Here is a 144,179-nt window from a genome sequence, read left to right as displayed (position 1 = left end):
GTAACAGCTAAGCGTGGCCAGTAATAGTTTGGCATTATGGTTAAGAATTATTGCTGAAATATACCATTTATAATGTTTGCTGCTATTGTATAAATAATTTTGTTGTACTGGTGCTGGGAATTAGTTTTATTTCCCATGCTACATGCATATTTTCCATTTCATTTGAATAAACACTGAAGTATGCAATGGTCTCACCAGTTATAATTTTCATTTATCTTATACAAAAATGAACGTCACTACTTGGCTCTGAAGCTGGTTTGACTTGCAAGGTTTTACTTCTCTTTCCTTCTGAACTAACGTGTTCACAGTAGAATAGGGCAGATCAGGGAGAGTATAGGCTTAAAATTTAGTTTCACTGAAAGAATGAAAAGGGATACTCTGAGTAGTTAGAGAGTATCTTTGATTTTTCTCAGCATGATGATTGGTACAGAATCTATTTTGGAGTTTCTTTTTCATCAAAAAGGACTTAAGGTAGATATAGATAAAATTATAGTATTAAGAGAAACTTCCATAGAGAGGAAAGCATTAGAACATAGGTTTTCAGAATGTTATTAAATGTACTTATGCCATATAAGTAGTGGTACCCATCCATATTAGCCAGAGGAATTTTTATCTTCTTAATTTCGAGTATCAATCAATGGCTTTATTTTTATTTGTTTTCAAAATATTAGTTATAGTTAGTGAAAAAGGTGTGGGGAAGCAAAAATTGCCTCCTCAAAAAGTGTCTCTTTGTCAGGTGGATTATTCAAGGCTGATTATTTTTAAGAAACAGAAGCCTTGGGACTAATCTTTGACCTTTCTCCCAAATTCCTAAAATAATTTAGATAGAAGAGCTGCTTCAGGAAGGAAGCTGCTATCACCATAGGTAAATGCAGTATAATATAACACAGGGGTGGTAGACATGGAGGAATTTAGCAAAGTCTACTTATTAAAATTCATCTCTGTGTCCTATCATTTCTGTATGGCCAGCACATATTGTTTGCCAAATATTTACTCTCTTCATCTTCTTGTGAATTGCATTCTGTCCCTCTGAAACTCCAGACCTCTACCCCCATATCCTTAGCTCTGGATGGCATACGAGCTTCAACTGCTTGGCTGCCTGTAGGCCTCGTATTCTTATGAATCCACCATCCATACATAATTATAATTGATTTCCTTCTGTTAATCTTCCTTATGTCAGTTTAATTCTTAGGCCAGGTAAAAGAATCTTGAAAGAGAGAGAAAAATGTTTCTTTCCCAACAAAGGCTATAAATAACACTGGTAACCCTTGGGAAAATAGGGACAAGATTGAGAAGTAAGGCAGATGACTTTTAAACTCTACTCAATGCAAATATATTGGGTTTTCTTAATTTACTTGTTAGTATGGAAATAAGTCACCGTTTCTCACCTGTCCTCAGGATTTTACACTCTACCTTGGGAAGAAATTCTCATAATAACTTTTTAAGGGGCTGCCTGGGTGGCTCAGTGGGTTAAGCCTCTGCCTTCAGCTCAAGTCATGATCTCAGGGTCCTGGGATCGAGTCCCACATCGGGCTCTCTGCTGGGCAGGGAGCCTGCTTCCTCCTCTCTCTCTCTCCCTCTCTGCTTACTTGTGATCTCTCTCTCTGTCAAATAAATAAAATCTTTAAAAAAATAAATAACTTTTTAGGGTATAAATAAACAAAATATACTGCAATAAGGACATTTTCAGTTTTGTAAAATCTTACCTTTAGAAAATGAACTTATTTTTTCTTAAATAAAGTGACGTTTGTCTTGGTTTTGGTACCAAAAAAATCACTGAGGGATACAGATTATTTCAAGAACCCTGAAATACTGAAGACTATTCAATTAGCATACATCTGGCAGTCCCTGACTTGCTTGCTTATACTTTTGACTAAAATAGTTACAAGAATACAGGAAAAAAAAGAGAGAGAGAGAGAGGAATTAGGCGGTTAATTACATGAATCTAGAAAAAATACTAACATCAAAGGCTGTGAAGCAAATATACCAGTGTTTTTTTTTGAAGATTGTATTCATTCATTTGACAGAGATCACAAGTAGGCAGAGAGGCAGGCAGAGAGAGAGGAGGAAGCAGGCTCCCTGCTGAGCACAGAGCCCAATGTGGGGCTCGATCCCAGGACCCTGGGATCATGACCTGAGCCAAAGGCTGAGGCTTTAACCCACTGAGCCACCCAGGCACCCCTATACCAGTGTTAAAAAGGAGACAGTACAGAGCAACAACAGCTTCTTCCCATACTGTTTTCTTTGGCATCAGTGAAAATCAGAACACTATGTAGTTATTTATCTAATAAAAGCTAATATTTGAGGCATCATGAGCTGGTTCATTTTAGGGCACCTATATTCATCACACACATAGTAGTTCAGGAAACTGTATCATGGACATGAACTGGTGCTGACGAGGAGTGAAATTTGTCACCCCAAAATATGCCTCTTAGCATAAGGTTTATCTTGGGCCGGTTGAAGATTTTATTTATTTTTTTAACATACAGAGATCACAAGTAGGCAGAGAGGCAGGCAGAGAGAGAGGGTAAAGCAGGCTCCCTGCTGAGCAGAGAGCCCTGTGTAGGCCCAGGACCCTGGGATCATGACCTGAGGCAAAGGCAGAGGCTTTAACCCACTGAGCCACTCAGGCGGCCCTGGGCTGGTTATTTTTAAGAAAGAGCAGACACAGGACAAGCTCTGAAAAACAAGTAGAAGTTATGCTTTTGTAGGAGACATTTATATGTATAAGGGAAACCTCCACTTGTAAGGTGTCTCCTTCTCTGTATCAGGGAGACTAGGATGACTCTAAATCTCTAGAAACTCTTGTCAATGAAGAAAGCATGGACATAAATCTTCATAACAACCTCACCTTTGTTTACTGTGTTCTGATAACCTCCTATAAGTGGTCTCTCCATCAACACCTTGTTTTGTCTTGCTGAAGATGGTATTTAAGGTGGTACTAAAGCCCATTTGAGGGAGTTATTTTCCTGGGTATCTCCCATATACTCAGGAGGTACATATGATATAAAGCTATTGTTTGCTTTTATCCTGTTAATCTTTTATTCCAGGATTCTCAGCCAAGAACCTAGAAGGGTAGAGGAAAAATTATTTTTCCTCCCTGTATATGATAAACATTCTGGGAAGTGTCATTTTTCACAGATGAAGTACTAATGCAGGAGTATAATTGGGAAAAATTCTAGTACTAGTAGTAGTATTCTGCAAGGCTCTGGAGTGTCCAGAATATGGAAAGAATTAAACTTCAAATCTTTACTCCTCATTCTCAATGAATAGCTGCTAGGTATTTTTAACTGAAAGGTTAATTTGCCTTTAAATTTGTATCTGAAATGAAGGTGCTTTCAGTTCCTCAACTGAAAAAAAAAAATGAAGGTTCAGTCCTATGAAGAAGACACCTTTCTCTGCTGCCTTGAAGAAAGAATATATCTTTGCTATGCTCTGGGGTTGTTTTGCTTTGTTTTGCTTTATAAAAGACAGGGGAAAAAATTAAAAACAACTGCTGGATGTTTTTAAAAAATTGTAAAGGAACATGACCTCTAAAAATCTAAAACTAAATATCATTAAGCATTAATAAAATTAGATGAAGTCACAGGAGTTGTATATAATGGGAAAATATAACATCACAACATGCTTAAGTTTAATTCTTTAAGTTTTTCCACATAACTAATGTTTTTTTCCATTTTAATTATATTCAACATTGGTACACGGTAGCCTTTTTGAAATTTAGTGATAATGAAAAAAGTCTTCTAATCATTAAGAAAACATTCTTCTATTTTCCTCTACAATACTCTGGTTTTAGGTTTCTTTTCTTTTTTTTTTAATTTCTTTTCAGCATAACAGTATTCATTGTTTTTGGACCACACCCAGTGCTCCATGCAATCCGTGCCCTCTCTAATACCCACCACCTGGTTCCCCAACCTCCCACCCCCCACCCCTTCAAGCCCCTCAGATTGTTTTTCAGAGTCCATAGTCTCTCATGGTTCACCTCCCCTTCCAATTTACCCAAATTCCCTTGATGCTATGGAAGAGAAGAATTACCATGGGACAGATGAAAAAGCAAGTCCAGCAGCCAGACTTTGCTTGTCTCAGAATGCAGGTAGATGAGGTGCTAGATATTTTCCCATTAGAATTAAAATCATAAGCCTACCCACAACGAAGTTCATAGTTCAATTTTTCACTGTTTAAATGAATAAAGAACCCCCAATCCAAAAATAAATTTAAAAAAGAAAGAAAATAAAATGATTCCAGGCTGATGATACTGCTGAGGCACCAGGAAAAAGCAAACACAAACCTTTTCAGAGCAACCCACTCTCAGCTCAAGTCTCTAAAATTAAAAAGCAAGTATTAATTTTTTTAACATGGGTAAAACTCAAGAACACAGTATTACATGAAAACAGACATTGTAGAAAATTGTAGAAATAATTTACGTACAGATTGAAGAGAAGCAAATCAATTGTTCAGGGATAAAACTCAGTCATGCCTAGGATTCTGTGTTACAAATTCTGAATGGTGGTTTACTTCAAGGAGGGAAGAAGGAGAGAGAAATAAATGAGTTTGGAGAAGAATATTCAGGAGTTTCAAGTCTATCATGTTTTATTTCTTTAAAAAAATCTGTAGCAAATATGGTAAAATAAGGCTGTGCTTTGGTTTGAATCTTATTCCTTTTATTGTTTTGACTAGTTGATAGAAAATATACCTCTCAGTGATAGAAAAATTGTCTAATTTTCTTCAGAATTGTCTCTGCTTCCCTTTTCTAGAGTTTCAATGAAGTGGTTATAGAGAATTGATAGGTAAATGATGAAAAGTCCTTTGAATGGTGCATGACAATTTTAAGTGCTATAATTGTAGTAGTTATTATTATACTTATTACTTTTTTATTTTTTAATTTCATTAACTATTTTGTCCTATCAATAGGTTTAATTTACTTTTCAACACTTAGACTAAACTGACTGCTCCAAATAAATTCTAGTTTTATATAAGGATTTTATTATTTTTAACACAAAAGTTTATATTTTTACTGTTATTATTCAAATATGTCAGTCAGTCTTTTCCTCTGGCTTTTTGTTTGTTTTTAGGCTTGTAAAAACCTTCTCCATCAAAATGTGATAAACACCTTTATTCTGTTAGTGATTCAAGGAATACTGGCCCTATCATTCTTTTAATGTCACCCTTTTCCCATTCTTGAATTCTTCACTTAAATCCTATTTTGGCTAGGTGGAATATACCTTTGAGTAATGATGCCATAAGAGGAATCACATTCTGAACCACAACATGTTTGAAAATTTGTCTTTCTCATTTGCAGAACAATCTAAATAATTGTAGAATATTTGGAGCACAATGTTTGCCTTCAAGTCTGTATGCATGGCCATTATTATTATATCTGTATCAGTGCATATATGTCAAATATGAAATATTAAAATAATAGAGAGAAATGTCCCTGAACTGCAGAAAAATTAAGCTTTCCAGTTGAAACTACTCTGCAAGTTCTAAGTTGAAAGAAAATCTTACAAACTTTCAGATAGTGAGTAGATAACTTACAAAGATGTATCAGGAGCATAGTTATAACAAATAAAATATCAGAAAGTAAAATTAATGTCTTGTATCACACTGACTGATTTGCGGATGTTGAACCAACCTTGCAGCCCTGGGATAAATCCCACTTGGTCGTGGTGAATAATCCTTTTAATGTACTGTTGAATCCTATTGGCTAATATTTTGGTGAGAATTTTTGCATCTGTGTTCATCAAGGATATTGGTCTATAGCTCTCTTTTTTGATGGGATCCTTGTCTGGTTTTGGGATCAAGGTGATGCTGGCCTCATAAAATGAGTTTGGAAGTTATCCTTCCATTTCTATTTTTTGGAACAGTTTCAGGAGAATAGGAATTAGTTCTTCTTTAAATGTTTGGTAGAATTCCCCCAGGAAGCCGTCTGGCCCTGGGCTTTTGTTTGTTTGGAGATTTTTAATGACTGTTTCAATCTCCTTACTGGTTATAGTGTAGGGATAGAGGGCACATACCTCAATATCATCAAAGCCATCTATGAAAAACCCACCGCAAATATCATTCTCAATAGAGAAAAACTGAAAGCTTTTCCGCTAAGGTCAGGAACACGGCAGGGATGTCCATTATCACCACTGCTATTCAACATAGTACTAGAAGTCCTAGCCTCAGCAATCAGACAACAAAAGGAAATTAAAGGCATCCAAATCGGCAAAGAAGAAGTCAAATTATCACTCTTCGCAGATGATATGATACTCTATGTGGAAAACCCAAAAGACTCCACTCCAAAACTGCTAGAACTTATACAGGAATTCAGTAAAGTGTCAGGATATAAGATCAATGCACAGAAATCAGTTGCATTTCTCTACACCAACAACAAGACAGAAGAAAGAGAAATTAAGGAGTCAATCCCATTTACAATTGCACCCAAAACCATAAGATACTTAGGAATAAACCTAACCAAAGAGGCTAAGAATCTATACTCAGAAAACTATAAAGTACTCATGAAAGAAATTGAGGAAGACACAAAGAAATGGAAAAATGTTCCATGCTCCTGGATTGGAAGAATAAATATTGTGAACATGTCTATGCTACCTAAAGCAATCTACACATTTAATGCAATTCCTATCAAAGTACCATCCATCTTTTTCAAAGAAATGGAACAAATAATTTTAAAATTTATATGGAACCAGAAAAGAACTCGAATAGCCAAAGGGATATTGAAAAACAAAGCCAAAGTTGGTGGCATCACAATTCCGGACTTCAAGCTTTATTACAAAGCTGTCATCATCAAGACAGCATGGTACTGGCACAAAAACAGACACATAGACCAATGGAACAGAATAGAGAGTCCAGAAATAGACCCTCAACTCTATGGTCAACTAATCTTCGACAAAGCAGGAAAGAATGTCCAATGGAAAAAAGACAGCCTCTTCAATAAATGGTGTTGGGAAAATTGGACAGCCACGTGCAGAAAAATGAAATTGGACCATTTCCTTACACCACACACAAAAATAGATTCAAAATGGATTAAGGACCTCAATGTGAGAAAGGAATCCATCAAAATCCTTGAGGAGAACACAGGCAGCAACCTCTTCGACCTCAGCCGCAGCAACATCTTCCTAGGAACATCGTCAAAGGCAAGGGAAGCAAAGGCAAAAATGAACTTTTGGGATTTCATCAAAATCAAAAGCTTTTGCACAGCAAAGGAAACAGTTAACAAAACCAAAAGACAACTGACAGAATGGGAGAAGATATTTGCAAACGACATATCAGATAAAGGACTAGTGTCCAAAATCTATAAAGAACTTAGCAAACTCAACACCCAAAGAACAAATAATCCAATCAAGAAATGGGCAGAGGACATGAACAGACGTTTCTGCAAAGAAGACATCCAGATGGCCAACAGACACATGAAAAAGTGCTCCATATCACTCGGCATCAGGGAAATACAAATCAAAACCACAATGAGATATCACCTCACACCAGTCAGAATGGCTAAAATCAACAAGTCAGGAAATGACAGATGCTGGCGAGGATGCGGAGAAAGGGGAACCCTCCTACACTGTTGGTGGGAATGCAAGCTGGTGCAACCACTCTGGAAAACAGCATGGAGGTTCCTCAAAATGTTGAAAATAGAACTGCCCTATGACCCACCAATTGCACTACTGGGTATTTACCCTAAAGATACAAACGTAGTGATCCGAAGGGGCACGTGCACCCGAATGTTTATAGCAGCAATGTCCACAATAGCCAAACTATGGAAAGAACCTAGATGTCCATCAACAGATGAATGGATAAAGAAGATGTGGTATATATACACAATGGAATACTATGCAGCCATCAAAAGAAATGAAATCTTGCCATTTGCGACAACATGGATGGAACTAGAGCGTATCATGCTTAGTGAAATAAGTCAAGCGGAGAAAGACAACTATCATATGATCTCCCTGATATGAGGAAGTGGTGATGCAACATGGGGGCTTAAGTGGGTAGGAGAAGAATCCATGAAACAAGATGGGATAGGGAAGGAGACAAACCATAAGTGACTCTTTATCTCACGAAACAAACTGTGGGTTGCTGGGGGGAGGGGGGTTGGGAGAAGGGGGGTAGGGTTATGGACATTGGGGAGGGTATGTGCTTTTGGGTAAATTGGAAGGGGAGGTGAACCATGAGAGACTATGGACTCTGAAAAACAATCTGAGGCGTTTGAAGTGGTGGGGGGGTGGGAGGTTGGGGTACCAGGTGGTGGGTATTATAGAGGGCACGGCTTGCATGGAGCACTGGGTGTGGTGAAAAAATAATGAATACTGTTTTTCTGAAAATAAATGAATTGGAAAAAAAAAGAAAGTAAAATTCAAAGCCAAATGCATCAAATACGACAAAAATATATTTTGATATAAAAAGATGATATGCAAATCAAATATAAGAGCCATAGGCTTTTATGTAACAAAGGACACAATTGTAAAGTATACAAGAAAACATTCTTCTAGAAATAAAAGGAAAACTTGACAAATCTGTTATGGTTGTGGTCCTTTTTTACACTCCTTATAAAACTTGATCTATCAAGTATACAAAATGTAAGCAAAGACATAAAGATATGAATGCAATAAACAAAGTCAACTGAAGATTTATTGATTTAGTAAAAATATATTGAGCACCTACTCTGAGAAATGGGGAAAAAAGTTCAGTAACTAAAACTGACAAGGTTGGTACCCTCATTATGCCTATATTCAAAATGCAGAGACGGAAAATAAAATTTAAAAAAAGACATTTAAAGTTTGTCATAAGATCTGTGATAAAACTATTAAGGGTGAGTCCATGGAGAGTAACACAACCCCATCTGGCATGGGGGGAAACAAGGAATTAGGGGGAGGATAGCTTTTAGTTCTCAGCATCTTCAGAAATCACCTCAGCTACAGAAAGCTGCCTTGCCCAATGCACACCCTTCTCAAGGGGCCCCACTTCCTAAGACAGAGCAAGATAGGATGTAAAGCCCAACCACTTTGCCTCAGCGGAAGATAACTCTGGGGAGTGGTTATATTGTCCCAAGCACCACAGGGGACTAGCTAAGCTGTCAGACTTTTATCAGAGGACCCTATCTCCCCCTGCTTGAGCCTACTTTTTCCTGCTTCCTACAGGTGATAGTCCCAAGGATGTCCCATAATAAAGACACTGTACAGTAAATTCTGTTCAGAATCTGCATTCAAGAGACACAATCTGTGGGGTAGACAGGAAATAGAGAGTATATATATAGACCTTACTAGGCTACTGTAACAAGTTTGGTTTTACTGAAACTTCATTACAATTCAAAGGAGACTGGGGCACCTGGATGGCTCAGTTGGTTAAGCATCTGCCTTTGGCTCAGGTTGTGATCCCAGGGTCCTGGGAATAAGCCCACACTGGGCTCCCTGCTCAAAGAGGAGTCTGCTTCTCCCTCTCCCACTGCCCCTCACCTGTTTGTGTGCTTTCTAATAAATAAATAAAATCTTAGAAAGAATTTAAATGAGATATTTAAGCATAGTTTTCACATATCCAAGAAACAGTTACTAATATTGATCATACACATGGCTATAAAGTTTAATAAGTTCCAAAAATTATTTTTAATGCATACCACATTCTCTTACTTGAATCAGATCATCTGTTGGTGCTTGGGTGAATGGCAAACCACCAGTAGATACAACCAAGGACCCCATGGCATCCAATGCTCTCTACCTGCCTCCACAATATTTTTTAATTTCTTAAACTTTTCACACTTGTGAAGTTACTCCTGATCTACAAGTGTTCTTTACTTTGGATGAGTGAGTGCAAACTTTGTGAAATTTGTTGTTTCTTATTTAGGCACCTATTCAAGAAGAATTTGTTTTGTACCTTGTCATGTTTCAGATACCTTCATAGAGGCTGGGCGTCCAGTGAAGAAAATGACTGTCTTGACCTGACTGTCTAGGAATATGAATGAGATTTTTTAAAATTTTATTTTATTTTATTTTATTTCCTTTCAGTGTAACAGTATTCATTGTTTTTGCACCACACCCAGTGCTCCATGCAGTACGTGCTCTCACCAATACCCAACACCTGGTTCCCCCAACCTCCCAACCCCCACCCCTTCGAAACCCTCAGGTTGTTTTTCAGTGTCCATAGTCTCTCATGGTTCTCCTCCCCTTCCAATTTCCCTCAACTCCCTTCTCCTCTCCATCTCCCTGTGTCCTCCATGTTATTTGTTAAAATAAGTGAAATAAGTGAAACCATATGATAATTGACTCTGTCTGCTTGACTTATTGCACTCAGCATAATCTCTTCCAGTCCCGTCCATGTTGCTACAAAAGTTGGGTATTCATCCTGATGGAGGCATAATACTCCATAGTGCATACGGACCACATCTTCCTTATCCATTCTTCCGTTGAAGGGCATCTTGGTTCTATCCACAGTTTGGCGACCGTGGCCATTGCTGCTATGAACTTTGGGGTACAGATGGCCCTTCTTTTCACTACATCTGTATCTTTGGGGTAAATACCCAGGAGGTCAATTGCAGGGTCGTAGGGAAGCTCTATTTTTAATTTCTTGAGGAATCTCCACACTGTTCTCCAAAGTGGCTGCACCAACTTGCATTCCCACCAACAGTGTAAAAGAGTTGCCCTTTCTCCTCATCCTCTCCAACACACGTTGTTTCCTGTCTTGCTAATTTTGGCCATTCTAACTGGTGTAAGGTGGTATCTCAATGTGGTTTTAATTTGAATCTCCCTAATGGCTAGTGATGATGAACATTTTTTCATGTGTCTGATAGCCATTTGCATGTCTTCATTGGAGAAGTGTCTGTTCATATCTTCTGCCCATTTTTTGATACGATTATCTGTTTTGTATGGGTTGAGTTTGAGAAGTTCTCTATAGATCCTGGATATCAACCTTTTGTCTGTACTGTCATTTGCAAATATCTTCTCCCATTCCGTGGGTTGCCTCTTGGTTTTGTTGACTGTTTATTTTGCTGTGCAGAAGTTTTTGATCTTGATGAAGTCCCAAAAGTTCATTTTCGCTTTTGTTTCTTTTGCCTTTGGAGACATATCTTGAAAGAAGTTGCTGTGGCTGATATCGAAAAGATTACTGCCTATGTTCTCCTCTAGGATTCTGATGGATTCCTGTCTCACATTGAGGTCTTTTACCCATTTCGAGTTTATCTTTGTGTACAGTGTAAGAGAATGGTTGAGTTTCATTCTTCTACATATAGCTGTCCAATTTTCCAAGCACCATTTATTGAAGAGACTGTCTTTTTCCCACTGTATATTTTTTCCTGCTTTGCCGAAGATTATTTGACCATAGAGTTGAGGGTCCATATCTGGGCTCTCTACTCTGTTCCACTGGTCTATGTGTCTGTTTTTATGCCAGTACCATGCTGTCTTGGTGATCACAGCTTTGTAGTAAAGCTTGAAATCAGGTAACGTGATGCCACCAGTTTTTTTGTTTGTTTGTTTTTCAACATTTCCTTAGCAATTCAGGGTGTGAATGAGAAATATAATCTAAAATTATCTCTCTCTGTCCCTGCCTCCATCCCTACTCCTCCCTTCAATCTTCTCTCTTTTCCTCTCTTGCAGCAAATCTGTATCCAAAATTCCATTCAATTCAACAAATATTTATTGATCACATCTGAAGTACTAGGAGGGAATGACCTGTATGATGAAAATAGAACAGTGGTGATGTGCCTTCAGAAAGAGGTATTTACTCTGAAAATTCCATAAGGTTTCTTAAAGCTGACCTGTAGAATCTTTCCATAGGTCCAGTGGATTTTCTGTTTGCTGTTTCTAGAGGAAGCTGAGCTATGTTGATTTTGCTCTTGTTATGACTGCTTCACTGGGAGGAAATACCTCTGACCCTGATGTGACCACATGCTCTCAGAGGAATAACTAAAGCAGACACTTTTTTTTTATGCTTGCTTGCTGAGAACCTGTGTGTGTGTGTGTGTGTGTGTGTGTGTGTCCATCAACTTTATGGTAGCCCTTAGACTTCTGAAAAATGGGCTATTCATAGGTTCTGTTAGAATCTCCTGCCCTAATTCTCAGGCTTTGAAATCAGAATAAAATGTTTATATAAACATTAGGATATAAAGAAAAAGCAAACAAAACCCAGTAAGTTGCTCTAGGGCGATTCAAAATAGAAATCCTAGTTATTTTCAAATATCTTTTCAATTGTTTACTTCCTTAGGAAGTCCTTGATGATTCCATAAATACACTGAAAATATCCTTTTTTAGAATCTTCATGGTTCTTTATGAATTATATGGGATATTCTCACAAATTTAGAAACTTTGATCATGTTAATAGTTGAAATTAGGTGATATCCTATGCATGGCATAGATGATAGATACGAATTTTAGTCCTTGATGCCGTAAGATGGTCAACATTTGCACCCACAAATTTGCATAGGCATAGTCTAATTTTCTTAAGAAAAGAGGGATAGGATAAGGACCATGGTTGCTAAATTTTTCTATGCAATGGCATTACCTGGACATCTTTAAATATACTGACAATTGGCTCTCACCTCCAGACCTTCTGATTTAATTTACCTGGGGTGTGACCTGGGCATACCTCATGTAAATCACTGAATTAAGATCACAACCCTCCTTCTGAAAATCAATGGTAAAGATATTTAAATATGCCTGATAACTTGGGGTGATACCCTTCAAAATCCCATTGTGAAAAGGAGCAATGCTCACTCTTAAAAAGAGATTTATGACAAAATAGGAGCCTAGGTATCTGAGCTATTTTTGGTGTGGATGCCAACTGGGGAAATCTTTCAAGATCCTTTTCCTGCATAGATACCTTTGTGTACCATATGAACTCCATGAAAAATTCCTGAATGCCTTTAGAAGATTCAAAACGATATTAAAATTGAAAGGACTATGTCAATCGGGACCCTCTCAGGTTTTTTTTTTTTTTTTTTTGGTGGGGTCCTGTAGGTTGAGCATAATTAAGCATGCTCTATTGTAATTTATCTAAATCACTTCCATTGTGGAAAATCATCAAAGATATGCCCTAGTGACAAATGGGAGGCATAGCTTGGTCAGAATGTTATCTCCACTTCTACACTGATTGGAAACTGTAACTGTCCAAGACCCACATTCATGCAAGGACACAGACAACTAGACTTACAGGAGAAAGTCTTAGGAGGTCAGTCTCTGTAGAAGGCAGCCTCACCCCCTGGCACACTTTAGGCAGGTAGAAGCAGGTGCCTAAAAGAAGGTGGGCAAATGTAAGCAAACTTTGGGATCTTTTGCAATATTAAATAAGGGATAACCTTGTAAAAGGCTGAGTTTCTTGCAAAACTGGCATGTCAGTACTCAGCCAATTCATTCTGGCTATTTAATACTGATTTGACTTTAATAGGTAGTCAGATTTGTTGGGTAATAAACCTGCATTTTTTACTTGTCATTCCATGCTATAGTCTTTGTCTTAATCATCTACAATCCTCATTATTTGTAAACCAAAATTTAAAAGCATTTAAGAGTGCCAACCCTGGAACTTGACATCTTAGATTCTAATTTTGACTCTCTCTCTTTTTTTAAGATTGATTTTATTTATTTATTTATTTGTTTGTTTTATTTATTTAAAAGGGGGAGAGAGAGAGCTAGTGAGAGCACACAGCAGAAGGATGGAGAAGCAGACTTCCCACTGAGCAGGATGCAGGGATCATGACTTGAGCTGAAGGTAGACACTTAACTGACTGAACGACCCAGAAGCCCCTTGACTCAGTCTCTTAAAAAAAAGTGTGATTTGAGGTACCTTAATCTGACTATAAAATAAGAAGCTTAGCAGTACATGACAAATAGGGATGTTGTTAAATTTGATGGAAGTATTTTAGATAATGCATTTTGTATTTATCATGATACATACTAAATTAACAGTTACATTTACAGTATCATTTATTTTATTTTTATATTTCCTGCAAAGGACAGTATAATGTTTTATATATGATGGGTATTTAATAAGCATATCTTTGATTAGAACTATATTCTGATATCACTAATCTGAGAGATTTATGTATGACTCTCTAGGTCTGGGAAAGGCATGTATTCTGAAAGGAGAATCTTTTCAAACACAGACATTTTTTATTCTAAGACAGAATTTTTCTAGAAATATTTGAAATTGCATGATAGAAGAGCATCTGTTAGATAGAAAATGCTCATATTTGTAGCCAAAAACCATACAGCAGCTTCAAAATGTTCTGAAAACTTACTGCCCCACACATTTGGAACTAAGCTGACCAGCAGGCTGAGACAATATATTTATATGTACTTCCAATATAAGCATACTGGTATCCCTTGCACCTTAAATAGATTTTTTTTCCTCTTAGTCTTTGATAGTTTGGAGGGAAAAGCAAATAACTTCACAGTGCCATTTTATAGTTTTATTGCCTAGGTATTTCATTCGACTTCTTCAGGCTCAGCTTCCAAAAATTCATTCATCTAAATCAGCCTTAGGCTTCACTTATCTCCAATCCCCCCAAATCATGTTCAGACTGATGGCATAAAGCAGTGATCTCACTTTAAATTTACTTAACCTTCCATTTCAGAAGTTACAATGTGATTTTTTTTGGTTTGCTCAAGCAATCACAAATTTTAAGTTTCTTTTAGTTTGTTCTTCAGTGGAAGCCTTCAGGATGCACTTAGAAAAATCCATTATGAGCAAGAGTGGCAAGCAAATAGGACACATTTCCTCAGTGTCTGTGTGTTGATATCCTGGGGCTTACCCACCTTGCTGAACCATTCATGACATTCGAATTTTCAAAATTACTCATCACCAGGAGTGTAGCTTCCATTCTCTTTTAGCTTACATTTTTTTTCTTTAAAATGGACCTATAGGTGACTCTCATGAATTTTTATCAACTCATACATCAGTTATAATTCCTCTATTTCTTAGACATTTCTCAATCTGAATATAGCTGATTAATAAGTGAGTTAAATTGCATTAAATAATTTTATCCTAAAATGCTTAAACTTTATGAAAAAGAATCATGAAGAATTTAAAAAGGACATATACACTAAAAACTATTTCTGTGCAGTAAAATATGAATTTCTATTTTTCTTTGTGTATAGTAGAAAAAGATACTAGTTATTCAAGTGGCAAAAAAGGTCAAATAATGTGACTCAAAATAGTTTTCTAACCTAACTGTAAATTCTCTAAGACAAGGGAATAGTAAAAATGTGTCCTCTGGAACACTGCAAACAAGGTTAAATATACCTCTTTGTGAAAAGAATTATTTTGTACAGATGGGATGTTGGTTTGGCCTGTAAAAAAGATATACATTTATTAGCTGTTTCTTATCATCTCTTCTCTTTAAAACACTTTGAGGGGAAGTATCTGAAATGGAAAATTTTGTCTTTGTCAATGTTGTACAACAAAACTCTGCTGTTCTATATTTGTGGGAGGCCGCAATAAGGCTTGAGATGAGAACCACACCAGGCCCTGACTTGTGCCTCCTTTAAAGTCTGAATAACCTAACAAAAGGTTTAGGACAGGAAAAGTTGAGTGGCACTGAGAAAGGGTCTGTGCTATGTGTTGTACGCTCACCTATGTGATTTCCCACACGCTTGCTAAATAAATGAGAACAATTCGGTTGGGGCAAAAGTTCGTTGCTGGTCCTTGCTGCCCTAGTACAGCCCATAAGTTACTTTCAGGTTTGCTGTATCAATACAGAACAATTGTACTGGCATCAGCTGTTTGGCATCATGAGGTCTGCTTATAGTTAAATGTGAAACTTATTATGGGAACTCGTGGTTGTTTAACTAGATACAGGTGTATTGCTTCTCTTATTATCACTATATATATGGCCTTAGTGCTTTGAATAAACTTAGCACTGTTGGACATCCTCCTCAGTGCTCCTCCTGCCCCCATCTCTTTGCTTCCTGCGTTCTTTTCTTCATCCTCTTACCCTCACGTCCCTGGTTGATTTGTCACGCCGGCCACAACATATATTTATTTGGATTAGGCAGCCAGAAATTTATGTATTTCTACCTATGTATTCTTGCTATTAACAAGTACAAGATTCAGGTTTTAATATCTTTTGGAAGACTTCCAGTGAAAAAGATTAAAGTTTATCTACAGCCGATATAGAATGGTAATTAATTTCACAAATTCATAAGCAGAAATCAAAAGATGATGATAATCTTAAGATAGAATGGAATTAATACAATAATATATCAACTATACTTCAATTTAAATTTTTTTAAAAAGCGAATGGAAATCCTAGGACTGTGCCTACTGCTACAGAATAAAACTAGTAGGAGAAAGCAGTTGGAAGCTCAACCAGCCATGATGACATAAACTAAGGAAGGAGGAAGCAAGCTTTTTCATGCCAACTTTTTCATTCTTTACCACTACTGCTGTTCCCTTAGGAGACTGCTTTCCTGGGAACTGCTACTAAAAAAGTAATGTGCTAATGTAGAGAAGCAGTGGCTCTGATCTGAGTCCTAACTGCCACATTCTGGTCATGTCATGCACACGTTACTCATTTGCAAAATTATATAATTGCACCAGTCCAATATACCTCAGTAAATTGTTATAGCAATCAAGTGATATGTAATATACGCAGATTCCTTAAATTACAAATCCCTATGAACATAAGTAATTCTTACTCTGCAAAGAGTTTTTCCTGATATCAAATCTTAGTACATTGGACCTTTTAAGTTCAAGGAAATAATTAAGCATTAAGCAAACATACTAGGGTATTGTGACTGTTTTGTAAATGCATTTATCATGACCCCCAACTTTAGTTAGCTTCTCTACAACCCTTTGTGGGTTTGGCTGTGTTATTTGTTTTGGCAAATATGATGTGAGTGAACATGACAAAAGCAGAGTCTTCAAATGTTCTTTTGCATTTGGTCTGGCCCTCTTGACCTTCTGCCATCACCATAAGAAGAGCCAGCCCCCCTAGCCTTGATAGTCTGTTGGTCTCTGAAGAATTCGGGGTATGCACAGCAGACCTAAAGCTAAGCTGAGGTCTGGAGTCAAGCTCAAATGAAACGAGCCTAAATCAGCTGAATGCCAAACAACTCACAGATGTTTAAGTGGGGAAAGAAATGATGCTTGTTAAAAGCCACAGAGTGTGGGGCACCTGGGTGGCTCAGTGGGTTAAGCATCCGACTCTTGATTTCGGCTCTGGTCATAATCTCAGTGTCGAGAGATCAAGACCTACGTGGGCTCCCCACTGGGCCTGGAGCCTACTTAAGATTCTCTTTCTCCCTCTCACTCTGCCACCCCCCCCCACTTGCAGCTTGTGTATGTGTGAACTCTCTCTCTCTCTCTCACTCTCTCTCTCTCTATATATATATAGTAGGATGGCTTCTTAAGCAAAATTATGTCGAGTACAGTTTAATCTGGGGTTGCCACGTTATAAAATCAATACATAAAAAATCCAAATGAGTCACTTTTGGAGATTTAAAAAATCATTAAGCATTTCAGTTTCTTTTTTAAAAAATATTTTTTATGCTGAGTGAAATAAGTCAAGCAGAGAGAGTCAATTATCATATGGTTTCACTTATTTGTGGAGCATAACAAATAGCATGGAGGTCATGGGGAGTTAGAGAGGAGAAGGGAGTTGGGGGAAGTTGGAAGGGAAGGTGAACCATGAGAGACTATGGACTCTGAAAAACAACCTGAGGGGTCTGAAGTGGTGGGGAGGTGGGAGGTTGGGGTACCAGGTGGTGGGTATTATAGAGGGCACGGATTGCATGGAGCACTGGGTGTGGTGCAAAAATAATGAATACTGTTATGCTGAAAATAAATTTAAAATTTTTAAAAATATTTTATTTATTTATTTGAGAGAGAGAGAGAGAGAGAAAGACCATGAGTTCGAGGAGGAGCAGAAGGAGAGGGAGAAGCAGACTCTCCACTGAGCAGGGAGTCCGAAGCAGAACTCCATCCCAAGACCCTGGAATCACCACCTGAATGAAGGCAAACACTTAATTGACTGAGCCACCCAGGTACCCTGACATTTGCTTTTTAATTTGCAATTCCACTTCTACGTATTTATCTGAATAAAATGAAAACAATGTGAAGAGTTTTATGCACCTCTATGTTCACTGCAGCATTATTTAAAATAGCCAAGATATGGAATCAACCTTAAGTGCCCACTGATAGATGAATGGATAAATACACACACACACACACACACACAGGGGAATATTATTTAGTCACAAACAAGAATGAAATCTTGCCATTTGTGACAACATGCTTGGACCTAAAGGGCATTATGCTAAGAGAAATAAATCAGAGAAAGACAAATACTTTATGATTTTACTAATATGTGGAATCCCCCACCCAAAAAAACAAATGAATAAATAAAGCAAAACAGAAACAGATTCAAAGGTTCAGGGATAAAACTGTTGGTTATCAGAGTGGAGAGGTGTTTTGGGGAGGAATCAGGCAAAACAGATGAGGGGGATTAAGAGGTGCAAATTTCCAGCTGCAAAATACTTAAGCCATGGGCATGTAATGTAAAGTTCAGGGAATATAGTCAATAGTATTACAATATTTTGTATGGTGATGGATGGTAACTAGACTTATTGTGGGGATGATTTCATAGTATATAAAGATATCAAATCACTATGATGTATGCTTGAAACCAATAGGATATATTTTGTCAATTATACTTCAACAAAAAAAAGAAAAGGGAGGCCTTAATCTTAATCTGACTGGAGCCAAGCTCAATGAAGCTCAGTCAAGAAAAGATGACCCCCTCCCCCAGACACACTTTATTTGCATGAATGAGATACAAATGCTTATTATTATAATCCACTTTTTGGGTTAGTTTGCCTTATAGCACTTTTTTAATATTGCAAATATATCATTTTTTAAAGTTTCTATTTAAATTCCCATTGGTTAGCATATAGTGTAGTATCAGTTTCAGGTGTAAAATTTAGTGATTTAACACTTCCATACAATACCGGGTGCTTCAGAGTAGTATTTTAAAAAATGGCTGATAGAAGCATAATTCCTAGACTGAAACTGTATAAATCTGAAGGAATCTGATGGATTTCAATTGTTAACCTATTGAATGAGTTATAAATTTGTCCATGGTGTCAACATGCTATGTGCTGGTGTGAAGCTTGTACCTAAGTTTCAAGGAGCAGGGCATGTTTCAGAAACAGTATGTTTCTGTTTTAGGCTTTTTAAATTCTGTCATCTTTCCTTACCATTATGACTCCTTGGTCTTTCTAGTGGAATAATTTGCTTTTTGGTGACAATTTTTTTTTTATAAGATACAGGTCAGGACAATATTGTGTATGAAGAAATAGGCATCATAGAGCCATAATTGCTATGTTGAATGTTTTTAGAACAACTCAAAAAATATTAACTGATGCTCCTACATAATAAGTAATATCAATTTCATGGAGTTAAAGGGCTAAGGTAAAACAGACATATTTATTAAACTAAATAACTCAAATGTACTTCAGCACTCACAACACAAACATGATTTTAGAAATGGAGAGGTTTTTCTAAAAGCCTAAAAATAAAATTAAGAAAAAGATCAATATATTTCTGTATAATATATAATCAATATAAAGACATGTTAAAAACACCTGCTGCCTTTCCTAAAATCTAGCTATTATTTTTAATATATCTTTATATTAACACTGTAACTCTGAAAAAAAGTAATATTAGTAGAAGCTGATGTTTTATATGGCATACGAATTATATTTCAATAAAGCTCAAAACAATAAAAAAATTAAGTGAAATATGTAAGTTTAATAGACTTTACAATTTTGTTAATAGCAAAGTTAGGATAATAATCTAAGTCAGATAGTAAAGAGACTTTAATGGGTTTTTCTGTGCAAACTATAACATTATAAACATTTCCACTTGTTGTCCTTTTAAATGTTAGTATAAAATAAATGTACTAACCATGTTCTCTAAAGTTATAAACAGATGTCCCGTTGCTAATCTGGGAACAGATTGTAACTTCTGCTTAACTAATTCCCGAATTGTAATCAAGTTGCAAATTCTGTATTGATACACAGAGAAAACACACCTCCCCAGAACTGACAGTTTTGCTTTTGGGAATAACTGTTCAACATTGGCAATTGAGTATAAAATTAGCTGAACCACACAGATTTATTATTTGATACATTTATCAAGCATTTCTGAAATTTGAGAGCGCTATATCAAAAACACATGTCTGGCTAGGAACTATAAGTAAAAAATTAGTATCGATAAGTAATAAAAACACACGTGATTTTTATGTATGTACAGCCAATTTGGGATAATACTGCTATAGAAAACCTGGCACAGAAACTGACTAACTTTCACAAGTTTCCAAAAATCTTATTTTAAAAATTAGTAAAGAAGATAGTTAAAAAGTTTTCTTTTAAAATGTAAGTTTAAAAAAGTTCAATTTTAATATAACCTTATATGAATATTGTTTTTAATGAATTTAAGATGTTACATTCCTTTTGTCCAATTTTTGTCTAATTATTTGAATCCAAGCATATATATGGCCAGACTTTTTTCCAACATTTAATTCCTCAAAGGCTGATCTAAAATAAATCATGTGGTTGGACTTAGTGAATTTTCTGGTAATAATTGTGTCTAAATCCCTGGAGCTGAAATTTAACCCCATTGCAGGGATGCAAATGGATGCAGTCTCTATGTAAGACCTGTCCACACATGAAGTGCAGGAAAGGCTTTCAAGATACCATTTCAACTGAGAGTTACAGTAACAGGCCTTGATCTATACAACGTCACTGAAATGAAGTTTAACTAAATCATTATAGGAAAAGTGAAAAAAACATGGTAATACTTTCATTTAGTGATAAGTACAATATACTTTTATTATATCTTATGTAAGAAGAGTTTTGTTTTGTCTTTTGTTTGTTTGTTTTGTAAAACATTTGGTTGGTTGTTTCTTAACATATCAAACCAAACAGCTATGGAGAAAACTTAGAGCATTAATGTTTGTTCTATTTTTTTCTCTGCTCATCCAGATTTGTGAACTTCCCTTCTACTTAGAAAACAAAATCAAATTGCTGTAAGAAAAATTAAGATTGCCACAAAAATGTTCAGTTTTTATCCTAGATCACAGACAGTAATTCTATAAACTTGGATCACAGATGATAATTTTGGAAGCCAAACTTTCATTTTTAAGACAGGGACTTGCTTAGATAAAAGACACTTGACAATCAAAAGCCTGATATTTGAAAAACCTAGAGTTGATGCCACTTCAAAAGACTCATTAATCTTTAGGAAGAGACTGGAGAAGACTCCCTGAGCTCTAAAAGAGGGGAATAGTTTTTGCAACAAAACTGTGTAGGACCGCACGCAGGAGCTGGTAAGGAAGAAACTAGACAGAGAGAAGGAGGGGTAGGAGAGAGGGTTAGGTGCAGAAAGACTAGGGAGCACTATTGTTTCTATCACCAGAAAGCTGTAAAAAGGTGAACTGGTGCTTGTACACTATATGTTGTCATGGGCCCTTGAGTGAGACTCAGGTAGAATGAGTAGTTTTTAATGACATTCACTGTTTTTAATCACTGTTTATCACACTCCATGATAGGTCTTGGCATCACTTGAAGATTTGGTCACTGAAATCAGAGGTACTCATGACTGATTCACTTGTTCAGCCCTATTTCATCTGCATATACAAACAAATCTCTTTGGGTAACAAGTCACAGTTGCAAGGCTTCCAAAACAGAGGGTGAGATCCTGAACATCCAAACAGGGCACAGTGGCAATGGTTATGACTGTTTGTACGGGAAACCATTTCTAAATTTTCCAGCCCTCATATTTGTAAGAACCCAAAGCAGTGGGTGAAATTTACTACCATTCCATTTGTAGCTACTTGTTTTATGTGCTACCATACAACTGAATGATTCATGTGATTATCAGGCAGCATCAAGGAGAGAGTGGGTACTCATCTGTAATAGATTGTTTTCAGGTGGAAACATGATTATTGAAAGAGGAGTAAGAGTTTTCTGGTTTTGAGGGGTGCCTGGGTGGCTCAGTGGGTTAAGCCCCTGCCTTCGGCTCGGGTCATGATCTCAGGGTCCTGGGATCGAGTCCCGCATCGGGCTCTCTGCTCAGCGGGGAGCCTGCTTCCCTTCCTCTCTCCCTCTGCCTGCCTCTCTGCCTACTTGTGATCTCTCTCTCTCTGTCAAATAAATAAATAAATTTTAAAAAAAAGTTTAAAAAAAAAAGAGTTTTCTGGTTTTGAGCCAGAATACTGGTTTAGATGGGTATACCTAACAGAACAAAAAATGATATTTAAAGCATCCACATACTAAAAAACATAACTAGTCTCTACAAATGAATTGAGGGATTAATGATGAGGACCTGAGGAAGGGCTACTGGAGAAATGGGAAATTTCTACATCATCAAGGTGCTTGTATCACTTTATTGGATTTTATGGGATGCTACTGAGGAATTTTAAGAGGTGAGTGCAATGATAAGATTTGCATTTTAGAAAGATCCCAAAATTGGGCACCTGGGTGGCTCAGTGGGTTAAGCCGCTGCCTTCGGCTCAGGTCATGATCTCAGGGTCCTGGGATCGAGTCCCGCATCGGGCTCTCTGCTCAGCAGGGAGCCTGCTTCCCTCTCTCTCTCTCTGCCTGCCTCTCCACCTACTTGTGATTTCTCTCTGTCAAATAAATAAATAAAATCTTTAAAAAAAAAAAAGAAAGATCCCAAAATCAAGGATGTTTAGACAGAAGGAAAACCATTGAAATGTTATAGCCCTTGATGTTTGCTTGAATTTTAAGTAGAACAGAGATATGTGATCCTTTCGGAGATACGTCTAAGTTATCACTGAGAGAATTCTGCAGTCAATCCTTTTAATATTTTGCAATAATTTATTTTTTTACACTTTTTATTAGTATCATTTTTTTCATTACCAATTTTTTGGCCTCCTCTTTGTCAATCTTTAATTCTTCTGAAACATAAAGTGTCAGGTTTTCCATTTTAGTACATACCCACCCATATGCTGACAGGCCTGAGGAGAAGAAAATAATATTAAGTAAGAGGTCAATAAAGGAGTGGTCTGCTAGCTGCTTTTAATTTATAATTGCCTAAGTGATAGTAAGTGGGAAATAGTGAAATATGAACAAAAGCTCAGCTACTCTAGCCAGGGATAAACAGGTTTTGGTTTTGTAGAAAATATACGGTGGTATTCATTTTTCAGCCTGAAGGAATTGTATATTTCATCTTGGACCACAATCAGAAAATAGCCTTTTGGGTGCCTGGGTGGCTCAGTGGGTTAAAGACTCTGCCTTTGGCTCGGGTCATGATCCCAGGGTCATCGGGCTCTCTGCTCATCGGAGAGCCTGCTTTCCCCCCCACTCCCACCGCCTGCCTCTCTGCCTACTTGTGATCTCTGTCTGTCAAATAAATAAAAAATAAAATCTTTAAAAAAAAAAAGAAAATAGCTTTTTCCTACCAAAGGATTTTAAAAATTCCTTCAGATGGCACAGCACATGAAAACTGCTTTTTGTCTGATGAAGCAGTGAATACAGTACATGTACATAGGACACCAAGTTCTGAAGATAGAAAAAAAACATTTACAGAGTCACAAAGACAGAAATAACAGTAATAATTGCTTGTGAGAAGAGGGCAGAATAATGAACCAGAATATCCTCAAAGAAGAGTCAACAGAACATAAGAACAGAGCATAAAAAAACAAGGAATCAAGACTGTATCATAAAAAAATCTCAACCTTTAGGGTACCTGGGTGCTTCAGTCAGTTAAGTGTCTGGCTCCTGATTTTGGCTCAGGATCTCAGGTTCCTGGGATCTATCCTTGCATTGTGCTTGGTGCTCAGAGTGGAATCCACTCCAGATTCTCTCTCTCCCTCTCTCTCTGCCCCTTCCCTAGCTCATACTCTCTATCTTGCTCTAAAATAAATAAATAAAATCTTCAAAAAACCTCAACTTTTAGTTACACTAGGTCAAGGACATTCAGTTGCTCCTTAGTGAGGGGTAATAGTGAACATCAATGAAAACTTGATTGGAAAGTATTCCCTCTTGCTATTTCTAGGTAAGATCAGATTAAGCTTTTCTCTTTAATGGAAGTTTTGTTAGTCCCAACAAATTCTTTGTTGTCTTTTTATAAATCTCTTAGTTAAACATGCCATCTAAATGTTGTCCTAAATAGATAGTTGGATTGGGGGTTCCTTTTTGACTTTTAGTAAAGATTTTGATTCCCAAGGAGAAAGCATGGTAAATCATATTCCTCAGAGGTTTTTTTATTTATTTCATATTACACTTAAATTATATGACCTTCTGGGGTGCCTGGGTGGCTCAGTGGGTTAAAGCCTCTGCCTTTGGCTCAGGTCATGACCTCAGGGTCCTGGGATCAAGCCCCACATCCGGCTCTCTGCTCCATGGGGAGCGTGCTTCCTCTTCTCTCTTTCTGCCTGCTTCTCTGCCTACTTGTGATCCCTGTCTGTCAAATAAATAAATAAAATCTAAAAATAAATTATATGAACTTTCTATAGGATGAAATTTTTACCCACAATTTAAAGAGAAAAGTGAATTTCACTTCTTTTTTCTTTTTTTTAATTATGTTGTTAGACACCATACAGTACATCATTAGTTTTTGATGTAGTGTTCCATGATTCATTGTTTGGGCACAGATTGCATGAAGCACTGGGTGTTATACACAAACAGAAAAAAATGAAGTTCAGGAAGAGGTATACATCTTAATCAAAACTACATATCCAGTAAGTGGTAGAGACTGGAAATAAATATAAAACAGGCTAATTTTAGATAACATTTTTTTCTATACTATTTTTTTTAATTTTTTCAATTTATTTATTTTCAGAAAAACAGTATTCATTATTTTTTCACCACACCCAGTGCTCCATGCAATCCATGCCCTCTATAATACCCACCATCTGGTACCCCAACCTCCCCACCCCCGCCACTTCAAACCCCTCAGATTGTTTTTCAGAGTCCATAGTCTATTTTATCTAGTTATGTATCCTATTTGTGAATGTTCTCTTAAAGTCCTTACTCAATTGCAAGTGGTATTGGTGTAGGTAAAAGATACATAAAGGTAAAAGTAAGATTAGATACATCAGTTAATTTATGCATTCAACAAATACTTAGTGCCCACTGAATACCAGTTTCAGTCTAAAAGACTGTCCTTGAGATTGTCCTCAAATGAACACTGGATCCTGTGTAAGACTTGGCATTTGCCAAAAACAGTGGGTGGGAATATCAAGCATATGAAATGCAGTCTTATGTGAGAATGAGATTTAGTGTTGAAGAGATATGCTGAATTACACTGGGTTTCTTAGAAACTAAAGTTCACAGATTTTGATGACATAATAGATGTAGCCTTTTCTACATTTTCTTTAATGAATATGTTCTCCTTTCAGAGAAAGAATAAATATAGAGGTGCTTTATAAGCCTGAGGTTTTGAAATGTCAATGTTTTCCTGTTCTCTGTTAATGCAAGGTGATATATTTTTAGAGTAATCTTCTTGAATACTTCTTTGGACCAAATTCATTACTAAATCAATCAATAAAAAATGTTTCAATGCCTATCTATGATGACATCATGAAAGAAGCCCAATTTTCCGAACTAATGAAATAGCATACTTAGGGGTTGCCAAAATTCTTAAATTTTCTTTCAATATATGTTTTAATTTAAATTCCAGTTAGTTAACATACAGTGTAATATCAGTTTGGGGCATACAATTCAAAACTTTCTATACATCACTCAGTGCACAAGTGCTCCTCTTAATACCCAACACCTACTTCACCCATCCCCTCACCCACCTGCCCTCTGGTAACCACGAGCTTGTTCTCCATCATTAAGAGTCTGTTTCTTGATTTGCCTCCCTTTCTCTTTCTCTTTTCCTTTGTGCATTTGCTTTGTTTCTTAAATTCCACATATGAGTGAAATCATATGGTGTTTGTCTTTCTTTGGATGAGTTACTTCACTTAGCATACTACTCTCTAGCTCCATCTATATTGTGGCAAAAGGCAAGATTTCATCCTTTTCTATGACTTAGGGATATTCCATTACACACACACACACACACACACACACCACTTCTTTACCCTTTCATCAGCTGATGGACACTTTGGCTGTTTCCATAATTTAGTTATTGTTGATAATGCTGTTATAAACATCAGGGTACATGTATCCTTTTGAATTAGTATTTTTATATTCTTTGGGTAAATACCTAGTAGTGTGTTTGCTGGATTATAGGGCAGCTCTAATTTTAAATTTCTTTTTTTTTTAAGATTTTATTTATTTATTTGACAGAGAGAGATCACAAGTAGGCAGAGAGGCAGGCAGAGAGAGAGGAAAGGAAGTAGGCTCCCTGCTGGGCAGAGAGCCCGATGTGGGGCTTGATCCCAGAACCCTGAGACGGGGACCTGAGCTGAAGGCAGAGGCTTTAACCCACTGAGCCACCCAGGTGCCCCTAATTTTAAATTTCTTGAGGAAACTTCATATGCTTTTCCAGAATGGCTGCACCAGTATGCATTCCTATCAACAGTGCAAGAGAGGTCCCCTTTCTCCACATCTTTCTGAATACTTGGTGCTCCTAGTGTTGCTGATTATAGCCATTCTGACAGGTGTGAGGTGATATCTCATCGTAGTTCTGATTTCTATATCCCTGATTATCAGTGAAGTTGAGCATCTTTTCATGTGTCTGTATGTTTTCATGGGGGAAAAATGTCTATTCATGGTTTTTGCCCATTTTTTAACTGAACTACTCATTTTTGGGGGTGTTCAGTTTTAGTTCTGTATATATTTTGGATAAAAACTATCTATCAGATCTGTCATTTGCAAATGGCTTCTCCCATTCTGTAGAATGCCTTTTAGTTTTGTTGATTGTTTCCTATGCTGTGCAGAAGCGTTTTATTTAGTGTCATCCCAATGGTTTATTTTTTATTTTGTTTCCCTTGCCTCAGGAGATTTATCTAGAAAAAAGTTGCTACAGCTTCTGTCAAAGAGTCTATGTTCTTCTCTAGGATTTTGATGGTTTCCTGTCTCACATTTAGGTCTTTCATCTATTTTGAATTTATTTTTGTGTATAGTGTTAGAAAGTGGTCCAGTTTCATCCTTTTTAATGTTGCTGTCCAGTTTTGCCAGCACCATTTGTTGAAGAGATGCTCTTTCTCTCATTGCATAGTCTTTCTTGCTTTATTTAAGATTAATTGGCTGTATATGTATGAATCCATTCCTGGGTTTCTATTCTGTTCCATTGATCTGTGTCTATTTTTGTGCCAGCACCATACTGTTTTGATCCCTACAGCTTTGAAATATAACTTGAAGTCTAGAATTGTGGTTCCTCCAGCTTTTCTTTTCTTTTCAAGGTTGCTTTGGCTATTCAGGGTCTTTTGTGGTTCCATACAAATTTTAGGACTGTTTGTTCTAGCTCTGTGAAATATGCTGTTGGTATTTTGATACACATTGCCTTAAATGTGTAGACTTCTTTGGGTAGTGCGGAGATTTTAACAATATTTGTTCTCTGATCGATGAGCATGGAATGTTCTCTTATCAGTTTTAGCAGTTTTTTGGTGGAGTCTTTCAGGTTTTCTACATAGAGTATGATGTCTTCTGCAAATAGTGAAAATTTTACTTCTTCTTTGATGATTTGGATGCCTAATATTTCTTTTTGTTGTCTGATTACTTTGTCTAGGACTTCTAGTACTATATTAAATAAATATGGTGAGAGCGGACATCATTGTTTTGTTCCTGACCATCCAGGAAAAGCTCTCAGCTTTTCCCCATTGAGGATGATATTAACTGTGTGTTTTTCACAGATGGCCTTTATGATGTTGAGGTAGGTTTCCTCTAAACATACTTTGTAGAGTGTTTTATCGTGCTATATTACAAAGCTGTGATCACCAAGACAGCATGGTATTGGCACAAAACAAACACATATATCAATGGAACAGAAGAAAATCCAGAAGTGGACCATCAGCTCTGTGGTCAATTAATCTTTGACAAAGCAGGAAAAATATCCAATGAAAAAAGACAGTCTCTTCAATGAATAGTGCTTGAAAAATTGGACAGCCACATGCAGGGAACAAAGCTGGACCATTCTCTTATACCATACACAAAGATAAACTCAAAATGGGTGAAAGACCTCAATGTGAGACAGGAATCCATCAAAATCCTAGAGGAGAACATAAGCAATAACCTCTTTGATATTGGCCACAGCAACTTCTTTCAAGACACATCTCCAAAGGCAAGTGAAACAAAAGCAAAAATGAACTTTAGGACTTCATCAAGATGTAAAGCTTCTGCACAGAAAAGGAAACAGTCAACAAAACTAGAGGCAACCCACGGAATGGGAGAAGATATTTGCAGTGACACTACAGATAAAGGGCTGATATCTAAGTTCTATAAAGAAATTCTCAAACTCAATACTTAAAAAACAAATAATCCAGTTAAGAAATTGGCATAAGACATGAACAGACACTTCTCCAAAAACACATACAAATGGCTAACAGACACATGAAAAAATGTTCAACATCACTAGCAATCAGGGAAATACAAATCAAAACCACAGTGAGATACCACCTCATGCCAGTTATAATGGCAAAAATTAACAAGGAAGGAAACAACAAATATTGGAGAGGATGTGGAGAAAGGGGAACTGACTTACACTGTTGGTGGGAATGTAAGCTGGTATAGCCACTATGGAAAACAGTATGGATGTTCCTCAAAAAGTTAAAAGTAGAGCTACGCTATGACACAGTAATTGTGCTACCAGGTATTTATCCCAAAGATACAGATGTAGTGAACATAAGGGGCATATGCGCCCCAGTGTTCATAGCAGCAATGTTCATAATGGCCAAGCTGTGGAAGGAACCAAGATGCCCTTTAACAGATGAATGGAAAAAGATGTGGTACATATATATAATGGAATATTACTCCTCAGAAAGGATCAGAAAGGATGAATACCCACCATTCACATCAACATGGATGGAACCAGAGGGGATTATGCTAAGTTAAGTAAATCAAGCAGAGAAAGACAATTTTCATATAGTTTCACTCATATGCGGAACAATAAGGAATAGCACAGAAGACCATAGGGGAAGGGAGGGAAAACTGAACGGGGGATACATAAAAGAGGGAGACAAACCATGAGAGACTATGCACTCTGGGGAAAAAAACACCTGAGGGTTTCAGAGGAGAGGAGAGTCAGGGGAAGGGGTAAGCAGGTGATGGATATTAAGGAGGGCATGTGTTGTGATGAGCAGTGGGTGTTATATGCAACTAACGAATCAAGCACTACATCGAAAACTAATATACAGTGGCTAACCGAACATAATAAAAAAAAAAGAATTGACTCAATATTTATTTGTAGTAAGTCAATTCTGTTTTATTAAAGCTTGTACAATGCAAGTTTTGAGTCATATTTAAAGAACCCTGCAATAATCTTGCAAAAAACACACATAAATCCTCCATCTAAATTCTATATTACAATTTTCTCTACATGCTTTGCCACATATCTATCCATCCTCCTATCATCCAGTGATGTTGCAGATATCAGTAGACCTTATTTTTAAACTCTTGAGCATGTATACTATTAAATTGAGGTCAATATTTTTATGTCCTTTTCCTTACAATTTTATTCAGATGTAACTTATCTCTAATAATTTGTACATATTTTGAGCACACAATTGTTGAGATTTGACATATGTATATATATGTAGTAACCCATTACTGCAATGAAGATAATAAAAATTCCCTTTACCCACAAAATTTCCTTCATCTTACTTTGAAATCCATTATCCTTCCACCTTCTAGACAACTGATGATCTGTTTTTTTTTTCAATATGGATTATTTTGCAATTTCTAGAATTTTATATGAATGGAACCATAAAATATTGACCATTTGTCTATCTACCTTCATTTAAAATAAAATTATGGAGATTCATCCATGTTGTTATTTTGTTGATAGTTTGTTCCTTTTTATTGCATAGTGTGCCTAAAGTGTGCTGTTAGGTCATATTTAGGTGTCTATAAATTTTATTTTAAAAATTTGCAGAAATTGGTGCACCTGGGTGGTGCACCTGGTTAAGCATCCAACTCTTGGTTTTGGCTCAGGTCATGGTATCAGGGTCATGAGATTGAGCCCTCTGGCAGGCTCCATGCTGAGGGGAGACTCTGCTTGTGATTCTCTCTCCCACCCCTTCTACTCCTCCCCACCCCGCATGTGTGCTCCCTCTCTCTCTCTCTAAAATAAATCTTTTTTAAAAACAACAACAACAACAAAAAAAAAAAAAACAAAGGAAAAAGCCTTGAATGACTTCATCCAAAGTAGATGTATCATTTTACACTCCTAGCAATAGTGTAAAGTTCTGGTTGCTCCACATTCTCAACAGCATTTGGTATTGCCAGTCTTTTTCATTTTAGTTACTTTGGTAGGTTTCTGGTGGTGTCTTATTTAAAATTTATTTGAATTTCCCTAATAATTTCCAAAATAATCTATATTAATAATGAACATCTGTTCAATTGGATATTGGTCAATCATATAGCATTTTTAGTGAAGTATCAGTTCAGATCTTTTGTTTATATTTTAATTGAATTATTTGTGTCTTTATTATTGATTTATAGTAATTCTATATATATTCTGGCTACCAGTGAGATAACAGATATTTGCTGGGTGACTATTGTCATGTAGTTTGTAAGCTGTCTATTCATTTCATTAACAGCCTTTTGATGAGTAAAAGTTTTTAATTTTCTAATAAAAAAACTCAAATTTCTGATTTACTTTTTCAAATTTTATGTTTATTCCTTTCTGTGTTCTAAGAAGTCACTGTCAATACCTAAGTCAAGAAAATATACTATGTGTCTCCTATGTGTCCTCCTAAAAATTTTTATAATTTTAACTTTAACATTTGGGTCTATCGTCCATCTCAAATTAATTTAGTGGCATGATGTATGGGAGGGCCCAGGGTTGATTTTTTTTTTTACATATTGATATTCAGGTGTTCCAAGATATATTTTGCTATTTATTTCACAACCAGATGCTTTGTGCATTTTGTCAAAAAAATGATGTAACCATATGCATGTGGGTCTTTCTCTGGTCTCTATTCTCTTTCACTGATACATTTCTAGCCTTTTATCAGTATCACACTGTTTTGATTATTATATTTTATAAAGTCTTGAAGTGAAGTAGTGTAAGTCCTACAAATATTTTATGATTACTTTGGATATTGTCCTAAGATTTCAAATTTCAACTTTCATTATGCAAGACCATTTATTAGAAGTATTTAAGAGAGCCATTAACACTTAAAATATTTCTAAAAATATAACTCTTTATAAGTTATATGTTAGATCTTACAATCAAAAGACCTGAGAAGAGTATGTGGCCAGCGTTTTTTTGTTTGTTTGTTTTTTCATTTTTATTTGTTTTAAAGAAAATAGAGTTTGGGGTTGGAACAGTAGTCCAGACAACAAATGAGAAGACAGAGGGGTAAGGGATGGATTTGTCTCCCACTGACAGCAAAGGACACAGATTTTTTTTTTTTTGCTCCTCCTGGAAAAGGGTCTATAGAAAGAAATTAACAGAATTTCCTTTGAAAAAATTTAGGATACAATCAAAGCTACTTTAAGGCCCAAAAGGAAAATATTCCAGCTGCCTCTTCATTAAGATAATGTTTTGCCCAACAGATGGGGAATTTTTTTTCCCATGATAATAGCAAGTATTCATAGGGATGTGGAGAAACAGGCTCTTTTAGGCACAGTTGGAGAGATAGCAAATGAATGATTTTGGGAAGACTTAATAGTATGTTTCAAAAATATTAAAATACTATCATTTGACCCCAAAACTCATTCTTTTGAAAGGATTTTAACTAAAGAAGCACACATACATGTACATAAATATGTACACACAGATATTTTCATCATTTTAATACTGATAATGAGAGAGAGAGCCACTGTTATGGGTTGAATTGTGTACCCCCAAAATCTATGTTGAAGCTCTAACCCCCAGTACTTAGAATGTGATTTTATTTGGAAATATGATCATTGTAGTTTAGTTAAGACAAGTCATACACCAGTAAGATTGGCCTCTATGCCAATATGACCTCTGTCCTTAGAGAACATCTTATGAACACTGGCATACAAGGAGAAGATGTCCATAAAACTGAAATCATTCATCTACAAGCCAAAGAATACCAAAGATTGCCAGCAAACACCAGACGTTTGAAGAGACAAGGAAGGATTCGCCCGTAGAGCTCTCATAAAGAGCATGGCCCTGCAGACACTTAGATTTCACATTTCTAACCTACAGACTGAGAGGCAGTAAATTTCTGTTGCTTAAAAAATTCCAAAAAAGAATAATCAGTGCTTTTATATATTATAATGCTAAATTTCACAGATGTCATCTCTGACATTCTCGAGATGACTAACCTCACTGTTTAAATCATTTAATTTCTGTTTTCTTCCCTGCCTTCTTCTCCTAAGTCTATTACAAATTCCATCCTTATTTTTTTAAATTAAGCATCCAACAATGCCATTGTTCCAAATACACATCTTTTTTTTTCTTAATAGGAATTCTATTCTTTTATTTTTTTATCAACACTTTCTCTCTCAAATCTTAATGATTTTCTTTAATCACTATATCGTTATTTTATATGTCTGCTCCACCTGGTTCTTTTGTGCTATACAATATCAGTTAATTTATTTTGGTTTCCAATCTACTGTATTCTATGGAGAACAAAGTTAAAAACTACACTGTTGAATATTTGGGAAATAGTGCATGAAAATAAGGTAGGTAATTCATAACACTGATTTTGTAGAAATACAACAAAAAAAGAAATTAGCATTCAGGTTATCTCTGATATGTTGGTAGCAGAATTTCATGGAAACTTCTGTTCTACCATGTCTTAGGTATGGTTAAATTGTCAGGCAAATATATCATAAACAATGACATGTTCATTTCTCAGCCACTTCCATTTTTGTTCCAAGGATGGAGCTAAATAGGAATTCATTTTTTATCATGAATTTCACTCAATATAGCTAGATGCCAATATAATTAATTCACTTATTTTCTTATTATCCAGAAATCACTAAGCTTTGAAAAGTTGGGTTGAAATGAGATTGCAATAATTCCATAACTTTTTTCTTCATATAATATAAAGCAGATTGTTTATATTTTCAAGAGTGAAAAATGAGAAGCTATAAGAAAGTTTATATTTTCAAGAGTGAAAAATAAAAAGCAATAAGAATGTTTATTTTCAATAGTGAAAAATGAGAAGCAAAAAAATGAGTTTAAGGGTATATTTTCTTTTATCTTCCCCAACATCATCATTTATGTGATGGTTTATTAAGAATATCAGGTTTTGGGAATTATCATCATTGTTATCTGTTAGAATTAGCAGATTTATCATCCTTTCCAACTGTTTTTTTTTCCAGTTTCACTGTTTCTGGTGAGCTATAATTGAACACAAAGTCTACTGTAAACACACACACATACATACACACACAGATAGCAATATAGTTAGCTAAGGCAACCACCTTTTCTAGAATTAAGGAAGACACACAGAGCAGCAGTTAAGCAGTTAAGTTATTGAAGCTTCCCCTGGCTCCTAGAATCCCTAAAGAAAGCATTCCATTCTGTGGGATAATGTCCACCAAGGGGTATGCCCTACTTAGTGCAGCTATTTCTTGCTGTCTCATTTAGAAATAAATGAAGAAAATAACCATGATATGAAATAGTAACAGACTTTTGGGACCTGGGACCTTACTTTTCTCCAGCCAAACTTAGCATCAGCAAGCCCACATTCCCTAGGAAGCAGGAAGACAGCAAAATGTCCATATGTGTAGTCATACTGTCCAGTGAAATATCAGGTAATATTGTCCAGAAGGTAAAACAATGTATCTTTAGGATTCCAATATTCCAGAAATGCATTTCTACCCTCAAATATTTAATAGCAATTTCATAGGACATTTCCCCATTGAATTTTGGGGTGACATCAAAACATGAAAGTTTGAGAAAATACAGTATTTTATAGGAAGGGGAAAATCTTGATTGAGATCTCAAAATTAATATTGGCATCATGCACTACACTCAGTAACAAAAGGTATATTCAGCAGCAGAAAGCAGCTGTAGAAATTTGAGAATGATTCTTATAAAAAAGCCTCATTTGTTGTTCCCACTTTGAATAATTATCTAAGTAAAAGTAGTAAGATATAAATAATATCTATCTTTAAATCATATATTGTGGTAGGTTTAAACGGATGAATGGATAAGGAAGATGTGGTCCATATACACTATGGAGTATTATGCCTCCATCAGAAAGGATGAATACCTAACTTTTGTAGCAACATGGATGGGACTGGAAGAGATTATGCTGAGTGAAATAAGTCACACAAAGAGAGTCAATTATCATATGGTTTCACTTATTTGTGGGGCATAACAAATAGCATGGAGGTCAAGGGGAGATGGAGAGGAGAAGGGAGTTGAGGGAAATTGGAATGGGAGGTGAACCATGAGAGACTATGGACACTGAAAAACAATCTGAGAGTTTTGAAGGGGCGGGGGATGGGAGGTTGGGGGAACCAGGTGGTGGGTATTGAAGAGGGCACGGATTGCATGGAGCACTGGGTGTGGTGCAAAAACAATGAATACTGTGGGGTGCCTGGGTGGCTCAGTGGGTTAAAGCCTCTGCTTTCAGCTCAGGTCAGGATCCCTGGGATCAAGTCCCACATCAGGCTCTCTGCTTCGGCAGGGAGCCTGCTTCCTCCTCTCTCTCTCTGCCTGCACCTCTCCTACTTGTGATCTCTGTCTGTCAAATAAATAAATAAAATCTTAAATAAATGAATACTGTTACACTGAAAAGAAATAAAAAATTTTTAAAAAGTAGAAAAAAAAGAATACTAAAAGATGAGTTATTTTAACCACCACCTATCTTGGTTTTGCACAGACTTTAGCTTTTTTTTATCATAAGGTGATACTTGTGCCTGGGCATGAGGCAAGTTTTTCCAGTTTTAAATAGGAAGAAAGATAACGAAAATGAGATTATAAAAAATGGAATGCTGATTTCTTATATGCATTATTAAATTAATTCATGAATTTATCAGGAAATTTGAAGTGGGAAAACAGGCTAACTTTCTATGGAAATGACCATTTTACCTATGAAAACTAAATACTGTTTTGATAGACATTTTCAGCAAGTCTTTCATAATATGTAGAAATTGAATGAATATTCAGTCATTAACTTATTCATTAATTTTTCAATGGTAGTTTATGCAGGAGGAGTTTTTATGTTCAAAGGAATCCTGTGATGATTTTCCTCTAATCTGTGAATCGTTTTATATAAAGTGAAATCCTTATCACCTTTTCTTAAAATGAGGGTATAACTGATATTTCTATGAATGAAGTGCTAACTGAACATAAAATCTGTATGAAGTCGTGGTGTTTTATTTTGTTTGTTTGTTTGTTTGTTTTTTCAGTGCCAAAAATAAATTATAGAACCAACTCCCCCCAAAAAATTTTTTCCCCAAAAAAATTTAAAAAAAATTTTTTGATACTTTTCTCTTCAAGAGTGGACCATAATTCCCCTCTTCTGGAGTATGGCTCACTAACTATTCTAATGACTAGAAACTTCACAAGTGTTTGTGATTTCCAAGTGTAGGTTATTTTTTTAAAGGCTTCTATTTTGAGTTCTCTCTCTCTTTCTCTTCCTCTTTCTCTCTCACTTGCTCTCTATTTCTGATCACTTACCCTGAAAGAAGCAAGCTGCTATTTATGAGAAACATTATGGATAGATAAAGTTGCGAGGAACTGAGGCGTCCTGCCAACTGTCAGTGAGAAACTAAGGCCTGCCAGCAACCAGGTAAGTGAGCTATTCCCTAGCCTTCTTCAAGCTTTAAGATGGCTACCACCTGGCTAACAAATTAACTACAACCTCATAGACAAATGAGCCAGAAACACCTACCTAAACCAATCCTTCAAGAATTGTGTGATAAATATTGGTGTTAAATTTTGGAATAAGTTACTATGCAAAAATAACTAGTGTGTGTGTGTGTACAGATATATATATATATTATATATATATATATTATATATATATATATGGAATAGGAATAGGGAAAGAGGGAGGAGAGAGACAGAAAGACAAAGAGACAGAGACAGGTGGAGAGAAAGAGAGGACTTTTTGGCAAGTAAAATTTATATATTGATGAAAAGGAAGATATATTTTCGACAGGGAAGATTCTAAAAATACAGTATGTAATAACACATATGCCTGTTTTAAGACAGCAGGTCAGATATCATTCTGGAAACAAATAGTGTGGCTATTACATAAATATCCCTAATGACAAACTCACAATTATATAATAAAATGGTTCCATATGGTTAACAATGAAAGATGTTTCACAGCTGAAATATCCAGATGGAAAAGGTGAAATTAACATAATTATAATACTTCCAGCATTAGAAAGCATATAATTCAATCTTCTAATTTTTTTTTAATTAGGCAAAGAGATTAGAGAGCATTCATGGTTCCCTCCCTAAGTAATTCACTCTTTAAGCTTAGATTAGATAATTCTGTCAAACTCACTCAAAATACAATTTTAGACTATTTTTAGATTAACCTTTGAATAGAAACCAAGAACATTTCCATATTAAAGGATATAGTAACAAATACCTTGGGTATAAGATCCACCCAAAATAGTTGCCATTTACTATTTTATACTTTTAACAAAGCTAGATTTAGATCATGATATAAAAGTCAGTATTTCATCTAGGTAAAATAAGAATCTTCTAAAAATATTTACTATAATTTTATGAGAATAAGCTTGATTATATAGTAAGGATGTAAACTTCAGTAAAATTGTAATGGGAAAACAAACATAAATAGGCCAAATTATCACTATCTTCTTATTCTTTAATGTTCCTAAAGTTCTACGTGTTGTTTCTCTACTTTGCAGCTCAATTTTATAACAACCTTGTTACCAAAATTAGTAATTCTCCCAAGGGTTTCTGATGATGAAGAGAAAGACAAAATCTTGGGGATATAATTATACTTGAATTTATGTTCCGGGTCTGAATTACAGAAGACTTCAACATGCTTGTTTAAAAAAATTATAATCTTGAAAACCTTTGTAAGCTGCTAATATAATATATGTATATACACAAATAATATTGTTTGGATTAGAACACCCAAACTGCCACTGGTGATGTAGTATAAGATCTGCAGATATAAGATTTAATACTGTCACAGTAATACATCCATGGCAAAGCAGAAATTCTGTCTTATTAACAGAATTTTTGGTTCCATCTGTACCTTGACATTGTGTAAGGCTTTTCTCTTCATTAAAGTCTACATGATGACTTTCTAACACCATACACAAAAGAAAATCATAATGGATTAAAGACCTAAATGTGAGGCCTAAAACCATAAAAATCCTAATAGAGAGTATAAGCAGTAATTTCTTTGGCACTGGCCATAGCAATATTTTTCTAGGTATGTCTCCTAAGGCAAAGGAAACAAAAGCAAAAATAAGCTATTGAGACTACATCAAAATAAAAGCTTTTGCACAGTGAAAGAACCTGTCAAGAAAACAAAAAGACAACCTACTGAATGAGAGAAGGTATTTGTAAATGATATATCTGGTAAGAGATTCATATCCAAAATATATATAAAGAATTTACATAACACCCCAAATCTGACAATCTGGTAAAAAATGTACAGAGGACCTCAATTTTTCCAAAGAAAACATTCAGTGGGCCAACAAACACATGCAAAGATGCTCAATATCACTAATCATCACAGAAATGTAAATCAAAACTGTAAAGAGCTAACACCTCACACCTGTCAGAATGGCTAAAATCAGCAACACAAGAAATAACAAGTATCAGTGAGGATGTAGAGAAGAAGGAACACTTGTGCACACTTGCTGGGAATCCAAGATGGTACAGCCACTATGGATAACAGTATGGAGGTTCCTCAAAAAATCAAAAAATAGAAATACTGTGTGATCCAGTAATTCCACTACTGGGTATTTACCCAAAGAAAGAAAAATTCTAATTTGAAAAGATACATGGACCCTTATATTTATTGCAGCATTATTTTACAATAGGCAATTCATGGAAACAACCTAAATATCCACTGAAAGATGAATGGATAAAGATGATGTGAAACACACACACACACACACACACACACACACACACACACACAGGAGTATTATGCAGCCATAAAAAAGAATAAACTTTTGACATTTGTAAACATGGGTGGACCTACCTAGAGGATATAATGCTAGCAGAAGTAAATCAGATTGAGAAAGACAGAAACCACAAGATTAAATTCGTTTCTTCAATCTAAAAAACAAAACAAGTGAATAAAAAACCAAAGGCAGAATCTGACCTATAAATGCAGAGAAAAAACTGATGGTTGCCAAAGAAAAAAGGGATGGGGGTGGAATGCACAAAATGAGTGAAGGGAATTGGGAGATACTCGCTTCCCATTATAGAATAAGCAAGTCACTGGAATAAAAATTATAGCCCAGGGTATATCATCAGTATACTGTGATAGTGTCATATGGTGACAAATGGTAGCTACTCTTGTGGAGAGCATAACAGATGTTGACTCACTAAGTTGTATATCTAGAACTAATTAACATTGTGTGCTAACTATACCCAAATAAAAAGATTAAAATAAAATAACACTTATGAAATTATAAATTTATATATTAAATACATCAAAACCTATAATGCCAAAAAAGTCTATATAATGTTTAAACTATAAGGCTTTAAATGATTAAATATACACTACTATATCATATCACTTTGTATAAATATATAATTAAGGAGTTAACAAACAGGTAATCTGTATTTGAAATTCCATAAAGAGAAACCTAAATTTTTATCCTGATAGCTACTGTTACAACTAATACTCTATATTTGTTAAATCATAATTTCGATGGACACTAAGTATCCCAAAATAGACTTTCTTGTCTATCATGTCATTATGAGTTCAGCACATTTCTATTAATAAACTAGAATCCAGATCAATGGAATATTATGCAGACATCAAAAAATGAAATCTTGCTATTTACAATGATGTGGATGAACGAGTGGGTATTATGCTAAATGAAATAAGTCAATTAGAAAAAGACAATTATCATATGATCTCTCTGATTCGAGTAATTTAAGATGCAGGGTGGGGGGTTGTGGGGGTAAGAGAGGGAAAAAAAAAATGAAACAAGATGGCACCAGGGAGAGAAACAAACCATGAGACTCAATCTCAGGAAACAATCTGAGGGTCACTGGGGGGTGGGGGGAAGGACAGGGTGGCTGGGTGATGGATACTGGGGAGGGTATGTGCTATGGTGAGTGCTGTGAATTGTGTAACAGTGATGTGACAGACCTGTACTAGAACAATCTTGGAATCTAGACTAACAATCTAGACCTGTACTCCTGAAGCAAATAATATATGTTAATTAAAAATAATAAAAATACCTAAATATTTTTTTAAAAAATCCTTAAAAAATTAATTATATTTGCTAATGACAGTGAAGCATGGAGCCAGTATTAGTGACTACAGAGAATTACAACAGACTTAGCAAATCTAGACCAAGGGGAATTTTACCATGTATGTACCTATTTGTTATCCTCTTATACAGGAGATAATTTTATTTGCAAGACAATTAACTTGATAAGTATGTAGAAATTTGTGAATGTGAGGAACTCTCTTGAAAATTCTTTTTTACTTTCTATTCATTCTTTCATAGTTAATTTCCCTGAATGCTCCTTTTGTTTCTTTATGTGGCTTTTAGTTACTTTCCTTCTTATCATTTGGGCTATGAGTATCTTATAAAAGACGTTGGTGCATCTCTCCTAAAGGATGAGAAAATCTTACCAAAGTCACACTCATAAACTCTAGTACTCTTTCCATTTCTAACTTATTGTATTAGTTTGCTTTCTATATATTGGGTTTGATTCTTCATGTTGCTGCCTCAAATGGCCGTTCTACCTGGATTCTCATTATAGTTTTATTCCTGATACTGTTTGTACATTCATTCATACATTTATTCAGGACCTGTTATTATTTTTACTTAATTAACATTTACTGATTTCTATGATGTACCAGATGAAGTACAAATCAAGAAGACCAATAAATGAACAGTGCAGAAACAATCATTACATTTATGGCACTTAAGCAAGAAAGAGTCATTCTACAAAACTAATTAATTTAAATGGTAATATGTGCTATGAAGGAAAACAACAGAAAAAAAAAAGATTGCAATGTTGGGATAATAATCAGGGTCTACAAAGGAAGAAAAACCTTCACTATAAAAACAATATTTAGGTAAATAGAATTTTAAGTAGCAGGAATTAACCACAGGAAGGAAGTAAAAAAATAAAAGTAACAAATCTAAGCAAAGGAAGTAACACATTAGAAAGCCCTGGCAGACACAAACCTGTTGGAGAAACTGAAAATTCATAATGTGTCTGCAGTATAGTAAGGAAGGGAGAAAGTAGCAATAGATGAGGCTGAGAAATTGGGCAATAGTCAGTGATTTTATGCTATATTATGGATTTTAGATTTTATTCTACATGCATTTAGTTGATGAAAAGCTAGAGCAGTGTAAAATTAGGTAATCGGTAATCCTTAGATTTCTTTCATGGTTTGCTTTAAAGTTGTGATCTCAGTTCTAATGAGGATGTTAATAAATGTAAAACTAGCTAAGTGGTTCTCAGGATCCAAGCTTGAGTCAGTTGTTTTGGTACTCATTTGTTAGAGAATAAAGGTCACATATTTATTCAATAAGCTTTAAACACGTAAGCACTGTGAATTGTGTAAGACTGATGAATCATAGACCTGTACCCCTAAAACAAATAATTCATTATATATTAATAAACTTTTAAAAATAAAATAAAAATGCTTATAGCAAGGTTAATATAAATATTTCAGTGATTTTATTGGTAGTTACCACTTACAACAATATCATAAATTAAATAACTGTGAGTGAAGGTTTTTAAAAGTATACAAGGTTCGCAAAGAAAACTATTTAGCATTAAAAATATATAAATAGGGGTGCCTGGGTGGCTCAGTGGGTTAAAGCCTCTGCCTTCAGCTCCGGTCATGGTCCCAGGGTCCTGGGATCGAGCCCCGCATCGGGCTCTCTACTTGGCAGTGAGCCTGCTTCCTACCCCTGCCCCTCTGTCTACTTATGATCTCTGTCTGTCAAATAAATGAATACAATCTTTAAATAGATAGATAGATAGATAACATCATACTTAATAGTGAAAAACTTGAAGCTTTACCACCAAGATCAGATAGACACAAGCAAGTATGGGATATTCCAACTCTACTCCTTTTAAAATTATACTGAAAGTTCTAGCTAATTTAATAAGAAAAAAATAAATAAAAGGTATACGGATTGGAAAGGAAAAGATAAAATTGTGTTTTTTTTCAAAACAACACCATCTATATAAAAAATATGAAATAACCAAAAAACTTCCAGAACTAAGAGAACAAAACAACACCATCTATCTAAAAAATATGAAATAACCAAAAAAACTTCCAGAACTAAGAGAACTAAGATTATAACCAGGTTTCAAGACACAAATATGCAAAAGTCAATTCATTTCTTTTCTATCAGGAATAACCCAGTAGAATTTGAAATTTAAAACACATCACAATTTATGTTAGTACTCAAAAACGAAATTCTCAGCTTTAAATCTAACAAAATATGTATAATTTCTATATGAAGAAAATTACAAAGAAAATAAATGAAATCAAAGAATTAAATAAATTGAGAGACATTCCATGTTCATGGATAGTAAGACTCAATATTGTCAAGATACCAGTTCTTCTAAGCTTAGTGTATAAATTCAATAGAATCCAATGAAAATCCCGGCCAGTTATTTTGTGGCTATCAGAAAACTCACCCTAAAGTTTATATAGAGAGGCAAAAGACTCAGAATCGTCAACACAATATACATAGAGAACAAAACTGAAGGACTGACTTCAAGACTTATTATACAACCACAGTAATCAAAGTAGCAAGTTACTGGCAAAGGATACACATATAGATCAGTGGAACAGAAAAGAGAGCTCAAAACCAGACACACATACATACAGTCAACTGATCTTTGACAAAGCAGCAAAGGCAATACAATGGACTAAATACAGTTTCTTTTCAAAAAATTGTTTTGGAAAAATTGAACATGTACATGCAAACAAAGTAAGTCCAGACACAAATTTTATACCCACCACAAAAATGGACTCAAAGTGGGTTACAGACCTAAGTGTTAAATGCAGATCTATAAAAGTCCTACAAAGTAACACAGGAGAAAATCGAAATGACCTGGAGTCCAATGTTGGACTCCAACATTGGACTCCATAAAAGAAATAATTGATAAGCTGGACTTAAAACTAAAACCTTGTGCTCTGGGACAGACTATATCAAAAGAAGCAGAATACTAGCCACAGAATGGAACAAAATACTTCTAAAGGAATATCTGACCAAAAAAACCTGCTATCCAAAATATAGACAGAATATTTAAATTTAACAATAAGAAAACATCTCAATTAAATAACAGGCCAACTCAACCTTAACACACACCTCATCAAAGACGATATACAAATGGCAAATAAGCATATGAGCAGATGCTCCATAACATATGTCATCAGGGAAATGCAAATTAAAACAATAAAATACCACTACATACCTGTAAGAATGGCCAAAATCCAAAACACTGACACCACATGCTATCCAGGATATAGGTCCAACAACAGGAACTCTTATTCACTGTGGGTGGGAATGGAAAATGGCACAGTTATTTTAGAAGAGAGTTAGGTGGTTTCTTACAAAACATACTTTTACCCCATGATTCATTGATCCTGCTCCTTGGTACCCCAAAATTTGAAAACGTATGACCACACAAAAACCTGCAAATAGATACTTTTATCAGCTTGCCAAAACTTGCAAGTAACCCAGATGTACTTCAGAAGCTGAATGTTTAAATAAGCTCTGGTACATAAAAACAATGGGATATTATGCACTGATAAAAGAAAACGAGATAAAAGACTCTCAAAAAATAACTGTTAGGTGGCGCCTGGGTGGCTCAGTTGGTTAGGCAACTGCCTTCGGCTCAGGTCATGATCCTGAAGTCCCAGGATCGAGTCCCACATTGGGCCCTCTGCTCATCAGGGAGCCGGCTTCTCCCTCTGCCCCTCACCCCATTCATGCTTGCTCTCTCTCTCTCAAATAAAAATCTTAAAAAAAAAAAACTGTTAGAATGAATCAATGAATACAGCAAAGTTGCAGGATGAGATACAAGATGAATATACAGAAACTCATTGTGTTTCTGTACACTAGCAACAAAACATCTGAAAAATAAATTAAACAATTCACCCACAATAGCACAAAAAAATTTAGAAATAAATTTAACTGAATTTGTGACTGATCTGTTCACTGAAAACTATAAGGCTTTAATAAATTGAAAATAATACAAACAAATGGAAAGATACCCCATGTTCACGGATCAGAAAAATTATTTATTTTTAATTTCCATACTACCCCATGCCATCTGTGGTTTAAATGAAAGCCCAATAAAATTCCAACGGCATTTTTCACAAAAATAGAAAAAAATTCCTAAAATTTGTGTAAAGCCACTGAAGACCCCAGTTACCAAAGGAGTCCTAAGAAAGAACAAAGCCATAGGCAGTACACTTCTGATTTTAAGCTATATTACAGGGCACCTGGGTGGCTCAGTCAGTTAAGTGTCTGCCTTCAACTCAGATCATAAGCCCAAGGTCCTGGGATCAAGTCTGCATATCAGCCTACTTGATCAGCAGAGAATCTGGTTCTCCCTCTGCCCCGCCCCCACTTGTACTCTCTCTCTCTCTCTCCTCTTTCTCTCTCTCTCCCTCAAATACATAAAATCTTTAAAAAAATCTATATTACAAGGCTATATTAAACAAAACAGTGTGATATTGGCATAAAAAATACATATGCATGAAACATAATAATCAAGAGCCCAAAAATAAACTTTCACATACTCTGTCAACCAATATGTGACAAGGAGGTCAAGAATACTCAATGGGGAAAGTAGAGTTTCTTCATTAAGTGGTATTGTAAAACCGGGTAACAACATGACAAAGAATGAAACTGGACCCCTAGCCCACACCACTCAAAAAAATTAATGACATGGATTACAGACTTAAATCTAATACCTGAAACAGTAAAATTCCTAGAAAACAATATAAAGGAAAAGATCCTTGACATCACTCTTGGCATTAGTTCCTTATATGTCAATAAAACACAAGAAACAATCAAATAAATGAAAAGGCAACTTAAAGAAGTGAGAAAATATTTACAAATGATATATCTGATAAAGAATTAGTATCTGAAATATATTTAAAAACTCATACAACTGAAGAGCAAACATAAATAAATAACCTGAATGAAAAATGAACAAAGGACCTGAACAGACAGATTTCCAAAAAAGACACAGAAATGGCCAATAGGTACATGAAAATGTGCTCAACATTACTGATCACCAAGGAATTGTAAATCAAAACCACAGTGAGCTATCTCCTCACACATGTTAGAAAAGCTATTGTCAAAAAGACAAGAGATAAGTGCTAGTGAGTATGTGGAGAAAGGGGAACCTTTGTGTGCTGTTGGTAGGAATGTAAATGGTAGAGCCACTATGAAAAACACTATAGTGCTTCTTCAAAAAATTAAAATTAGAACTACCTTATGATCTAGGGAACACGCTTTTGATCATATATCCAAAGGAAATAAAAACAAGATCTTAAAAGAATATATGCACTCCATGTTTATTGCAGACTTATTCATAGTACTCAAGATATGGATACAATCTGTTTATCAATAGATAAATGGATTAAAGAAGGTGTGCTTTATATTTACAAAGGACTATTACTACACTAAAAGGAAAAAATAATTCATGACATTTGCAAAAACATGGATGAACTTTGAGGGAATTCTGCTAAATGAAATTAGACAAAAACAAATGCTGTGTGATATCACATATGTGGAATCCAAAAAACTTGAACTCAGAGAGCAGAGTGGTGGTTACAGGGGCTGAGGCATGGGGGAAATTAAGAGATATTGGTCAAAGAGTACAGACTTCTGGTTGTAAGATTTTTTTAGTCCCACATACCTAATGTACAGTATAGTGATTATAGCTAATAATACTCTATTATATACTTGAAAATTGCTAATGGAGTAGATCTGAAATGTTCTCACCACAAAAAAAGGTAATTACTTGATATGGGTTAGAGGAATTAGCTAAATCTATAGTTGTCATCATTTTGCAATATATAGCTTATCAGTAGGTTATATAAACTTAGAGAATGTAATTTAATTATGTCTCAATAAAGGTAGAAAAAATAAAGAAAAGATTAAATAAAAAAGAAATAAACTTTCAAGACATGAAAAAACGTGGAGAAACATTAAATGTATATTATAAGTAGAAGAAACCAATCTGAAAAGGCTAAAAAGGCAAAACTATGAAGACAGTAAAAAAAAATCAGTGATTGCCAGGTTACAGGGGGTAAGGGAGAAATAGGCAGGGCACAGAGGTCTTTTAGGCATTAAAATACTTAGTATGATATCATAATGATGGGTGCAAGTTATTGTACAATCGTCCAAACCCTACAGAATGTACAATACCAAGAGTAAACCATAATACAAATTATGGGCTCTGGGTGAATATGATGTGTAAATGTAGATTCATCTTATGTAACAAATGTACCATTCTGGTGGGGGATATTTATAATGGGGGAGGCTGTGCATGTGTAGAGACAGGAAGTATATGGGATATCTCTGGACCTACCCTTCAATTTTGCTGGGACCTTCAGACTTCTTCAAAAAAAGCCTTAATAAAAAAATAAGTCAATGGAAGGATATATCGTGTTTATAAACTCGAAGAATCTATATTGTAAACATGTTAATTTTGACAAATTCACATATGTTTTCAATGAAATCCCAACTAAATTTGTAAGGAATTTTTTTGGTTAAAATTTAAAAGCTGATTCTTCATTTAATTAATTAACTAACTAATTAATTAATTAATTTGAGGTGGGGAGGGGCAGAGGGAGAGGGAGAGAAACTTTTTTTTAAATATTTTTTTATTTTTAATTAACATATAATGTTTTATTAGCCCCAGGGTTACAGGTCTGTGAATCAGCAGGTTTACACACTTCGTAGCACATACCTTCCCCATCCATTTTTTTAAAAATTTATTTATTTATTTATTTATTTAAATAAACATATAATGTATTTTTATCCCCAGGGGTACAGGTCTGTGAATCGCCAGGTTTACACACTTCACAGCACTCACCAAAGCACATACCCTCCCCAATGTCCATAACCCCACCCCTCTTCTCCCAACCCCCCTCCCCCCAGCAACCCTCCGTTTGTTTTGTGAGATTAAGAGTCACTTATGGTTTGTCTCCCTCCCAATCCCATCTTGTTTCATTTATTCTTCTCCTACCCCCTTAACCCCTCCCATGTTGCATCTCCACTTCCTCATATCAGGGAGATCATAGGATAGTTGTCTTTCTCCGACTGACTTATTTCGCTAAGCATGATTCGAGAGGAAGAGAATCTTAAGCAGGCTTCAGCCCAGTGCAGACAGAGCCCAATCTCACCATACTGAGATCATCACCTGAGATGAAATCAAGAGTCAGACACTTAAATAACTGAGTTGCCCAGTCACTACAAGTCAATTATTACTTTTATATAGAAATGCAAGGGATAATGGGGCACCTGGGTGGCTCAGTGGATTGAGCCTCTCCCTTAGGCTCAGATCATGATCTCTAGGTCCTGAGATCGAGCCCCGCATCAGGCTCTCTGCTCAGCAGGGAGCCTTCTTCCTTCCTCTCTCCGCCTGCCTCTCTGCCTACTTGTGATCTGTCAAAATCTTAAAAAAAAATTGAAAAAAAATAAATGCAAGGGATGAAGGCTAACCAAAAAAAAAAAAAAAAAAGATCTAAGTGAAGGATAATATAGGAGGAGTCATTTTGAAGGACATCAAGGATTATTTACAAAGCCTCTATAATTAATAGAGAATGCTTTTGGTCCAAGAATAAAATGTAGGTCAATGGAATAGTACAGTGTCAAGAAACAAACGTGCATATATATGTGAACATATGTTAATGACAAAAAATTATGCAGATTATGGAGAAAATGCTATTTATCTTTTTTTGTTTGTTTTAAAATAAGTGACACTATGTTAGTTGAATAGCCATATAGAGAAAAAATCTTGATCCTTATATCACTTTTTCCACACAGAGTAATATCTGATGGATTATAAATCTGAATATGGAAGATGAAACAACAAATTTTCCAGGAAAAAAAACTGCCTAGTTTTTAGGAATGAAACTGATGTTGAATACTCAAAAAATATTCAGCATCACAGCATATTTTATCCTTGCTACCTATTATCAAGAGGAATTTAGTAGTTTGGATTTTTTCTAAAAACTACTTTGTAACCCTCTCTAATGTTTTGTAAATCACCTTTGGTATCCTACAATGATTACTGAACTTATTTGTAAATATGTAAATGTTTTCTTAAAGTTTAGGTGTCTTTTACTCAAATTGGGAAATCTTTCATCAGAGTGTTCAATGAATGCAACACAAAGGAGTTCCAGTTCATATTTTGAAGCTATAAGCATTATGAAATAATTGGAAAAAAAAGCTTAGAAACTTTGTGGCATTGATGCCTACTAAATCAAGTAGGAACTGAACAAATAAAATAATGAAAATGCAAAGGTCCATGAGAGCATCTGAAATCCTGCAATGCTGTTGAGAAATATCTCCACATGTGGAATGAATCCTTTGATCAACCATCTATTTTTAACTGGTTACATTTATATTCTGTACTGCAGTAAAAGGAAACCAAAGAAGTTTTTAGTATCTAAATCTGAATGCCTTCAAAATAATTCTAAAAAGACATAAATTATTTGACATCTCTTTGTTAAATTATTTTTTAAGAAAGATATTCTAAATTGAGGCAAAAGCTAACTGTGCAAATACTGGGGCAAAAATGCATACGTATTTAACTATAAAAACAGAACTGTGAATATCCTGTGTAAAGCAGAATTTCTTCTGAGTTTAATAGATACAGTGGCACCTATAGTTATATTTTCTTGATGAGAATATTAAGAACTACAGGAAATACTCAAAAGTACAAAATATTTTAAATTCTGACTATAAAATGCAATTTTAAAGAATATGATAATCTTTGCTAAGTAATGAGTTAAGTTAAATTCATTGAATACCTAGATCACCTCTCAATAAAATAATAAAACATTAAGTACTCAACATAGGCTTATCTATTTTTGTGTTATTACAAAGAAACAAAGATAAACTTGGTATGTTAGCAATACATGTTTTGTGCTTTACTGAAAGACTGCAGATGACGAAATACTTTCCTAAAGTATAAAACGCATTAATAAATTTACCAATCTAAAGAATTCTGGTTTAACAGTTCACAACTGTTTACTACTTAGTTTTCACTAGAAATTAAGTTTTCCAAGAGTTAAAAATTCTAATAAATGCAATCAAGACTGCTGAAAATAATAAGGGAAACAACTCTGTATGCAAATAAAGACACATATTTTTGCTAAGAAGATATATGAGAAATAAAAATACATTTTCGTTGAGAAAAAAAGAAAATAATATTGTTCTAAAGTAAGTCTAGTTATTTAAGGAGGAAAAACTTAGGACAAGTTCTCAATGTGAAAAAAAAAAGCTTTGGAAGATTTATGGAAAAGGAATCTTTGAAAAGGAATTTTCTGTGTTGTCAGTACTAGCCAAGATTAGGATACATTTAATTAAGCAAATGAGCTTTAATATCCAAAGTATGCTGATACAAAATTAAAATTTTGTTTTCTCTTTGTTGAAAGGACAACTCCCCCCCCAACTACTCATATGCTTTTTTTAAAATTTAAATTCAGTTTGCCAACATATTGTACATCATTAGTTTCAAAGGTAGAGTTCAATAATTCATCAGTTGCATCTAACACCCAGTGCTCAACACATAGCATGCTTAACACCCATCATCCAATTACCACACCATCCCACCCACCACGCCTCCAGCAACTCTCAGTTTGTTTCCTACAGTTAGAGTTTCTCATGGTTTTTCTCCCTCTCTGATGAATTTCCATTAGTTTTCCCTCCCTTCCCCTATGTTCCCCTAAGATCATCAAGACAGTATGGTACTGCCACAAAAACACAGATCTATGGAACAGAATGGAGAGCCCAGAAATGAACCCACAACTCTATGGTCAACTAATCTTTGATAAAGCAGGAAAGAATACACAATAGAAAAAGGACAGTCTCTTCAACAAATGGTGTTGGGAAAATTGGACAACCGCATGTAAAAGAATGAAACAGGGGTTCCTGGGTAATGCAGTCATTAAGCATCTGCCTTTGGCTCAGGTCATGATCTCAGGGTCCTGGGATAGAGCCCCACATTGGGCTCCCTGCTTATTGGGGAGTCTGCTTCTCCCTCTCCCTCCCATGCTTATGTTTCCTCTCTCACTATCTCTCTCTGTCAAATAAAGAAATAAAATCTTAAAAAAAATGAAATGACCATTTTCTTACAAATAAATTCAAAATGGATGCAAGACCTCAATGTGAGTCAGGACTCCATCAAAATCCTAGAGGAGAATACAAGGAGCAACATCTTTGACCTTGGTTGTAGTAACTTCTTGCTAGACACTTCTCCAAAGGCAAGGAAAACAAAAACAAAAATGAACTAGAGAAAAAGCTTCTGCATAACAAAGGAAACAGTAAACAAAACTAAAAGGCAAATATTTGGAAATGACATATTAGATAAAGGACTAGTATCCAAGACCTATAAAGAATTTAGTAAACTCAACACCACAAAACCAAATAATCCAGTTAAAAAAATGGGCAGAAGACAAACAGCATTTCTCCAAAGAAGACATACAAATGGCAAACAGACACATGAAAAAATGTTCCACATCACTTAGCATCAGGGAAATACAAATCAAAACGACAATGAAATACCACCTCACACCAGTCAGAATGGCTAAAATTAATAAGTCAGGAAACAAATGCTGGTGAGGATGTGGAGAAAAGGGAACGCTTTCAAACTGTTAGTGGGAATACAAGCTGTATAGTCACTCTTAAACACAATAGGGAGGTTACTCAAGAAGTTAAAAATAGAGCTACCCTACGACCCAGCAATTGTACTACCAGGTATTTAGCCATCAATATTCGCAATAGCCAAACTATGATAAGAGTTGAGATGTTCATTGACAGATGTCCATCGACAGATGAATAGATAAATAAGTGGTATGTGTGTGTATGTATATGTCTCTATATACATATACATATACATACACATATATTAAGTACATATAAAAATATATATTATATATAATGGAATATTACTCAGCCATCAGAAAGGATGGATACTTATCATCAGATTGATATGGATGGAACTGGAGGGTATTATGCTGAGTGAAATAAGTCAATCAGAAAAAAAATATCATATGGTTTGACTCATATGTGGTATATAAGAAACAGTGCAGAGGTCTGCTCTTAATAAGCAATTATAAACAAAAGGTCTTTACTTTTAAAGTAATCTGCCTTTAAAAAAGGTAACAAGAGGGCACCTGGGTGGCTCAGGGGGTTAAAGCCTCTGCCTTCGGCTCAGGTCATGATCCCAGGGTTCTGGGATTGAGCACCATGTCGGGCTCTCTGCTCTGCGGGGAGCCTGCTTTCTCCTCTCTCTCTGCCTGCCTCTCTGCCTACTTGTGATCTGTGTCTGTCAAATAAATGAATAAAATCTTTAAAAAAAAGGTAATAAGAACTCCAGGTTTTGCCAAAATAAATTCCTTTGTCAGGTCTTTGTTACTTAAAAAAATCTGAGTTTTAATATTAAAAGAGGTAAATTTTCACAATTGTGTAAACTTCTATATTTGCCTCTGAAATCTTTTAATGTCACTTTGGTTAAATGGACAATTAAAAATTATTTCATAATGATTTGTAATCTTATGGAATCAAATGTTCAAACTCTTTTGATATTTTTTAAAAACTTCCCCAAACTAAATTCTAAAAAGTCTTCTGACCACAGTACAACTGAAATTTTCCAAAGAGTCCTTGGAACACTATAAAAGATTTGTTCTCCTTATTTAATTAATTAGGTGTATTTGTTATGTTAAACCACATGGGAAGAATTGCCAAATAAGTGATACTAAACCCTCTTAGATTATATTTGAATAAACATATTTTATAAAATAAGTGATCTAAAAATATGAAACTCTTAAGAAATCTCGTATGTGCTGGTACGTTATTATCTTAAAACATTGTGTGTCACCAAAATAACCAAATTTCCTTCTCAACTATGTTAAAATGAACTCTCATCAGATCTTTGACCCGGGACATTTTTAAGTGTTTTATTACTTACAGAAAGTCATACTTTTACCCAGATGCTTTTACAAAAGCTTCCTGTAATGTATTTTGTCCTCAAGGAGTACAGGTTTCTAATAAACTTAGTATCATAAAACTTAACTGGGGAGGAGACAAGATGGAGAGGAAGTAGGAGGAAGCACCGTTTCAACCTGTACCCTAACGTGAGCTAATTGCCTACAAAAGAACTCTGATCACCCATGAAATCAGCCTGAGATCAGAATTACACATGTCTGGAACTCTACAGGGGCAGAAGAGGCCAGTGGGCAGGTAAAGTGGAGTGGGAACATCAGACTGATATTGGAAGATAAACAAAAGGGCGAGGGAGCCACCAGAGGTGACCCATTGGATAGTAATACCCCAATACAAGAGTGCCCTGCGTCTGCGGACCATAATTAACTTGGAGTCTGGTTGAAAGCACTCGAAAAGAGCAAAGGATTGCGGGGGGGGGGGGGAATTGTGGGAATGGGGCAGTTAGGGACAGGGGCTTAAGTCCTCAGACCCAGGACAGCCCCCTCTGGCACTGAGCCAGAGAGAGTGCAGTGGAGAAACCAGGTCTTGGTCCCTGAGCTGCCAGCACGCCTGAGAACGCTTGGGGTCCGGCTCCCGTGAGGGGCTGGGAGCCTCACCATCCAGGAGAAGCACAGCCTTTTTGCATTCTCCACACAAGTGCCATGCCATGCTATCAGAGCCTGAGACGCTTGCACCCTACACCCTCCCCTGAGAGAGGTGCATGAAAGTGCCAGCCCGGCGCTCTCTGACCCTGAAAGACCAGGCACTCTGAGCCCAGGCCAGCAGGAAAATATCAGTGTGTGATTGCCGCTTGGAACCTCTCTGGCAGTCCCAAGTGGCCCAGACAGCTGCCGCTGTCCTGGTTTCAGGTACAAGCAGGAGTTCCTGTGTCCCCAGGGACTGTGACTGGGAAAGTGCTCTGCCAGCGGCTGAGGGGGAATTTATGTGCTCTGAAGCACCCAAGGAGGAACAGACTGAGTCTTCTCTCTTAGAGAGAAGAAGCAGTTTGCTTTCCTCTAAACCTCCAAAAACCATCAAAAGCTATCAAGGTGAGACACAACAAACAAACAAACATAAGAACCTCCAGAGAACAAAAGACTGAAAAACTGGTATCCTCAGAGCCCATCCCCTTGAGAGGGGGGCGGGAGGACTTAACTCAGGGAACACTGCCTGGAAACACACGTGGCAGGCCCCTCCCCCAGAAAACCAACCAGGAAAAAAAAAAAAGACCACAAAAGAACAACCACCACTACTTCATAGATAAAATATTTATTTTTAATTTGTTCCCACTATTCTGGTTCATATTTCTTTTTTATTTTATATAGATAATTTTTTAACCTATTTACCATCACAGTGAGATGTCCAAATTCCATAATAACCTTTTAACCTGAAATTTTTGATACATATACCCATGCTGTCTTTTGCTTTTCTATTTTTTAATTGTTTTTTAAATTTTAGTTTAATTTATTTTTTTAATTTATTTTTATTTTTAAATATTCATATAGAGTTAAACATTCCCCAATCAATGATACCCCTAGAGGTAAACCAATTTTTAATCCCCCTTTATCTTAGGAAAGTTGAGTCCTTTAACAAAGATATGAAAATACATCCAGTAAGAATCAAAATAACCTTCCTCGCCCACACTGAGGATTTATAACCACTCTCCCATCTTGTTCTTCCGCCTGTGTTTCTTTATATTTGTGTTTGTCCTGATAGTATATAAATCTTATACTTGGGGTTCTTTTGGATGAGTTTCTTTTATTTTTTTTTTCTTTTATATATACATATTATTTTTCTTTTGTCATATATTTTATCAGTCTTTTTGTTTGTCTGTTTTTGTTTGTATACTTCATAAATCTTACCTTAGGGCCCATTTGGGCTGAACCTTTTCTTTTATCCTCCTTTTTTTCCTCTCTCTCTCTCTTTTTTTTCTTTTTCTTTTCTTTTTTCTCTCATTTGGGTGAGGACTCCTGATTGCTCAGAAGTGTTCCAGGATGCACCTTCACTGCACCACACTCAATACATCCAGCTACATCTGTTCAGCCATCTCTCACCAAATTGACTAGGAGGAGGAATGCCCAACAGAAGAAAAATTCAGAGGATGGGCCTCCTGCAACAGAGCTAATGCCTATCGACATAGATAATACGTCAGAAAGGGAATTCAGGCTAACAATTATCCAGGCAATAGCTAGGTTGGAAGAAGCCATGGAAGACCAAACTGAATTGATTAAGGCAGAACTGAAAGCCATGAGGGATGATGTTCACAATATTAGGGCAGGAATGAAAATCACCAGGGATGATGTTCACAAATTTCTCAATGAGTTCCAATCTAATCTAAATTCTCCAAAAGCTAGGGTAACTGAGACAGAAGATAGAATTAGTGATCTGGAGGACAAACAGATAGAGAGAAATGATCAGGAGGAAGCCTGGAACAAACAGCTTAGAAGCCACAAAAACAGAATCAGGGAAATAAATGATGCCATGAAACATTCCAAAGTCAGAATTATTGGAATCCCTGAAGGGGAGGAAAAAGAAAGAAGTCTAGAAAATATAGTGGAACAAGTTCTCCATGAAAATTTTCCCAATCTTGCCAATGGAACCGGCGTTCATGTACTAGAGGCAGAACGGTTTCCCCCCCAAATTATAGATTCTCAAAAGTCCTCGAGACACCTAATAGTAAGAATGTAGAATTAGAATTGTAGGCAGGCCCTCTTGAAGGCAGCTAGGACAAGAGGCAGGCCCTCTTGAAGGCAGCTAGGACAAAGAAGATAACATAGGCAGTAACCTCTTCGATATCAGCCATAGCAACTTCTTTCAAGATATGTCTCCAAAGGCAAAGGAAACAAAAGCAAAAATGAACTATTGGGACTTCATCAAGCTCAAAAGCTTCTGCACAGCAAAGGAAACAGTTAACAAAATGAAAAGGCAACCCATGGAATGGGAGAAGATATTTGCAAATGACAGTACAGACAAAAGGTTGATATCCAGGATCTATAAAGAATTTCTCAAACTCAACACTCACAAAACAGATAATCATATCAAAAAATGGGCGGAACATATGAACAGACACTTCTCCAAAGAACACATATAAATGGCTATCAGACATGAAAAACTGTTCATCATCACCAGCTATTAGGGAGATTCAAATTAAAACCACATTGAGATACCACCTTACACCAGTTAGAATGGCCAAAATTAGCAAGAGAGGAAACAACATGTGTTGGAGAAGATGTGGAGAAAGGGGAACCCTCTTCCACTGTTGGTAGGAATGCAAGTTGGTGCAGCCTCTTTGGAGAACAGTGTGGAGATTCCTCAAGAAATTAAAAATAGAGCTTCCCTATGACCCTGCAATTGCACTCCTGGGTATTTACCCCAAAGACACAGATGTCGTGAAAAGAAGGGCCATCTGTACCCCAATGTTTATAGCAGCAATGGCCACGGTCGCCAAACTATGGAAATAACCAAGATGCCCTTCAATGGACGAATGGATAAGGAAGATGTGGTCCATATACACTATGGAGTATTATGCATCCATCAGAAAGGACGAATACCCAACGTTTGTAGCAACATGGACAGGACTGGAAGAGATTATGCTGAGTGAAATAAGTCAAGCAGACAGAGTCAATTATCATATGGTTTCACTTATTTGTGGAGCATAACAAATATCATGGAGGACAAGGGGTGTTAGAGAGGAGAAGGGAGTTGGGATAAATTGGAAGGGGAGGTGAATCATGAGAGACTATGGACTCTGAAAAACAATCTGAGGGATTTGAAGTGGCAGGGGGGTGGGAGGTTGGGGTACCAGGTGGTGGCTATTATAGAGGGCACGGATTGCATGGAGCACTGGGTGTGGTGAAAAAATAATGAATAATGTTTTTCTGAAAATAAATAAATTGGAAAAAAAATAATGAATACTGTTTTCTGAAAATAAATAAATTGAAAAAATTAAAAAATAAAAAAAAATTTAAAAAATTTTAAAAAAAGATTTTAAGCCAAAGACTATAATAAGAGATGAGGAAGGGCACTATATCATACTCAAAGGATATGTCCAACAAGAAGATCTAACAATTTTAAATGTCTATGCCCCCAACGTGGGAGCAGCCAACTATATAAACCAATTAATAACAAAATCAAAGAAACACATCAACAATAATACAATAATAGTAGGGGACTTTAACACTCCCCTCACTGAAATGGACAGATCATCCAAGCAAAAGATAAACAAGTAAATAAAGGCCTTAAACGACTCACTGGACCAGATGGACATCACAGATATATTCAGAACATTTCATCCCAAAGCAACAGAATACACATTCTTCTCTAGTGCACATAGAACATTCTCCAGAATAGATCACATCCTCGGTCCTAAATCAGGACTCAGCCGGTATCAAAAGATTGGGATCGTTCCCTGCATATCTTCAGACCACAAGGCTCTGAAGCTAGAACTCAACCACAAGAGGAAGTTTGGAAAGAACCCAAATGCATGGAGACTAAACAGCATCCTTCTAAAGAATGAATGGGTCAACCGGGAAATTAAAGAAGAATTGAAAAAACTCATGGAAACAAATGATAATGAAAACACAACGGTTCAAAATCTGTGGGACACAACAAAGGCAGTTCTGAGGGAAAAATATATAGCGGTACAAGCCTTTCTCAAGAAAAAGAAAGGTCTCAGGTACACAAACTAACCCTACACCTAAAGGAGCTGGAGAAAGAACAAGAAAGAAACCCTAAACCCAGCAGGAGAAGAGAAATCATAAAGATCAGAGCAGAAATCAGTGAAATAGAAACCAAAAAAACAATAGAACAAATCAACAAAACTAGGAGCTGGTTCTTTGAATGAATTAATAAAATTGATAAACCCCTGACCAGACTAATCAAAAAGAAAAGAGAAAGGACCCAAATAAATAAAATCATGAATGAAAGAGGAGAGATCACAACTAACACCAAAGAAATACAAACTATTATAAGAACATACTATGAGCAACTCTACGCCAACAAATTTGACAATCTGGAAGAAATGGATTCATTCCTAGAAACATATAAACTACCACAACTGAACCAGGACGAAATAGAAAACCTGGACAGACCCATAATCAGTAAGGAGATTGAAACAGTCATTAAAAATCTCCAAACAAACAAAAGCCCAGGGCCAGACGGCTTCCCGGGGGAATTCTACCAAACATTTAAAGAAGAACTAATTCCTATTCTCCTGAAACTGTTCCAAAAAATAGAAATGGAAGGAAAACTTCCAAACTCATTTTATGAGGCCAGCCTCACCTTGATTCCAAAACCAGACAAGGATCCCATCAAAAAAGAGAGCTATAGACCAATATCCTTGATGAACACAGATGCAAAAATTCTCACCAAAATACTAGCCAATAGGATTCAACAGTACATTAAAAGGATCATTCACCACGACCAAGTGGGATTTATTCCAGGGCTACTAGGTTGGTTCAACATACGCAAATCAATCAATGTGATACAACACATCAATAAAAGAAAGAACAAGAACCATATGATACTCTCAATAGATGCTGAAAAAGCATTTGACAAAGTACAGCATCCCTTCCTGATCAAAACTCTTCAAAGTGAAGGGATAGAGGGCACATACCTCAATATCATCAAAGCCATCTATGAAAAACCCACCGCAAATATCATTCTCAATAGAGAAAAACTGAAAGCTTTTCCGCTAAGGTCAGGAACACGGCAGGGATGTCCATTATCACCACTGCTATTCAACATAGTACTAGAAGTCCTAGCCTCAGCAATCAGACAACAAAAGGAAATTAAAGACATCCAAATCGGCAAAGAAGAAATCAAATTATCACTCTTCGCAGATGATATGATACTATATGTGGAAAACCCAAAAGACTCCACTCCAAAACTGCTAGAACTTGTACAGGAATTCAGTAAAGTGTCAGGATATAAAATCAATGCACAGAAATCAGTTGCCTTTCTCTACTCCAACAACAAGACAGAAGAAAGAGAAATTAAGGAGTCAATCCCATTTACAATTGCACCCCAAACCATAAGATACCTAGGAATAAACCTAACCAAAGAGGCTAAGAATCTATACTTAAAAAACGATAAAGTACTCATGAAAGAAATTAAGGAAGACACAAAGAAATGGAAAAATGTTCCATGCTCCTGGATTGGAAGAATAAATATTGTGAACATGTCTATGCTACATAAAGCAATCTACACATTTAATGCAATTCCTATCGAAGTACCATCCATCTTTTTAAAAAAAATGGAACAAATAATCCTAAAATTTACATGGAACCAGAAAAAACCTCGAATAGCCAAAGGAATATTGAAATAGAAAGCCAAAATCGGTGGCATCACAATTCCAGACTTCAAGCTCTATTACAAAGCTGTCATCATCAAGACAGCATGGTACTGGCACAAAAACAGACACATAGATCAGTGGATCAGAATAGAGAGCCCAGAAATAGACCCTCAACTCTATGGTCAACTAATCTTTGACAAAGCAGGAAAGAATGTCCAATGGAAAAAAGACAGCCTCTTCAATAAATGGTGTTGGGAAAATTGGACAGCCACATGCAGAAAAATGAAATTGGACCGTTTCCTTTCACCACACATGAAAATAGACTCAAAATGGATGAAGTACCTCAATGTGAGAAAGGAATCCATCAAAATCCTTGAGGAGAACACAGGCAGCAACCTCTTCGACCTCAACCACAGCAACATCTTCCTAGGAACATCACCAAAGGCAAGGGAAGCAAGGGCAAAAATGAACTATTGGGATTTCATCAAGATCAAAAGCTTTTGCACAGCAAAGGAAACAGTTAACAAAACCAAAAGACAACTGACAGAATGGGAGAAGGTATTTGCAAACGACATATCAGATAAAGGACTAGTGTCCAAAATCTATAAAGAACTTAGCAAACTCAACACCCAAAGAACAAATAATCCAATCAAGAAATGGGCAGAAGACATGAAAAGACATTTCTGCAAAGAAGACATCCAGATGGCCAACAGACACATGTAAAGTGCTCCATATCACTCGGCATTAGGGAAATACAAATCAAAACCACAATGAGATATCACCTCACACCAGTCAGAATGGCTAAAATTAACAAGTCAGGAAATGACAGATGCTGGCGACGATGTGGAGAAAGGGGAACCCTCCTACACTGTTGGTGGGAATGCAAGCTGGTGCAACCGCTCTGGAAAACAGCATGGAGGTTCCTCAAAATGTTGAAAATAGAACTGCCCTATGACCCACCAATTGCACTACTGGGTATTTACCCTAAAGATACAAACGTAGTGATCCGAAGGGGCACGTGCACCCGAATGTTTATAGCAGCAATGTCCACAATAGCCAAACTATGGAAAGAACCTAGATGTCCATCAACAGATGAATGGATAAAGAAGATGTGGTATATATACACAATGGAATACTATGCAGCCATCAAAAGAAACAAAATCTTGCCATTTGGGACAACGTGGATGGAAGTAGAGCGTATCATGCTTAGCGAAATAAGTCAAGCAAAGAAAGACATCTATCATATGATCTCCCTGATATGAGGAAGTGGTGATGCAACATGGGGGCTTAAGCGGGTAGGAGAAAAATCAATAAAACAAGATGGGATTGGGAGGGAGACAAACCATAAGTGACTCTTAATTTCACAAAACAAACTGAGGGTTGCTGGGGGGAGGGGAGTTGGGAGAAGGGGGGTGGGATTATGGACATTGGGGAGGGTATGTGCTTTGATGAATGCTGTGAAGTGTGTAAACCTGGAGATTCACAGATCTGTACCCCTGGGGATAAAAATATATTATACGTCTATAAAAAATAAAAAATTAAAAAAAATTCCAGCAAAGAATATTTTAAATGCCTATATGATTAATCACTATTCTTGCTACACTTAGGTAAATTATCAGGCCAACTTTATTAAAACTACTCTTATTTTGTAAACAAATTGTCTTAATTTAGCTATCTTTGGTAAAAATGAGGGTGATTATAGAGAGAAAAATTATGTTTCAGTAACACCTCTTTGTAAATATTAGTTTCTAAATCAACTCATCATAAACTGGACTAGATCCTCATTTCTTCTTCTTTCCTCCAATGCTTGGCTACAACTGTTGCAGAATATATTTTCCTTTAGTGCTCACAGTTATTGGTTATGTTTCTTCAAAGAATGAAGAGGTAGAACAGACAAAGAGTGGTGGGAAGCAAATCATAGTTTACTGAGCAACAGTACTAGCTCCCCAAGAGAGAGGGGACCCAAGAGGGTTGCAACTGGAGTTTATAAGTCTAGGGTGTTTTATGGGCTCTTTGGTGTAGGTTGTTTCAGTCTGATAAACCCTCCATGTGCCTGTCACCCAATCAGGTTTTTGTCCACAGGCTCATCTACATATTAGGTTCATATAGGAAAGTGTGGAGGACTCCTTCCAGGGTGGCATAAAATCCTTTCAAGGGTGGTTTCCTCTTGGGGTTGGGGACCCCTTTCCCTGCCTTCATTTATTTCAACTATCCTCCATGAAAAACTCCAAACTAAGATTTTTAATTTTTCTCCCACTTTTCTCACTAAAATCGTTTGAGAATACTTCCCTTTTTCCTGAAAACATGCAAACTAAATATGAATCACCTGATGTAAGTTTCAGAGAAATCACAATGGTTCACATATAAACAATGATTAGACCTGTTGCTCTATGGGCCACTCCGAGATCACCAGAGACATTTCAGCTATAAACCAAGAAGATCTGTCAGATTTCCATGGCCTCCTTTCACTCTGTCTGAAGATATTACAAGCCTAGCATCTGGAAATCATGACTGGCTGGCCTAAATACTCAGAAGCTTATTTGTAATCTAATCTAAATGTTACCCATTGTTCTTCTTTTGTCCCTATAGAAATATCCCTTATTTAATATTTGATTACTTAAATCATAGGCCTAGCTTTGAAAGCACAGTTGAATTACTGCCTCCTGAAATGAGTTTAACTGAACTGACCTACTATAAGGATTAAGAAACTGGTTCAACAAATGGAACAATCTGCCTGCTCAACTTTAAATGTGTGTGAAACTTCAAAAGAAATTTCAGAAGAGAGGACTATAGGGGTAAAGGGAAGGCCACTCCAAAATGTACCACTTTGGCCTATTGTTTATCTTAAATAAAAGTGCTTGAGAAATAGTTCAAGAAGGACACTCTGTTACTCCTCTGTCCCAATGAAAACAGGAAATAAATATCCCATATGAAAGTATATACCTATACCTACACCTATACCTATACCAAGAAGTAAAAAGATATCCTTATCATCAGATATAGGAAATCTAGAGCAAAGAAGGCTATATAAACAATGCTGGTTATTTTTTGCTAACCTACCACCCCAGCTCAATTCTGCTTATAATTTCTTACTAATTGAAGCTCCTAAAGTTAAGTTTATTTGTCTTGTCACTCCCTCAAAGATTTATTGTCTCTTTGTCTATAAAGTATAAAAACTTTTTGACTTGTTCATTTCTTTGGCTGTCAGTTTCATTATTGGACCTCCATTGTACATATACTGAAACATTGTTTTTTGTTTCTCCTGTTAACTTGTCTAATTTCAATTTAATCCTTATTCCAACTGGAAGACCTGGAAGGATAGAAGAAGACTTTTTTTTCTTTCCCTATAACTATTACCTATTGTTAATATTTACTATAATTCATGGCCTCTTCTAGTTGAAAACTAATGACCACACTGTATTTAGAAAACCTGAACTAGTGAATGAAAGCTTCAACTGTGATTCCAACCTACTCAACCTCCACATGTCCCTACAGTGTTGAAATTAATGCTTTTACTATGGTCTAATAGGTCATTGTGTCCTTTTTGACTGACTTGACAGCTGTTATGTTTGGACCATATATTCCAATATGGCCCCACAATAAGCTACCTGGAAACTGTCTGTCACCAACACCAATTCTAAACCATTAAAAGTGTTGTTCTTTATGTATTATAACTACCATAGTCTGTACTCTCACTACATTAGACAAGATGGACTGACTTATTTGATAACTAGAGCTTTTCAGTATCTTCTATGCTAAGTACCAAAACTAGCATTGGTGGAAACTCTAAATAAGGCCTAAGTCTTCATAAGTCCAACTCTATCTTCTGAAACTTAAAGAACTATATATTACAAACATTCATAGACAGAGGGGTCAGGGTCTGGTTAAATGTTCTTAGTACTGGGGAGGAGTCAAGATGGTGGAGGAATAGCAGCCTGAGATGACAGCAGGTAGCAGGAGATCAGTTAGATAGTTTATCAAACCATTCTGAACATCTACAAATCCAACAGGAGATTGAAGAGAAGAAGTGCAGCAATTCTAGAAACAGCAAATTGACCACTTTCTGAAAGCTAGGACCTGTGGAGGGGTGAATCCAAAGTGACAGGAAGATAGACCCCAGGGGGAGGGGTTGGCTCCCAGCAAGCTGTGGAACAGTGGAGTACAAAATCAGAACTTTTAAAAGTCAGCTTCACTGAGGGATATTGCTCCAGAGGCTAAGAAGGGGTGGAGCCCTCACAGGGACAGCGTGATCTCAGATCCCATGGAGTCACAGAAGGATCAGGGGTGTCTGAGTATCACAGAGCTTGCAGGTATTAGAGCGGGAAAACCAGCTACAGAGATGAAGCCAAGGAGTGAGCTCTCAACTCAGGGTTACCTTAAACTGTGATCCATGGCACAGTGTGGCCACTGCTGTTTGAATAGGGACCCCACAAGTGACAGATCCGGGGAGATCCCTTGGAAGAGCAGCAGTGCACTGCTGGGTTTGGAGACTCCAGACGGGGCTGTATGCCAGAGACAGAGATGCTCAGTCACAGGCTGGGTGAGGTTGGCCCGTAGCCAGAGGCCAGGAGACAGGAGTGATTGAGCACTTTTCTCTAAGGGCACACTGAGGAATGGAGCCCCGAGCTCCCAGCTCCCCCTGGCCAGAGGTTGGGAGGCCGCCACTTTCATTCCAATCCTCATAACTCTCTGGAAAGCGTTCAGGGAACAAAAACTCCTAAGAGTGAACCAGAGCAGATTACGTAGCCAGGACCATGGCAAGGGTGGAGCAATTCCACCTCGGGCAAAGACACTTGAAAATCATGGCAACAGGCCCCTCACCCAGAAGATCAGCAAGAAATCCAGCCAAGACCAAGTTCACTTATCAAAGGGAGCACCAGAATTCCAGAGGAGGAGAAAGCAAAGCATGGAATTCATGACTTTCTCCCCATGATTCCTTAGTCTTGCAAAGTTAACTTTTTAAAATTTTTTTCTTATTCTAATTTTTTTAACTTTTACTCTTTCCTCTCTTAATATTTTTAACTAGTTTATTTTAACAATACCTTTCATTTAAAAAAATCTTTTTGAACCTTTATTATTATAGTAATATTTTATCCTTCATTGTATCTAACTTTATCTTTTGTATACACACAAGATTTTTTTCTTCTAAAAATTTTTGGGATATAACTTCTTCAAATAGATCAAAATATGCCCTAAATCTAGCACAGGACTTTGTACTGTACTGTACTGTACTTTTAACACCCTTTCTTTCCCTCACGACTTGGGGTCTCTTCTGATTTGGTAAACTCACATTTTTCTGGAATCTTTGCCACCCTTTTAGTATTTAATCTCTCCTTCATATATTCTTATCTGGATAAAATGACAAGGCAGAAAAATTTACCACAAAAAAAGAAGAATAGGCAGTACTGAATGCTAGGGACCTAATCAATAGAGACATTGGTAATATGTCAGACCTAGAGTTCAGAATAACAATTATCAAGGTGCTAGCTGGACTCAAAAAAGGCATGGAAGATACTAGAGAATCCCTGTCTGGAGAAATAAAAGCCCTTTCTGGAGAAACAAAAGAACTAAAATCTAACCAAGCAGAAATCAAAAAAGCTATTAATGAGATACAATGAAAAATGGAGGCTCTTACTGCGAGGATAAATGAGACAGAAGAAAGAAATACTGATATAGAAGACCAAATGACAGAGAATAAAGAAGCTGAGCAAAAGAGAGACAAACAACTACTGGACCATGAGGGGAGAATTTCCCTAATATGGCAAAGGGAACAAGCATCAAAACCCAAGAGGCACAGGGAACCCCCCTCAAAATAAACAAGAATAGTTCCACATGCTGTCATCTAATAGTAAAACTTACTAGTCTTAGTGACAAAGAGAAAATCCTGAAAGCAGCCCAGGACAAGAAGTCTGTAACATACAATGGTAAAAATATTAGATTGGCAGCAGACTTATCCACAGAAACCTGGCAAGCCAGAAAGAACTGGCATGATATATTCAGAACACTAAATGAGAAAAACATGCAGCCAAGAATACTATTTCCAGCTAGGCTATCATTGAAAATAGAGGGAGAGATAAAAAGCTTCCAGGACAAACAAAAACTAAAAGAATTTGTAAACACAAAAACAGTTCTACAGGAAATATTGAAAGTGGTCCTCTAAGCAAAAAGAGAGCCTAAAAGTAGTAGACTAGAAAGGAACACAGACAATATACAGTAACAGTCACCTTACAGTGAACAATGGCACTAAACTCATATCTCTCAATAGTTACCCTGAATGTAAATGGACAAAATGCCCCAACCAAAAGACACAGGTATCAGAATGGATAAAAAAATAAAATACATTGATGTGCCGTCTACAAGAAACTCATTTTAGACCCAAAGACACCTCCAGATTTAAAGTGAGGTGGTGGAAAACAATTTACCATACTAAGGAACAGCAAAAGAAAGCTGGGGTGGCAATCCTTGTATCAGATAAACTAGATTTTAAGCCAAAGACTATAATAAGAGATGCGGAAGGACACTCTATCATACTCAAAGAATCTGTCCAACAAGAAGATATAACAAATTCAAATATCTATGGCCCTAACATGGGAGCAGCCAATTATATAAACCAATTAATAACAAAATCAAAGAAACACATAGACAATGATACAATAATAGCTGGGGACTGTAACACCCCCCTCACTGAAATGGACAGATCATCCAAACAAAAGTCCAACAAGGAAATAAAGGCCTTAAATAACACACCGGACCAGATGGACATCACAGATATATTCAGAACATTCCATCCCAAAGCAACAGAGTACACATTCATCTCTAGTGCACATGGAACATTTTCCAGAATAGATCACATCCTGGGTCACAAATGAGGTCTCAACCAGTACCAAAGATGGTACCATTCCCTGCATATTTTCAGACCACAATGTTCTGAAGCTAGAACTCAATCACAAGAGGAAAGTTGAAAGAACTCAAATATATGGAGGCTAAAGAGCATCCTACTAAAGAATGAATGGGTCAACTGTACCAGGAAAAAATGGAAAATCTGAACAGACCCTAACCAGTAAGGAGATTGAAGCAGTCATCAAAAATCTCCCAAAAAACAAGAGCCCAGGGTCAGACAGCTTCCCAGCGGAATTCTACCCAACATTTAAAGAATTAATTCCTATTCTCCTGAAACTGTTCCAAAAAATAGAGATGGAAGGAAAACTTTCAAACTCATTTTATGAGGCCAGCATTACCTTGATCTCAAAACCAGACATAGATCCCATCAAAAAAGAGAATGACAGACCATTATCCTTGATGAACACTGATGTGAAAATTCTCACTAAAATACTAGCCAATATGATCCAACAGTACATTAAATGATTATTCACCATGACCAAGTGGGACTTATTCCAGGGCTGCAAGATTGGTTCAACATCTGCAAATCAATCACTGTGATACAATACATTAATGAAAGAAATAACAGGAACCATATGATACTCTCAACAGTGCTGAAAAAGCATTTGACAAAGCACAGCATCCTTTCTTGATCAAAACTCTTCAAAGTGTAGGGAAAGAGGGTATATACCTCAATATCCTCAAAGCCATCTACGAAAAACCCACCGCAAATATCATTCTCAATGGAGAAAAACTGAAAGCTTTTCTGCTAAGGTCAGGAACACGGCAGGGATGTCCATTTTCGCCACTGCTATTCGACATAGTATTAGAAGTCCTAGCCTCAGCAATCAGACAACAAAAAGAATTTAAAGGCATCCATATTGGCAAAGAAGAAGTCAAACTATCATTCTCTGCAGATGATATGATACTTTATGTGGAAAACCAAAAAGACTCCACTCCAAATCTGCTAGAACTTGTACAGGAATTCAGTAAAGTGTAAGGATATAAAATCAATTGCATTTCTGTATATCAACAACAAGACAGAAGAAAGAGAAATTAAGGAGTCAATCCCATTTACAATTGCATCCAAAACCGTAAGACACCTAGGAATAAACCTAACCAAAGAAGCAAAGCATCTGTACTCAGAAAACCATAGAGTACTCATGAAAGAAATAGAGACAGACACAAAGAAATTGAAAAATGTTCCACAATCATGGATTGGAAGAACAAATATTGTGAAAATGTCTATGCTACCTAAAGTAATCTACATGTTTAACGCAATGCCTATCAAAATACCATCCATTTTTTCACAGAAATGGAACAAATAATCCTAAAATTTATGTGGAACCAGTAAAGACCTCCTATAGCCAGACAAATGTTGAAAAAGAAAGCCAAAGTTGGTGGTATCACAATTCCGTACTTCAAGCTCTTTTACAAAGATGTCATCATCAAGACAGTATGGTACTGGCACAAAAACAGATATATAGGTCAATGGAAAAGAATAGAAAACCCAGAAATAAACCCTCAACTCTATGGTCAACACATCTTTGACAAAGCAGGAAAGAATGTCCAATGGAAAAAAGTCAGTCTCTTCAACAAATGGTATTGGGAAAATTGGACAGACACAGGCAAAAAAATGAAACTGGACCATTTCCTTTCACCACACATGAAAATAGACTCAAAATGGATAAAGGACCTCAATGTGAGAAGGGGATCCAGCCAAATACTTGAGGAGAATACAGGCAGCAACCTCTTTGACCTCAGCTGCAGCAACTTCTTCCTAGGAGCATCACCAAAGGCAAGGGAAGCAAGGGCAAAAATGAACTATTGGGACTTCATCAAGATAAAAAGCTTTGGCACAACAAAGGGAACAGTCAACAAAACCAAAAGACAACTGACAGAGTATTAGAGGATATCTTCAAACAACATATCAGATAAAGGGCTAGTATCTACCCAATCTATAAAGAACTTATCAATCTCAACACATAAGAACAAATAATCCAATCAAGAAATGGGCAGAAGACATGAACAGACATTTATGCAATGAAGACATCCAGATGGCCAACAGGCACATGAAAAAGTGCTCCACATCACTCAGCATCAGGGAAATACAAATCAAAACCACAATGAGATACCACCTCACACCAGTCAGAATGGATAAAATGAACAACTCAGGGAATGACAGATGCTGGTGAGGATGCAGAGAAAGGGGAACCCTGGTACACTATTGGTGGAAATGCAAACTGGTGCAACCACTCTGGAAAACAGCATAGAGGTTCCTCAAGAAGTTGAAAATAGAGTTACTCTATGACCCAGCAATCGCTCTACTGGGTCTTTACCCTCAAGATACAAATGTAGTGATCCGAATGGTCACATGCACCATAATGTTTATAGCAGCAATGTCCACAATAGCCAAACTATGAAAAGAACCTAGATGTCCATCAACAGATGAATGGATAAAGAAGAAGTGGTATATATATACAATGCAGCCATCAAAAGAAATGAAATCTTGCCATTTGCAATGATGTGGATGGAACTAGAGGGTATTATGGTGAGCGAAAAAAGTCAATCAGAGAAAGACAATTATCATATGATCTCCCTGATATGAGGAAGCTGAGAGACAATGTTGGGTGTTTGGGGGGTAGGGAAGGAATAAATGAAACAAGATGGGATTGGGAGGGAGACAAACCATAAGAGACACTTAACCTCCCAAAACAAACTGAGGGTTGCTGGGGGAAGGGGGATAGGGAAAGGGTGGATGGGTTATGGACATTGGGGAAGGTATGTGCTATGGTGAGTGCTGTGAAGTGTCAACCTGGCGATTCATAAACCTGTACCGCTGGCACTAATTATGCATCATATGTTAATTAAAAAATTTAAAAAATTTTTAAAAATGTTCTTAGTCCTAAACCTGGTATTTTATAATCTTAGATTGACAGTTGTTTTTTGTTTGTTTGTTTGTTTTTTAATTTGACACAGGGAGAACAAGGGAGAAAGACAGACAGCAAACACAAGCAGGGGGAACTACAGGCTTCCTGTGGAGCAGGGAGCCCCATGTGGGGCTCAATCCCAGGGCCCTGGGATCATGACTCCAGCTGAAGGCAGCCACTTAACTGACTGAGTCACCCAGGTGCCCCAGATTGACAGTTGTTGATCAGCTACTAATAATGGCCTCTTGGCCATCTTCAGGAAACAAACATCTTTAGGCCCTAAGATAAGGATTCTAGGTCAGCAGGGGTACAGTCAAGTCATTCATAAAAGAATAAACAACTCCAAATGGAAAACTTCTTCATTAAATAAAGATCACCAGTGTTTCCTGGAGGTTTTCAGATACTACGAATGTTGCACCCCATTCTATCCCTATAGAACACTCTCATTTATCCTGAATGTTCAACTTGCTAGGTACAAAACCTTTCCTGGACATTGTGGCTTGGTGGGAAGGATATCCCTGTGGAAGACTCTGCTTTTCATCTCTGGTATGTGGCAAAATGAGTTAATACCTCCAACCATGACAATGAGAGGACACCCTGTCTCTCATCATTAATTCAAGGGAGGAGAGACAAAGGGCTTTTATGAGTTTCCTATTTATCTTAACTTCTTTTCCCTATTATCAAGGTTGTTAGTATTCTCCATTTTATTTTTAATTAAAGAAATAAAGATTCTGGAAATCAACAATTCAGTTCTATGGTTAAGAGAATTTCTGTGTCAGATGCCCTATTGTGTTTCATTAATAATAGTAATTTAACAAGTTTAAGGAATGATTAATCAATCAGATTGTAAATGTGACTCTTTATTTAAATTGCTGAGATTTATCTTCTGTCAGGGTTCAAAACCAAGAATGATTCTGTAATAGCCTATTATTTTATTAGCATATGTATTTAGTTCATTGTTAAATATAATAGGCTTAAGAATTTTTATTTTATTTTTGTATGCTGAAATTTGACAACTCTAATGGATATTTCAAGGGAACACTCAGTCATTCACAAAACTTTTATTAGTTTACTTACAGTTTTGAGTAATAAGTTCAGTTTTGTACCTAGGACACTGTATATATAGGATATTGGTGTACTTGAAAGCCATAGGAAAGCAGTTTTTTTCCCATTCTACAAGTGTATCTAAAAGAGAGAAATAGGGGCGCCTGGGTGGCTCAGTGGGTTAAGCTGCTGCCTTCGGCTCGGGTCATGATCTCAGAGTCCTGGGATCGAGTCCCACATCGGGCTCTCTGCTCAGCAGGGAGCCTGCTTCCCTCTCTCTCTCTCTGCCTGCCTCTCTGCCTACATGTGATTTCTCTCTGTCAAATAAATAAATAAAAATCTTAAATAAATAAATAAATAAAAGAGAGAAATAAATATTACATGTGAATTGTTTAAATAAATGTGAAATCTCCTTTGATAACAGCATCAGTCTTCAAAAACAAAACACAAAAAACCTTTACTAATTGATCGAAAGTCTTTGCCACCTCTATCGACCTTAAATGACAATAACACAGTTATTAAGTTTCTTTTAGAATATTAAAAAATAAACAGTTTGGAATCTGATTTATTTTGCTTAAAACACTTAATTTTTTTGAATATTGCTGCTGTCATATAATCTGTTTCAATAAAATTTTTGTTGAAATTTCTATTAAAAGCAAATTCTTACTTGCATGGAGTTTCTGAAAGTCATTCAGATTGAAAGCAGTATTTTCTGCATTCATATGGCAGGTTTTTTCTTTTTTAGTCGGCTTTGTGGTGCGATTTCTTAGAACAACTGCTATGCAAAACACTTTCAATTTATCGAGGCTTACAATACTACACAGGAGGGGGCCTGGGTGGCTCAGTGGGTTAAGCTGCTGCCTTCGGCTCTGGTCATGATCTCAGGGTCCTGGGATCGAGTCCCGCATCGGGCTCTCTGCTCAGCAGGAAGCCTGCTTCCATCTCTCTCTCTGCCTGCCTCTCTGTCTACTTGTGATCTCTCTCTGTCAAATAAAAAAAAATAAAAAAAATACTACACAGGAGGAAGGCTAAAACAACTAATGAACTCAAAAAGTCAATACAGGTAACCCCTGCCCTTGAAAAGTTCATGGTGTGTCACTTTGCTTTTACTTAAGACTTGCATTAGTATCTGTTTTTGCTAACTGAAAGAAATCTAAAGAGGATTTTTGTTTTTATGAATAACCACAAAAAGTGAAAATAGCATTCTGAATTTGTTTTGCAGTGAGCTATTAGAAGAGGAAGCAGTGCACATAAGTGGTGAAAGTGGCTCCACAAAGTTCTTTCCTGGGGTATACTCAATATACATCTAGCCACCCCAGCTTTGAACTGTATGGGATTTGTGCTTTATCTTGATTTATTTTGAACATAAGTTATCAAAAAACCCGAAGAGAGGTTATTTTTTGGGCTGGAAATGCTCAAAATTTCTTATGTATAAATTAAAGTAATTGTTTCTTGCTTTAGGTCATTTTGGCTTACAAAAGGTTTCATAGGAATTCCTTACTTCCAGATAGCTGGGAAAACCTGTACACTAAATTAGAAACAAAAATGAAGAAAATAAAAGCAAAATGGAGAGCACTGAAAGCAACATTCATGTCATGCTCTTTAGGGTAGAATACAACATGATAGCCTATGGTTTGTGAAACAAAGTGATTAAACTGAGGATATATAATTTCTAAATTTTAATGCAAGGAAAAACAAAGTATTTCCAATTTCTTTGGGATTGTCTTTAACTTCATTTGGTTTGAACCATGCTTTAAACATCTTATCAAGTGGCTCCTGAGTGGCTCAACAGTTAAGCAGCTGCCTTCAGCTCAGGTCATGATCTCAGGGTCCTGAGATCCAGCACTGCACGGGGCTCCCTACTCAATGGGCAACCTGCTTCTCCCTTTCCACCACTTGTGCTCTCTTGTTTGTTCTCTCTCTCTTAAATAAATAAAATCTAAATAAATATATTACCAAACCACAGTATAAGCAGTTTCAATAAGACATTCATCAATATTGTGCCTTAAAACTGCACTAGGTGACTGATGTCAGCCTTCTGCGACCTCAGGGAGAAACCAAGAGCAAGAACTAGAAAGCCAGTTAAATGGATGCATGTAGGCAATATTTTTGAACAATCAGATGTGACAGAAACATACTGTATTAAGACGACCTAATGGTCTTTCTCATGTCTATGTGGAAATCAGTAAATAAGCCTTACAGAGCAAATTATACCTATGATATACCTTGGAGAAGTGCTTTCAGGCATTTATAGCCCTTCCCCTTTTTGCACATAATTCCCTATAAATGGACAAGCTTCAAAGCAGTTCTTTCAGAGCAATATGAAATACTGTCTCCTCGGTATTTTTTAATCAGTGATTTTAATCCTCAGTAAGACCATTAAGCATTTACTAACCTATTTTGACATTGCCTTTTTTAGTCAACAATTTGGGAACCACAAAGGGACCCCAGAAGAGATGCCACATTCTTCCCTGAACTCCATGAGAAACTGGAGACGTGGTCCCAGCACCAGTCCCTTGGGTTCACCTGACTTGTATGGAGCCAAGGTGACTGGGTAAACCCTTTCTGGGAACCCTACCTCCCTATGTGGTAGAAATTCCAGAGACTTATTTTTTGTTTACTTTTTCTTATGAAGTCAGGAAATGATCATATTCTGTGTATGACACAGTTTTCAGATCTTATCTTTGTTGGCTCCATTCTGTGTAGAGTACAGGTGGCACATCTGTTGGAGGAATGAATCCTCATCCCAGAAATTTAAAAATTTTTAAATTTTTTCACAGTATTGCCAATTTGAATGCTCGGTACTACAATTACATAGATAAGATTCTGAATGAATTGGAAGACAAGAGACATTAGCTCCTCTCATCAAAGAGTTGTGGAGGTTAACCTCATGCCATGTAGCAGTCCCATAGGGATTCTAATTTGTGATACAAATTATTTAGTTTCTCTGACAGGGAATGCATATGAGAGCTGGATACTCAGCTTTCTGAGCACTTTTGATACAGCTAGACTCAACCAAGAGATAACTGAGACACAAAGTAACTACTATCAACCAACACCAGGATGACACCTGGAGGAATGGGATCCCTCTCATCAATACATGAACTAAAATCCCTTAGGTAGTGCTGAACACCAAAACCCACTAGGATGGGAGATAAACCATCACAATAGGAGATATGGGATGGAGAACCACCTTCCTAGACTCTAGCTGCATTCATCCTTAACACACATGGATCATAAACTTTCAAGTTCATTAAAAAAATAGAAAATTATACTAGGGATAATTTTAACACCCAAGGGGCCTAAATGAGGATACTTTGAAGTACCTAATTAGTTTATATGCCCATCTAATTCAAAAGAGCCAGCTATTCAACTAAACAACCAAGTGGGAGGCATAGACTGGTATTTGGAAGCTTCTAAGAAAACACTGACATGATGCTATCTATGTAACTATTAAGAAACTTTCTGAAATAGTGACAAAATTGAGCTCAAAATGAACAACTCCTGAAGTAATTCTAAATGCTTCATCTCCTACTTATTCTTTAAATGAGCTTCTAGGGAACTAAGCATTAAAATCAAAGCCCCATCTCCTCACCATACTTAGAGCTCCATCGTCAAGAGTTGGCCAGATTGGAGGTGATATTCAGAGCCTGGTAGCAATTTTTTAAGGCTTTCTCCCCTAAGTTGAAATTAGAACTATGTACTCAGAGGGGAAGAAGCAAACCAGATGGATAAATCAACCTAGAATGTCATTTAATTTGCAACCCAAGTCCTTGAAGGGTTAAAAGCAACTGCCCTTACCTTACAAATCTTTGCAAAACTAGTAATATGGCCCCAGAAATAATTCAAAGTTCTTCAATCTGTCATTTTCACTAATCTCCAGAACTCCCCTATTTATCTCAAAAGCCTTATAACCTCTTTGGGAACTCTTATCTAGAGCATTTCTTATTCCTAAAACTGAAAGGGAAAACAAAGAAAAAGAAACCTCTTTTTTTTTTAAATGCAAATGGCTTTAGAAGCTCCCTTGCCCAAAATCTAGCCCAAAGTTTCCTTCAGGTTACTTGTCAAGGATAAATACAAATCTAAAGTGATCTCTCCACAGATGTTAATGGAAGAAGGATTTAGCCATCTGAACAGGTGACTTTAAATTATTCTATCTGCCAGAAAACCAGTCTGGAGCCAACTCTTGTTTTATAAACTAGAGTTCTGCCTTACCATTCTGGTTTCATGGCTGAAAATTTTAAACCATAATTATAAGGTGCTTGTTTGTGTCTGTCAGCACATATTATAAGTATGTGGTATTTTCTACTGTCATATGGGTTTTTTTAATTATTATTAATTTATTTATTTTCAGAAAAACAGTATTCATTATTTTTTCACCACACCCAGTGCTCCATGCAAGCTGTGCCCTCTATAATACCCACCACCTGCTACCCCAACCTCCCACCCCCCCGCCACTTCAAACCCCTCAGATTGTTTTTCAGAGTCCATAGTCTCTCATGGTTCACCTCCCCTTCCAATTTACCCAAATTCCCTACTCCTCTCTAACACCCCTTGTCCTCCATGCTATTGGTTATGCTCCACAAATAAGTGAAACCATATGATAATTGACTCTCTCTGCTTGACTTATTTCACTCAGCATAATCTCTTCCAGTCCCGTCCATATTGCTACAAAAGTTGGGTATTCATCCTTTCTGATGGAGGCATAATACTCCATAGTGTATATGGACCACATCTTCCTTATCCATTCATCCGTTGAAGGGCATCTTGGTTCTTTCCATAGTTTGGCAACCGTGGCCATTGCTGCTATAAACATTGGGGTACAGATGGCTCTTCTTTTCACGACATCTGTGTCTTTGGGGTAAATACCCAGGAGTGCAATTGCAGGGTCATAGGGAAGCTCTATTTTTAATTTCTTGAGGAATCTCCACACTGTTCTCCAAAGAGGCTGCACCAACTTGCATTCCCACCAACAGTGTAAGAGGGTTCCCCTTTCTCCACATCCTCTCCAACACATGTTGTTTCCCGTTTTGTTAATTTTGGCCATTCTAACTGGTGTAAGGTGATATCTCAATGTGGTTTTAATTTGAATCTCCCTGAGGGCTAAAGATGATGAGCATTTTTTCATGTGTCTGATAGCCATTTGTATGTCCTGATTGGAGAAGTGTCTGTTCATATCTTCTGCCCATTTTTTGATGTGTTTGTCTGTTTCATGTGGGTTGAGGTCATATGGTTTTGCCAAAACTAATTTGTTAATGAGGTCTATTTAACTGCCTTATAAGCACTTATATAAATCTCAAAATACAATAGCACTAACCCAAATTAGTTCCAAGCTCACATGATTTAAGATTAATCTTTAACAAAGCTAACTGAAATGTGTTAGTTTAATTAAAAGACATGGGGTTTTAGAACTGTCAGCATTAGAACTAATACTTTTGATCTACCTAGGTTTGCTACAGTCAAATAAACTCAGGTTACCCGTGTTACATTATTTGTCAACAAGAACAACAACTTAAGGATGATGGTTAGCTGACATTTTCATGACTAAACATAATTATTAAGAACAAGTGAATTAAACAGAGAATTAAATTTTATGAATTTTTAGCAATATTGGTGTCCACTTAAATAGTTTTCCCAAATCTTTTCTTTTTGGTTACTTAAAACCTTAGAGTTTTGCTAAGATAAGCTGTATGATGGATAGTCATTAAATATCTAGATCCATTTCCAAATAAGAAAAAACACTGAAATACAGTCATCAAACATAGGCTTAATCTACTTTTGGCTTCCTATTACAGAGAAATTAAAAATACTTGGACCAGTTAATTAAAACACTTTGTTCTCTATTGAAGGACTGTACTGTGAAGAATCATAGTTTCTAAAAATTATGAAATATAATCATGAATTTTCAATCTAACAAATCCTAATGTAATTGTTCACAATTACTTACTACTTCATTTTCACTAAAAACTACAGTTTCTAAGAGTTAAGCATTGTACTAAAGGTAATTGATACTACTGGAAAATAATAAGGGAAATAATCATATGCAAGGAAGATCAAATATGTGTGTTTGCTTAAAAAGGGGGGTATGAAGAATGGGAATACACTTTAGGTCTAGAGGGTAAAACACTAAGTGAAATAAGTCAGAGAAAGACAAACACCATATGATTTTACTCATATGTGGAATTTAGGAAAGAAAACATATGAACAAATTAAAAAGAAAAGTAAAAGGTTAGTTAACTGGGAGAAGAGTCAAGATGGCTGAGAGGAGTAGACTGAGATGACATCAGGTCTCAGGAGATCAGCTAGGTAGTTATCAAACCATTCTGAACACCTACAAATGCAACAGTAGATCAAACAGAAGAGCAGCAATTCTAGAAACAGAAAATTGACCACTTTCTGAAAGGTAGGACGTATGGAGAAGTGAATATGAAGTGAAGGGAAGATAGACCATAAGGGAAGGGGCTGGATCCCATCAAGCAGTAGAGCAATGGAGCACAAAATCAGAACTTTTAAAAGTCTGCTCCACTGAAGGACATCGCTCCAGAGGCCAAGCAAGGGTGGAGCACTTGTGGGGACAATGGAGTCTCAGGTCCCATGGGGTCACAGAAGGATTGGGGGTGTCTCAATGTAGCAGAGCTTGCAGGTATTGGAGCAGGGAAGCCAACTACAGAGACAGAGCTGAGGAGTGAGCTTTCAGCTCCAGGTTACCTTAAACTGTGATCCACAGCACAGTGAGACCACTGCTCTTTGAGCAGGGACCCCATAAGTGGCAGATCCAGGGAAACCCACCTTCCTTCTCTGGAGGCAGGAATATTCTGGGTTTGAAGACCCCAGACAGGGCTGTGTGCCAGAGACAGAAAAGCTTGGTCACAGGCCAGGTAAGCTCAGAGCATGGTTGGAGACCAGGGAGACAGAAGTGATGGAGAACTTTTCTCCAATGGCACACTGAGGAGTGGGGCCCTGACCTCTGGGCTCCTCCAGGCTGGAGAATGGGAGGCCGTCATTTTCATTTCCATCTCCCAGAGCTCTCCAGAAAGTGTTCAGGGAACAAAAGCTCCTGAGAGTGAACCCAAGCAGATTATTTAGCCCCGCCTCTGGCAAGGGCAGCAAAATTCTGCCTGGGGCAAAGGCATTTGAGAATCTCTATAACAGGCCCCTCACCCAGAAGATCAGCAAGAACATCCACCCAAACCAAGCTCACCAATCAAGGAGAACAGCAGAATTCCAGAGGAGGGGAAAGCAAAGCATGGAATTCATGGCTTTCTAGCCATGATTCTTTAGTCTTGCAAAGGTAATTAATTTTTAAAAAAATTTTTCTTACTCTATTTTTTTAACTTTTCCTCTTTCCTCTTTTAACGTTTTTTATCTGTACCTATTTTTATACCTTTCTAAAACATTTTAACAATACCTTTATAAAGCAGTTCTTTTTAAACCTTCATTATTATAGAAATATTTTATCCTTCATTGTATCTAACTTTATTTTTTGTATACCATGGTTTTTTCTTCTAAAATATTTTTGGGATACAACTTCTTCTAATAGATCAAAATATACCATAAAACTAGCACAGGGCTTTATTCTAGTTTGCAGTCTGAGCAAATCTCCTCCACTTTCTTTTTCTTTCTTTTTCCAAACAACTTATCTTATCAACTCCTTTTTTAGAATTTTTTTTAAAAAAATTCATCTTTAAAGTCATATTCCATCCCTTCATAGTCTTTACCATTATTTTTGTATATATACATAAATTTTTCTTTCTATAAAATTTTGGAAGGTAGTTTCTTCTAAGAGACCAAAATATACCCCAAATCAAGTGGGTGGCTCTGTTCTATTCACTAGTCATATATATATATATTTTTTTCTTTTTTATTCCTTTTTCTCCCCTCAGTTTTGGATCTCTTTTGATTTGGTTAGCATACATTTTTCTGGGGTCTTTGCCACTCTTTTAGTATTTTATTCTCTCATTACTATATTCTTCTCTGGATAAAATGACAAGGCAGAAAAACTCACCACACACACACACAAAAAGAACAAGAGTCAGTACCAAAGGCTAGGGACATAATCAATATGGACATTGGTAATATGTCAGATCTAGAGTTCAGAATGATGATCTTCAAGGTGCTAGCTGGGCCCAAAAAAGGCATGGAAGATATTGGAGAAACCCTGTCTGGAGAAATAAAAGCCCTTTTTGGAGAAATAAAAGAACTAAAATCTAACCAAGTTGAAACCAAAAATCTATTAATGAGGTATAATAAAAAATGGAAACTCTTACTGCTAGGATAAATGAGACAGAAGAGAGACTTAGTGATATAGAAGACCAAATGATGGAGAATAAAAGGTTGAGCAAAAGTGAGACAATTACTGGACCATAAAGGGAGAATTTGAGAGATAAGTGATACCACAAGATGAAACAATATTAGAATAATTGGGATCCCAGGAGAAGAAAGGGGGGCAGAAGATATATTGAGCAAATTATAGTAGAGAATTTCCCTAATATGGCAAAGGGAACAAGCATCAAAATCCAGGAGGCACAGACCACCCCCCTCAAAATAAATAAAAATAGGTACACACCCTGTCATCTAATAGTAAAACTTACTAATCTTAGTGACAAAGAGAAAATCCTGAAAGCAGCACAGGACAAGAAGTCTGTAACATACAATGGTAGAAATATTAGATTGGCAGCAGACTTATCCACAGAGACCTGGCAGGCCAGAAAGAACTGGCATGATATATTCAGAGCACTAAATAAGAAAAACACACAGCCAAGAATACTCTATCCAGCTAGGCTATCATTGAAAATAGAAGGAGAGATTAAAAGTTTCCAGGAAAAACAAAAATTAAGAGAGTTTTTAAACACCAAACCAGCCCTACAGGAAATATTGAAAGGGGGGTTTTCTAAGTAAAGAGAGAGCCTAAAAGTAGTAGACCAGAAAGGAACAGAGACAATATATACTAAAAATCACCTGACAGGCAATACAATGGCACTAAATTCATATCTTTCAATAGTTACCCTGAATGTAAATGGGCTAAATGCCTCAATCAAAAGACACAGGTATCAGAATTGATTAAAAAAAAGATCTATTGATATGCTGTCTACAAGAAACTCATTTTAGACCCAAAGACACCTCCAGATTTAAAGTGAGGGGGTGGAAAACAATTTACCACACTAAGAAACATCAAAAGAAAGCTGGGGTGGCAATCCCTATATCAGATAAACTAGATTTTAAGCCAAAGACAATAATAAGAGATGAGAAAGGACACTCTATCATACTTAAAGGCTCTGTCCAACAAGAAGATCTAACAATTTTAAATATCTATGCCCCTAACATGGGAGCAGCCAACTATATAAACCAATTAATAAGAAAATCAAAGAAACACATAGACAATGATATAATAAGAGTAGGGGACTTTACCAGCCCCCTCACTGAAATGGAAAGATCATCCAAGCAAAAGATCAACAAGGAAATAAAGGCCTTAAATGACACACTGGACCAGATGGACATCACAGATATATTCAGAACATTCCATCCCAAAGCAGCAGAATACACATTCTTCTCTAGTGCACATGGAACATCCTCCAGAATAGATCACATCCTGGGTCACAAATAAGGTCTCAACTGGTACCAAAAGATTGGGATCATTCCCTGCATATTTTCAGACCACAATGCTCTGAAGCTAGAACTCAATCACAAGAGGAAAGTTGGAAAGAACTCAAATACATGGAAGCTAAAAAGCATCGTACTAAACAATGAAGGAGTCAACCAGGATATTAAAGAAGAATTGAAAAAATTCATGGAAACAAATGATAATGAAAACACAACGGTTCAAAATCTGTGGGACACAAAAGGCAGTCCTGAGAGGAAAGTACATAGTGATATAAGCCTTTCTCAAGAAACAAGGTCTCCAACACACAACCTAACCCTATATCTAAAGGAGTTGGAGAAAGAACAACAAAGAAAGCCTAAACCCAGCAGGAGAAGAGAAATCATAAAGATCAGAACAGAAATTAATGAAATAGAAACCAAAAGAACAGTAGAACAAATCAATGAAACTAGGAGCTGGTATGTGCTATGGTGAGTTCTGTGAAGTTTGTAAGCCTGATGATTCACAGACCTGTACACCTGGGGCAAATACTACATTATATGCTAATTTTAAAAATACTTAAAAAATAAATAAAATAAATTTTTAAAAAGCTGAATTAACTCTAGAGAACAAACTGATGGTTATCAGTAGGGGGGTGGGTGGGTTACAGAGGTGATAAGGGATTAAGCAGAACATTTATCCTGATGAGCACTGAATGATGCATATAATTGTTGAATCTCTATCTTATATACCTGATAACTAATATAACACTGTATGTTAATTATATTGTGATCTAAAAATAAATATTTTTTAAAAGAATGGCAATATATTTTTATTGAGAGTAAAGAAAACAATTTTGTCCTAAAATGGGACTGGTTATAGAGTTTTCTCTAAACAAGAAAACTTGGGGAAAAATCTAAATGTAAAAATGTTACAGAAAGTTTGTGAGAAAGGAATCTTTAGAAAAGGACTTTTTGCATGGTCAGGACTGATTAATTCTGTAATAAGTAAGTTTTAATATCAAAAGTAGAGTGATGTAAGATTGGAATTTGGTTTTGTTTTCTGCTAAAGTGATATATTTTTCTTAGATTATTGGTTTAGTTTTCATAAGAAATTGTAAACAAATGTTTTTCTTTGACTTTAATGTGTAACCTACTTAGAAACATAAAGTATCTATGTTTTGTTTTTAAATCTTTGATTTCTTAATTTTCTTAATGTTTCAAAGAGCTAAGTTTGCTAACAACTTGTAACCTATATTTGCCTTTAGAATCGCTACCATCTTGGTTAGATAGTTATTAACCATGCAATTACCTGTAATTTTTTTTTCTTGTCTGAAATATTTTTTTTCCAATTTATTTATTTTCAGAAAAACAGTATTCATTATTTTTTCACCACACCCAGTGCTCCATGCAAGACGTGCCCTCTATAATACCCACCACCTGCTACCCCAACCTCCCACCCCCCCGCCACTTCAAACCCCTCAGACTGTTTTTCAGAGTCAATAGTCTCTCATGGTTCACCTCCCCTTCCAATTTACCCAAATTCCCTACTCCTCTCTAACACCCCTTGTCCTCCATGCTATTGGTTATGCTCCACAAATAAGTGAAACCATATGATAATTGACTCTCTCTGCTTGACTTATTTCATTCAGCATAATCTCTTCCAGTCCCGTCCATGTTGCTACAAAAGTTGGATATTCATCCTTTCTGATGGAGGCATAATACTCCATAGTGTATATGGACCACATTATTTAGGCATGTGCTATTAAATTTTTTTAATATTAAAAAATCTTTTTGACAAACTTTCCAATCTTCAAATTCTAAATAAATTCTTTTTAACAAATTAAGTTTGTTTACTTGGGAACTACATGGGAAGCACTGTCAGATAAGACATGATAAAACTTTTTAGGTTATACTGTATAGGTAAATGCTATTACTATAACTGCTCCAGAAATTATATGAAATTCCTTAAGTTCTGATATGTCCTAGTATAATGTCATCATTTGAATTCTAATTACTGAGGCATTGTATGTCATGTTAACAATCTCTTTGTAAACTGCATTACAATGAACTCTCATTGCATCTTTAACCCTGGTCATTTCTTAGTTTGTCATTTACAGTTATTGTTTGACTCTGAACCTCTTGCAAATGTGTTTCAGCTTTAAGGAGATTAATGGAAAGGACTTTTGACACATAAGGATCTGATACTCTTAAGATCATTAGGTTAAACTAAGTAAGAATTTCTGAAACTAGTGGGAACACTTGACTCAAACACAGCAAGAATTAGTAACATGGGACTTAACTGACTGAACCACACAGGCATCCCTATAACCATACAGTTTGAAGGAACTAAGGTTGACTTCATGGAACCAAGAAAGCCCCTTGGAAAAAATCAGACTTCTACCTTACTTACAATGTTCTTGAGAGCCTCACCAGGTAAGCAAGGAAGGTCACTTCCTGGCAGACTTAGTAACCTCAGAATATTTGGGATATCTTGAGAAGGGAGGAAGTAAGCCAAATCTATAGGTATTTTAGTTAAGTCTAAGACAAGTATTTGGCTTGGCTTCTTAACTTCTGAGGGTTATTAAAAGTTTAATCTGATATTCCTTGTTATAAATTCTAGCAAAGTTGATTTAAATAAAAAGCTATATGGTCAATCACTATTCTTTATTTTTAAGATTTTATTTATTTATTTATTTGACAGACAGAGATCACAAGTAGGCAGAAAGGCAGGCAGAGAGAGAGGAGGAAGCAGGCTTCCTGCCGAGCAGAGAGCTCAATGTGGGGCTTGATCGCAGGACCCTGGGATCATGACCTGAGCTGAAAGCGGAGGCTTTAACCCACTGAGTCACCCAGGTGCCCCAGTCAATCACTATTCTTACTGCACTTATGTAAGTAATCAGGCCAAGTATTTTGGAACTGGACTTATTTTTAAACAAATTAGTCTCAATTCAGGTATCTTTGGTAGAAATAAGGGTGATTTTACAGGGAAACATTATGCTTCAGTAACATATCTATTTCTGATTAACTTTCTCTGAATGTTTATTTTTTGCCTACAAAATGGGTCTGGGTCCTGAATTCTTCTGATTTCCTTGGATACCTGGCTATGACTCTCCAAATTAAGGTTTCCAACTTAGTCTCATTCCTTTTTCTTCATTTTTTAAAATTTGCACTTGTAAAAAAGTTTTTATTTTAGGGACACCTGAGAGGCTCAGTCAGTTAAGTGTCTTCCTTCAGCTCAGGTCATGATCCCAGTGTCCTGGGATGGAGCCCCACATTGGGCTCCCTACTCAGTGGGAAGTCTGCTTCTCCCTCTCCTATTCTCCCTACTTGTGCACTCTCTGTCTGTCAAAATAAATGAATAAGATCTTTTTAAAAAGTTTTTATTTTAATTCCAGTTAGTGAACATAGATTGTTTTATTAGTTTCGAGTGTACAATTTAGTGATTCAACTCTTCTGTTCATCACCCTGTGCTCATCACAGTAAATGCCCTCTTTATTCCCCATCACCTATTTAACCCATGCACTCCCCTCATTCTTTTGACTTGGAATCACTAAAAACAATAACTGCCCTTTTTTCCCTGAAGCCCTGCAAACTGAAGCTATACAACTTGAGGTCAATTTCAGAGAAACTGCCACAACAGCACATGTATACATGGACTCTATGGTTATTGCTGTTTGGGCCACTCGGAAAAAAAAACAAAAACACTCAAACAGCAGATTAGGAAAATCTGTCAGATTGCCATTGTCTGCTCTCACTCCATCTGAAGATATTTTGACCCTGACATTTAGTGATCTCACTTGCAGTACTCAGAATGCAGATACTAGGTTTCTAATTTGCTCCAATTTAGCTTATGTTTTACTTTTGTTTCCATAAGAAATGCCTCTTATTAATTTCCTGAACTTTGAGAGCCCAGTTGAAGGACAACCTGCTAAAATGAGACAACTGTTTAACTGAACTGACCTTTTCTCAAGAATAAGACTGGTTCATAAGATATGGAGCAGACTTATTACCTAAGGTCTAGCTACTAGGGAACAATGTTGATCTGTAATATTTTACTTAACACACAAAATTTTGTCAAAAGGGTAGAATGCTAATTTGTAACCATACCACAAGGACTTTTCAATGAAAACTTATTCCAGTTATGTGATGGATTAGGATGGATAATTCAGTTATGGCAGATTAAGTCAGAGGATTCCATTATGCTGGGAATAACCTAATTAAACCAACTATCTGCCTAAAGTGACCCAACACCCAGTATCAGGGAAATATTTAGTTAAATGATTTAGTTCTGAAACTCTTGGCTTAAATATATTCTAAAATTTCTGGCTATGATATTAACCTTTTTACTGTTAACATGATGCCTGTATGAATTGTTAGCATTTTGTATGTCACAGTCTACACAGACCAACACTAAGCTATTAATAGTAAAACAGGTAGACACTATACATAACGTATAATTCTCTACAAAAGGTTGACAATTTATACCTAGACACAGTGGAACATCTCAGGCTATAAAAGTCCTCAGCTTGAGCAAATTTAGAAGTTTAGAGATGGTTACCCTTTTTAGGACATGCTTGCCTCACATATATCAGAACAACTAGGAATGAACCTTCCTAGTGCTATGGGACAAAGAGATACTTGGCCAACATTGTCTCCCATAGGTTACAATATGACCCAAAGAAGGAAATGTGTCAGCCTCTTATGTCCTCTCAAGTGACTGCAGAAAGAAACTCAAAATGAGAAAAACCAGAAAACCAGTTAAGTGGAGGCATGCAGTCAATATTTTTGAACAATCGGTTATGATAGAAACATAATGTATTAAGATGACCTAATGGTCTTTCACATGTCTATGTGGAAATCAATACACCTCAGTTTTTACAACAAAACAAATCATACTTTGAAATGCTCAATTATACCTTGGAGACCTGTTCCCAAGCATGCATACCTCCTCCCCCTTTCCAATATAATCCCCTGTGAACTCAACTTTAGAGCAGTTCTTTCAGAGCAATCTGAAATACTGTCCGCCAGACTATTAGTCCTCAGTAACACAACAAATAAAGCATTTACTAACCTTCTTTGAGGTTAGCTTTTTTTTTCCATCAACAATACCTAATTGAAAATGTAATTCATTCAATTCAGGAAATTATTGGGTCTGTTGCTCACAAAATATGGAAACACATAATCATAATTGCATAGTTTAAGGTCATAAAAGGCATCTGGTCTCAATCTCCAGTATATAAAGTGATTGAATGTGTTCATTGAAGAGTTGTGTTCCTTATTGTCTTGGAAGTATCACTTTTTTTGGTAATCAAAGATAAATAATATTTCCTTTTTTCTGTACAAGCAATAAATATTTTATTAAAAGCTTTGTAAGAGAAATATATTATTTTCTTTATAATCAATTGTATTAAGGATATTTTGTAAAAATCACTTGTGAAATTCTTATTTAAATAAATAGCTTCTTCCTCATGCCAAGTAATTTAAATACTTGAAATATGTTAAAACTTTTTAAAAAAATTTTTTTAAAAGATTTTACTTATTTATTTGACAGACACAGTGAAAGAAGGAACACAAGCAGGCAGCGGGGGTAGGAGAGAAAGAAGCAGGCTTCCTGCCAAGCAGGGAGCCCAACACGGAGTTCGATCCTGAAGGCAGACACTTACTGACTGAGCCACCCAGGTGCCCCAATTTAAAACGTTTTAAAACAACTGATTTATTCCTGTATCAATGAAATCAATGATATACTCTTTCAATTTTCTTAAAATAATAGAATAATTACTCTAAAATCTGTGTTTTGTTTGCCACAGGCAAAATGGACCAGTTTTAATAAAAAATAGAATAAATCCAAATAGGTAATTTGGGTAATTCTGACCATAAAACAGGAAAAAACAAAACAGAAAAAGCAAACAAACCGACAATCACACTTTTTCTTAGTATTTTTTTCATTCTGGCAGTATATGAAGTATAATCATAAAGACAGAATATGTATATATGTACATACATATGTATATAGATATACACAAATGTTTTTATATAAAATAAGTTCAGTACTTCAAAGAGACAATCTTTGAAGTCTCTGTATGCCTTCTAAAGAAAAAAATATATTTTGAACAAAGGAGTTAATTCCTTGGTAATATCTTATAAATCAGTGGCATGTGCTGGCTTTGTCATTCACATTTTCAAGAGGTAAAGTTTTGTATAACCTTAGTTTATTTCTATGAATCAGATTCATTTCAAGAAATGAGAGTTAATAATCATTGAGTACCTTCCAAAGAATGTATCACTGGATCTTTTCAGTATGTCCAAAGAGGAATTTCACGAAAATTTTGAGACTAGAATTTCTGTTGAACTGAGGGGAAAGTTCTGCATGGTGATCATTTTAAGGCATTTTTATATAGTTTTCACATAATTGTTTAAAAATGAAATAAATGAAAAAATAATTCCTACTATACTACAAATGTATTGTAATCTTTGAAGCTGATTATTTTTTAAATGAACCATACTTCATATTTTAATGCTGAATAATGAATACTTCCATTTCTATCAGTAAGTGATTATCATTCCACATAACTAATATGATTTCTTATAATTAATTAAGAGTAGCTTTTAAAGAAGATTTTAATTTTTTTCAGTAAATAAGAGAATCAGTCTACTTAATTATTTTATTGACAATAATGGCATTCAACTCACCATTTTAAAATACAGATTCTTAAAGATCAATTAAAAAATACCTTATTACTTTAAGAATATCCCAAATATCTAAAATTTTGAGTAACTGCTGCTGAGGGGTAATGACCATTCAATGGTCATGACATTCTGAAAGCAAAATATTGTTCAGGGACATATGAGTAAAGATTCTAATAGTTTTCCCACATAAAAAAATGTCCCCTTGTTTATGCTGAATTCCAGCCAATACTGGAAAAGCCCAGCACTTATTAACATACATTTCGTTTTCATCATGTGAGTCCTCCCTGAATAGATATTGACGTACTAAATATAAAAAGGCAATTTAAAAATAATAATTGAGCTTACCAGGTCCGGTGAAACACTGTTTTTCACAATCTTGTGGCTGTAAACCCTGTGTCATCTCAGGTCTCCTGAAAGCCAAAAACAGTTTTTCTAAGTATCCTGCGTCTGTGGCCATCTTATTTCGAGTAAATTCAGAATCCTTGGTAAAATAAATCCGAAATTTATGCTAATGTTACAGAATAAGTATGTATTTATAATTTTCATGTTAATCTATTTTTCTACTAAAACTATTTGGTGTTTTATACTATAGGGTGAGGATAACCTTCCAGTGTTGCTTCTCATTAAGGGTTTGAGGTAAAGGTTAGAAATGATTAATTTCTTTAAAGTGTGAGGAGTGATTAAAAGGAATTTTCTGGTGCCTCAGACTTCTCCAATCCTTCCATTCACACTGAATTCTCTGCAGCTGTACGTCCTTCAGTACCTCACCTACACAATTTAACAGAAAGAGTGGTTGATACACCCAATAAAAACATTAGTTCACAATCCCAAACAACGGAACACCTGCAAAGTAAAATTATATTGAAAGAAAAATAAACTGCAAAATGGTTACAGATGGATTAAACTTTCTAAATAAAGATAAATGTAGTAAAATAAATAAGGCAATAGATTAGCAATATGAGAGAATAACAACTTATAATAAAAGAACACAGGTAAAATGTTAATGTGAAAATATATGTCATAAGATGAGTGATAGAACGTACACAGCTTAAGAAACATCTGTTTATTTAAAAACCAGGGTGGGGACGCCTGGGTGGCTCAGTTGGTTGAGCGGCTGCCTTCGGCTCAGGTCATGATCCCGGCATCCTGGGATCGAGTCCCACATCAGGCTCCTTGCTCAGCAGGGAGCCTGCTTCTCCCTCTGCCTCTGCCTGCCATTCTGACTGTGCTCACTCTCTCTCACTCTGACAAATAAATAAAATCTTTAAAATAAATAAATAAATAAATAAGTAATAAATGAATAAAAACCAGGGTGGAGGGGGCTAGGGGGTTGGGTGAGCTTGGTGGTTGGTATTAAGGAGGGCATGTATTGCATGGAGCACTGGGTGTGGTGTGGTGCATAAACAGTAAATCTTGGAACACTGAAAAAATAAAATAAAAATTTAAAAAATTAAAAATAAATAAAAAATAAAAACCAGGGTGAGAAACTTCCATGATAGTAAATAAGTATAAAAGAACAAAAATTATAAAAGAGAAGTTTAAAAAAATGGAAGATAAAGTGGAAATTCCAAAATCCAGTAACAGGAAAGATAATAGGAATAATGGATAAAAACAAAAACAGGGGCACTTGGGTAGCTCACTTGGTCTCAGGATCATGAAATCAAGCTTCATGAGGTGCTCCATGCTTAGCATGGAGTCTGCTTGATAGTCTTTCCTTCTTCCTCTGCCCCTCCCCCTTCCTCGATTTCTCTCTCTCTCCATTTCTCTCTCTCTAAAATAAATAAATAAATCTTTAAGAAAAACAAAAAACGGAGAAATAAATGTATTTGAAAAAAAGATTTAAAAAAGTGAATATATGTCTCATAAAATATAATTCTGAAATAAATGTATAGGCTTGAGAAAAAATAATGTCAGACTGAAAAAGATCCATTAAGTGACAAAAGTTATAAAGGAAAAAATCTACTAAAATTTAAGAATACCCAAGATAAAGAAAAATTTATGAAGAACTTTTAGTGAGAAAGCATAGATTGTACATCCAGTAAACTCAATTAAAGGGCTTTCAACATAAAACAGGGGTCTGTGTGGTACATGCTGCATGACTAGTTTGTGCAATCATGCTCTGCATACCTGTGTTAATCACTGCCTTAGAAATCTGGAAATCTTGTCTTCCCTCAATATTTCCATCAAGCAGAATGTGAAGCAACAGGTGTTTTTCAGTGTTCAAAATCAGGGGCTCTGGAGGTGGCCAACCCAGAAGTCCTCCCTTTTAAAAATACAGTATTTAGGTGGTGAATGTTGATCTCCTTGGAAACACAGGCCATGCAAGGTGGTAAAAGGATGCTGATAGTTGCTATGGTATAAGTTTGCTGCATATAAATCCCAATAGCAGATGCTTTGTCTAGTCTGCTGCTCCTGGATTCACTGTATGTAAGCTTCCCCAATAAACCTAGGTCTTGAGCATTGCCTCCTGGTCTTTTCTTTGGCTTCACCAGATTATCACACACCCTAGGTTTAGAGTCTGTGGCAGTGCAACTGTAGAGAGTTAGTTGATTTTTAGTGATTTGGAGAATGGAGAATTTGAACCTGAAATCTGTAATTTTCAATGACATTATCATTAAAATATGAGATCATAATTAAAATATTTTTTTCAATTTATTTATTTTCAGAAAAACAGTATCATTATTTTTTCACCACAGCCAGTGCTCCATGCAATCTGTGCCCTCTATAATACCCACCACCTGGTACCCCAACCTCCCACCCCCCCACCACTTCAAACCCCTCAGATTGTTTTTCAGAGTCCATAGTCTCTCGTGGTTCACCTCCCCTTCCAATTTACCCCAACTCCCTTCTCCTCTCTAACACCCCTTGTCTTCCATGCTATTTGTTATGCTCCACAAATAAGTGAAACCATATGATAATTGACTCTCTCTGCTTGACTTATTTCACTCAGCATAATCTCTTCCAGTCCCGTCCATATTGCTACAAAAGTTGGGTATTCATCCTTTCTGATGGAGGCATAATACTCCATAGTGTATATGGACCACATCTTCCTTATCCATTCGTCCGTTGAAGGACATCTTGGTTCTTTCCACAGTTTGGCGACCGTGGCCATTGCTGCTATAAACATTGGGGTACAGATGGCCCTTCTTTTCACGACATCTGTATCTTTGGGGTAAATACCCAGGAGTGCAATTGCAGGGTCATAGGGAAGCTCTATTTTTAATTTCTTGAGGAATCTCCACACTGTTCTCCAAAGAGGCTGCACCAACTTGCATTCCCACCAACAGTGTAAGAGGGTTCCCCTTTCTCCACATCCTCTCCAACACATGTTGTTTCCTGTTTTGTTAATTTTGGCCATTCTAACTGGTGTAAGGTGATATCTCAATGTGGTTTTAATTTGAATCTCCCTGAGGGCTAGTGATGATGAACATTTTTTCATGTGTCTGATAGCCATTTGTATGTCTTGATTGGAGAAGTGTCTGTTCATATCTTCTGCCCATTTTTTGATATGTTTGCCTGTTTCGTGTGTGTTGAGTTTGAGGAGTTCATTATAGATCCTGGATATCAACCTTTTGTCTGTACTGTCATTTGCAAATATCTTCTCCCATTCTGTGGGTTGCCTCTTTGTTTTTTTGACTGTTTCATTTGCTGTGCAGAAGCTTTTGATTTTGATGAAGTCCCAAAAGTTTATTTTTGCTTTTGTTTCCTTTGCCTTTGGAGACATATCTTGAAAGAAGTTGCTGTGGCTGATATCGAAGAGATTACTGCCTATGTTCTCCTCTAGGATTCTGATGGATTCCTGCCTCACGTTGAGGTCTTTTATCCATTTTGAGTTGATCTTTGTGTACGGTGTAAGAGAATGGTCGAGTTTCATTCTTCTACATATAGCTGTCCAGTTTTCCCAGCACCATTTATTGAAGAGACTGTCTTTTTTCCACTGTATATTTTTTCCTGTTTTGTCGAAGATTATTTGACCGTAGAGTTGAGGGTCCATATCTGGGCTCTCTACTCTGTTTCACTGGTCCATGTGTCTGTTTTTATGCCAGTACCATGCTGTCTTGGTGGTCAAAGCTTTGTAATAAAGCTTGAAATCAGGTAACGTGATGCCGCCAGCTTTATTTTTGTTTTTCAACATTTCCTTAGCGATTCAGGAACTTAAGTCCCCGGTCCCAGGACAGCCTCCCCGGCGCATAACTAAAATATTTTTTAGGAATTACAAGACCACAGAAAATTTGCCACCAAAAATCCCACCTAAAACAAAACAGATTTTTAATTATTCAAATAAGAAGGAAAATTAATTATTCAAATAAGAACAGATTTTTAATTATTCAAATAATGTTATACAGCAAGACATAGGGAAGTAATTTTGAACAAACTTCTTAATGAAATGGCTGTTTTAAACATAAAGAAATACAAATGTACATCCATACTAGAGAGAAGACAATAAATTCATAAAAAGCCTTACAATCTATAAAATATTAACATGTTATCAGTATGAGAGATGGGTGAGACCCCAGGAAATGAGAAGATGATAAAATTCTTAGTTTTTAAGGAGCATTACATAGATCATTTTAAAGGTATGTTGTTTAAAAGACAAACCCATACAGAATAGAAAATTTGTATATATAAAGATAGAATAAAGACATTATAACATATTACTAACCCACAAAGCTGGTGAATGAATACCTACAATCACCTTCAAGAATAAAAACTTGCCAGAAAAATTTAACACTCATGACTATGTATTATAGTGGATACCGGGTGGTGCCACGAGATCCTTCATCTTCAGGACTGAACCACTCATTCTCCAGCTTTTGGGAATATTAGTAGCTAGTAGCTTGCAGGTGAGTCCACTTGCTTATTTTTTTCCTCAACTAAGGAGTGTTGTCTTATGATATCACGCCCACATCCAATGACTGGTTCAGTTCAGAAATATAAAGGCCAGGTTTCCTTTCCCAATTTGGGACTCTTCTGCAGGATCTGTCCTAACCTCAGAGCTTCTTGTGGAATTGGCCAAGTCCTTTGTTGTAACTTCATCACAGACCATATTGTCTCTTTGCTAAATACTACTTACTTCAGCCCTCCACAAGTGCTATTAAGAATAATTCCTGAGGGGCACTTGGGTGGCTCAGTGGGTTAAAGCCTCTGCCTTCGGCTCAGGTCAGGATCCTGGGATCAAGCCCCACATCGGGCTCTCTGCTCAGCAGGGAGCCTGCTTCCCTTCCTTTCTCTCTGCCTGCCTCTCTGCCTACCTGTGATCTCTGTCTGTCAAATAAATAAATAAAATCTTAAAAAAAAAAAGAATAATTCCTGAATGGTAAACTCCCATCTCAGAGTCTCCTCTCAAAGAACTCTGAACTGCAACACTGGGTGTATATATTGTTGTCAAAAAGCAGATGCTAAGGTGATTCTTCAAAAGTGATCACTTGCAGCTCAGTTAGCAATGAGAACTCCCTGACTGGTAGAACATGGAGCCCTGATAACATTTGGCACTTGGTGGCATTCCAATGGTAAAACTTTCAGCCATGATGACCTGGAATGGTGTACCATGGAAAGGCATACACTAGCAGGGGTAATGTATCAGTCATATGATAAGGAAAGAAGAGCTAGTCATTTTAAGAATAATGGAATTAGAGGGCTTGGTGGGGGGAAATAATGCTTGAAAGAGATAAAATGAAAGGCTGAGAGTAAGTAATCATAGTTGCAGGACAAGTGTGAAACTAAAGAAGCCTCATTAGCAGCATTAAAAAGTATTAAATTCCCTGCTAGAAGAGGAAAGAACAAGTTGAGGACCAAGCCTAGGGCCAAGAGTTGCAAAGCTTAAGATCTATTTGACTTCCACGGGACACCTGGGTGGCTCAGTTGGTTAAGCAGCTGCCTTCGGCTCAGGTCATGATCCCAGCGTCCTGGGATCGAGTCCCACATCGGGCTCCTTGCTCAGCAGGGAGCCTGCTTCTCCCTCTGCCTCTGCTGTCACTCTCTCTGTCTGTGCTCGCCTGCTCACGCTCTCTCTCTCCCTCTCTCTCTCTCTCTCTGGCAAATAAATAAATAAAATCTCTAAAAAAGATTTATTTGACTTCCCAACCCAAGCAGGTCTGCTATGTCAGGGTCAGCTTCTTATTGGTTAGAGTTTGACAATGAGTATGATATGGGAGACATCTAAACTCCTGCAATTGAAAATCTTGAATCTCCCTAATCCCATGAATCCATTGAGAATTCAGAAGAAACCCATTCTGTCCTATTGAAATCCACCACTTATCCTTTTTCTGAAGATGATACAGAGGTTTCTACCTTATAAGCAAATGCTATCTCCTTCGGGATATCTTTCTACCACTCATCCCAGTTACTAGATCAAAAACTGGAGTGAAGTTCCATTATTGCCTGGCCAGAGAAATGTACGACTTCCTGAGAAAAGAAGGAGATGCTATTCAAAGGAAGTTGCATGGCTGTATGGTCAAGCCACCATATACCAACAAGAGTCAGAAAAGTATTTCTTGAACTGGATTCTGAATGTGCTGGATGGAGGGGATAGGAGGGCTGGACATAAACATGAATAAGAAAGAACATATTCCCAGAGTACAGAATTTAACACCCTAGAGAGGACCCTGGAAAAGGTACTGACTTGCTGCTAACATGACTCTTACAAGTCTGGAGAAGTTGACTTGGGCCACAACAAACGAAGTAGAAATGTTAGGGCTGCCATGGCAGGGAGTGAAATAAGCTAAGAAAAGTCTATGAGAAGAAGAGGACATCTTAGAGTGGTATGTTATATAAAGATGGAAAATCACCAGATAACTTTGTACATGAAATCTGAGTTTTTATTGATACTTGGAGACCTGGTACATCATCATGCCATGCCTGTTGGAATAGGTATATATAGAGATGAGGTAATATCTATATATACTGTATCAGTAAGGCTTAGAATTCTGTATCAGTAAGGCTTAGAAAGTTCACTGGGCTCAAGTACCTACTCATTTGTTATTTCTTTATCCTTCAAATTTATAGTTTAAGTGGACATACTTGGGGATTGGCATAAGTTCCATATTTTTTTTCTCTCCCTGAACAGTAAGACCTAAGTGAGTTGTGAAGTGAGTTACCTTGGAAACATCCTCTACTACGCCCTGCTCCAATCCAGGCCTCTGAGGTAGTAAAATATAGATATATGCTTATATATCTGCATATAGATAAACATTCAGGGCATATTCAAGTGATCTGTGTCAATTGTATATACCTAAAGGTTGCAGTGGTTGTGGTCCCCATCATATTTCCATTAATTCACCAGTCTGGATGCTCAACATCTAGAAAAATTCTGGATGATGTGTTAGTGAAACAATAAATTCAACCAAGTATTAATCCCCATTACAGCTGTTGAAAAAGTCATGATATTCCTGCTAAAGCAGATTGATACAGTCTTGGTACATGTAGCTATTAATCTCAAGAATGGACTCTATTCCATGTCTGTCAGAAAGAGTTCACATTTACTTGGAATAGAGGCTTCTGTACCTTCTTTTATAAAATAGAGTAGAAGTGGATATTCTGGACATGCTGCAAAATATCCTTTAGTCCTCTATATCAATGATCTCTTAATTGGACCAGGTTATCAAGAAGTGGAAAATACTTTGGAGGTGTTTACGAGGCATGAGCCCTCCAAAGGGAAGAAGATAAGCTTCATGGAGAGTCAAGTTCCTGGCTTATCTGTAAAGTTTGAGAGGGTCCATTGGTCTAGGGTATGTTGAGGCCTCTTCTTCAAAGAAGATATTATTTCATTACACGTTTTACTACTAACAAAGTAGTACAGTGGCTGGTAGGCCACTTTGGGTTCTGGAACCAGTATATGCCATGCAAAGAGCAATCACAAGAGAAATGTAGTAGCAATATAAATATCAAACAAAAAACACATATCAAACAAAATACATATAGAATGTTAATTGAGGTAAAGTGATTAACCTTATAATAATAAAAGGGTTAATCCATCAGAAAGGTACAATAATCAATAAACTCATGTGCCTCCAATAACCCACTACCAAATAGATGAGGAAAAAACTGGCAGAAATGAAAGAATAGATAATTCAGTTGAAACTTCAACACACCCATTCAATAATGTATGGGAATAACATGTAGAAGATATACAAGAAAATTAATAACTTGGATAACACTGTACTCCAGCTACAATGAAAAAACAGCTTCAGAACCTTCCACCAAACAAGGACAGAATATATATTCTTCTCAAGTGCGAAGAAACATTCTTCTAGATAGGTCATATAAAAAGACACAAAATAAAGCTTAATAAATGTAAAAGGATTGAAATCATACCAAGCATGTTATACAACCACAATACAATGAAAATAGATATCCATACAGATTTGAGAAACTCAAAAATATGTGGATACTGAGAATCACATTCCTAAAAAATGGGTTAAGAAAGAATCAAAACAGGAGTGCTGACTAGCTCAGTTGGTAGAGCATACAACTCTTGATCTCAGAGTCATCAGTTCAAGACTCACATTTGGTATAAAGCTTACTTTAAATAAATAAACAAATAATAAATAAATATTAAAAGATGAAAATACTTTTAGATGAATGAAATACTTTTAGATGAATGAAAATAAATCCACAACATACCAAAATTTATGGGATACAGCTAAATTAATGCTTAGAGGGAAATTAATAGCTATAAATGACTATATTAAAGAGGAAGAAATATATCAAATTAATAACCTAAAATTCTGCCTAAGACAATAGAAAAGAGAAGATGGCAGAGGAGTAGCAGACTGAAATGACATCAGGTCCCAGGAGTTCAGCTAGATAGTTATCAAACCACTCTGAACACCTACAAACTCAAGAGGAAATCAAAAAGAAGAAGAGTAGCAATTCTAGGGACAACTGAACTAGTCCTAGAAGGTAGGACATGCGGACATGCAGAGAAATGAATCTGAAGCCACAGGAAGATAGATTGAGTAGGGAGGGGCTGGGTCCCAGCAAGCGGTGGAGAAGAAGAAAACAAAATCAGAACTTTAAGAAATCTGCTCTACTGAGGGACATTGCTCTTCTGAGGGACATTGCTCAGATCCCATGGGGTCACAGAAAGAACAGGGGTGTCTGAGTGTGGCAGAGCTCTGAGGTATTGGATCAGGGAAGCCAGCAGCAGAGATGGAGACGAGGAGTAAGCTGTCAGTTACTTTAAACCATGATCCAAGGCACAGGTGGGCCTCTGCTCTTCAAGCAGGGATCCCAAAAGTGGCAGATCCGGAGAGACTCCCCTCCTTCCACCTCCAGAAGGAGTGGTGCATTAGCACGCTAGGAATCTGCTGGGTTTGGAGACTCCAAACGGGGCTGTGCGCCAGAGATAGAAATGCCTGGACACAGTCTAGGTGAGTTCAGAGTGTGGCCCAGAGGGTGGCTGGAGACCAGGGAGATGGCAGGGATTGACAGCTTTTATCTGAGGGTGCACCAAGGAGTGGTTACCTGAGCTCTAAGCTACTCTGGGCCCAAGATTGTGAGGCTGCCATTTTCATTCCTGTCCTCCAGAGCTCTATGGAAAGCATTCAGGGAACAAAAGCTACCGAGAGCAAACCTGAGCACATTACTTAGCTTGGCCCATGCCAAGGGCAGCGCAATTCCACCTGGGGCAAAGACATTTGAGACTCACTGCAACAGGCCCCTCCAGAAGAAGATCAATAAGAACATCCAGTCAAGACCAAGTTCACTGATCAAAGAGAACTGTGGAGCTCCAGAGCTAGGGGAAAGCAACACATAGAATTCATGGCTTTCTCCCCATTATCCTTTAGTCTAGAAAAGTTAAATTTATATTGATTTTATTGCTTATTCTATTTTTTAACTTTTCCTCTTTCCTCTTTTAACGTTTTTTAAAGTATTTGATCTTAACATTACCTTTTTAAAAAAATCTTTTTAAATTTTCATTGTTATATTTTATCCCTTCATTGTATTTAATCTTATTTTTTTGATACATATAGGTTCTTTTTCTTTGAAAATTTGGGATACAATTTCTTCTAATAGGTCAAAATATAGCCTAAATCCAGCACATGGGTTTGTTCTAGTCTCCAGCCTGATTACATTCTCTCCTCTTCTTCCTTTTTCCAACCAACTTATCTTATCAATTCCTTTTTTAGAATCTTTTTAAATTTTCATCTTTACAGCCATATTCCATCCCTTCATCATGTTTACCTTTGTTTTTGAATAGGTATGTTTTCCTTTCTTTAAAATTTTGGGAGGTAGTTTCTTCTAAGAGACCAGAACACCTTCAAAACAAGTGGGTGGCTCTGTTCTATTCAACAGTCTAATTATTTCTATATCTATATCTATATCTATATCTATACCTATTTATATCTATATCTATAACTATATGTATACCTCTATCTATATCTCAATAACAATATCTATATCTATAACTATATCTATATCAATCTATATCTATATATTTTTCCCATCTTCTTTTTTCTCACCCAGTTTTGGGTCTCTCTCTTCTGATTTGGTTAGCACATATTTTCCTGGGGTCTTTGAAACCTTTTAGTATTTTATTCTCTCATTCATATATTCTTATCTGGATAAAATGACAAGGCAGAAAAACTCACCACAAAAAAAAAAAAAAAAAAAAAAAACAAGAGACAGTACTGACAGATAGGAACCTAATCAATATAGACATTAGTAATGTGTCAGAACTACAGTTCAGAATGATGATTATCAAGGTGCTATACAGGCTCAAAAAAAAGGGAGATATTAAAGAAACCATAGCTAGAGAAATAAAAGTCCTTTCTGGAGAAATAAAAGAACTAAAATCTAGGCAAGCTGAAATAAAAAAGCTATTAATGAGGTACAATGAAAAATTCAGGCTCTTACTGCTAGGATAAATGAGACAGAAGAGAGAATTAGTGATATAGAAGACCAAATGAAGCAGAATAAAGAAGCTGAGTAAAAGAGAGACAAACAACTACTGGAACACGAGGGGAGAATTTGAGAGATAAGCAATACCACAAGACAAAACAATATCAGAATAATTGGATCCCAGAAGAAAAAGAAAGGGAGAGGGGGCAGAATGTATATTGCAGCAAATTACATAATAGAATGTCCCTAATATGGCAAAGGGAACAAGCATCAAGATCCAGGAGGCACAGACCACCCCCCTCAAAATAAATAAAAATAGGTACACACCCCGTCATCTAATAGTAAAACTTACAAATCTTAGTGACAAAGAGAAAATCCTGAAAGCAACACAGGACAAGAAGTCTGTAACATACAATGGCAAAAATATTAGATTGGCAGCAGACTTATCCACAGAGACCTGGCAGGCCAGAAAGAACTGGCATGATATATTCAGAGCACTAAATAAGAAAAACACACAGCCAAGAATACTCCATCCAGCTAGGCTATCATTGAAAATAGAAGGAGAGATTAAAAAGTTTCCAGGAAAAACAAAAATTAAGAGAGTTTTTAAACACCAAACCAGCCCTACAGGAAATATTGAAAGGGGGGTTTTCTAAGCAAAGAGAGAGCCTAAAAGTAGTAGACCAGAAAGGAACAGAGACAATATGTACTAAAAATCACCTGACAGGCAATACAATGGCACTAAATTCATATCTTTCAATAGTTACCCTGAATGTAAATGGGCTAAATGCCTCAATCAAAAGACACAGGTATCAGAATGGATTAAAAAAAAGATCCATCAGAGAGAGTCAATTATCATATGGTTTCATTTATTTGTGGAGCATAACAAATAGCATGGAGGACAAGGGGCGTTAGAGAGGAGTAGGGAATTTGGGTAAATTGAAAGGGGAGGTGAACCATGAGAGACTATGGACTCTGAAAAACAGTCTGAGGGGTTTGAAGTGGCGGGGGGGTGGTGGGAGGTTGGGGTGCCAGGTGGTGGGTATTATAGAGGGCACGGCTTGCATGGAGCACTGGGTGTGGTGAAAAAATAATGAATACTGTTTTTCTGAAAATAAATAAATTGGAAAAAATATAAATAAATAAATAAAACACACACACACACACACAAAACAAACAGACAAAAAATTTACCAAACACGTGATTATCTTTTTTTTAAGTTTATTTATTTAAATAATCTCCACACTTATCATGGGGCTTAAACTCATGACCCTGAGATCAAGAGTTGGATGCTCTTCTTATTGAGCCAGCCAGGCACTCCATGATTATCTTAATTGTTGAAGTAAAAGCATTTGACAAATTCCAAACCCCTTTTATGATTAAAACAAACAAACGAACAAACAAAAATTATTCAACAAATCAGGAATAGAAGGAAATTTTCTCACCCTTTTAAAGGGCATCTATGAAATGCCCACAACTAGCATCACAGTTGATGATGCAACACTGAAAGCTTTCCCACTAAGAACAAGAACAAGAAAACTATGCTTACTGTTGCCACTTCCATTCAACATTATACTGGAGGTACAGATATCAATAAACTGATGAACTTGTTAAGCAAAATGCCATATATGCACACAATGAACTACTACTCAGCCATTAAAAGGAATGAAGTACTGAAACATGCTACCCCATAGATGAGCCTTCAAGATAGTATGTTAATTGAAAGAAGCCCATCGCAATAGACCAGATATCGTATGATTCATTTTATATGAAATGTCTGGAATACCCAAAACTTTTTAGACAAAAAAAACTCTAGTGCTTACTTAAGGCTTGGAGTGAGGGTGGGTCAATAGAAAAGTGATAGCTAAAGGGTACATTTTTAAAAATTTTTGCTATGGTAAGAAACATATAAATATTTATCATTTTAACCATTTTAAATGTACAGTACAGTATTGTTAACTATATGCACAATGTTTGCAACAGATCTCTAAAACTTTTTCATCTTGCAAAAGTGAGCTTTTGCACTATATACACTGAAAAGCTGCTATCTTCCCCTTTCCCCCTGCTGCCAACAAAACCTCTTCTAATTTCTGTCTCTAAGATTTTGATTAATTTAATTTCCTCAGCTCACCTGGGATAAAGAGGATGCTTCTATCAGCAAGGGAAGCTAAACAAAGTATGAGTTACTCAGAGGGCTCCAAATCCTCCCAAGTAGTACCACCTTATTTTTCAAGATCTTATTTTTATCTCCACATCTTTCCCATAAAAAACTTGGTAAGGCTGTGAAATCAATCTATATTGTAGCTCAATAACAATAACAAAGCAGACATTGTAAATGATTTTTGCCTGTGCTAATCTGAAATCTTTTAAAAAAATTATTTATCTGAGAGAGCGAGAACACACATGCGTACGAGTGGGGAGAGGGGCAGAGAGAGAGGGAGAGGGCAAGAATTTCAGGCAAACTCCAAGCCCAGCACAGACCATGAGGCAGGGCTCCATCTAACAATCCTGAGATCATGAACTGAACCAAAACAGTCGGAGGCTTAACCCAACTGAGCCACCCAGGTGCTCTTAATCTGAAGTCTTTGAATTAAGAACTTTTGGGGACTAATGATAATCGTACCACAAACAAGGAATTTAAAAACTGAATTTATAATGATCTTTCTTTAAGGTATTCATTATAGTTAAAATCAGCTAGTCTTGGGCACCTGGGTGGCTCAGTGGTTTGGGCCCCTGCCTTCGGCTCAGGTCATGATCTCAGGATCCTGGGATTGAGTCCCGCATCGGGCTCTCTGCTCAGCGGGGAGCCTGCTTCCCTCTCTCTCTCTGCCTGCCTCTCCATCTACTTGTGATTTCTCTTTGTCAAATAAATAAATAAAATCTTTTAAAAAAATCAGCTAGTCTTCCCCCACTGTACTTGTATTTCTTCAGCTTTTCATCACAGAAACCCTGTGGTCCATCACAATTACTGGATAAGAGAGAACTGGCACTCAGACTGTTAGGCTATATAGCATTCACTTTAAACATGGCAAAAATTACAAGTAAACAGATATAAGTTAAAAATAGCAGGTACCAAGGCCTTTTTTAAATAAAAAATATTTATTTTTTCTGTTTTGTCTGACTAACAGCTCCATGTGTCATCCAATTATCTTTCAATCTCCAGATAAAGGACCATTAAGTCAGCTGGAGGATGGGGAATGGGATTCTTTTGAACACCAGAAAGCTGGGGTTAGGAATACTGCTCAGGGAAAGTTCACTATTTTTTTTCCTTTAGGAAAGTATGTTCCTTTTCTTATACTGAATTTGATTCAAGAACCAAAGTTAATAAAAAAAATTAAACAAAAATATTTCAGTTATTGGTGAAAGTTATTCCTATTTGGTGATTCAAGACTTGAGTCAAAGGGGGCAGTTTGATAGCAAGAACTGATCTTACCTTGCACAATCCATTTCACCAACCTCTGCACTCCTCTTGTTAGAGACCCTGGAACCAAGATAAATTATGCTGAAAATTGCTGCATCTGCTTCTGCCCTAAGCTGCCACTTTACATCTGATAAGAATTTGTACTTTGAGAAAATTAAATTGGAAAGTTAACCTTTTGCTCTATGTGAGTGTGATTTTGCTTCCTACTAATCCATAACACATCTGATACTCTGATCCTAAAATTTCATGTATTATCCATTGAACTGCTTACTCAGAACTTTGTGCATATTAACTTAAATCTGATTTTCATAAAATCTATTCACAATGAGTTAAAGCAAACATCGATAATTGTTTGTCTTTTGTAGAGAGCCAAGTGTCACTCTTTGCCAGCCATTAACCTCAGGTCAGACCAATATAATTAGTTTTGGTAATTACTTATAGTTTTTCAGGAATAATTGAAATTATTGAATCCTTACTTCACTCTAGAATTAAGTTGATGGGTTCTTCTTGTGTGAGAACTTTGACCTTTAAGTCTACCTACTGACAGTACATTCCATAACTAACGAGATATATTTTTTAAGTCTTCCTTCTCTATAAAAAAACACAATAATCAAAATGCTCTGAAGCATACTTAACTGAAAGACACTCAAGTATATAACTCACACTGAGGCCATTAGTTTTAAATATTTCTGGTCTTATAAGTTTTTAGTTGTCTTCTGGGGCCTTTTCCCTCTTCCACACATGTGAACATTGGTTTAAGAAATGCATGGATAGTGATGTTTAGTTCTAAGAGGCTCAAATTTTGTCAAGGTCTTTCAGTGTCAGTAAACATGCAGTTATACAAGCAACTAAAATGTCAATTTAAACTTCAAATAGTCTCTCCAACCAGTAAGTGAATAATCAGTATCTTACTATATATGTATTAGGATTATTTTTACTGTATTATTTTTAGAATGGTATATAAATGTATTTAATAAGATTGACATTAGTGTCAGACACAACTGAGTTTTCTAGCCTCTCCCACTTACTTATTAACTGTTTTTGCTTTGGGCTATTTAATCTTTAAGCCCCTGATTTTTCATTTGTAATAATTGGAATAATGCCTTATATCCTATTTTATTGGTTTAAGAAGATAAATATAACTTAGTAATTTAAACATCTAAGAAAACAATCATTCAAAAACAATTATGAGTGTCCCTTATAGAAAACAGCATAATATATTTGAAGGATGGTTTGCATTATTGTGAATGTTTGGAAATAGAATTATCTACAGGATTCTTAGGTTGGTGATATTATGATAAAATCTATATGATAAATCTATAGATAATATCACCCAGATTATAAGAAACAATCACTTTAATGTCAAAGGATATATATGATTTTTTCAATAATTTATATTCCTAATAAAGGCTCTTAAATGTTTAACAGGAAGTGTGTGTATATACATATATATACATGCATATCTATCTATCTATCATCTGTCTATCATCTATCCATCCATACAACTGTGCATAAAATTAGGCATTATTCTGAAGTTAAATATCTCAACAATTCCAAAGTAAATATTTTAATTTGGGAAAGATAAAATCCAGATACTCAGATGAAATTATGTCTTATTTTAATAATAATTATTAGTAAATATCAGAAGGACTAGGGAAAAGCCTAACTTCCAATAATCAACAGTGGAGAAATTGATTCTCTTTGAGAAAGGAAGATGTGTATTTTTTAAGTAAGCCAAATTGTAGCTGTTGTATCTACTAAAAAAAAATTGAAATAATTCATATACATTTGTTTATTGACTTCTAGACCATAATTACCATTACTGAAGTAGAAACAAATCAGTCTATTATATATTATGGACAGCTTGCTTAGAAAATATAGGTGTGTATTCGATGAAAATGTTATGCCATGTTTATTGTGACACTGATGTAAGGTCAAATCTTTCTAAGTTAACTTCTACATTTAATGTAATTTCACTTAAAAATTTCACAAGAGGTTTATGGAACCTGACTAATGGATTCTAAACTGCATAAATGTCCAAGAGTAGCCACAATTTGTTGAAGAAGAATAAATGAATGAGACTATCCTACTATAAGTAAGAATTATCATAATGTTATAGTAATTAAAACCATATGCCATTAGCACAGGGGTTGTAACATCCAATCAAAAGAACAGAATAAAATGTCCGGAAGCAGATCCAATAGTGATATGGAAACTCAAAATATGACAAAAGTCACATAAAAATTATTGGAAGAATTCTGGGTACTTCAAATGATTATGGTAAAAAAAATGACTGTACTTGTTAGGGAATAATAGGGATTTACTTTCCACTCTGAACAAGAATAAACTCCAGAAGTATTAATGACTTAAGGAAAAATTTGATTTTAAAACTATTGAAAAGCACACAAGATTAGATAGCAGAAGATTTAGGGTAAATTTTTAACTGCAGTTAAGAACTACAATATCTTGGGGCACCTAGGTGGCCCAGTAGTTAAGCAGCTGCCTTCTGCTCAGGTCACAATCCCAGGGTCCTTGGATGGAGACCCACATTGAGCCCCATAACAGGCTCCCTGCTCAGTTGGGAGCCTGCTTCTCTGCCTACTCCCCCTGCTTGTGCGCTCTCTCTCTCTCTCTCATTGTCAAATAAACAAATAAAATCTCAAAAAAAAAAGAACTGTAAAACCTTATGAAATTTTAGTCAATAGGAAATCTTTAGACAGTAGAAAAATATGTTTACTTTGCTTACCTAGGATTTTAATAAATCATGATTTGCAAAATTATAATTGTGAATTGAAAATCAATAACAACTATGTAGTGACAAACTGATGGAATGAAAAACAAGGTCTACAAATAAAATCAATTATATGGTCTCTGCCCATTAGCTGACATGTAAAATAGTTTTACAACATATGCTGCAAATGATCAGTAGATATACTCATAGATTAAGGGGTAAGACTTACCCTCCCACCTCACCCCAATAGGGATATCAACTTAATCTTAATATAGTGCTCAAAAGAAAGATATATTTTTTAAAGATTTTATTTATTTATTTGAGAGAGAGAGACAGTGAGAGAGAGCATGAGCAAGGAGAAGGCTAGAGGGAGAAGCAGACTCCCCGTGGAGCTGGGAGCCCGATGAGGGACTTGATTCTGGAACTCTGGGATCATGACCTGAGCTGAAGGCAGTCGTCCAACCAACTGAGCCACCCAGGCATCCCAAAAGAGATATTTTTTAAGGTGCAGTGAGTGAAAAAAATGTAGTGCCAAAAATTACCCATTCCTCTGAATATTTTGAATTGGTCTCAAGGCATCCTTTGCAAAGCTTATAGAACAGAATAGTTACAGTTGTGTGCAGCATTTTTTAATTCTCTGAGAGCATAGCTTAACCATAACTGAATGCTTATTTAAAAACTTAATTTAGAAAGACAGTATGGAGAGCAGTCATGTCTCAAAATGTCATGGGAAAAATAAGAAGTCCACTTCTGCTGCTGTAGTCAGTGACCAGTGTCCAGTCTTATTACAGATTTTTTTCCCCATATTGCTTCTTTCATGACTAGTAGAAACCTGTTCTATACTGGTCCATTTCACTAAGACTGTGACCTTGAAATGAGAACTCATGCTTACTGGCTTATTAACTCTTAAAGAAAACTCACTGAAATATTAGACTATACTTATTAGTTCAAGTACTTAATCTTTCCTGATGAAGTAACTGTAATGAATATTTAAAGGATAAAAAACACCTATCCATAATTATAAACTTAATTTTTTAACAAATAATTAAATGTAGCACAGTAAAGTTCAAGCAAAATGCTTATGCAATTCAAAGATGATATTTCAAAGTATGCTCTCTTTCCTCTCACTATAAATAAAGAGCAAACTTCTTGTGATGGTACATAATACTATTGTTATTCTGACCTAATGACTGTTCAGCTATAAACTAGTATCAGATGATGTAGTAATGCAAGTAAATTTACTCACATGTCATGTTCACCTCAGAAGACATCAACTGCTTTTACTAACCAGAAGAAAGGATGAAAAAGAGTAGTAGCTTAATTGAAATTTGAATTATTTGATCTATATTCTGAAAGATGTAGCACTTTTATGGACAGGTGACCTAGTTTAAAGTAAAAGAAGAAATACCAAACAATGGGCAAACAACTCTTAAAAAAAAAAAAAGATTTTCTTTATTTATTTGAGGGGGGAGAGGCAGAAGGAGAGTCTGTTTTTTTAATTATTTTGTTCAGTAAGCCAGAATATACTCCATCATTAGTCTTTGATGCAGTGTTTAACTATTCATTATCTGTGTATAACACACAGTGTTTATCACTTCTTAAGTATTTTTTAAATATTTTTCTAGCATGGTACTGAGGTAGGTGATAAAGAATAAACATATTTGTCCTATACCCATGTTATCAATGTCTTTAAAATCTATATATGAAATTAAAAATAATTTAAAATTCATGAAAACACATTATATCTTCTATATTAATTTTTACCTGAGCTATGATAGAGATATGTCCTTCCCAAATCTTAAACCCCTACTTCTTCCATTCTTCTTTATTTTGTTCAGTCCCAATGCCTTTTTATCTCTTGCTTTCATGATCTAAAATCTTGAACTAGCTTTTTTCCCTTTTTAATTTATTTTTTCCCAGACTTATTGAGATCTAATTTATACATAACATAGATTTTGATATGACTGGATTTCTCATCATTCACACTTTGACTAAAATGCCACTATATCAGAAATTTCTTCTTTGACCACATTTCATAAAGTAGCAACCCATCAACAGTTTCTATTCTATCAAGTACTTGAAAATATACATTTAATCATCAATTATATAATATATAATTTATTTAATTTCTATATAATACACAATAATATATTCAAACCTACAAAAATTGCAAGAATAATAGAGGAACCCCTAGATATTCTATACCCAGATTCATAAATCATTTCCATTTTCATTTGTTTTCTTGTTATCTCTGTAAAAATACACATAAAGACAACTTATTTTTTCTGCACAACTTGAAGGTAATTTTGAAATATTTCCTTGTATTTATAAGTACTTTAATAGATTTTCCTAAGGGAAAAAAAGTTTTCTCTTAGGCATTGATGGTATAGTTATGATAGGTGAAGGGGGTTAAGAGTACCCTTACCATGATAAGCACTGAGTGATGTATAGAATTGTGAAATCATTATATTATACATCTGAAACTCATTTAATACTGTAAGTTAACTATACTGGAATTAAATAAAATTTAAAAATTAAATCATTAAATGCTATTTTAATGTTTGATAGAGCTGGCTGATTTAGGAATTTTGTATGCACTTCATTAAAGTGTTGGTAGGTTGAAATTGGTCATGGTGAGAGTATTTAGTCCATGGAAATGGATGAACACTAAAATTTAGGGCTTCTAACCTGGAATTCCCACTTAATAGCACACTACTAATATTATCTAGCCCAGAGCCCATATTCAATTTTGTGAAGTTCCCAATATTGTCCTTCAGAGCTATTTATTTTTCTCTGTCCAAGTTCAATTCAGGATCTGCATTTATTACCATACTTCTTTAATTTGTTTTAATGTGGAACGTGTCTTCATCATTTCGGTGTGTTTCCTGACCTTGACATTTTGAAGAGTGTAGTTATTCTGTAGAATATACTCAGGGTTTGTCAAATGTTTCCTCATGATTGGGTTTGGTTGTGCACTTCTTGCAGGAATACCACAAATGTGATCTTTTGTCCTTTTCAGTGCATCACTTAAGAGACACATGAGGGTGGTTTGTCCCCAAATCAATAATGGTAGCTTTAAACATTTGGTTAAGGTGATGTCTGCTGAGGTTTTCCCCTATAAGTTTAATATTTCCTTCTTAAAATTAATAAGAAATTTCATAATTGTCACATACTTAACCCATCCTCCAAGACACATGTCCTCTGGTAACCATCAATTGTTCTCTAAATTAAGAGACTGTTTCTTGATTTGTCTCTCTGTCTCTTATCTTTTCCCCTCTTTCTCTTTGTTATGTTTCTTAAATTCTACGTTTGAATAAAATCATATGGTTTTTGTCTTTCTCTGACTTCCTTTGCTTCTTATTATAATATCTAGCTCCATCCATGTCATTGCATAAGTTTCATTATTTTTTATGTGTGAATGATATTCCACTGTATAAATATATGACATCTTTTTTATCCATTCATCAATTGATGGACTCTTGGGCTGATTCCGTATCTTGCCTATTGTAAATAATGCTGCTATAAACATACAAGTGCATGTAACCCTTTGAATTAGTGTTCTTCTATTCTTTGGGTAAATAGTATGATTGCTGGATTGTAAGGTAGTTCTTTTTCTAACTTTTTGAAGAAACTCCAAACTGTTTTCCACACTGGCTATACCATTTTGCATTCCCACCAAGAGTGCATGAGTGTTACTTATTCTCCACATCTTCACCAACATATATTATGTCCTGTGTTGTTGATTTTAGCCATTCTTACTGGTGTGAGGTTATATCTCATTGTAGTTTTGATCTGTATTTCCCCAATGGTTAGTGATGACGAGCATGTTTTCATATGTCTGTTGGCGATCTGTATGTCTTCTTTGAAGAAAGAAGACTTATGGCTTCTGTGCATTTTTAAATTGTATTATTTGTTTTTTGGGTGTTGAATTGTATAATTCTTTATGTATTTTGGATGCTGACTCGTTATGAGAAATGTTATTTGCAAATTTTCCCATTCCAGTTGTGTTGGAACTTTCAGTTGTGTTGAGTGTTTCTTTTGCTGTGCAGAAGACTTTTATTTTGATGTAGTCCCAGTGGTTTATTTTTGCTTTTGTTTCCATTGCCTCAGGATACATACCTATAAAGAAGTTGCTAAGGCTAATGTCAAAGAGATTACTGCCTGTATTCTCTAGGATTTTGATAGTTTCGGGTCTCACATTTAGGGTTTTTCCACTTTGAATTTATTTTTGTGTATGGTGTAGGAAACTGGTTCAGTTTTGTTCTTGTGCATGTTGCTGTCCAGTTTTGCCAACATCATTTGTTGAAAAGACTTTTTCCCATTGCATGTTGTGATTTGTCAAAGATTAATTGACTATATAGCTGTATGTTTATTTCTGGATTTTCTTTTCTGTTCTACTCTTCTACCTATCTATTTTTGTGTTTTGATTTCTATTTTACTGTTTTGATTACTACAGCTTTTTAAAATACCTTGAAGTCCATAATTGTGATGCCTTCAGCTTTGCTTCTCTTTTTCAAGATTGCTTTGGCTATTCGGGGTCTTCTGCAGCTCATACAAATTTTAGGATTGTTCATTCCAATTCCAGATAAATGCTGGCAATACTTTGATAGGGATTGCATTAAATGTGTAGACTACGTTGGATACTATAGACATTTTAATAATATTTGTTCTTCCAATCCATGAATATGGAATGTTTTTCCATTTCTTTATATTGCCTTCAGTTTTTTTCATCAGTTTTATAGTTTTCAGAGTGCAGGCCTTTTGCCTTTTTGTTTAGGCATATTCTTCAGTATCTTATTTTTGGTGCACTTCTAAATGGGATAGATTCCTTTATTTTTCTTTCTGGTGCTTCATTATTGGTGTATAGAACTGCAACAGATTTCTGTATGTAGATTTTGTATCTTGTGATATTACTCAAGTCACTTATCAGCTCTTTTTTGGTGGAATCTTCAGGGTTTTCTATATACAGTGTCATGTCACCTGCAAATAGTGAAAATTTTACTTCTTCCTTACTGATTCAGATGCTTTTTATTTTTTTTTTTTGTTCTGATTGCTGTGTCTAGACTTCCAGTACTATACTGAATAAAAACAGTTGGAGAGGACATCCTTGTCCTAATTCCTAACCTTAGGGGGAAAGCCCTCAATGTTTCCCCAGTAAGGAAGAAGTTAGCTGTGGCTTTTTCCTAAATGGCCCTTATTATGTTGAAGTATGTTCCCTCTAATCCTCTTTTTTTGAGGGTTTTTATTATGAATGGGTGTTGTACATTGTCAAATGCTTTTTCTGCATCTACTAAAAGGATCATGGTTTTTATCCTTTCACATATTGATGTGATGTATCACATTGATAGATTTGTGAATATTTTAATACCCTTGCATTCCTTAAGTAAATCCCACTTGATTGTGGTGAATGATTTTTTTAATACATTGTTGGATAAGGTTAGCTAATATTTTGCTCAGGTTTTTGCATCTATTTTCATCAGAGGTACTGGCCTATAGTTCTCTATTTTGTGGTGTCTTTATCTGGCTTTGGGCTCAGGGTCATGCTGGACCCATAGAATGAATTTGGAAGTTTTCCTTCCTCTCTTTTTTTTGGAATAGTTTGAGAATACATGTTAACTCTTCCACTACTATGATATTAGCTATAGTATTTTTGTAGAGGTTCTTTATCAAGTTGAAGAATGTATCCTATAGGGGCGCCTGGGTGGCTCAGTGGGTTAAGCCGTTGCCTTCGGCTCAGGTCATGATCTCAGGGTCCTGGGATTGAGTCCCGCATCGGGCTCTCTGCTCAGCAGGGAGCCTGCTTCCCTCTCTCTCTCTCTCTCTGCCTGCCTCTCTGTCTACCTGTGATCTCTGTCTGTCAAATAAACAAATAAAATTTAAAAAAAAAGAATGTATCCTATATTTATATTTTAAGAGAATTTATTAATAGTATTTAAAGTTGTCAAATACATTTCCTGCATTAATTGATACTATCATGAAATTATTCCTATTTTTCCTATTATGGAAGATTACATTAATTGATTTTCAAATATTGAACCCAGTCTTAGACATCTCTGAAATAAAACCATGTCAGTCATGTTGCATCTTTTTTTTTACATTTCTGATTATATTTGATAATATTTTTAGGGTCTTTTTGTATTGATATTTGTGAGGGATTTATTGGCACATAGATTTCTTTTTTTATATACTGTACATCTGCTTTCAATATAAGGTTAAAAATAGCTTCATAAAATGTGTTGGGAATTACTCTTTCCTCTTGTACTTCGTGGAAATGATTGTGTAGAATTGGTGATAAATTTTTAAAAATTTAAACCTTGAAACATAATTAACATATAACATTGTGTAAGTCTAAAATGTACAATGTGTTGGTTTGGCCCATTTACATTTGCAATATGGTTACCGTAATAGTGTTAGCACCACTTCTATCATGTCACATAATTATGAGAAGGTATGATCCAGTCTCTTAGCAGCTTTGAAATGTATAATACAGTATTATTAACAATAACCATTATACTGTGCATTAGATCTCCAGATTTTATTCATCTACTACTTGAAAGTTTGTACCTTTACATAGCATCTCCCTAAGTCCCTTCCTTTCCCCCCATAACTGCCATTTGCTATTTTTATGAGTTTGGTTTTTAGATTCCACATATGAGTGATAACAGACAGTATTTGTATTTCTCCTTATGAGTTATCTCACTAAGCACAATGTCCTCAATGATGACAATTTTTAGATGTTTGTAGAATTCTCCAGTAAAACCATCTTGTCTTGAAGATCTCATTTTTGTTTATGATTTTAATAATCCAATTGTCTTAATAGTTACACATTTATTCCAATTATCTACTTCATATTGAGTGACTTTTGTAATTTGTACCTTTTGAAGAACTGATCCATCCATTTATGTTGTCAAATTTATGCCTGTAGAATTTTTAATTCATTTATTTTCTCCTTTTCCCTTCTGAATTTTTATTTAGAATTTTATTTTGAATCTTTCATGGTTCTTTTAATATTTTATTTATTTATTATTTTAGAGATAAAACATGCACACAAGTGGAAGGAGGGCCAGAGGGAAGGGGGATACTGAGAGAATTTCAAGCACACTTCATGTTGAGCACAGAGCCTGATGCGGCACTTAATCTATGACTGAGCTTAATGGACTGAGCACCCAGGTGCCCCTAACTCACCTATTTTTTTAATGTGCATATATTTGTATAGCTTTTGTGTGTGCATGATTGCTATAGATATCACATTATTTATATACTGTTCATTGGTCTCCCGATGTTGACATTTTGCTTGTTTGAGTGAAGTGTAGAAACCAAAACTATTCCTGGGTAGTCTCCTGCTTCTGGAAAGATTCAGTAGATACATTATTCCCTTTTCTTCCCATTAAATACAGCTAAAATCCCTATACATTATATATAAAACAACATAAGTAAACACTGACAGTTGAAAAGAAAGCAGACTGGCTAGGAACCTTAGGGTCTCTCTGGATTGAACTGTTGTCTCCCCCAAATATCTATTTTGAAGGTTTAACTTCCAATATGACTTGATCCAGTGATGGGGGCTTTATGGAGATTAAGATTAAATGAGGTCATAAAGATGGGGTCCTAATACAGTCCTAATAGGACTGTAGCTTTATAAAAAAGGAAAATCTTTATCAATCTCTCTTTGCCAAGTGAAGATGTAGCAGGATGGTAGCTTCGCGCAAGCCAGGAAGAGAGATCTCATAAGAAACTGACCATACTGGTACCTAATCTCACCCTACAGCCTTCAGAACTGTGAGAAAATAAATTTCTGTTGCTTAAGCCACGCAGTCCACAGTATTTTTTATGGTAGCCTAAAACAACTAATCTAGGGCCTGAGAAGCAATATGGTGAAAGAAATCTTGGAACATCAGGAAGCAAGAAGAGAAGAGCAAAAATATGATTGAATATAATAAAATAAACTTTCCTTTTCCTCTTGAGTTTTCCAAATTATGTTTGTGGGTGAAGCAAAAATTATAACAGAGTCAATTGTGGTTCTCATTATATGTAGGGAAAATATTCGACAATGATATTACAAATGAAAAAGAGTAAAATGATGTATTGTAGTCTTCATTTTTAAAATAACAGCTTTATTAAGGTATGACTCACATATCGTATGCTAGAAAAATATAACTAAATATAAAATCTGCCAACCCAAAAGGCAGATTTTCCACAAAAGTAGAAGAGAGAGAAAACTGTTTTATTATTGGATAAGCATTAAACTAGAATGTGATGCACATTACAGGCAATCTGTTAAAGTGATTGCAAAGACAGAAAGAAATTTAATCCCATTACATGCCCAAGTAGATACATCCAGTTGCATACATTTTTTAATGATAAATGATTATTATTCCCCCAAGTAAAAGAACATGACATCATCATTTGCCACACATTATTTATCCTAAGGTCACCTTATAATTAGGGTACCCACCTGTGTTTGTTAATTGCTTTTAAAAAGGAAAATAAATTACTCATATCTTTACGATAGGAGGTATATTTGTAACTTGGAGACTGGCTCCAGCTAAAGTTAGATTCTTATCCTCCCACAGGAAATAGAAGATATGGGTGCTATCTTTTGTAATTATTACATTTCAAAGAGATGGCTGCCAGGTTTTGAGAAAAAAATATGGAAGAGAGAAGATTCACAATTACATTTTTTTCTTTTCTATAAGTGTTCTAAGAGAGGGTGTAGAGTATCTTTTTCTTTTTATACCAAGAGAAATTCAAGTTTATTTTCCTTATTTTTAATGTGGATTTGTCATGTATATCTAATCACCTATTTAAAGTGTATAGTTTGATAGTTTTTAGTATATTTACATAGATTAACAATTACCACAATCAGTTTAGATAATTTCATTCTCTAAAAGAAACCAGTTCCCCATTAGCAGTCTCCATTTATGTGACACTCCCCTTGTCAGACCTAGGTAACCACCAATCTACTTTCTGCCTCTATAGATTTATTTATTACAGATATTTTATATAAAAATAATACATTTTATGATATTTTATGACTTGTTTCTTTCATTTAGCATATGTTTTCTAGGTTCATTCTGGTTGTAACATATGTCAGTACTTCAATCCTTTCATAGATGAATAATATTTTGTGGTAGAGATATGCACCATTTTGTATATCTATTATCCATTGATGGCAATTTGGGTTATTTCCACATTTTGACTATTATGAATTATGCTGCTATGAATGTTTTCATACAAATTTTTATGACAATACCTTTTCATTTTTCTTGGATATATACTTAAGAGTATATTTCTGGTTCATACGATGATTCTATATTTATCTTTCTGAGGAACTGCCAAACTGTTTTCCAAAGTGGCTGCACCATTTTATATTTCCATCTGCAATATATAAAATTTCTAATTTTCCCACACCCTTTTAAACACTTATTATCTACCTTTTTTATTTTGGCCATCCTAGAGGATTAGAAGTTCTATTTTATTGTGGTTTCGGTTTGAATTTCTCTAGTGATTAATGTTAAGCATCTTTCCATTTACTTATTGGCCATTTGTATAAGTTCCTTGGAATACTGACCAAAAACTGCCCACAATGGTCAAAGACAGACACTGCAGATGAATGGACTGAAGGAAACGTGGCCAGGACACAATAGCAGAGCACATGCAGCCCACATAGGAGACAACCCTGAAGCACCAGGTTCTGGTGAACAGGGGATACTTCACTGCAGGGAACTACAGGACCTCTTTTTCACAAGGCCATACATTCAAGAGCAGGGGATATAAGTGACTTTCCTAAAACAGTGAAATAGACACAAAGATTTAGAAAAAGTGAGGAAACAGAGTAATATACCCCAAAAGAACAGGACAAAACTACATCAAGATACATATGCAAAACAGAGGTAAGTAATATGCTTGATAGAGAATTTAAAGTAGTGAATGAACATAAAGATACTCACTGGACTTGAGAAAAGAGTGGAGGACATCAATGAGACTTTTAACAAGAAATTTAAAAAAAATAATCAGAGATGAAGAACACAATAAATGTAAATAAAAATACACTAGATGGAAAAAATAGTAGACTAGAAGAAGAAAAAGGATGAATTAGCAAACTGGAAGACAGAGTAATAGGAAGTAATCAAACTGAGCAGGTAAGAGAAAAAAAATGTGCAACATGGGGATAGATTTAGGGAGCTCAGTGACTCCATCAAGTGTAATAACTTTTACATTATAGAAATCCGAGAAGGAGAAAAGAGGGAGAATGGGAGAAGAAAATTTTTCTGAAGAAATAATAGATAAAACTTCCTTAATCCAGGGAAGGAAACAGAAACCCATATCTAGGAGACACAGACAGCCTCCAACAAAATCAACCCAAGTAGGTACACACCAATTAAACTGGCAAAAAGTAGTAATAAAAAGAGAGTTTTATGAGCAGTAAGAGATAAAAAGAATTACGTATAAGAGAAATACCAAAAGGCCATCAGCTGATTTTTTAGCAGAAACTTTGAAGCCCAGAAGAATGTGACATGATGTATTTAAAGTGCTGAAAGGAAAAAACCTGCAGTCAATACACTATCCAGCAAGCCTATCATTCAGAATAGAAGAGATAGCGTATCCCAAACAAAAACTAAAGGCATTCGTGACCACTAAACCAGCCTTGAAGGAAATGTTAAAGAGACACTTTGAGGGAAAAGGAAAGACCATAAGTAAGAGTAAGAAAAGTAGAATGCACAAATGCAGTACAAATAAGTGTATTTGTGAAAATCAGTCAAGGGACTCACAAAATAAAAGAATGCAAAGTATGACACCATATACCTAAAACATGGGGAGGAGAGGAGTAAAGAATGGATTGAAACTTAAGCGACCATCAATTTATTATAGACTGTAATTTGCAGAAGATGTTATACAGAAACCTAATGGTAACCACAAATCAAAAAGCAGTAATAGATATGCAAAAAAGAAAGAGAAAGGAATCCAAGTATATCACTAAGGAAAGCCAACAATACATGAAAGAGAGAGCCACAAAAGGATCACAGGATAACTACAAAAATATAAAACAAGTACAAAATGGTAATTAAATACATAGCTATTAATAATTACTTTGAATGCAAAGCTTCTAAACATGCCAATCAAAAGACACAGGGTGACAAATGCACGAAAAACAAGACCAATCTTTATGCTGCCTACAAGAGACTCATTTCAGACCTAAAGATACATGCAGATTGAATGTGAGGGGATGGAGAAACATTTATCATGCAAATGGCTATAAAAAGAAAGCCAAGATAGCAGTACTTATATTGGGCTAAATAGACTTTAAAATATAGACTGTACCAGGAGACAAAGAAAGACACTATATAATAATAAAGGGGACAATATAACAAGAAGAAACACCAATTGCAAATAATTATGTACCCAATATGGGAACACTCAAATACATAAAGCGGAAGTAATAAACATAAAGGAACTAATTGATAGTAATACAATAATAGTAGGAGACTTAAATACCACACTTAAATCAATGGACATCATCCAAACAAAAAAATCAACAAGAAAAGAGTTGCTTTGAATGATACAGTGGAACAGATGGATTTATCGGAATTATTCTGATCATTCCATCCTAAAACAGCAGATACACATTCTTATGAGGTGCACACATAATATTCTCCAGAATAGATCACTGATAGGCCACAAAACAATTCTAAACAAATTCAAAGAGATTAAAATCATACCTCACATCTTTTCTGACCACAACACTATGAAACCAGAAATCAGCCACAAGAAAAAAAATGGACAGAGCATAAGTACATGGAGGCTAAATAACATGCTACTAAAAACAAATGGGTCAACCAAGAAATCAAACAAAAAAAAATAAAAAATTACATGGAGAGAAGTGAAAATGACAATGGTCCAAAGTCTTTGGGATAGAACAAAAGTAGTTTTAAGAGGGAAGTATATAACAATACAGGTGTAATTCAAGAAGCAAGAAAAATATCATATAGATAGCCTAACCTTACACCTACGGGAGCTAGAAAACAACAAAAACAAACAAAACCTAAAGCCAACAGGAGAGGGATAATAAAACTTAGAGCAGAAAACAATGATATGGAAACTAAAAAACAAAACCAAACAAAAATGGAACAGGTCAATGAAACCTGGAGCTGGTTCTTTGAAAAGATCCACAAAATTGATAAACCTCTAGCAAGACTCATCAAAAAAAGAGAGGACTCAAATAACAAAATCAGAAATTAAAGAAGAGAAATAACAACCACCACCATAGAAATAGAAAGGATTGTAAGGGAATATTATGAGAAATCATATGCCAAAAATTAGACAACCTAGGAGAAATGGATAAATTCCTAGAAACATATAATTACCCCAAAACTGAGTTAGGAAGAAATAAGAAATTTGAACAGACTGATTATCAGTAATGAAATTGAGTCAGTAATCATAAAGCTCCCAACAAACAGAAGTCCAGTACCAGAGGCTATACCAGTGAGTTCTAACAAACATTTGAAGAAGAGTTAATGCCTATTCTACTCAACTTATTCCAAAAAATAGAAGAGTAATGAAAGATTTTAAATTCATTCCATTCAGCATTTCTCTGATCCCAAACCAAGATAAAGACAACACACACACACACACACACACACACAAAAGAGAGAGAGAGAGAACTGGAGGCCAATATCTCTCATGACTATAGATGCAAAAGTCTTCAAAAAAATATTAGCAAACTGAATCCAACAATATATTTTTAAAAATTCACCAAGATCAAGTGGGATTTATTCCAGAGATGTCAGAGTGGTTCAATATTCACCAATCAGCATGATACATCACATCAACAAAAGAAAAGATAAAAACTATATGATTATTTCAATAGATTTAGAAAAAGCATTTAGTAAAGTACAATATCCATTCATGATATAAAAACCCCCAATAAAGCAGATTTAGAGGGAACATACCTCAGCATAATAAAGGCTTTATATGAAAAAATCCACAGCTAACATCTGTGGGGGGGGGGAAATGGACAGATTTTCCCTTAAGATCAGGAACAAGACCAAGAATATCTATTTTCTCCAATTTTACTCAACACTGTACTAGAAGTCCTAGCCACAGCAATCAGACAACAAAAAGTAATAAAAGACATTCCAATAGGTAAGGAAGAAATAAAACTTTCACTATTTGCGGATGACATAATTCTATATATAGAAAACTCTAAAGACCCCACCAAAAAATTACTGCACCTGATAAATTAACTCCATAAAGTCATAGGAAACAAAATCAGGGTACACAAATCCATTGCACTTTTCCCTGTTTTTGGAATTTAACTTTTTTTTTCTTTTCCCAAGTTTTTATTTCAATTCCAGCTAGTTGACATTAGTTTCAGGTGTAGAATTTAGTGAAAAAAATCACATACAACACCTGGTGCTCATCACAAGTGCTTCCTCAATACCCATCACCTGTTTTAACCCATTCCATTCCCCCATCAACCTCCCCTCCAATAACGATCAGTTTGTTCTCTGTAGTCAGGAGTCTGTTTCTTGGATTGCCTCTCTTTTTCTTCCCCCTATGTTCGTTCGTTTTGTTTCTTAAATTCCAGATAGGAGTGAAATCATATGGTATTTGTATTTCTCTTACTGACTTATTTCACTTGGCATAATACTTTCTAGCTCGATCCACATCATTACAAATGGGAAGATTTCATTCTTTTTTATTGTTGAGTCGTATTTCAGTGTGTGTGTGTGTGTGTGTGTGTGTGTGTGTGTATACTTCTTTAGCCATTAATCAGTCAATGGGTATTTGGGCTCTGTCCATAATTCAGCTAGTGTTGATAATACTGCTATAAACATTGGGGTGCAAGTATCCCTTTGAATCAGTATTTTTATCTTTTGGGTAAATACCTAGTACTGAAATTGATGGATTGTAGCACCCATTGCATTTCAAAACGCTAAGAATGAAGGAACAGAAAAATAAATTAAGGTAAAAATCCTATTTGCAATTGCACCAAAAATAATAAAATCTAGGAATAAAGTTAACCAAAGAAATGAAAGACCTGTATTGTGAAAACTATAAAACACTTATGAAAGAAATTAAAGATGACACAAAGAAATGGAAAGACATTCCATGCTGATGGATTGGAAGAACAAACATTGTTAAAATGTGTATACTAGCTACAGATATCTACATATTTAACACAATCCCTATGAAAATACCAACAGCATTTGGTATTTGGTCCAAAAAACTGAACAGATACATGCAAAACAATGAAATTGGACCGCTTTCAACAACAGCTTTCAACTGCTTTCAACAACAGCATTGTTGTTTTCAACCACTTTCAACAACAGCATTGTTCACAGAACTAGAACAAATAAACTAAAATTTATACAGAACCACAAGAGATTTTGATTAGACAAAGAAATCTTGAAAAAGAAGAACAAAACTGGAGGTATCACAATTCCAGTCTTTAAGTTATATTACAAAGCTATAGTAATCAAAACAGTATGGTGCTGGCACATAGATCAAAAACAGATACATAGATAAATAGAATTGAAAGTCTAGAAATAAACTCACAATCATATGGTGAATTAATTTTCAATAAAGGAGGCAAAAATATGCTGTAGGCAAAAGATAATATCCTCAAAAAAATGGTTTTGGGAAAACTGGACAGCTACATGCAAAACAATGAAATTGGACCACTTTCTTACAGCATACACAAAAATAATGTCAAAATAGATTAAGGACTTAAATGCGAGATTTGAAAATCCTGTAAGAGAGAACATACAGTAATTTCTCTGACATTGGCCATGAAAACATCTTTCTAGGTATGTCTGCGTAGGCAAGGGAAACAAAAGCAAAAATAAACTATTGGGACTACATTTGAAATAAAAACTTCTGCACAACAAAGGAAACCGTCAACATACTAAAGGACAACCTACTGAATGGGATGAGATATTTGCAAAGGACATATCTTAAAAAGGGTTAGTATTCAAAATATATAAAGAAATTATAAAACTCAACACCATAAAAGTAAATAATCCAATTTAAAAATGGACAGGGGACATAAGCAGACATTTTCCCAAAGAAGACATCCAGATGGCCAACAGACACAAGAAAAGATGCTCAACATCACTTATCAACAGGGAAATGCAAATCAAAACACAATGAGATAGCATGTCTCACCTATCAAAATGATTAAAATCAAAAACTCAGGAAACATATAAAAGGAATCATTAAGAGAGGGAGGAGTCAAGATGGTGGAGAAATAGGAGGCTGAGACTACTTCAGCTAGCAGATCAGCTAAATAGCTTATCTAAAGATTGCAAACACCTGCAAATCCATTGGCAGATCGAAGAGAAGAACAGCAATTCTAGACACAGAAAAACAACCACTTTCTGAAAGGTAGGACTGGCGGAGAAGTGAATCCAAAGCCACAGGAAGATAGACCTCGGGGAGAGGGGCTGGCACCCGGCAAGCGGCGGAGCAACGGAGCACAAAATCAGGACTTTTAAAAGTCTGTTCCGCTGAGGGACATCGCTCCAGAGGCTAAACCGGGGCGAAGCCCACACGGGGTCAGTGTGGCCTCAGGTCCTGCAGGGTCACAGAAGGATCAGGGGTATCTGAGTGTCGCAGAGCTTGCGGTTATTGGAACGAGGAAGCCGGCTACAGAGACAGAGCCGACAGTAAGCTCGCAGCTCGGGGTTACCTTGAACCGGTGGCAGGCGCAGTGAGCTTGGAGCACGGCCGGAGGTCAGGCAGACGGGAGTAACTGGGCGCTCTTCTCTGAGGGCGCACTGAGGAGTGGGGCCCCGGGCTCTTGCTCCTCCGGGCCGGAGACCAGGAGGCCGCCATTTGTATTCCTGTCCTCCGGAACTCTACGGAAAGCGCTCAGGGAACAAAAGCTCCTGAAAGCAAAGCCGAGCAGATCACTCAGCCCGGACCCTGGTAAGGGCGGTGCAATTCCGCCTGGAGCAAAGACACTTGAGAATCACTACATCAGGCCCCTCCCCCAGAAGATCAACAAAAAATCCAGCCAAGACCAAGTTCACCTACCAAGGAGTGCAGTTTCAATACCAAGGAGAGCAGCAGAATTCCAGAGGAGGAGAAAACAAACCACGGAACTCATGGCTTTCTCTCTGTGATTTTTTAGTCTTGCAGTTAATTTAATTTTTTTCTTTTTCATTTTTTTTCTCTTCTTCAGCTAAAATTTTTTTAACTTTTACCCTTTTCCTTTTTAACGTTTTTTAACTAGTTTATCTAATATATATATTTTTCTTTTTTTTACGTTTCTTTATGCATTTTCTTTTTTTAATTCTTTTCTTTTTTCCTTTCTTTCTTTTTGAACCTCTTTTTATCCCCTTTCTCCCCCTCACGATTTGGGATCTCTTCTGATTTGGTTAAAGCATATTTTACTGGGGTTGTTGCCACCCTTTTAGTATTTTACTTGCTCCTTCATATACTCTTATCTGGACAAAATGACAAGGTGGAAAAATTCACGACAAAAAAAAAAAAAAAAAAGAACAAGAGGTAGTACCAAAGGCTAGGGACCTAATGAATACAGACATTGGTAATATGTCAGATCTAGAGTTCAGAATGATGATTCTCAAGCTTCTAGACGGGCTCAAAAAAGGCATGGAAGATAATAGAGAAACCCTCTCGGGAGATATAAAAGCCCTTTCTGGAGAAATAAAAGAACTAAAATCTAACCAAGTTGAAATCAAAAAGCTATTAATGAGGTGCAATCAAAAATGGAGACTCTCACTGCTAGGATAAATGAGGCAGAAGAAAGAATTAGCGATATAGAAGACCAAATGACAGAGAATAAAGAAGCTGAGCAAAAGAGGGACAAACAGCTACTGGACCACAAGGGGAGAATTCGAGAGATAAGTGACACCATAAGATGAAACAACATTAGAATAATTGGGATTCCAGAAGAAGAAGAAAGAGGGAGGGGAGCAGAAGGTATACTGGAGAGAATTATTGGAGAGAATTTCCCCAATATGGCAAAGGGAACAAGCATCAAAAATCAGGAGGTTCAGAGAACGCCCCTCAAAATCAATAATAGGCCCACACCCCGTCACCTAATAGTAAAATTTACAAGCTTTAGTGACAAAGGGGAAATCCTGAAAGCAGCCCGGGAAAAGAAGTCTGTAACATACAATGGTAAAAATACTAGATTGGCAGAAGACTTATCTACAGAGACCTGGAAGGCCAGAAAGAGCTGGCATGATATATTCAGAGCACTAAACAGAAAAACATGCAGCCAAGAATACTATATCCGGCTAGGCTATCATTGAAAATAGAAGGAGAGATTAAAAGCTTCCAGGACAAACAAAAACTGAAAGAATTTGCAAACACCAAACCAGCTGTACGAGAGAGCCTACAAGTGGTAGATCAGAAAGGAACAGAGACAGTATACAGTAACAGTCACCTTCCAGGCAATACAATGTCACTAAATTCATAACTCTCAATAGTTACCCTGAATATTAATGGGCTAAATGCCCCAATCAAAAGACACAGGGTATCATAATGGATAAAAAAAAACCATCTATATGTTGCCTCCAATAAACTCATTTTAAGCCTGAAGACACCTCCAGATTTAAAGTGAGGGGGTGGAAAATAATTTACCATGCTAATGGACATCAGAAGAAAGCAGGAGTGGGAATTCTTATATCAGATCAATTAGATTTTAAGCCAAAGACTATAATAAGAGATGAGGAAGGACACTATATCATACTCAAAGGGTCTGTCCAACAAGAAGATCAAACAATTTTAAATATCTATGCCCCCAACATGGGAGCAGCCAACTATATAAACCAATTAATAACAAAATCAAACACATCAACAATAATACAATAATAGTAGGGGACTTTAACACTCCCCTCACTGAAATGGACAGATCATCCAAGCAAAAGATCAACAAGGAAATAAAGGCCTTAAACGACACACTGGACCAGATGGACATCACAGATATATTCAGAACATTTCATCCCAAAGCAACAGAATATACATTCTTCTCTAGTGCACATGGAACATTCTCTAGAATAGATCACATCCTCGGTCCTAAATCAGGACTCAACCGGTATCAAAAGATTGGGATCATTCTCTGCATATTTTCAGACCACAATGCTCTGAAGCTAGAACTCAATCACAAGAGGAAATTTGGAAAGAACCCAAATATATGGAGACTAAACAGCATCCTTCTAAAGAATGAATGGGTCAACTGGGTAATTAAAGAAGAATTGAAAAAAACCATGGAAACAAATGATAATGAAAATACAATGGTTCAAAATCTGTGGGACACAACAAAGGCAGTCCTGAGAGGAAAATATATATAGTGGTACAAGCCTTTCTCAAGAAACAAGAAAGGTCTCAGGTACACAACCTAACCCTACACCTAAAGGAGCTGGAGAAAGAACAAGAAAGAAACCCTAAGCCCAGCAGGAGAAGAGAAATCATAAAGATCAGAGCAGAAATCAATGAAATAGAAACCAAAAAAAAAAAAAAAAAAAAAAAAAAAAACAGAACAAATCAGTGAAACTAGGAATTGGTTCTTTGAAAGAATTAATAAAATTGATAAACCCCTGACCAGACTTATCAAAAAGAAAAGAGAAAGGACCCAAATAAATAAAATCATGAATGAAAGAGGAGAGATCACAACTAACACCAAAGAAATACAAACTATTATAAGAACATACTATGAGAAACTCTACCAACAAATTTGACAATCTGGAAGAAATGGATGCATTCCTAGAAACATATAAACTACCAGAACTGAACCAGGAAGAAATAGAAAGCCTGGATAGACCCATAACCAGTAAGGAGATTGAAACAGTCATTAAAAATCTCCAAACAAACAAAAGCCCGGGGCCAGATGGCTTCTCAGGGGAATTCTACCAAACATTCAAAGAAGAACTACTTCCTATTCTCCTGAAACTGTTCCAAAGAAATAGAAATGGAAGGAAAACTTCCAAACTCACTTTATGAGGCCAGCCTCACCTTGATCCCAAAACCAGACAAGGATCCCATCAAAAAAGAATGTCATAGACCAATATCCTTGATAAACACAGATGCAAAAATTCTCACCAAAATACTAGCCCATAGGATTCAACAGTACATTAAAAGGATCATTCACCACGACCAAGTGGGATTTATTCCAGGGCTGCAAGGTTGGTTCAACATCCGCAAATCAATCTATGTGATACAACACATCAATAAAAGAAAGAACAAGAACCATATGATACTCTCAATAGATGCTGAAAAAGCATTTGACAAAGTACAGCATCCCTTCCTGATCAAAACTCTTCAAAGTGTAGGGATAGAGGGCACATACCTCAATATTATCAAAGCCATTTATGAAAAACCCACCGCAAATATCATTCTCAATGGAGAAAAACTGAAAGCTTTTCCGCTAAGGTCAGGAACACGGCAGGGATGTCCATTATCACCACTGCTATTCAACATAGTACTAGAAGTCCTAGCCTCAGCAATCAGACAACAAAAGGAAATTAAAAACATCCAAATCGGCAAAGAAGAAGTCAAACTATCACTCTTCACAGATGATATGATACTATATGTGGAAAACCCAAAAGACTCCACTCCACAACTGCTAGAACTTGTACAGGAATTTAGTAAAGTGTCAGGATATAAAATCAATGCACAGAAATCAGTTGCCTTTCTCTACTCCAACAACAAGACAGAAGAAAGAGAAATTAAGGAGTCAATCCCATTTACAATTGCACCCCAAACCATAAGATACCTAGGAATAAACCTAACCAAAGAGGCTAAGAATCTATACTCAGAAAACTATAAAGTACTCATGAAAGAAATTGAGGAAGACACAAAGAAATGGAAAAATGTTCCATGCTCCTGGATTGGAAGAATTAATATTGTTAACATGTCTATGCTACCTAAAGCAATCTACACATTTAATGCAATTCCTATCAAAGTACCATCCATCTTTTTCAAAGAAATGGAACAAATAATCCTAAAATTTATATGGAACCAGAAAACACCTCGAATAGCCAAAGGGATATTGAAAAAGAAAGCCAAAGTTGGTGGCATCCCAATTCCGGACTTCAAGCTCTATTACAAAGTTGTCATCATCAAGACAGCATGGTACTGGCACAAAAATAGACACATGGATCAATGGAACAGAATAGAGAGCCCAGAAATAGACCCTCAACTCTATGGTCAACTAATCTTCGACAAAGCAGGAAAGAATGTCCAATGGAAAAAAGACAGCCTCTTCTATAAATGGTGTTGGGAAAATTGGACAGCCATGTGCAGAAAAATGAAATTGGACCATTTCCTTACACCACACACGAAAACAGACTCAAAATGGATGAAGGACCTCAATGTGAGAAAGGAATCCATCAAAATCCTTGAGGAGAACACAGGCAGCAACCTCTTCGACCTCAGCCGCAGCAACATCTTCCTAGGAACATTGCCAAAAGCAAGGGAAGCAAGGGCAAAAATGAACTAGTGGGATTTCATCAAGATCAAAAGCTTTTGCACAGCAAAGGAAACAGTTAACAAAACCAAAAGACAACTGACAGAATGGAGAAGATATTTGCCAATGACATATCAGATAAAGGACTAGTGTCCAAAATCTATAAGGAACTTAGCAAACTCAACACCCAAAGAACAAATAATCCAATCAAGAAATGGGCAGAGGACATGGACAGACATTTCTGCAAAGAAGACATCCAGATGGTCAACGGACACATGAAACAGTGCTCCATATCACTCGGCATCAGGGAAATACAAATCAAAACCACAATGAGATATCACCTCACACCAGTCAGAATGGCTAAAATTAACAAGTCAGGAAATGACAGATGCTGGCGAGGATGTGGAGAAAGGGGAACCCTCCTGTACTGTTGGTGGGAATGCAAGCTGGGAAACCACTCTGGAAAACAGCATGGAGGCTCCTCAAAATGTTGAAAATAGAACTGCCCTATGACCCAGCAATTGTACTACTGAGTATTTACCCTAAAGATACAAACGTAGTGATCCGAAGGGGCACGTGCACCCGAATGTTTATAGCAGCAATGTCCACAATAGCCAAATTATGGAAAGAACCTAAATTTCCATCAACAGATGAATGGATAAAGAAGATGTGGTATATATACACAATGGAATACTATGCAGCCATCAATAGAAATGAAATCTTGCCATTTGCAGCAACGTGGATAGAAGTAGAGCGTATTATGCTTAGCGAAATAAGTCAAGCGGAGAAATTCAACTATCATATGATCTCCCTGATATGAGGAAGTGGTGATCCAACATGGGGGCTTAAGGGGGTAGGAGAAGAATAAATGAAATAAGATGGGATTGGGAGGGAGACAAACCATAAGTGACTCTTAATCTCACAAAACAAACTGAGGGTTGCTGGGGGGAGGGGGGTTGGGAGAAGGGGGGTGGGGTTATGGACATTGGGGAGGGTATGTGCTTTGGTGAGTGCTGTGAAGTGTGTAAACCTGGCGATTCACAGACCTGTACCCTTGGGGATAAAAATATATTATATGTTTATAAAAAATTAAAAATTTAAAAAAAAAACTCAGGAAACAACATGGGTTGGTGAGGATGCAGAGACAGAGTTACCCTCATGCACTATTGGTTGGAACGCAATAGAGTACAACCATTATGGAAGACAGTATGGAGGTTCCTCAAAAACTTAAAGATAGAACTACCTTCTGATCCAGTAATTGCTCTACTGGGTATATACCTAAAAAATAAGAAAACACCAATTCAAAGTGATATATATGCACCCTTATGTTTTAATTTTTTTGCATCATTTTATTGCAGCATTATTTACAATACCTAAGTACCTAAGTTATGGAAGCAGACCAAGTGTCCACTGATAGATGAATGGTTAAAGGAGATGTCATTCATATATATATAATACATATGTTATATATATTATATATATAGCATATTAATATTATTCAGCCATAAAAAAGAATGAAATATTACCATTTGCAAAACCATGGATGGACCTAGTTAGTATAATGCTAAGCCAGATATGCCAGTTAGAAAAATAATACCATATGATTTCACTCATATGTGGAATTTAAGAAACAAAACAAATGAACAAAGGGAAAAAAAGAAGAGAAAGAAACCAACAAACATTCTCTTAACTCTAGAGAACAAACAGATGGCTAATAGAGGGGAGTTTGGTTGGGGAAATGGTTGAAATAGATGAAGGGGGTTAAGAGTACCACTTATCTTGATGAGCACTGAGTAATATATGGAACTGTTGATTCATTGTTTCATACACCTTAAACTCATAAAATAGTGTATGTTAACCACACTGGAATTCAAATAAACAACTATTTAAAAAATCTCTGTACATCTTTATAATAGCTATTTTAAGGTCCAGTGTGATAACTGAACTCCTGCCTCATCTCAAATTTCATTTTGGCTATTATTTTGGGAATGGGTCACTTCTTTGTATACCTATTAATTTTATATTATTCTGTGTATTGTATTTTATTTTTTAAGTAGCCCCCCTGCCAGTGTGGAGCTTGAACTCATGATCCTGAGATGACCTTGAGATCACAACCTGAGGTAAGATCAAGAATTGGTCACTTAACTGGCCAAGGCATCCAGGCCCCCTGTTCTGTGTATTTTATATTTTGTATTTTGACAGTCTGGATTTTGGTCTCTCTCTCTCTCTCTCTCTTTTATGTTCAGTTAGCCAACATATAGCACATCATTAGTTTTTGATGTAGTCTTCAATAATTCATTAGTTGTGTGTAACACCCAGGTCTCATCACCACACATGCCTTCCTTAATACCCATCACCTGGTTACCCCATCCCCCAATCCCCTCCCTTCTATAACACTTTGTTTGTTTCCCCAGTTTTGGTTTCTTCTATAAGAGATTACCAATATTTATTCTTACAATCAATTAACTTACCAGTAGATCCGTTTGAAGCATTGAATGATTGCTTTAAACTTTACTATAGGATGTCTAGTGTAACTGTTTCTCTAGGGCTTTAGTAATCCAATTCCTAAGGCCTGGATTTTCTAGAGAAGTCAATGAATATGGCCAGTGTCATTACATTCCCTATAATCCAGCATGACAGAACTTCTGGGCCTTCTAGCACTGTGTGATTTAGTGAATAGCAATGTATTTCCATTAATTTCATGACTTTCTAACAATTTGTCATGGCTAGGCCTCATGGAGTCTCCACTTTGGAAGACTAACTCAGGTTTTTCTCAAAGACTAGAATGGATTTATATATAAATTTCTGGAACTTGTTCTCTGTGCTTCTCTCTTCTAGTATTTAACACATAAATATTAGCTGCCCAAACAGTCATGAACTCTGATCTCTCTCGTCCAGGTTAGGTTCCACCTTTCCTCACCACAGTCTGAAAATTGCCCCACATGAGAAATCCATAAAGATTGTAAATCTCACAATTGTACCAAAGTTAGAAAATAATTGCCTCATATATTTTGGCCAGTTTTATAATTGTTTACAGTCAAAAGTATTACCCAGTATCAATTGTTCAATGATGGCCAATTTGAAGACTTATCACTTAGTTTAATGTTCTTCATGGCACTTAGCCCTGACATGGTCTTATTTATTTTTTATATTTGTTTTTTATATCCAACCTTTAGAGATTAGAGCAGTTTCTGTCATATCATAAATACCCAGTAGTCAAATTCTGATGCATTAATTAATAAAGGAAGAAAGTTATCTGTATTAATTTACTTACCTCTCTCAGAGACATCACATCTTTCTTCAAAGGAGTGACTGTGGTTTAATTTTTCTCATTATTATCAGTGCCAAGCACAGTGACTGGCCTATAGGCAATGTTTATTTTTCATTTTCTCTGTTTCTCTCTCTCTTTTTCTCTCTGCATATGTGTGTGTGTCTATGTATGTATATATATGTGTGTGTGTGTGTGTATGTATATATATATATATATAGAGAGAGAGAGAGAGAGAGAGAGAGAAAGAAAAAGGAAAAATTTAATTACAGAGAAGGAACCAAGTGATATGCTGAATGTGAAGACAGAGAAGTCAAAACTGAATGAAGAAAAAAACAAAAATGAATTAGAATTTTTTATAACCAAACATAGCTGAAGAAAAGATAATTCAGTGTCCACAATATTTTCTTCAGTGTCCACTTATAAAGAGGATTAGAATAATAGCAATTAAATAATCTCAAAACAATTTACATTTATACAAAAATAAAATCAACTGATTTATATATATTTATGTATAGATAATTTATATACAAATTGAGAGTTTTTAGTAGTTTTAGGTTTACAGAAAAATTAAGCATAAAGTACAATTTCCATTTACTGCCACCTCCCCTCAACATAATTTACCCTATTATTTACTTATTATAATGTTGTCACACATTTGTTAAAATTAATGAACAAATATTCATGTATTTCTGTTAACTAAATTCCATAGTTTACATTAGGGTTCACTCTGTGCAGTGACAGGTGTCCATTATTACTACACCATATAGAATATATTCACTGCTCTAAAAATCCAGTGTTCCACCTATTCATCCCTCCCTCCTTCCCTTGTCCCATGGCAACCAGAGATATTTTTACTTATCTCCATAGTTTTGGCTTTTCCAGCATGTCATATAGTTGGAATCGTACATTATGTAGCCTTTTCAGAGTGGCTTCTTTCACTTAGCCATATGCAGTTAAGGTCCCTCTTTTCTCTTTTCATGGCTTAATAGCTCATTTCTTTTTATCACTAAATAATATGCCATTGTATAGACATATCATAGGGTTTTTTAAAAATCCATTCACCAATTGAAGGAGTTCTCTGCTGCTTTCAAGTGTTGGCAAAGATAAATAAAACTGCTATAAATACTTCTGTGAAGGTTTTTGTGTAGACACAAGTTTTCACTCCATTTGAGTTAAGAGCAAGGAGTGTAACTGCTGGATCATATGGTAAGAATATATTTAGTTTTGTAAGAAATTCTCAAACTTCCTTTCAAAGTAGCTGTAACATTTTGCATTCCCACCAGCAACAAAAGAGTTTCTGTTGCTCTCCATCTTTGCCTGCTTTGGTATTGTAAGTGTTTTTTACTTTAGCCATTCTAATTAAGTGTGTTGAGGTAGCTTGTTGTTGTTTTAATTGGCAAGTCCTTAAGGACATATGATGTTGAGCATCTTTTCATATGCTTATATTCCATCTGTGTATCTTTTCTTGTGAGGTGTCTGTTCAGATCTTTTGCCCGTTTTTTAATTAGGTGATTTATTTTCTTGTTTAGTTTTAAGTGTTCATTCATTGTATATTCTGGATAAAAGTACTTTTTTAGTTATGTAATTTGCAAACATTTTCTCCTAGTTTGGAGCTGTCTTTTTGTTTTCTTAACTCTGTCTTTTGCAGAACGGAAGTTTCCAATTTTAATGAAGTCCCAACTTTTAAATCTTTTCCTTTCATGGATCTAGCTTTTGGTGGTATATCTAAAAACTCATCACCAAATCCAAGGTCAAAAATATATATTTTTTAAAGATTTTATTTATTTATTTGACAGAGAGAGAGATCACAAGTAGGCAGAGACAGAGGGGTGGGGAGGGGAGCAGGTTCCCTGCTGAGCAGAGTCCGATGTGGGACTCTATCCCAGGACCCTGGGATCATGACCTGAGCTGAAGGCAGAGGCTTGCCCCACCAAGACACCCAGGTGCCCAAAACTATATTTTCAAAGAGCACTTTTGTCGTGTTCATTGTTTTCAATCAAAAACCGCCTTTGCCCTCAAAATCTGAAAAACAGTCTGAGGGGTTTGAAGTGGCGGGGGGTGGGGGTGGGAGGTTGGGGTACCAGGTGGTGAGTATTATAGAGGGCACAGCTTGCATGGAGCACTGGGTGTGGTGAAAAAATAATGAATACTGTTTTTCTGAAAATAAATAAATTGGGAAAAAAAAATCTTATGGAATCTTTTCAAAGATTTCAACATTTCTTAAAATACATTAAGAGTCAAATGCTTTTTCCTAAATGCTGAACTTAAGGTAATAATAGTAAATAATATACATTTTCTATAAATTTAAATAATCAAGAATGTCTTTATTTTTCTTATTTGAAACGAGACCAAATGCAATAAAACTACACAAATGCACTATAAATACTTCTCCAATGCTAGAAGATATTGACAGAAGTTCTAATGTTTCTAAGTTGACCCTCTATTACAAGATTTTAAATTAATTAAGTTTGAATAGCATATATTTAACACGAAAAGTTGCATTTTTGAATTGATACTGAAATCCACTCTCACATGGTCTTCATTTTTAGTGTTATGACTAATCCTATAAGAAAAATAAATTAATAGAGTAGTTTGAGATTAAATAACTTCACATATATTTCCCTCTTTGGAATCCCAGTCTCACATTTATACCATTAGCAAGTACTTTCTTCTTCACAGTCCATAAGGGGATTTATAAATTACAAATGAAATACTTTAGTGCCTGCTGAAGGACAGCTATCTCAAGTATGTAAAAGGTACAGCAGGCCAGCAAGAAAATTGTACATGAGGATGCTTTGACATCATAGTAAAAAAAAAAAAAACTCTGAAGTTTGAGGAATATATGTTTAATTGTTTAAGATAAGATGTCCTCAGAATGGATTGCATATTTATTAGGAGGTCATGATCACTCTAATACAGTGTTGAAACATTTGGATTTGTATAGAAGTGCTTAATTTATTACTCTGGCAAAATTTATAGAAGTGTCATGTTTCTCTCACTTCCATGATGAGAGTATTATTTTTTTTAAATCTCAATAATATTCACCTCAAATGGTACAAAGATGTTTAGGTATATATGCTCCACAGGCATTCACTATGCTTTAACTTTACATATGCACTGTTTTTCTGCTTTTGCTCAGATATAGGATTAGAAGCCTAGAAAGTTAATTTTGGAAACATTAACTTACCAAGATTATAGATTGGCTAGTATTTAACATTATAATGGTCTATTTTCATTATACAGATCAGTGGATATAGAAAACTTCAGAGAAAAGGAGAATGATTAAATACAATTCAGTTCCTCTCTGAAGCGCAAAGACCTGACATCCAAATGTCTTACACATACCCAAAGCCTGCATATTACTGCTCACTCCCCTGCACCACATGCAGGAGTAAAGATTGGCATAGGAATTATCTATTGGAATTTTTTCCCCAAAATGATTCCTTTCTTTCTTATCAGAGAAATTGTATATAATGGTACTTGTAAGTTCAAATATTCTCAAATTTCCTGGTTCAGATGAGTCTCTATTAGGACTTGATTTTGCTTTGCTTTAAAATCAGATAATTTTGCTTTGGATAGATCCTGATTACCTGTTTCTGATGACTTTCAGAACTCAATCTGCTTTAGTACTTGTTCCAAGTGCAGGTTTTGAAATTACCTATTACCTTGGTTGCCTTAGCATACAGAAAGCATGCCATATTCTTTTGGGGGATCCAGTAAACCATGCAAAGTCTATGGCCTTTCTACCAAAGTTCTGAAGGTTGACACATCAGAGTCAGAGTAGAGTATCACTTAACTCCATGCATCTGTCAGGAAAGACTCCACTGTTCGTCTTATGAAGTCCCCATCCTTTTCAGAAAGAGTAAATTTCGATTGCCAAGATTTGCACTGGGCTACCTGTCCTATTCCATAGAAAAATGTCTAATTGTGAATCTGCTTATCTAATTCTGAAATGGAACAGAATCCTGAATTCTGGCAGAGTACAAGCACAGTGATACTAAATTATGAAACAATTGTATAACTCATTACCTACCCTAAGACTTTTTAAAAAATATTCTAGAAAAGATTTTCTTCTTTATCTGTATTTTTGCATTAAATTTGGAAAACTTCTTTCCATAGCATTGATTCTCAAATATAATGGACAGCTCTTAGAAGTTGTGGCATTTTATATCACTGAAATAAATAAATGTGTAAGTGAATGAACAAATAATTTTGGTTTATGTCATAATGTAACATGAGCTACTTACTAATTTTGAATTTATATTTGATGGATCTTCAAGTTAACTTTTTTTACCTTCCATGTGAGCCGAAGTTCAGCTAGCACCTTTGTCATCAATAATAGCAATATTCTCATACTTTTCTATATTTTTGTCTGTGCTCATATGCCTTGACTTCCCCACAGGTATCATTCCTTTTACTAAATAATATTTCAGTGAGCCGAAGTTCAGCTAGCACCTTTGTCATCAATAATAGCAATATTCTCATACTTTTCTATGTTTTTGTCTGTGCTCATATGCCTTGACTTCCCCACAGGTATCATTCCTTTTACTAAATAATATTTCAGTCAATTTTGAGTTTAAGTTAGTTTTCTACCATGATCTATAAAATTATATACCCCATCTATACTCAAGCCCTCTTCAATTTCTCTATGTTATTCAGCTGTATACATCTTCTTTGAGACTTAGTAATACTCTTTGGTGATCAAAAGCAAATAAGTGTAGTTGCCAAATATTATTTTAATGTATATAAAGCACTTGGCTTAATAATTCTCACTTAATCTGGTGATAAGGTCAAAGCAATTCACATAGTTCTGATAATCTACACATACATAATTCTTGCATATTATATGTATAATTTATTAATACATACATATTTTCAGTCAATCCTTATTATTCATGGATTCATATTTGCAAATCTGTCCATTCACTAAAATTTAAATGTAGCCTTAAAATCAATACTTACAGATCTCATGGGCATTTGTGGACATGTGCAGAGCAGTGAAAAATTTTAATCAGTCTCTGTGCATCTTCGTAGCTATAACTGAACAAGGCAATACTCTGCCTCATTTAGCTCTCATACTATAAACAATGTCCTTACTACAGTCTATTCAGTGCCACCTTCCTTATTTTGTGCTTTTTTTTTTTTTTTGGTTGTTGTTGTTGTTTCAAGTGGCCTCCAAGCATGATGCTAATGTATTGTCTAGTGTTCCTAAGTGCAAGAAAGCTGTGATGTGCCTTATGTATAAAATAAGTATGTTACATAAGGTTTGTTCAAACATGTTATGTTTATTGTGAGTTCAATGTTAATTAATCATGAATAGATTGTAGGAAAGGTCTCTTATATAAACACACATAAAACATAGTTATTGATTGGGTGATGAAAATGCTGTGAGCAGAGGCTTGCAGGAACCAAACTCTGTATCTTGAATGGAAACAATGGTGCAGTATTCACTAATTCAGCATTTGTAGAGAACTTACAGAACAAAACTACCATGAATAATGAGAAACGACTGTATATGCAGGGAGAATGAGACAAGTACTTCTGTCTCAGTTAATTGTCAGTTGCTATGGATTCACCAGGGGAAAACAAAGCAAATCTACTTTTTACCTACACACTGAAAAGGGGAAAGGAAATCTTTAGAAATTTGAACTTTCCTTAAAGGTACCCATGGCCACTCTTTATGATGCCAATGAATAGGGTTTAGAATTTAGAATTATTATGAGAATATTAATCTTTTCAGCCCAGTGATGGAGGAGGACACTAGGTGTTAAGTTTAAGAAGTTGAAGGACTCAAGCTTATATGCAGCTTCCATGATATACACAGAAAGAGGACTGTGGAGAAAGGAGTCTATGCCCAGCTTACACACAACAACCTAGGATGTGGCTGGGTCTCTACAACAATGGGCAGATAACTTCAATTTGTATGCAAAATATAGGTGAATTCAAAAAAGTGATTCATATGGTCAACTATGACAAGGACATAGTAGAGCTACCTATCATTAATGGCCTTCTTGCCATTAAGTAGATAGCTAATGAAGGCTTGGACAAATCATCCAGAGGGGGGACCACAGTAGCTTGAACATGAGAGACAGTTCTTCCTCCATGTTTTTAACTTTTCTTTTATTATTTACATACTGTTCAAGCCCTCCAAGACTTGTATATGGCAACAGCGGGTTCTAGACTAACTTGGTCTTAAAAATAAAAATATACAGCATGTATTGCCGTAGAAAATTGTAGAGCAAAATTATACTCTTGTGTACTTGTGTTTCCATTTGCCATTAATTCCTTGATTTTTTAAAAAAGATTTCATTTATTTGATAGAGAGATCACAAGTAGGCAGAGGCAGGTAGAGAAAGAAGGGGAAGCAGGCTCCCTGCTGAGCAGAGAACCCGATGTGGGGCTTGATCCCAGGACCCTGAGATCATGACCTGAGCTGAAGGCAGAGGCTTAACCCACTGAGCCATCCAGATGCCCTATTCCTTGCTTTTTTAAAAAGATTTTATTTTTAAGTAATCTCTACACACAAGATAAAGATTGCATGTTCTACCAACTGTGCCAGCTAGGCACCCTAGTTCCTTGTTTTTCAAGTTTATTTTAATGATTTGTCCTTTGGTCTCATCAACTTTTAAGGGCAATAAACTGAAAGCTTCTCTTGTTGAAAATAAAGAGAATGAGAGCATCTAACTGAGCCTTGTTAATAATCTTAGCTCTTGAGTGAAGTCTGCATTCTAAGAGTTCTACATAGACCAGTATAAAATGAGATCTTATCACTTTAAGTAGATCTTATCACTACCAGTGCAAAATATAATGGTGATGTGTGTTTCTTGTGATTTTCCCCCACTCTTCAATTAGGACCAACCCATTTCTTGGATAATTCATTTTCTCTAATATGATTCTGCTCAGTTTTTTTAGTGACAGATGCTGCAGTTTTAGTTAGTAAACTCTACTGTTTGGGTATGAATGATTAGTATAGTTTCTTACACTTATCCTACAGCTTAAGAAAAATGAACTCTTTGGCTCCTATTAAATCTACTAAAATAGAATTATAATGCATTTCTTATTTTTTAAAAAAACTATATGTTTAGTAATTACTAAATACAAAGTACTGGAGCATATAGGATCATTTCTTTTTATAGGAGAAGTATTTTATTTTCATGAAATATTTTATTTTCTATATGGGAAATATTTCATTTTATATTAATTCAGATTATTTTAGATATACAAAAAAATATTATGTTGATATTTTTCTCCAAACTGAATTATCTCTATTCATTTTATTTTTAAGTAAATCTGAACTAATAACTAATTCTAACAAGAAAAAACAGGCCTTTAAGAATATTGAAAAAAGGGGCGCCTGGGTGGCTCAGTGGGTTAAGCCGCTGCCTTCGGCTCAGGTCATGATCTCAGGGTCCTGGGATTGAGTCCCGCATCAGGCTCTCTGCTCAGCAGGGAGCCTGCTTCCCTCTCTCTCTCTGCCTGCCTCTCCATCTACTTGTGATTTCTCTCTGTCAAATAAATACATAAAATCTTTAAAAAAAAGAATATTGAAAAAAATCAGAGTAGTGATAATTATTGAAAAAATATAAAACATGCTTTATTCTAGTACAAATCACTAAAACAATAAAATAAACTTATTCTGTATTCCTTCAAGCCTTTGAAGTTCATAAGCCTGACACACACACACACACACACACACACACACACACTATGATTCTAAAGAAAGCAAAATTTTTAACAAAAATTTGTTTTTTCATTTCAGTATATTCATCCAAATGACAGCACTAATTATCATTAAAGACTAATTTATTTACCAAAATTCTTCTAAAATAGGTGGGCCTGTGTCTCCTTTACAGATATTTTTAAAAATGTTGGAAGTAAGAATGTACAGAAATTAGTCAACATTAGAATTGTAATTTTCCCAGAAAACTTTTTATTTCCTAATTATTCAAGAACTGTTTTTTTTAAAGCAGTTATTTAAGATACCTTCATTAAACATAGGAAATAAGACACTAATCATTCAATAGGCAAGTTTTACAGATACTTTCCTCTTTGCTTTACTTTAAATATACCTTAAGTTATCTTAAGGAATATCAGAAGTGATGTGTTACAACAGATTTCCTTAGTTTAATAATTTCATTCTTTGTCAATATGCATCATTCTATTTTAAAATGTAATTTAATCCTTTTTTAATGCCAGTAGTGAGCATTTAATGTCATGATAACCTTAAAACATCCAGTGTAGCCATTTAATTTTAATTCCTTTACTTACGGGAACATAGGCAATAGGACATCCATCAAAGCTAAGACAAGCCAAACCACAGGATTTAATGCCAATTCTCCAGAGATTCATTTTTCTTGGTAAGTTGAGATAAACTCATTGTGCTTTTCTGTTGGGAAACAAGCAAGTCTTATACTAAGCAATCCATCAAGCTAATCAAAGCCCATATTGTAACAAAATTTTATTCTTTTGGTGAGGGGAAAATATTTTTAAATATTTTGCTTAAGTAAATTTTTTACATACCTACAAACTATATTGAATCTATGATACATTAACAATGTGATGGATAAACTTAATCTCTGTAAGCCAGGTCTAAACATTTTACTTATTCCCTTAGTGTTTTAAGATGATGGTAATTAGTAAGAATATATATATATGGGTGTGTGTGTGTGTTACTTAAAATAGCTAATAAATGATATTGAAAGCAAATTAACATTTATGTAAGCAATCACATCTAAAAACTTAAATAAGCCTCTTTTTTATGAAAAGTGTCAATAAAACCATATTTCACCTCTATTGATTTACATATTAAGAAAAACTTTAGAAATAAATGACTCTTGAATGGATATACCTGAGAAAAGCTCAACTGATCTAAAGTACAATTTACTTGTTATGCATATAAATAGTATGGAAGGAAAAAGTAGATATTTGTGGTGACTTATGAATTATTATACAAAAGTATTTGTTTAAACATCTATTTTATTTGTTCTTTCTCCTTTTTCTTTAAATTTATTGATTGTAGAGTGTCTGAGTAGGCATTATGACCTATCCATAAAGGATAGAAAATCAATTTTTAAAACAATGTAATTAAGTGAAATTAATATATTTTATTAATATTTCTTCATAGTTGTTCTCTAATATTATTTTTATTTATTTGTACCAATAAAAAATGCTCATTTACATGAATTTACTTATAAATCTATATGCTGTTTGAACAACACAAAAATCCTTCAAAGATAGACATGTAAACTAAATAGTTGACTATAATACTATATTTTAAATGATTCTGAATGTATGTATTTACCTATCATGTCTATGAGTATATAATACATATACATGCATATATATGTATATATATAAAATATTCTGAATGTGTGTGTGTAGAGTCTTGTTCATGAAATAAATTGCTTAAATAAATGCCTTAATGAGTTCAACTGTGTTAAAACTATAACTACACATAAAATTAGCAATAATTTCATCAAAATAATTTTGTATTTATTTTGTGACTGTGCCAGGGCAATATAGCTGCACAGAACAGTTGGAATTTCATTTGTGAAATGGCCACCTCTTTGAACAAATTTGTTTTATGTAGCACTCTCAGGAGTAGGTAAATGCTGTTGCATGGGTTAAGATGCTAAACTAATTACTTTATCCAACAGATTGCAAAAAAAATTTGCTTTGCTTCTCAGAATCGCATTTTAAAGGTACCCAAAGGACTTTCCTTTGAGAAATCAAAAACCCTTCTCCCAAAGACCTCCCAAAACTGATGCCTCTGAACCCGATGTCATTATCAAACATACTTACATAAATTTTATATACTTTTATAAAAATATATTTGACTATTGGGAAATGCCAGTTAAGCAATATATCATTTTAAATCTGCAGAACAACCTCTGTAGACTCTTTAAAATATTATAGATAATTAAATTGGTCAGTTGTCAGAAACATATAAAATAAGTTTCCATAATGACAGTCGAACAGTTAAAGCTGTTCAAAAATGAAATAGGTTTTTTGGAGATAATAAAGCAGTAATCACCTGGTTACTTGTATTCAAGCAGAACTTGGATGGTCTTCTACCAAGGATCCACAGACTGAATATTAAATAGTATCATTTCCAATTATATGATTCTATAATTATATAGTAAGACAGATTTTTCTTGATTAAAGAAAAATCCTGAGCTTCAAAATAGGTGTTAGTGTTTATTATAGTGCTAAGGAGGCACACTGTAATCATTATTACTGTCCTTACTTTGGGAAGGAAGTTTTCTCTATTGCTTTTGGGACTGTGGTTTATTCTCATCTTTCAAAAAAGAATTAAAAATTTACTTGAAAAACTATTCATTCTTATTTCTCGCAAGTTTCTCTCTTGCCAATATGAACTACAACCCATGATTCCTGTCCTATTTTCACCCCATGATCCACATTCTTTTTGAAAGAGTTTTAAGATGAGCATTGATCCTCAGACTAGGTCATATCTTTACTCAGCAGTATTTTGCTGGTTAGTTTGACCAGTGTCTGGGGAAATATTATGTTAGATGAGTTTGGATTTGAGAAGATAAACAAAACAGTTACTTGAGGCAGTGACATGCTAAAATATTGTTTGAGTTAAGTAACTGTGACCACTATATTTGAGCAGATGGAAGTGTCAACCACCTAAAGGCAAAATCAACCATGGCCAGAAGTTGTTGGAATTCAAACACAAACTGATAAACAAGAAAGAAAGGACAACGAGTAATTTACTCATTACCTTTTGTAATAGATACTTTATTTTGTATACAGCTTTATTTGTGTGTCTAGTTTAGCCTTTCCCTGCATGTCAATTGAATATACACTATGGAGCATTATGTCAATTGAATATTATTCTTTTTCCACTTTGATTTACATGGCACAAGTCTGTAATTCATATAAAAGTATAAAAATGAATCATGGATCCAAAATACACTCCACGAAGAAAAGAAAAAGAAAAATATGTATAGTGAATCTTTATAATCAGCTACTGCAATCAAGTCTTACAGTTAACGAGAGGCATTGAATAAAAATCAGCCAATGGGCCTGGTGAGAAATGCATGGTCTTATCTCATCTATCATTAGTTTGTTGCTCATGCGGTGTTTTAAGGAGAATAGGCAGTAAGGTACTACAGGATTGGAGGAATTGGTATGAGAATGTAGAGCTCATACTTTTTTCTTTATAATAAAAAAAATACAAAAGGTTAAAATGGAGAAAATGGAGGGCTGATAATTTTGATGGTTACTCTTTTCAACAATTTAGTGACACATCTACTGAATAAGAACGTCTTAGGGTGAGGCCCAGGAATCTGTGTTTTAAGAAGCTCTCCAGGTGATTCTGATGCATAGCCAAGTTTGAGAATCACTATGAAGATGACCAGACAATGCTTCATAGGAGTTCAGCCTTCCAGGTAGCTGAGGCACAATAACTAAAATCAAACTGAAAATTTCTATACTTTAGGTCTCAACTGGTTTTTCCATGATAATCTCCATATTGCTCCAGAATCTACATACTATATAAGAAGCAATAATGAAATTAATGCTTCACCCTCATTCCAAAACAGTAAACCTCCTTTTAGCCACCTTCATTCATTTCCCTTCACTCACTCACTCCCTGACTCCAGCAACCACTGATTTGTTCTCCGTTTCTGAGTTAAGTTTATTTTTTAGATTCTGCATATAAGTGAGACCATACAATATTTTCTTTTCTGTCTGACTTAGCATAATGTTAGCAATACTGTATATGAAGTTTGCTAAGAGAGTAGATTTTGAAAGGTCTCATCACACATGCAAAATTATAACTGTAAGGTGATGAATGTGTTCACTTATTGTGGTAATCATATTGCAATACATACATATATCAAATCACTATATTGTACACCTCAAACTTACACAGTGTTATATGGCAATTATGTTTTAATAAAGCTAAGGAAAAAAGAGTGAGCCTCCATAGTGTATGAGAGAACTGGGTTAACTTTGCAGTTTGCCATCACTGTAACTACTTTGAAACAGTTCTTGACTATACATTGACCAAGGTTGTATTTTAAATTTTATACCATTTAAGGCACAGATTTAAATAATTAATCTCCATATGATTAGAACTTGGACTCATTCCTGAAGGATTAAACAACTAGTTGTCACTTGTGAAAAGCCAGCTAAGACAAAAAGATCCAAATGATGACCAAGATAGGGGACCCATTCCTTTTTATCTTCCACGTTGTTGTTGTTTTTTTCTTTGTATATTTAACTTGATTTATGAATGGAGTTAACTCAGTACTTGTCATTAAGTACTACAGAAAACAAGCACACAAAATAGTCTGAGTACTTTTTATTTAAAAATGTGTATACATTAATACATTAACTACTCTTTTTGCACCATATCTTTAGTTGGTAATGCAACATATTTTTTCCAAATCTGTGTACAATATGTATTTATAATATATGTATTTTCTGTGTGCGATGTATCATTCTATCAAATTTAGCCAAGTATAGAGGCTTATAATTATTTTTCAAGCTTGTTTGAAAGTGATAATCTCTTTGCATCTGTTTTTTTCCCAGAAGTGTCCATATACTTCTTTCAGTCTTTAAACAAAACCACCAAAATCATTTTTGAACATCATTCTAAGTGAATCTGGCAGCTATTTGCAAGTGTGACTGAGACAAAAGGATAACATACAAAGAGTAGATCATTACACAACAAAAATCAGAGTGAGTAAAATCAGTGTGGAATTTGCATTTGCATGTAAGTGCAAAAAATGTGATTCATTCTTACTTTTTTTTTTTAATCCTCATGAAAGGCATTCTAGAAATTATTGGTTACTTATTACAAAACATAAAGTCCTGCATGGAGAAGATTCTTTAGAATCACCTGGAAGCTGATTTTTGGGTTTCTGATAATCACTTTATCTTGACCTCTGAACATCCTTCTTTTTTTATTATTAAATCTAAGGTACTTTTGTTCATCAGCCTGATTTTTTTAATTGAATAAATTTGACGTGTAACATTGTGAAGTTAAATGTGCACTGTGTGTTATTTTGATACGCTTATATATTATGATTGTTGACATAGCAGAATATTGTTTTCTATATTCATTATACTGTGCAATAGATTCCTATGGCTTATTTACTTCTTGTTACAAGTTTATATCCTTAAAAATCCTCATTCTTATACACCCTCATCCTCTAGTAACCACCATTTGGTCTTTGTTTTTTATAGGTTTAACAACGTTTTTAGATTCCACCTATAAGTGATATCATACAGTATTTGCCTTTCTCTGACTTATCTCACTTAGCATAATGTGCTCAAGGTCCATCCATGTTATTGCAAATGAATGGATGTCCTCATTTCTCGTGGCTGAATAATATTCCATTATGTATATGTACTAAATCTTTTTTTTATCCATTCATCCCTTGATGAGCATTTTGAGTTTCCATATTTTCGTTACTGTGAATAATGTTGCAATCAACATGGGAGGGCAAATATCTCATCAAAATCATGTTTTAATTTCCTTTGGGTATATCTACAGAAATGGAATTGCTAGATTGTATGGTAGTTCTCTTTTTAATTTTTTGAGGAACCTCCATATAAGCCTTATTTTGACATCTGTTTCTGCTATTCTGGCCCCAGAGTGACTTATGTAGCTCAGTTTATTTTAGATCTGAGTGCTGCATAAATGCTATGGGTACTCCAGTTGAATTTTAGCTATGGGGTAGACATCAGACTTGTTCTTTTAGGCATTTCACTTTTCTTGATTCTTAGAGTAGAAAAGGGGAAATCAAACAGAGTAGTCTGTTCACTATTTATTACAGATTGCTTTCCCTTTAGCCTACTTGACTTCACAGTTCAGCATTCCTGCCTTCCAGCCATTTATTTATTTTACTCTTTTGGGAAATAAAAATAAAAATTTTAAAAACCTCACATATCTCTTTACTATCCTCTGCATACATTGTTACTATTATAAAAAATGAAAGAAGTAATAAGAGTAATAGTAATAAATATATGCATGCATATGTGTGTGTGTGCGTGTATTTATTTGTTTTAAATCTCTAACACAAGAAGCAAATTCTATTTACTATGGTCTTTATGAAATTGGACAACTTTGCTTATGGTGCAAATTTAACAAACTATGCTTGAAACACTAATAGTATAAATGACTTATAAGTGAAATTGAATATGTATTGTGCACAAATGAAGTAGATTTTTCCTGGATAATCAATGGACTGACTAAGCAAGTAATGAGGGCACTGGCAAAGCAGAGGCACCCTCAAAATAATAAAACAATAGGATATTATCAGGTATTTGACATACTTTAAATTTCAAGTTTAGTCATAAATTGAAAGTTTAGACATTTTTGGATATTTGCAAATTTATTTTATGGTTTCATTTCTTAAGACCTCATAGTGGCATGTTGGCAGAAAGGAGTTGAAAGGAGTTGGCAAATGATAGCATTTTAGTGCTTATAGCCTCAAACATATTAATCCACCTCTGAACAAAATCTGACAACTTTATTCTGATCTAACTCTCTATATTCCATGAACTTATTTTCCAGAGAAAACAATCAGATAAACAGGTAATATAAAGCCAGGAAACAAAAATGAAAATTTCTACTTCTTGAAAAATCTAGGTAAGGATGATACAAAGGTATTTTGTCATTACAGACTACTATTTTTTAAAGAGTTTACACCAGTATGTGAATTCTTTGCTTAACTTCTTGTCATGTTTGTGGAATTCTTAGTTTAGTTCATAGCTCTGACGTTATAAATTTATAAACAGAAAGCTCCTAAAGTCTGAGAAAGGTCATTTCATTTATGTAAGACAAATTTCAATAGAGGGATAATGGTGATAATTAGCTAAAGTTTATTGATTTACTTCTATCGGCTAAATTATAGCACTAAACATTTTGCTATGGAATCTTATTTGATCTTCAAAGTAGTTCTATATGCTCATGAACAAATTGGTATAAAGAATTTTTATAATGCTTACAGTAAAGAAGGCTTGCAACTGAGATTTTTACCAGGTACACTGTCCTCACAACCCAAGAATTTCAAGTATGGGATTTATTTAAAAGAAAATCTAGTTAAACATTGTATATTCAACATGTTAATAAAAACAAACTTGCTCTGTCATTTTACCCATCATTAATATCATATGGGAGATTCTCCCAGATATTGCCCTCCTTTTCTCGGAATGAAAGATGACATAAGTCCAGAAATAACTTTAGGAAATTACTTCTATATTATCCTATAATACGTAATTCAAATGCTACAATATTGGCAAATTTGTTTTCAAAGGTGACTGTAATGATAAATATCTTATCCTATGTGTTCTTCTTAAAATTTGAAGTTGACACTCTTCCATTAGGTGGTGGAATGTGTTTTTCTCCCCATGAACATAGGCTATTATAACTTCGTTGATCAATAAAATTTGGGAAAAATGATAATACATGACTCATAAAGGATCTCCTCTCTGTCTCTCTCTTTGTCTCTCTCTCTCTCCATCCCTTCTTCCCTCTATGCCTTGGAAACACTGAACCAATATACCAATATGTAAGAATTTCAGCTACCCTGAAATCTCCATGCTACACAGATTAGGAGAAATCACAGAGTGATAAAGATAGCTGAAGAATCCTGACTGTTCCAGTCATGCCAAAAGAGACACTAAACATGAGAATGAAGAAGCTTTCAAGATGGCTCTAGGCACAGCCACTGTCTGACTGTGACTTTCTGAGAAACACTGGAAAAAAACAAAACAAAACAAAAACAAGAACAAGTTTAACTTCTCTTGAATTCTACATAATTATTGCTCTAAAACAATTTTTTATTGAGTATTATGCAACAGGAATAGCCCCTTTCACAAATCCTGTTTTTTCATTCAGATAGGATTTTTTCCTGTATTGGTTTCCTAAAGAAGACAATGCAAGTCTGGAATGCATATGTTGACCCATGTCATGAGATGGACATGTAATGCTGGTGGAGAAAAAACAGAATTGATTAAAAATTTAAACCTCAGAAAGTTACTCTCACTGCACTAAGCTTAAACAAGCGTAATGATTAATGCTTGTATGACATTGTGTGAAGAAGCTTGATGAGATGATTTTAGAGAAAGGTTTGACTCTGGGGGACTGACCAGGATTACTATAGGAGAAAATGGATAAGGAAAACGCTTGGGAAAAATCCAGAAAATCTGTTAAATCAATTCTTCTTGGTACAAAGACAGAGTTACTTTTTTTGTTGTTGTTCAGAAAATAAAAGAACTAGTACTGACCTAAGAATGGAATGAGAAGTGTAAGTAGAAATAATCACAAAAGCCTGAGTCTTCTGGTAATTTATAATGCATAATAATAGGTTAATATTAACTGAGGAGATCATGTATAGATGAGGAAATTGAAGTCCACAGATACTAACTAAATTGCTTGAGGTGATGTCTTAACTTTCTGGGTCCTGACTCATAGGTCCTGGAACTACCTTTGAGAGACTAACTTAGGTTGTCTTTCTAAGTTAGCCTGAATCAGGAATAGAACCTTAGGAGTGGGTCAAGCCAAAGTTTTGAGGGTGAGCTTAACTCTAGAAGCCAAAGTAATGATGTAATACCTAATCTGGAAGGAAAGGAGAGAATCATTTATGAAAGACTTAACTAAGATTTAGAAACTAGACTGGAGTAGAAATAGGGTATAATCCAGGGAGGAGGATGACATTACAATTTCAGGGGTTTTCCAAGCTCATGGATATGGTAAAATAAATATATAGCATTATGGTATATCAGCTAGATGAAAGATATCAACCACAGAACTAGGGGGAGAGATGAGACTGGAGTCCAACTTTTCCAAATTAGGAGAAATAATTATGTATGATCTTAAATCTGAGAAAAATAATGTGGACCTCTGTTTGCAAATCCTTGTGGCCAACCTCTTTTTGCTTTGTATTTTATTATTTTCATGGGCACATGTTAAAATTATTTGCCATGCGCACCTCATCCTTGGGTGATAAGATGAAGAAATACATAAGAGTATCACATAAAGAAATAACTGGATAAACCTAAAGAAAATAAATATTAAAGTTTAGAATATACCTATAGCATATAACCCAGCAATTTCACTCTTGAGCATTTATCCCACTGGACTGAAGATTTATATCCACACAAAAACCTGTACATGATTGTTTATATCAGCTTATTTGTAATGACCCAAAACTAGAAACAATGAAAATGTCTACAAAAGGTGAATGGTTAACAAACTGCAATCTATCATTACCATATACTACTCAGCTATAAAAATAAATGAACTATATTCATAGCAGCAATATCCACAGTCACCAAACTGTGGAAAGAACCAAGATGCCCTTCAATGGATGAATGGATAAAGAAGATATGGTCCATATATACAATGGAGTATTATGCCTCCATCAGAAAGGATGAATACCCAACTTTTGTATCAAGATGGACAAGACAAGAAGAGATTATGCTAAGTGAAATAAGTCAAGCAGAGAGAGTCAATTATCACATGGTCTCACTTACTTGTAGAGCATAAGAAATAACACGCAAGACACTGGGAGAAGGAAAGGAGAAGTGAGTTGGGGGAAATTGGAGGGGTAGACAAACCATAAGAGACTGTGGATTCTGAGAAACAAACAGGGTTTTGGAGGGGATTGGGGGATTGGGCAAGCCTGATGGTAGGTATTATGGAGGGCACATATTGCATGGAGCATTGGGTGTGGTACATAAACAATGAATTTTGGAACACTGAAAAAAATAAAATAAAATAAATTTATTAAAAAAACAAATATAAAAAAAAGAAATATGGATACATAATAAGTTGGATGGATCTCAAAGTTGTTATGCTGCATGAAAAAGGACAACCTTAAAAGGTCACATACCACAAGATTCACATATAACATTCTAGAAATGATAAAATTACAGAGATGGAAAACAAATCAATGGTTGTCAGGGGTTAGGAATAGTAGAGGGAAGAGTGGTGGATGTGTCTATAAAGGGACAAAAAGAGGGAAATCATTGGTTTTGTACCTTAATTGTGGTGATATAGTTGGACAAATCTACACATATAACAAAATGGGACAGAACACACACATTGTACTAATGTCAATTTCCAGGTTTTAATTTTGTATAAGACTTATGTAGGATGTAAACATTAGAGGAAACTGGGTGGAAGGTACATGGGACCATTTGCAGCTTCCCGTGACTTTACAATTAAATTAAGACAAAGTAAAAAAAAAAATTAGAATCATTTGTGATCCCTTCTCGGCCTTTTGGTTAAGATAAAGTGTAGAAGCATTTGTGAAAGATAGCACATGCGTTATGTAAGAGAAGAAGTCTTTAGTGAAAAAATTTCTTCAGAGTACTAAAAGTCATGCGTACAAGTCAGGGTGATATTGTGTGAGTGAGAGAGAGAGAGCGAGCGCTAAGGTACAGCTATTTTCTACTACACTGTATTTTAGAAGATTTATCAATAGCAGGTGATATAACTAGCTGGATTTAAACTTAACAGATGGAGCCAGAACAAGTAAATGGCCAGAATACGAATGCAATGATGAATCCTGATACACAGTAAAATCAGCCTTGTAAGTGTTGCCAAAACAAGGATTCACCTTTCATGACCCTGAATGGGGGTGTGGGGGGACTACACAGGATAAGCGATATTTTGTTTTTAAAACATTGGTTTT

General features: G+C 35.6%; 1 long non-coding RNA gene across 1 annotated transcript; it reads right to left on the bottom strand.

The window, feature by feature from the left end:
- Window positions 1-42,648: 42,648 nt before the first annotated feature.
- On the bottom strand, window positions 42,649-99,125 carry LOC122897453. Its single transcript, XR_006382537.1, has 3 exons — window positions 99,076-99,125; window positions 85,146-85,210; window positions 42,649-42,710 (listed from the first exon to the last, which is right to left on the bottom strand). It is a non-coding gene; the product is annotated as an uncharacterized LOC122897453 (long non-coding RNA).
- Between the last annotated feature and the right edge of the window lie 45,054 nt (window positions 99,126-144,179).

Source organism: Neovison vison, chromosome X (assembly GCF_020171115.1).
Source record: "Neovison vison isolate M4711 chromosome X, ASM_NN_V1, whole genome shotgun sequence".
NCBI lineage: Eukaryota > Metazoa > Chordata > Mammalia > Carnivora > Mustelidae > Neogale > Neogale vison.
Note: the sequence above shows the minus strand (reverse complement) of the source record. Positions and strands in the feature narration are given on the sequence as shown.